The sequence below is a fragment of the Chamaea fasciata genome, unplaced genomic scaffold (assembly GCF_029207755.1).
Source record: "Chamaea fasciata isolate MVZ Bird 193981 ecotype frontalis unplaced genomic scaffold, bChaFas1.0.hap1 SCAF_1, whole genome shotgun sequence".
In the NCBI taxonomy this organism is placed as follows: domain Eukaryota; kingdom Metazoa; phylum Chordata; class Aves; order Passeriformes; family Sylviidae; genus Chamaea; species Chamaea fasciata.
In genome coordinates, this window is record NW_027094086.1 from 31,458,337 (window position 1) to 31,602,515 (window position 144,179).

General features: G+C 37.2%; 1 protein-coding gene and 1 long non-coding RNA gene across 3 annotated transcripts in view; one reads left to right on the forward strand and one right to left on the reverse strand.

Annotated features, from left to right (window-relative positions):
* Positions 1 to 7,038, forward strand: part of LOC136301756 (uncharacterized) — a 22,574-nt gene extending 15,536 nt beyond the window's left edge. Inside the window, exon 3 of the long non-coding RNA XR_010723937.1 lies at positions 7,028 to 7,038. This is a non-coding gene — a long non-coding RNA (uncharacterized lncRNA). The remainder of the gene's footprint in view (positions 1 to 7,027) is intronic.
* Positions 7,039 to 21,968: 14,930 nt separating this feature from the next.
* HNF4G (hepatocyte nuclear factor 4 gamma) lies at positions 21,969 to 83,821 on the reverse strand. Of its 2 annotated transcripts, XM_066179939.1 has the most exons (11): positions 83,749 to 83,821; positions 58,534 to 58,639; positions 40,521 to 40,689; positions 38,096 to 38,190; positions 34,475 to 34,581; positions 30,965 to 31,120; positions 28,785 to 28,872; positions 26,679 to 26,831; positions 26,263 to 26,499; positions 25,667 to 25,789; positions 21,969 to 25,245 (listed from the first exon to the last, which is right to left on the reverse strand). In XM_066179939.1, the coding sequence occupies exons 3-11, from the start codon at positions 40,664 to 40,666 to the stop codon at positions 25,127 to 25,129; spliced, it is 1,224 nt and encodes a 407-aa protein (XP_066036036.1). In that variant the 5' UTR covers positions 40,667 to 40,689; positions 58,534 to 58,639; positions 83,749 to 83,821; the 3' UTR covers positions 21,969 to 25,126. The 2 variants fall into 2 exon arrangements, with proteins under 2 accessions (XP_066036036.1, XP_066036027.1); XM_066179930.1 differs by lacking the exons at positions 58,534 to 58,639; positions 83,749 to 83,821 and adding an exon at positions 43,528 to 43,645.
* Between the last annotated feature and the right edge of the window lie 60,358 nt (positions 83,822 to 144,179).

Consider the following 144,179-nt stretch of genomic DNA (forward strand, 5'->3'; position numbering starts at 1 on the left):
TTGGGCTAATTCTCGGTTTTCTTTTACATCGTATTGTCACACATGCTTCATGATAAAAAGCAAGAGGCGTATAAGTGCTATCAAGTTGAGTTCAAAAACATTTACAATTATTTTGCACTGGAGTATACAGCTAAAGGAAATTCAATACAACTGGAAACAAGTCCCCTATCTTTATCTGCAAGAGCCCTTAGCAAGGTGTGTGTTACATAAGACATTTGTTTATTTGGGACACACTGTAAAAATCAAGGGCAAAAGTCAAGTGGTTCTAGTCAGCTGGAAAATGGGATTACCTGTTAAAACTGTACTCTTTTTTTTGTTATTGCTTTCACAGTCCTTTGTTTCCTATTTGAAACAAGGCGGCAGCAGTTGCTCATGGGTTTAGTTTCTGCTTGCACTGTTTCTGCCTCTAGTAGCATATTGCACTTTGTTGCAGTCCAGAAAACCTAAAAGTCAGCTACGGGTGACACCCCAATCTTTCATGCATTATTTTCATAAGCAATACATGCTCAGTTCTGTTGTGTTGGGGGCATTTCTTCCTGATTTTGTTTGTTTGTTTGTTTGTATATGGGATAATACCAGTCTTGTTTCTCCCTTCTCAGTTTAACATGACAGCTAAGGACCTCTATTTGCACCTCCCCAGAATACCAGAAAATGAAGTTTCTTGCACCCAGCAGAGGATATGTCATTGCCTTGGCAGCAAAGTCAGTGAGAAATTTTACACTGGCTCCAATAAGGTCTGGATTCCACATCTTAACCAATCTGCATTTTATCTATGTCTAGGTTCTTAAATATCCTTGACAGCATTGCATGGTAGCGAGCAAAGCCCTCAAGTAGCATTTAAAAGTAGTAAGATTTGGTTATATTTTGTTCTGTGAAAACTATGCACCCTTCTTACAACTCAAATGCGAGTTAATGTCACTTCACGGAAAAAGAAGGAAACCAGATCATTCGAATTACATGATTGTTGATGGATTAATTTGTGACAGAAGAAAGTGAAAGTAAGGTGGTGACAAGGGGATTAGTTAACAAGATGCAGTAAGAATGCTAGGAGAGCTGCACTTGCTTTACAAATACACTAGACTTTTTGAAGATACTGCTTGCATGACAGATAAAGGGAATGTAGCTGCATTATATATTTAAATTTTCCAAAGGCACTGGAAAAGATACCGCACAAATGGCTTATTTTGAAAATAAAAGCCCATGTGATGGAGAGAAAGCTGCAAAATGAATTAAAATGTAAGAAGAAAGAAGGGGGAGGAAAGGAATAATGAATATAATGCACTTAAAATGGAAGGTATTCTCCTGAGAAGTATCAGAGCTCTGCAGGCTTAAACCAGGGTATCTGAACCTTGTTATTTAATCTATATAATGCTTTGCTTATAGACTCTTATTTGACTGAATTGATGTAAATACTTTATGGGATGCAGATGCAATTTTTTTTTTACCTTATTTATAGTATTTATACTATATCCAAAGTATGAAGCTTCTTCTTTGATATCACAGAGATAGAAGAAGAGGTTAGCAATAGCCTTTTCATTACAAAGCCCACATGCTTAATTGTTACAGAAATCCTTTCCCACTTCTCACACTGAAATTATTTTTCTGTAGTACCTCTGCTATGGCTCTTCTTACACTGAACACCTGAAACCTCTAGAAAAGAAGTACCCAGTGGAGTCTATAACCCAGAGGTGTTTCTTTTCAAATAGTTTCTCTTTTCAGCCTTTGTAAATCATTGGCTCACTACCTTCATGAGCTACTGTGTTATTAGATATCCATGCACTGATTTTAGATGGTCCCTTTACCTGCAATTTTATGATTACACTCGTAGAATGTGAGAAGCAGCAATGTCCCATTCTTAACAGACAAGGGAAAAAAGAGAAAAACTTAAACGTTTGTCCTCTTAAAAGTAACAACATGAGGTATTGCACAATTTAAGACATCACATATTCAAATCCCCAGCCATTAACCCACTATGAGACTCATGAACCTAAACTGGGTTTGTCCTTTTGCAAAAAAAATGGCAGAAATAGCATAGAGCAAATTGAAGGCTAAAGCATTCACACAGAGGTAGGCCTGCATTCAAGTTCTGCTGCTGCTGGAACTAGACCAAGAATTTTCCTTTAAGCTCTGCTAGTTCCCGTGTAAATACCTTAATTGCAAAACACTTGAAGTGTAAATTTGTCTTATTGGTGTTACTCTGTGCTTTATAAATGATGTAGTAAGGGAAAAGGGAATGCCTCTTTCTTCCAGCACTATTCATCTATCACATGGATGTACTTGTGTTCAATCACTGCCGTGACAAAGGTAGAACAAGGATCTGAATCCAGTTTTTCCCAACCCAAGGAAAGGGATATTAGCACTTACTCAGTCTTGTGTTGACACAAATAAAACAAAATTGTTTCCAAGAGATCTGTGTTTCAGATATGTGCTTCATTAACCCCAGTTCTAAGCAATGTGTCTCTTCTGGGCAAGTGTCCATCTGTCCGTACCCTCCCACATGGCTATGGACGGTGATATAGAGGACAGTACCTAAGAACCATCTCAAGCCTATTCTGAAGAACACAAGGTCCATCAGGGCCAAGACATTTACCAAAAGATACATGGAAAAACTGAATCCATTGCTCCTGAGTTCTCGGTCTGTGTATAAAACATTCTTTTGCTCACATAAAGAGCATGCTATGATATTTCTTATCATTAGCCACAATTCAGTTTGGCTCCCGCCACATCAAAATTTAGGTATTTTACCATCTTTTCACACTTTTTAGGTAATTTTGTCTCCTTTGTAGCCACAGTTTTGAAGAAAATGCTGACATTTCCTGAAGAATATAGTAAAGATTTTTGGTTTCGTGGTGGCACTTGCAGAGAAGAAACATTTGCAGAGAATAACATTTCAGAGGACATTGAATCAGGTTAAGTGTGGTTTCCTTGGAGGGGTGGAACTTTCAACCTGAGTGCAATCTTCTGCTTCCGTGTTTCTTTAAGTGAGATAATCAGATCTGATTAAATTCTCTGGGCCCTGATCCAATAGAAAAGCTCTATTGAGTTGAACAAAGCTGTGGCAGACATTACATAAATAAGATGAAGAGCCACTGTGACAAGGATGTTCTTGCCAGCCCAGTTCAGGATAAAATATTCAGCACATCTCAAATTTAAGCTGCTTAATTCTTCTCAAATCAAATACAACATGCAGATACTAAGAAATTTCTTGGAAAGCAAATGGTGCCTAAAGTAAATTTTTAACATGTCCAATATCAAGATTTACTCCTTTCTTAGGAATGTGGACTTCAGTTCTTTTCCAACACGAATCATGTAACCTCTTTTTTGTTGATATCCAGGCATCTGCAAAATCCTTCGAAGGACAAGAAATTATGGAAGTACTTTGGCTCAGAAATTATGAAGAGATAATTTGATAAAAGAAAGATTGCAACTTACAATATATTTTGGATTTTTTTTTTTTATTTTACAGTTATAAATGGGGACAGGATTTGCTGTTACTACGGGTTCTTAAAAATTTCTGAGATTTAGCTCTAAAAATCATTCTGAGATTTAGCTCTAAAAATCATGAAAAATCATGAATGAGGCACATAGGCCTTGTGAAGGCATTCTTAAATATGTACTCCATCTCCAAAAAAATGTGCCTGTAGTTGAGAGAAAGAGAAAACATTCATATGGTCCACAGCAAGCTTCTAGCATGTCTTCAAACAGTTGTTTACTGTGACCATTAGTAGTTGGAAGACATGGTTCTACTCTGCTATGCACAACTATATTAAAAGCAATAATATTCATTTGGCCCTGAGTTAAAGAGGAAAATAAACTGTGCAGAAACCCAACAATGATTGGAAGGGAAAATATCAGGAAATTAATAGAAGTGAATTCTAGAGACAATAGGATAATTCAGAAGACATTTTGGATGTGCTCTGCTCTCCTTGATTTTCCTGATCGGTATTCAAGGTCCTTTGTGCATGATGTCAATAGATTGTGCTTGTTTTAATGAAGACTATCATTCTCATCAGCATGATTCGAGGAACAGTCAAAACATCAAATTGCAAACTAAAGAAGTAAAACATGATTGGCCATCATGTCTGCCAAGAAATTTAGAAGGAACAGAAGTTTTAACAAGACTCAGAACCCAACCAGTAGAAAAAACAAACCTACGCTGCATGTCTACTGGAAGTCACACAGTGTATTTTGATTCATCTGTTGTTTCTCTCTCCTTTCCAGTTCCAGAAAGCCTCAACTTGCCATGATTTCTGTGAACCTGTTCTATTCTTACACTGAGGATAGGTTCAGAGGTAATATAGCACAGATTTTGCACAGATCATCAGAAATCTACTAAGGGAAAATAGAAAACTTGAGGGAAGGCAGGGTAGACCCTCAGAGGAAGCACTGGCAGGAAACTATCCACCCAAAGGCTTTCCCATTAAAGACTTGATGTTGAAAGAATTTTAAAAAAATGTTGGCGTTCATTGTGGAATTTCTTTCCTATTCTGGATTGTCTCTATATTTGATGCTCCTGGCCTTGACATGTATTTTAATTGCCTTTCTATAGTTGACTGTCAATTTAGGATTGAGATCCCACGCATCAGGTCAATCAAGGCTCTTTGGTAACAAGGTGTAAATGTGCACCACAAAGCAGAAGGTATATAGGTGTAGCGGTTTTATCAGCTTTTATTTTGGAACGTGGGAAGCATATTAGGTAGGAATGGCTTTGCTATTTAGGACTTAATGTTTTCCTGAACAGCAAAGAAAATAGGATTGGGTAATTTTAACATCGGTATAGATGTAAAATTGTTGATGCTGGCTTATTGCTACAGGGAGGTGTTAGCTGTCAGATCCTATTGATTTCAGCTTAGATGTCTTAATTAGTCAATCCTATTGATTTCAATGAGGATGTCATGAAAAGTAATTACTTTACATTCAGCATAGTCTTTTTTTCTATTTTAGCATCTTTTCTCCTTCAAAAATCAGACTTCTTAAATTGCTAGTAGCACCAATACCAAAAAGGCAGCCAGATTATTTGGTGTAAGAATCAAAACTAGACTCCCAAGACCACTTATCATCATTTTGACAGTTTTTGAAACAGACTACCAGAGCTACACTCAAAACTGTCAAAAAAAGTTGTGTTTCAATACTGCTTCTTCCCCAAGGTCTGATTACAGTTTGGTATTCTTAACTTATTGAATTTTCCCTCAAGTAGTCTTCGTGCCTGAAAATTGTTGGGCTGTTCCATCGTATTAGCAAGAAGAGCTTGTTCTAATAGTGTACAGCAGGGACAACAAAGCTCAAACAGGGCTATGTCACCTCATTCATTTTTCTACACTTCTCACTTATTTATTTCATGTCTGACATCTTCTCTATGTCTTTGTATGATCAAAGTCAGGAAAGCTATGTTTTAGTGCACTGACTATGGATCAAAGGTTATTTTTATCAAAAAAGATTACGTTTGGCAAAAATCAATATACATATTTTATAGCACATTTCAGTTTAGTCTCAAGTATTGTTTGGGTCATGCTTTAATTTAAAATTAAATACATTTTACAGACAAAAGACCACAAGTAAAAGACTTAATTCATAGACTAATACTAACCACACTAGAATGTGAATATATTTACACAAACAGCAAGAAAAGTTCTCCAGAACTAGGACAGCAGGAAAAATGGCTTCTGCTGCTTTTATTAAAAAAAAATAAATACATACATACACACATAAATAAATATATTAAAGCCAGCAGTCTTCATGAAAAGTGCCAAAGATCTTCAGGAAGTATTTTTAAGTTACCTAAGTAGAGCACGAAAGTTTAATGACTAAATGGTCCTATCCATGTTATTCTGACTGACAATGGCCCATTCCATGTGATTCCCAAGAAACACAAAGTTAGTGCAAACTGCTAGGTTTTTTTTTTTTTTTACTGAGCCTGTCCCAAAACATTCTAACTAAGTCTGGTTGTCTATCAGGACACTCCATTGTGATTTTCAAAAGTGGGTCTTGAGTTTTAAGAGCTGAGAAGATTATTTTAGGGGATAGGAATACTACTTTTGGAGGAAGAACTGCACTGAGATATGAACATATTTATGAACTAAAGGAAGGAACCTGATGTAATGACATTTCACAACAAAAAATGGAGTCCATATTTCAACAATTTCTTGCTCATTCCTAAACAGATTTTTCCCCTCATAATGTTGAGATTGGAGAAAGTAACAGAATATAAAATGGGCAGAGAAAAACAGAGAAGATGTTTCTTGACAGACTGGCTCACTGCAAGAGACTATTCTCTGCATAAATAGGAGGTTCCTCGGTTGTTGTCTTACCAGTTCTTGGAGCATCATTGAAATAAAAACTTGTCACCTCCTATTAGTCCAGAAGTAGCACTGGTGAGCTGCAAGGCTATTTCACATACTCTTCTTGCAGTGTTACCTGCTTGTTTTGAGAAGAAAAGGATGAAATAGACTAAAGAGATCCCTTGTAGCTTGTATCTAGGACATTGTGATCTCGCACACATGCCTTGCTTTCACAGAAAGATAGCATGATTTTCCTAGCAATTTATACAATAGAATGAGTTGAAGACAGTTCACAGACTAATTTCAAACACAAGAAGAGAAAACACTGTATTAAAACCTTTCTCATTTAGGTTGGATTCTGGTAGTTTAAGAGGATAATATTTGGTTCACGTAATGGTACTGAATGCATATCAAAGATTCTGGGAATCATGTAGTGTACAATATCTGCAAAGACAGTGAACATACTGTAAAGCCTGTTGGATTGGTTTTATATCAGGAGTAATTGTCTGACTATATAAACCTGTGCCACTATAATAAATAGCAGTTTATCATAGAACTGAGATTGCTTTCTTAAAGTAAAAAATTTTTAAAAAATCACTGTTAAAGCACCATTTATTTCAATGTTTTAATGTGATGTTATGTAGTTGTATTACTATTTATTATGAATTAGAAATTTCCTGGCATGGCGTATTCTACTTGCTTCAATGTGTATATTTCCCTATTGAAATCAGGGGTCTTTTGTTTTTCAGACCTTCTGAGCACCTGCTGCCTGCTGGGATGGGCAGGAATGGAAGGACTTTCTCCTCAGTAACACAGAAATTAAGAAGAAAAAACAAAGGAACGAACTATTGCAATAAGTTAGATGAGACTTCATTGTCTTCATCCAGGAGAAGCCCATTCTTTATTTTCACAACTCATTTTATACAGTTTTTACAGACCTTGTGTGCATCTTTAATTGGTTAATCTCTTTCTTGCCAATTACTCTATTGGTTAATAAAAGGTATTCTACTTGTCTATCAAATCTCTCTATCCTCTTATTGTTTACATATTTTCTTTACTGATTCTTGTTATTTTCAATCCAAGAATAGGTTGATACAAATTTTTGTATCAAGATTGTTTTCACATGGGAACTTGCAAATTACTTAGAAAAAGTGACAGGCTAACTTTGGCAATTTAGCAGAGCAGGCCTGATTTTGCGAGGCCCTTGTTTTATAATTCTTTTACCTGTCACAACACAAACAAATACACAACAACCTCAAGAATATCAGAATATTCAGTTCTGCGAGAAATTTGAAGGAACCAATTTAATAATCTATACATTTATTTTGTGACACTTTCTATGAAGGTAATTTTTGAATCTTGCTATATTTGTACACTATTGATGTGTCAGCTTTTTCTTCTGTGAGGTGTCAAATCTGCCCAATTCTCTTTGTGCCTGAAATCTTCAGATTTGACCCCAAAGTCTGAGTTGTGGAAACTGGCCAGGAAGTTCAATGATACAATGAAGCAATCCTTGGTGAACTTTTTTGACTTTAATTTAAAATATGTATATATATGTGTGTGTATTTTTTATTATTATTATTTTTTATTCAGCTGTACAAGTGAACTGTAATGTGGTCACTTAGATCTTCACAGACACTGTGACTGCTGTATTTGTAGTGTGCAAGATCTAATAACCAAGAGAGGATTCTTTACATTTCAATATACCATCCTGAATACCAGGAGTATTGTTTTATATCTTTGTCTGCAAAGAACAGTGTTATAGGAATGAAAGATCTCATACTGCAAAATGACTAGGCCAGAAGGAGGTTTCTTTGTATTACCTGCTGTGTTCCTTCCAGCTGATCCTCACAAATTTGAGTTTAGTTCAGTGTGTAAATTAAGGTAATAGTCTATAGCGTGCTAAACTTTTATGATTTTAAAGGGGAAGAAAAGTGTCTTCAGGTGGCATACTAAACTGGAGTTTCTGTGGAAGAAAGAAGAACCATTTATATTACTTTGGATGTCTAAGTCAGCATATAATATAAAATGATACTGCAAGAGGCAGTTTCTTCCTAAAATGGATGAAACAGCTGGAATAATTCAATGTTTATTATATAATTGACAGAGAACAAAAAATTGAATCCTCTAAGAATTCCTGAGACATTGTACCAGTTTTTATGTGCATACAGCAGTTGGTCACTGTAATATAAAAATATATGCATATATAACTCATATGTATGTACCATAATCTCATTCTTTATTTAAATAAGCTTACAAATATAAACATTTTAAATAAATAAATGTCTAAAAAATTTGCAACAGAACCTTCCCTGTCAAAAAATATAATCCTGAAGGATATGAATACCAATATACATTGCAGCTTAATTTTTTTTAGCAATCTCAAATTTTTACTTCTCTTTTGCTTTTGTCACACTGAAGTGAACTGGAGCTGTGGGTTCTTTTGTGCACTGATGTGTATGAGTGTTATGTGTTAGAAATATGGCATCTCAATTTCTTATATATCTCCTCTACAAACCTCTAGCCTATGGAGTTTTTATGATACTTTTGGGTTACAACAGAATAAAAAAAAATAGATTATCCATCTGACATCTTAACATGAATGAGTCAAAGATCAAAAGCAGCAAATTAAACAGTCTTCATACTATTTTTGGTCAGAAAGATATGAAAAATGGGGACTGTCAGAGGTGGCTTTGGGTTAAGGAGCAAAGTTAGAGAAAAATACTGCAGAACTGTAGATGGGCCCTATGCATCCCACAAGTCCTGGACTGCCCTAATTGTTACAGTTCCATCAGTTTCAAAAAAATTAGGAATATATTAAGCACAGTTTGAAGTAAGAAGAGCTGTGCCTTGCATAAGGGCTCTTCTGGGTGCTGGGCTGCAGCAGGGTCTGACACTCCATGGCCACTGCACTGCCATAGCCTTCCCTGACTGTGGGACCCCCCAGGGATGCTGGCCAGCCAGGCAGGCACCCAAGGAGCATGTTGAGTCCCAGAGATGAAAAGTGGCCATCACACAGAGAGATGAGATGGGAGACAAATGTATTTACAGAAAAAATATCCTGCTCTCATGAGCAATTCTGCTTCTTCCTCAGGGAAAACTTGTTTTAGTTTTACTACCATAGCTTACAAAGATAATAAATACAGATTCCTTCCTCTCCTCTGATCCCATTTTCATATCACCAAGAAATATGAGAACTGTTTTCTTACTCATCCTTTCAGCTGTGCTAAAATTCACTTTTTCATTCCCATTTTTTTTCTTTTTTGCTTTTTACTAAGAAAAAAAAATCAAATCTGTTTATTACCTTCACCTTTATAACTTTTTGACTTACTTAATAGACTAAAAAAGTTTTTTTGGATGACCAAATATATTTCTACTTTTCTTTTCCAGTGTTTTGTTAGCATGCTCAAGACTGCTCTGGTATATAAAGCTTTGATTCATCAGATCGCTCAATCCAAAGTTTAAATCTTTTTGAAACACACAATTAGGTGGGTGTTCTACTGAGGCAGTTCTTCAAGATGTGATTTTCTTTTATGAAAGTGATGTGAGTTATAATAAAATGAAGGGATCATTGAACTGGTTCAAAATTGCTCATTTAATTTCTGTGGGTTTTTTTTTCCTTTGCTGTGCCTGGTAGGATTATTATACCTGTAAGTCTCAATATAATTTTATACAGTTTATTCATAAGAAAAACATATATTGTTTCTTTGTCACTTGTGTAAGACCTAATACAAAGAAAAACAGATTATCATGGTTATAGTTCAGGTGTCCTGATGTCAGTGTGCCAAGCTGGTTGATCTCAATGTGTCTATTTTGCAGTTAATGTAATCTTTATTTTGCCTTCATCAGTTGTCTGAGCAACACATACAAACTAGGGCTGTTCAGTCATTTAGCATATATGGCCAGATGATTTCCTTACCTGTCCTCTAGAGGAGGATTAAACAATCCTGCCTGTGCTGTTCCCCAAGGCATGTCCAGCTCATATAAACCCCTGGAGGGTCAGATGAACTTCCTCTGGAGCTCAGTCTCATGTTGAAACCCATGCTGAAGATCACACTGGACCTGGCAAAATGCATGAGGACAAATACAGGATTGCACACATCTAGCTCAATTTCATGATACTTTGAAGGTTTGGATAGAAATTTTTTTTTTTCCCACTCACAGAAAATATGTACAAGCCTGCAAGGCTTAGGAGATCACAGTAAGTTGTTGGTACTGAGGTGGTCTTGGTTTGCCGGTGTATCAGCCCTGGAGACAAGCTGGGTCTCCCTCTCCTGGTGTATTTGTAATTGCAACAAGTGACAGAATCACAGCAGTGCTCTCCTTCCACTGAGCATGTGCTCCTCAAGTTTTTTCACAGACAATTTAACTTCATGTATGTCGTATCAGTACCCTGACTCCTCTTTATACACTAAACAGAGAAATTACAGAAATAATGAAATGTGCAAAAAACACCCAACTCAAACAAGCAAAAAAAAAAAAAAAAAAAAAAAAAAAAAAAAAAAAAAAACAACAAAAAAACCACAAAAAAACCAAACCAAAAAAAAAACGTAAAAAAGCTTCATCCTGTTCAAAGCTAAATCAAAAATTTCTCAGTGCTCATGAATATTCGAGTCAGATTTTGAATAGGGTTTCATATATCCAGTAAGTGTTTCCTCTCAAGGCTAAAATTGGCCTTTCTTTCTGAAGAAAGAATATGGAAAGATGTCAGGACATTATGAAAATGCTTTTTTAGTTAGTCCTTTCTTTCTTATTATTTCAACAATAGCCCCCATAGTACTTCTGGACAATCACTAGATGACATCTGCCATTTCCCTGCACTCTGAGGTTTTAAAGGCTAGTTTAGTTGCACTACATTTTATTGTCATTTGGGAGACCAATACAAACCTACACTCTGGGAAAAGATAAATAAGTACTGGAAAGAAAAGGATCTGTGCCAAACATCTCATTTGGAGGGAAAAAAAAAGGTGTCCTTTCAGTCAGTATATACTCACTGAAAATACAGCCCCACCAGTCAACTGAATATGTGTTGGAGTGGTTCTGGCAGGGATCCTTTAAATCACATGCCTGTTCCTTTGTTACCTCATCTTTCAAATATTCTGGTGTTTAGTAGATAGTTATGAAGAAGATCATATACAGTTGCCTTTTTTCTATTATTAGCATGAACCAGGAAATTTGAACAATGCGCTAGATTCTGATTTCTGTCCATTTGCTTCAGTGCCTTGAAGCATTTTGTAGTTCTGTTTCTTGAAAAAATAAGCTGCAGCATGATATTTATCCAAGCACACTCCCTAGCAAATTCAATCAGCACAATTCACTCTGCAGGCACTTTGTTTTTTTGGTGGTGGTGGTCAATTACACAGTGACAATTGTCAGGACACTGGAACAAGACTGAGTTCCCTAACAGGCAGGTCAAATGATATTTTCAGCTGGTAAGTAGTAGAAGCTCAATTAGTACATGAATCATTTAAAACCAAATTGAACAGAACAGTCAATAACATTCTTTTGGGAGTAATCTTGCACTTGCAGAGGGATCTGTCTACTTAGCAAAGCAGCCTCGGGGCTGCTCTAACCTTTGCCTGAGGGCTGGTCCCCACTCAGCAGCCCAGAACAGGGGGAGGGTTTAGGTAACAGTTCTTCTTGTTGTGCATTCCCACCCTCCATTCCCAAATAGAACCATGCACTTAATCACCACCTGGCACTATCAGCGCTTTGCTCTTTAGACACTTCTTCATTATCCAGCACCTTAAATCAAAAGCCATGGGAACATGAAACCAAGATCATTAATTTTGCTATAACTGAAATCCCTTATTTTCTTTTCTATTATTTCATCATTTTATTGCAACTTTTGAACTTGCAAAATAAGTGCAATTGAGATGCTTAACAGCAAGCTGAGAATATTCACAGACTTAGGGATGTACTTCCTGCTTCTAAGCGTGATGAAACCCCATATATCCTTAAGTCTCACTAATTTCAGCACACTAATTCCAGGTAAAATTATTACCGTCCTCATGTTTCATTCTATCAGCTTGACATTAGATTCATGTAGCAGTTACATCATATTCAGTTATATTTATTTCTAGAATTTACTTTCTTCCTCCACCATATCTGCATGCACAGGATAATTAAGAAATCAGAATCAGGGAAGTGGCAAAAAAATCCTCTTAAGGTAGCACGGAAAACTAGGTCTACAAAGGAATCCAACACAAGTACATGCCTGTGCTGCACAGTGCGGTATAGGTGAAGAACACCAAGTTAGCACAGACATACCTGAAAATGCAAGCATGCTTCTAAAAGCAGTTTAGCCATATCAGTGCATCATATCTTTGAGATTTTGTTGTACTGACAAGGGTATGATGCCTGCAGTATGACTGCTGTCATGACAGCAAGAACTCAGAGAAGTTTCAGAGGCCACAGTAACATCCTGCAGCATGTAGAAATTGCTGAGCAGTGGTTGTTCAGCATCCTCAAGTTTTGGAGTGGGATTTCTATAGGCTGTTTTTGCCTGTCCTCCAACATCAGACTAGGTACAAGGAAAAAGTTTTTTACAATGAGGATGGTGAACAGGTTCCCCAGAGAGGCTGTAGGTGACTCATACCAGGAAATAACCAAAGTCATGTTGGATGGAGCTCTGGGCAACCTGACCTACTGGAAGTTGTCCCTGCTCATTACTGGATCAGATGACCTTCAAAGGATCCCTTCCAACCCAAACCATTATATAATTCTGTGACCAAAGAGGAGCTGAAGTGCTAACTGTCATCCTCAAAATTATGTCTAACACCATGGTTGTATAAAAAAGCTCCTACATTACTACTTGTATACACAGCCAGAAGTATCTTAGCCTCAATGGCTCTGAACTAGATCAAATTTCCCCAGAGAGATCCAAAAAACAGAAAAACGATGATGATGAAGAAGGAAACCACCTGTTCTTTATTTTAGTAGCCAGCTCAGTGGTTAGCACACATGTGAATTCCCACATGAGAGATATCTGCACTAGGAATGTTTAACTTCCTAGCTCAGTGGCCACCCGTAAAATTCTTATTCTTCATTTAGGTTCTCTGTCCTTACCATACTTGAAAGACATACTTTAAATGACAACCATGGCAATCTAGTAAGTTAAATTATGAGATCCCTAAGTTATCCAGTAGTACAGGAAGATTTCATGCTAGTTCCTTAATAGGTTTTTGCTCAAAGACACTGAGTGTCTCCATTCAGGATACATCCTTCCCCAGGACCGGGCATTTGAGATATGTCAGTCCCTTGTGTTAGAGAGAGATTCTGTGGATACAAAATTGGGCTAAGGCTCCCATAAGGAAAAATATATCACTGCTACTATAAAGATCTCAACTTACTCTTTTCAGTGATTTATATACTGCTGGTATATAAACCTTTTCGTCCCTATATGAACTATAAATGGTAGTCACATTTTTTCAGATATGACAGACTCATGTAATAGGTTATTTTTTTCCATTAGAACACATGCCATTAAATCCATTATCCTTTCTAGTTTCTCTGTCAGGGCAATCAGTCTCTTAGCTTTGCTACAGTTATAATGCCACTATTAATTAATCTTATCCTTAATTTATAACTCATATATTTTTTAAAGTAAATGTACAGCTTGTAATGAGCTGGACTGACATATTTTGAGATCAAAGGCACAGATCCTCAGAGATACATGCACACTTAATTACTATTTAGGCAGCCAGCTTCCATTGATTTCTGTTGTTGATAGGTGACAAAATATCTTTGAAGACTGGTGCCAAAATTTAGATTCATGTGTTAGTTATAGCCCAAAGTTTGCATCACTAGATCTGTTTTGGGGAGGGCTGTATCAAAAAGTGTCAGAACAGAGCACAAGGCCTCATAGTCCATTCAGTCTCCAACCTTGCTGCAAGGATATGATTGCAACTATTTGTGGACACAGCTTTGTGATTGGAAAAAAGTTTCTACCCAGCTGGTGGCCAAACATTCAGTTCCAACAGTACTTCTTACATAGATCATAGATTCATAGACTCATTAAGGTAGAAAAAGACCTCCAAGATCATTAGGTCCAGCCTTTGACCAAACACCAGCATGCCCACTAAATCATACAGCAAATGTAATTTCTACTCTTATTTTGAACACTTCCAGGAATGGTGACTCTACCACTTCCCTGGGGACCCTGTTTCAGTATTTAACAGTCTTTAATAAATACTGTTTCAGTATTTATTTATTCTACTTTCAGTGGAGAATTTTTTTCCTAATGTCCAACCTGAACCTCACCTTGAGCACCTTGAAGCTGTTCCCCTTGCCCTATCACTAGCTGCCTGGTGACGCGGCCAACCCCTACCTCACCACAACTTTCTTCTCTTGTCCAGGCTAAACAATCCCAACTCCTTCATCCACTCCTCATAAGACTTATGTTCCAGACCCTTCACCAGCTTCACTGCACTTCTCTGGACACACTCCAGCACCTCAATGTCTTTCTTGTAGTGAGGGGCTCAAAACTAAACACAGGAGTTGAGGTGTGGCCTCACCAGTGCCCAGGCTTGTTTGCTGCCCTACGCCTGGTGGCCACACTATTTCTGATCCAGACCTGGGCACACTTCTGGCTCAAGTTCATCCAACTGTTGACCAGCACCCCTAGGTGTGGATGGAAAACCAATGTCCAAGGATTAAAATCACAACTTTCCATCTGTGATTAATTTTATATTCAAAATGATAAGGATTTGGGGGAGCCTTTGTGATTCATTGGAGGACACTTAGCTCAGACTAAACTTGTCTTCTTACATTATTTTCTGTGGATAGGAGAAAACATCCATTCTGCTGAAAGTGGGTGGGGTTTTTTTACAGCTGTGGCTGAAGCAGCAAAAACACTGCAGTGTTTTCTGTTCCACAGGGTGGCACACAGTGCACACTGCCCACCCTAGATGGCACAGCATGTCACAGTGTGCTCAACTTTAAGCCTACCAGCAGCTCCAATAAAGTCAGCAATGACTCTGAATTTAAACTTGCTCAAGTGCTCTGTTGGATCTGGTCAGAGTGCTAAGTAGTTTCTTTTAGATTCTATCTCAAATGTCCTAGCCTGAAGAGCTCTACCTTATGTTCTGAAGGCAGGTACTTTTATATACTAGACTATAAGAGTAAATTATGCCCAAATGCTCTTAATTTCTAGGACTCCTATTATCTTTTCTCAAGTTGGCTTACTCATAAAACAAAATGTGACCAAATTGTAAGGTAGGCTTGCTAGCCTTTAGTAACATTTTCCTTTTGATAATACTATAATTTTTAGCATTGTGTCATAATATTGCATTGTAATATTTTTCATATAAAGAAACAAAATGTCCATTGCAGGATAATAATCATTCCAATGAAGCAGCAGCTTTAGTGGAGGCTGAGCTACCTTTATTCCAGAGAAAAAGAAGCAGAAACTAACTCCCTTGGTGTTACAGGGTGGTGTAGCCCTACAGACATGCTGGAGCAGGCACTCTGCTGCTCCCTAACATTAGGGGTCACCTGTGCCACTTAGCCTCATTACCAGGGAGGACATGAGTCACGTGGGACTGACTGAGCACTCTCAGTGGCATTCCTCATCATCTGAAATGAAAGAATATTAAAGGAGCTCGACATTTTACTTCAAAGGTCAACAAATAACTCTCAGTGTCTCCATATATAAAGCAAATGACAGTAGACAACAGGCACAGCTTTGGCCTTGCAGTGGTTGCAGTTTAAAACAAAGTGACAGGAAATAATGAGGTTTAAATTGGTGAATTGGTTTGTGTGTACTGGGGATTAACCTGTAATACACAGTGCACCCAAATTACAGAACTTCAGAGATGAGCCACTTTAAAGCATTGTAGCACACACTCTGACTGCCATGATGCCTTATTTACAGAAATACTAGTATGCTTCTTTATTCTCCCAAAGTCACATCATAAACTTAGACTAAAATCTTAAACTACCTTGCAGTAAAATCAAGGGGTATTAGAAGATAAACACAGCCAAAAGACTATTATAATAAGGTGTGTGATAGAGAAAGTAAGATGCATCAGCTAAAATGAGGTTTAAGTGTTGTGTTTTTACTAATATGCCAACATCAGTATTCATGAATGAAATGAAGTGCAAAGAGCCAAACGATGATTCATACATTTGTGCTTTTTAAACAAAAAAATGGGATGAAATAACTGTGCTGTCTGTATCCTTCTGAACACTCCCCATAACAATCCAGATGTGGCTTTCACGGAGAAAATGAGTGGCAGCACACAGACCTTTGTGTCACCATACGTCTCCCTGTGACGTGAGGAACTATCATGCAGTCACTAACATGTTCAGAGGTCATACAGAGCAGGTAGTGAATTCAGCAGCAGTGAGTAACTGAAATGACAGGATGCTCTGCATCCTTCTAAATTTGTTGCTGTTTTCTCTTGCCTTTTTTCTAGACATTCTAGTAGGCAGAGAGGGTTGCTCCAGGAAACTCAGCCTGAATTCATGTGAAATGGGGCTGGCAGTGTGACAACACAAGTGCTGTAAGCTTGATGGGTTCAAGGATTCTCAGGCACAGGATTCAATATAAATTAAGCTGTAAATAAATAAGGACTCTTACTCTGGGAAAGATAAGATTCAGGTGAGAGAGAGGACAGGGCAATGCAATTAATAGTTATTACACTAAAGAACCTTTTATCACCAACAAATTATATTAGAGTTGAAGACAGTAATTTGAGGAAATAATTCTATTCACATGCTTTAGTTGAAGTAGGTTCCATGAGTCTATTTATTGGGCTGGAGAAGGTATATCCTTTGGATCTGAGAGTTCCCATGGCTTTGGCTTTTTATTGACCTTTTCACGTCTTCATTCACTGCCCCCATACCCCTTATTAAGCAGAACACAAAGATGCCACCTGACATATCACAGCCAATTCCACGCATTTAAAATCTGAAAAAAACACCCAGAATACCAGAAAGATTGACTTGTATAAAAAATCAATAAGATGAATTATTTCCAAATCAAAATAATAATCCACCTTATTTTACTGCATGTAAGTTTCATTGTTTGAGGAGGTTCTCTGTTAACCATGGTGCCTTCAAGCTTGTTCTGACCATGACAAAAGAAAGATTTCCTTTCACATATTGATATACCTCCAGAATTTGAGGCATTGCAAAAGACAACAGCACTGTGTTAGTTCCTGGACTAAGTGACCTTCTGTGCTTATCAAGCCTTCTTGAATCTATCCTAACTGGGGACCCTTGAGACTTACAGCACTATACGTTTTAAGGGATTTTTTCCCCACTATTACCCCTACCTTCAAAGTGCAAATTTCTCCTTAAGCAGGTGTCCCCTTCTGTAAGTCAAAAGCTGGAAGCTCCAACGGTGCCTTCCTCATGAACACGGAGATGAGGATTCCTCTCCTGCCCTCTGGAAGGACCCCATCCCTCTATTCATTTTCAAATTATTTGTTGGTTAATGAACAGCACCTCAGGCTGTCAATCTCTGAAGAGGCACAGTGTCACAAGGGCAGAATATTTGCCTCTATGTATTTAATCACACATTGCAATTTTAATAAACCTGCAAAAAACCCCCACATTAAAATAGAGGACAGCTCATACTACAGTTAAATTGTGATTTTGGTGTTGAGCTAAAAAATGGATATTAATGTTCATGTTGCAAAAGAAAAGTGTACTTCATGGTACATACATTAAAAATATAATGTTTTTTATTGTACATCTGTCTGCATATTTTAGAGTATTGTTCCATTTTATTACATTTCTGATCAAGAGTAATGCTCATTAAAAATATAATATGACAATGAAAATTTTTAGATGGAAAATTCGTGTCCTCTATTACAATTCCTATCTGCTCCACTTTTTGGAAACCACAGTAAATTAGACTTGGGCCATAGTAATCTTAATTATATCTTGAAATAGATGATGTTGGAAATATATTGAATAAACTCTTCTGGTGAGATTGCCTTTGCCTCTTAATTCAAACTATGATCATATGCTTACATTATTTAAATTACAAAAGGCAGGCATCTGAAAAACTGGATGCTTTGTTGGGCAGTCATATTCATGAAAATTCATTCAATTGTGAGGAGGTCAAAAAAAAACGGGAGAAAAAACTGCCTACTGATCAAATAGTAACATAAGCTGCACCATTTGATTTAAGCTGCAAATGCATGGACTAAAAAGAGACAAAAAAGACAGTTCAATGTGATCTCAAAACTGTATTCTGTGTTCTATGAATTCATCATACTTTTAGCTAAAGAGCAATTGTAACCCAACCTATTTACCTTCTTTATTTGAACAAGACAGGAAATAGGGGCCATTCTAATAGGTGACAACAGCACTCTGCATGTAAGGTGGCTGATGTGAAAGTGACAGATGAGAACATCACCAGATCCAACACTTTGGGCTTTGCTCCAAAGTTGTATCAGAATGAAATGTTGACTCTGAATGCAACTTCAAACCCAGCCAAAGTTTTATCTTGTCTCAGTTGGCCTTGTGAGAAGCATGAAACAGAGCATGACACAGCAGGTGATACAAATGGCAAGTTCAGCTGTGTCACATCAAACAAGATGTGATGATAAAAAGGGATTGGTAACAGTAAGGACTGCCATGGGCTACATGAAGGGCATTGTTTCACTCCCATGGCATTACTGCCCATTGATAAGGAATGTGTTTAAGTAAGACTTAGAGGAAAGGTCCCAGAGCTGTGATGCAGAATGTGGCCAGTCCTCCCGGTACAGCAGCCCTGTGAAGAGCCAACAAGCTGCCCATAGGCACCTGAGGACATGTTAATGCCCATGCTGGGATATGTTTAATGAACTGCTTAATAAAAATTGCAAATAAAGCAGCTGCTCAAAGTGTGAAGTTTGCAATCTACAAGGGATAAACTGAAACACAAACCAAACTACATTGAATATATTGAGCAAAGCTGTCTAATCTTACACCTCCAGTGAAGAGGTTTTCTTAATCTCTTTGTGGAATCAACAGTGTTACCCAATTTTTGTGTGTCTTCTTTCCTTCCTCCTTTGACTGAATTCCCTTGAAGGACTGAAGAACACCTTATTATGTACTCTATTTTTTCCTAACCAATCACTAACTCCTTTAAATTGTTCAGGTAATTTCCATCACAGAGACACATCTCCGTGTGCAATCTTTATGATTATGCTTCCTTGAAAACCTTCAGTCTGTTTGGTCAACCCACCAATAAACTGGCAAAGGAGGTTAGGCTTCCAAAATGTCACTGAGCCTAATCAGACATGGGATTACAACAGACAGCTGTCCAATTCTTGCTACGTTAAGAGTCAAAGAGACCAAATAGTGCTATTCAGATCAAAGCCAAAGACATTTTAAAACTGTGCATTTCTAGGCTTTCTGCTCTAGTCTCAGAGGAGAGTGCTAAGCTTTAGATGAAACTACCCCTTGATCAGACTGGCTAAAGGAAAATCTTCAACATTTGCTGCTTTTTACCACATCATGTTTGACACTGGTGATATTCACCTTTGCAAATGGAAGAGGTCGTGTCAGGCCTAAAATCATTGGGTAATTAAGAGCTCTGTGCTGATGCAAGGGTGTCCCGCCACAATGTGACTTGGAGAAGTTTGGCCTTGTTTGTGAGGAGTTAGCCACCCTCTCAGTAGCATCAGTAAATCTAGTATTGATGTGCCATCTTTGACTGACACTTGATTCAGGTGAGCTACCATATAATGTGAGTAGCAATTACAACTCCTCCACAATATTAAGGAATAGAGATCATTGTTATAAGAACACTTTTAGGCATAAGTCTTGATGACATTTTGCCCATCCTGTTTAGATGGTATTCAAAAGGAAATTATTATAGTTCGTGATACAAAATGGAAGTTTTCTTTCACTGTCATTATATAAAAATCTTTATATTTGATTATGTCTTCAAGTTTCTTACTCTTTAATAGAAATGTTTATGATTTTGTTTATAAATCAGGCATGCATTTTAATTTTATGAAATTAAAAAAAAAAATACATTCCTGCAATTGAGCATCTTTAATCTCCTCTGCAAATAAATTTAGCTTTTGGCTTTTTATTTACTCACAGACTATTCAATTAATGAGAATACTTGGATTTGCCTCAAGAAAATAAGGAACCAATAGAAAGCAGTTATTGATGTCAACCTTGATGACAACAATCTTCTCCATGTTCACATTAGAGAAACAACAGAAGGAAGAGAAGTGCAATTGCATTGTTAACTTCATAACACTAAATTTGTCGATAATTTTTTTTTCTCTATTTCTTGTTTATTTGTAGGGAGAATAAAGGGAAAGAAGAAAGCTAATGCATCTGTATCAGGCCCAATAGAAAAATTTAAAAATTAATTGCAAACCAATACAGATTTTTGATAGACTTCTTAAAATATGGACCTAAGTATTTCTTTACTATATACTTTAGCATAAGTATCACAAATGGTGGTGCACAACTAGAAATAGTCTGTTGAAAGACATAAAAATAAATTAGACCATCACAGACTGACAGACATCCTTGAGGTAAAACTAGAACTTCCAAGTATATGAATAAGGAAAGAATTATAACAAATTTTCTGTCACAGAAGCTCAGTAAATATCTTTGCTCACTTTCAGAATTCTTTAGTTGGGAGAAATTCTGGAAAATGATTAGAACTGAAAGCTAGTTCATCCATCTCTTTCTGTAAAACTCACAATCCTGATTCACCTGTTGGAGCTGCTTGTAAATCTATGTATTGAAATCCTTGAAGAATAGTCTGTCAGGACTTCACTGCACTGAAGTTGTAAGGGGGTTTCCATATTTCCTCTGTTGTAGGCTGAGAAAAAAAATCTCTTCAGTTCCCTAAAATCATAAACCTCCTACACCCCAGTCAGTATTCACAAGTAGAGGTTTCCTGAATGTAGAATAATCAGCCATTGACTCAAGTTCCTCAGAGGGATGAGATGATCTCCAGCATTCAAAATGGAGTCTCCTCTTCTTCCCATGGCAGCTTTTCCCTCTAGTTCTACACTCCAGAGTAGAGCCCATTTAAGAAAAAGTAAGCAGCCCAAATCACTGTATAATCACTACTTCCAAAAAATCACCACCAACAAAACAACAAACCAAAAGAAACAAACAAAAACCCCTAACCTGATTTCTATTCAAAATCTAGTAAAGAGACATGCAACTGAACATAATTTCCAAGGCAGACAAGATACTGGTTATCTATAAAAATGTATAGAGTCTTTCTAAAGTTTCAAATGTATTTATCAAGTTGCATCTAAATTTTTCTAAAACACAATGCACTGGAGCAAAGGCAGTGATTTCTTAAGTTATCCCTGTCCAGAATAAAACAGACTGTTGAACATATGGTTAATTTTAAACACAGATGGAATTAAGCATGTGCAGTTCTTTTTTGAGTCAGAAGTAAAAATTTAAGACCATGGCTATGTAATACTTTACCATAGAATCAACTAAAATGTTGCCATCATATTCTTTCATATGATTTCAATATCCTGCTTGAGCAGAGGGGGTTGTATTAGATAACCTACAGAGGTCCCTTCCAACCTCAGCCATTCTTTGATGCTGTGAACACTGTAGAGATGAAAGCATGTTAGTTCTATACTTATTCATTGTGTAAGGAATATAAACCACTTTAATTTTTAAGTAAATAGTAAAAAAAAAAAAAACAAAAAATCCCAAAAAAAACCCTAAAAGGCAAATGTGTCATTTGGATCATTCATTTTTCTTTATTGAGCTCTGATGAAAAACAGTCCATTTGAAATATTTCCAGCAACCATTTCAATTCCAAATGCTCAATACAAAAACTTGGTATCAGAGTTCAAACATATAAAGTTACATCTCATTATAATTTAATATTTAACAACACTAATCACTTTTGATTTTTCATAATTAAGTTTACAAAAATAATGTTACATTTATAAAATAAATCAGCTTTTCCCAATAAATTACAGTGGTGTTCTTATTCAAAAATGTAATATATCATACAAAATAGACAACAGCTTTTTGTCAGATAAAATACTAAAGTGTATTTTTCCTCCAGTATGTTTTGGCAGTGTGTGAAAACATTTTATTGTACACTTGATATCTAAAATTCACTGTGAAAAATAAACTAAGCTATTATGCACATCTTATATAAGACAAGGGTGGCCAGCTTGGGGACTGATTTTATTTCTGATTATATGTTTTTAGTCAGACCAATACCACCATGTTTATGCAACTGACTTCATATATCTGACCCAGTAAGTTCATGCAGATCCACTTAGAGTCAAACACTCTTTCTATGACAGGTACACAAAAGTGAGCCCAATCAGTAAACTTTTGGGCTGCTCAGTATCTCTCACACTTGTTTTACCTTTGTGTATCACTGTAAAGCATTGGTGGCCAACTTGTAAAAACAGCACATTCCGGATACCCTTAAAGTTAACGGCAAAATGTCAGTACCTTATTCTGTCATAAAAACTCATACTAAAAGGAACTTGTAAAAAGAACAATGCATTAATAAAAAAAAAACAGTAAACAGAAAAAAAAAAAAAAAAAGGTCCTAAAAATCAAAAGGCAAACGTTAATAGCTACCACATACAGACTTTACAAAAGCAACAACTTCAAAATAACAAAGAAACGCAGTGTCTACCTGGTGGTAGGTGCATTTTCATAAAAGCTTTTTGAATGTTCAGGTCAGCTCAGCATTTATTGTATTGCATTTCCTGCCTATAAAAATGTATTTGAAGAATCATTCTATATTGTTTAAGCAACTTTTATAAGCCAAGGGAGTAACTGCACCGTCTCTGGATGCTGTGATTAATGAAGGTGTCTGGTTCAGGATGATCAACATCTCACCTTGAAGAATTTCTGACTCCACTATGTTTTCTCTTTGCAATAGTCTAGGAAAATGCAATGTATTATTATCTCTTTTTTGTCTGTTTCTCTCTTACATATCTTCTGGTAAAAAGTCTACTTTGAAGTACTGAATCATTGCTGTCTAGAATAAAAAAATGTGCAAAGGGGTGATTTTCTTATGATACTAGTATTGTATGAAAAACATATCACTTCATATATCATAAAAGATTACTTTCACAAATTGTAACTGAATAGTACAAATGCCCCAAGTGAGCATGTGAATTTGCACAAGGTCCACTTTGTGCAAATTCACAGAGGGTCCAAATCCAGATGGGTTGTTATGGACTCCAGACAGAAAGCCTAGTCAATGTTGGATCCCCAGACTGGAAGGGGAGGAAGAGGTGGAGAAAGGGGTTCATCACAGAAGTCATCCCATGCTTCTGAAAACTCTCAAAAATTGAGAGGATGAGTATGTGAATTGAGAGGGTATGCTTTCTTCTGGCTGTCTTCTGGCTTGAAATACCATGGCTCAAACCAGGAACACCTGGAGCTGAACTCAGGCATATTTGCCACTGCAATTTGCAAGTCATACCTCTCCAAACACAGAGCTACTACATTAATTACAACTTTTATGTAGGTAAATTTTAGTCATTGCTGAAACATGCATTAACCACCCAGTTAGACAAATAAACACAATGGCTACTTTTACACTAGTAAACCAAACATCACAAAATATACTCCAGCCCTGAGTTCAAATGGACTAGGACATGGTCCTAGTTAGACCTCATTGCAATCTACAACTTCCTTGTGAGGGAAGAGAAGGGGCAGACACTGATCTCTGCTCTGTGATGACCAGTGAGAGGACCCAAGGGAATGGCCTGAAGTTGTGTAAGGAGATTTAGGTTGGATATTAGAAAAAGGTTCTTCACCTAGAGTATGGTTGGGCACTGGAACAGGCTCCCCAGGGAATTGGTTACAGAAAAGCCTGACAGAGTTCAAGGACAACCCTTTCAGGCACATGGCAGAACTCTTGGGGATGGTGCTGTGCAAGGCCAGAAGTTCAACTCAATGATCTTTGTGGGTCCCTTCCAACTCAGCTTATTCTGGGGTTCTGTGATACCCTCTGTACCCTTAAAGAGAAGGGCTGTGTCCGAAGAACCTGGTGAAAACTTGTCCCTAGAACCAGGTGAACCTGTCCCTAGACTGGCCTAATTCCCAAAGTGTGGCCATAATATTTTTAGGAAAGTACTAGTTAGTCCAGGCCAAACAGCCTACCAGTCCTTGTTCTAAGTATTTATCAATATGAATGCTTCAGCACTGGCCAATTGACTATATATAGACATAATAAGTCTATAATGATATAATCTAGATAGAGATTTTAACAAGTCCTCAGGCATAATCACCAAGGCAGGCCTTCTGCTTCACACAAACGATTAAACAGGGAGGATTCAATGCTTTTGTTGAAATTTTACTTGAAAGAGATGGTCCTTTCAAATCAGGATTTTTTAGAATAGTTGGGCTTTTCTGTCTATTAAGTATGTTATTCCTCTTTTTTCAATTCATGTGCTTTTTTGGTAGCCTACTGTTCTCCTATTAGTAGAATCTTGGCTTTTGCCTGAATAACCCATTTTTTCATGTCTACAATTCACAGCTAAACAAGCATTAACCAGTTCCATTACAATGAAAAATTATATACACATCTAAAACAATAATATTAAGACAACAACTAAAACAGGAAATAAAAACATGAATCTGTGCAGTTATAAGATCTAAAAATAATATCTACCTCTATACATATTTGTCAGACTGCAGTGTCCACAGTTACAGTTGTATGCAGTAGTCAGAACAGCATTACTTTCCAAATCATGAGGTGTTTTAAGGAACACCCACTTAGTAGTGGCTGCTGAGGAAATAATTACCTTTATCAACCTGAGATTTTAAATGTGCAAGTGTTCTACCAATCTATCTAGTGCATGAAAAGGAGGGGAAGGAAGGGAAGGAAGGAAGATAAGACAGAGACAGAGATAAAAATATTATCACAATGGTTTTTGTTTCAAAATAGATTGCTGTGCAATGACTGAAGCCTGATTTGCAGACATTTTGTATTCTTGCCCAGAGCCTTGTGGAGGGGAAGGTAATGGAGTTTCTGGAGTTGCTGAAAAAAAAAACAAACCCAAAACATAAAAATAACTAAATATTTTTATAACCTGGTCTATTCTACATATACATACTACTGCACTGAAAGGGAGTCCTGTTGCATGCTTGGGAAAGAAAGTGCCTTGACATGCTATGGAAACAGGGTATTTTAATGATCAGAATTTTTAGTTTATTAAAGACTGTGCATGTAAAAACAATGATAGATCAGAATGGTGCTGAATTTTTAAAATTAAATTAAATTCAGGTCAAAGTCTATAACTTAACACCATTTATATACATACATTTTTAATGCACAATTATTTTAATTTAAGAATGATGATGAAATAACTCTATGAACACTGACAGGCCACCATTCTAATTAATATTTTTAAATGAAACAGTGAAATGTTATGACAGAAGGCTAACTTGCAATTACTTACGTATCTGTTCTGTATGTACAGGAGCAGACATTGAACTTATGAGGACAGTTTGGCCAGTTAATGGATCTTGGGCTAAGTGAGGATGCATTGGATGATGCAGATGACTGGCATCATTAGAAGTACCTGCAAAAATAACATGAGCATATATCAGTGCACAAGAGCATGTTGTTGCCAGTGACTTATACTTCAGTAATTACATTTCCACAGAGTAAATATTTTGATTGGCAATTTGAATAATTGCCTCTGGGTATTCATTAAACAATTTCAGCAGACTTCAAGCATATTAAGAACTCTGTTTATTTTCACTGTTTTGACTGCAATAACAGTGTGTTTCATGAAATATTTCTAAGGATTCTTTCATCTGCCTAGGGAATTGTAGGACAACCCAGTAGTTACTGAGAAGTGCACAGCAAAATCTGTTGCTGTAGGACTAACAAGACGAAATGCCAAGACAAGAAGGTTTTAGCTGACAGTTACACAACAAAAAGCTCAGACAGTGAGTCAGAGTGGTAGCTTAGATCAAGATTCCCTCAACATCCCAACATGCTAAATTCAACATAATACAAGATGGTAAATTTGATAAATTGTTAACTTACCTCCCAGTAACATTTCCTGAAGCAAACTGTCAATTTTAACAATTCCAAATAATTTAACCAATTGTATCTGCTCAATCATTTGCCAAGTGATGCTTTGGAGTGTAGGCAGTAAAAGAAGAAGTTCTCCAAATCTTCCTCTGGAGTCGTACTGACGGTCATTAATATAATCCTCTAAACTGATTTGGACTTGGAATCTCATATTCTTAATCTTCAATGGATTACTCAAGCCTTTTGCATCTTAAAAAATTACAAAAATTTAAAGTCAAGGTATATTATGATTTAGGAGGAGCATCTTACTGTTTTTCATTTTATTCTTTTCCATTCAGCTAGATAACATGAACAGATGCTACATTAACAAAAAATACTTTCAATACAATCACATGTAAAACAACTGAGAGATATTTTTGTAAAAATACCTGGATCAAAAAACACAATTGCTTTCAAGCAAGCGTATTCATTGTCATCTATCTGAATCTCCTGGAAGGGACGAACTAATTCATCCAGAATCCGATTTGCCACTCGGCAGATCTCTATTTCAGTGCTGTTGCGATGAATTATATAATTGTTGCCTTAGAGAGAAAGAATACCAACATATGAATTAATAGAAACATTTTGATGTAATGTACTAGATGAAGCCAATTTTCAAAAGTACATTTCATATTGGTTGATCAAGTTATTTTTTTTTTAAGTAATAACTCTCCCTTGCATCACACACAACTTTTCTTTGTAGAGTATATGTTCAAATTATAGCTGTCACCCAGTAAATAATCTGTACATATACATATGCCAACATCTAGTTACTGATTAGTCCACAGGACCAAGTTTGGTATTTGAATGTAAAAGTGTGAAGCAAGTAGACCTTTATGTTTAAATAACAGATAAATATACTAACAAATTGATCTTAAAATGTCTTCTTCGCTGATTGAAATAATATATCCCAAGCTGAATGACAAGGATTTGTCAATAGACAAGGGGATATTGGAAATGCCTCTTTTTTCTAATGGATGTTTCTGTTGTTCCAAATAAAATGTAGTAGCATCGTAAAATTTTCCATTAATTAATTTTACCTAGAGTTTTTTGGGTTTTGCAGGTTTTTTAAATATCCATTTTGGAGGTCTCCACTATGTCATCTTAATTCACCTTCTGAAGAACACTAGGAATATCGTGGAGCTTTCAGAAGCCACGGTGCAGTTTTTGAAAGAAAAACTGATAATTATATCACAAGAGATCCATGTTAAAATGACTCATAAAACAGATACTTGCCTCCAAGTTTCAAAAATAAGCCTTGAAGCCTCAAATTGTTTCTTCTTTTGGTATATCTGCTGATGCTTGTGATATATAATTTTCTTACTATTATTTTATCATTGTTTTCCTTATCATCTTATTATTAACCCAAATAAAATTGCCTCTTTTTTTGTTTGTTTCTGTTAATTTTTTTAGTGAAACTGTATCTAGGGAAATCACTACCTTAAGAAAGCCATTTGTACAGCTTTTATCTTGAAAGGATTACTGGTGAGAGAAATACCTTCAGATCAAGTCCTTTTTGCCCTTTTAATGTTTTAACATGTGTAGAAATAAATTCAGGCTAATTTAGAGCTATGAAGAGGCAGACCCAAAGAGGAAGGGGAACAAGTAGTAGAAAATGTCCTTGTACCACAGCACCAGTGAAGAGACAAGTCTGAATCTATATTCCATATAATCTTGCCTCACATGAAAAATCCTGTCTGAGACAACCAACAGACTTTCTCAGGAAATAGCCCCAATGCTGACTATGTCTAATGAGACGCTTTTTGTCAGAGTACATGATTCTCCATTGCATGAACTAGAAGACACATTTCCATCCTTGACAGGCATGTTCCCTTTATATAATACAGCATAGGAGCCATTTCAGCTGACCAAGAATATGCTCCTGCAGGTGTGCCTCGGCACTGTGCCGTGCACGCATCCATCTGCCACATGGCAGGGACAGCAGGAATGATGTTTGCGGGGTGGCCATGTGGGGACTGTTGAGGAAGCAGTGAGAGGGGTTTGGGAAAGTGAGTTGCAGGGAACACGCTATCTAATATTTAGCCAGTACAGTATTGTCTGAGTCTGAAGGACTCCTGAAAAAGTTTCAGATTGAAGTTTTTCATGAAGACTGAAAGTAGTACATGTACAACAGGTTGGCTGCTCCTTTCCTAAGCAAAGGGGGTTTTATGCTGCTTTTGTGGTATTGTTGTTTTGTACCATTTTTTTAATGGGAAAAAGTGGAGAAAGGACAATAATGTAAGGAGACAATTACCAGGAACTCCCTTAAGTTGTGGTTTCTGCTATCCAATAGACCTTTAGCTATATTAACCCACATGAAACCGTCCACCTGCTTTTGCTAGAACAGGACACGTGACATGTCATTAATAGCTATTTAGCATTTACAGAATGCATCGCTCTGACTCTGCCAGAACAGTTGTCCCACTTAAGTGACTACACTGTTGCTAATGTACTATAACATGACCATCAGTAAGTAAAACAAAGCCAATATTTACCTAAAAGTAAAATGTCCTTATATGCCATGGACCGTTTTGCTGCTCCAAGCAACAGGTGCTCGCCAGCATGTGCTCTTAGCAGGGCAACCTCAGGAAAAAACAGCAGACTTGTTAGATGACAAAGCAGTTTCAATAAAAGCAAAAGAAAAGAGGATACATATTACTGTGTGTTAGGTACATGTTTAAAACTGTTAAGGTTCCAAAGTAAAATGTAAAGTGAATGTAAAAATCTTAACACCACAAAAACAGCACTTTCTAATTAAACTGTAATCCTCTGTCTCCTCTAGAATTCCGTCTAGATTTTAAACATCAGGATCGGCAAAATACTTCTCAATAAGTATGCTACCTGCATTTATTTCCTAGTATGTATTCCCTTGACAAAGTTTTCTCTGGTATTTTAAGTTGACACTAAAGACTCCAGTGGACTGGAATGAACTATTACAATAAATTTGATTCTATCAGTGTCTCATTTTTCTCTTGAACCGAAAATTTATGTGGCACTTAAAAGAGCTTTTTCCCAACAAAGCCAGGTATGCTAACAGAGCCACTATTGTCCATAAAGAGAAATCCTGATTTTTACTGGGAAGGAACTTGTGTTTATTAGTTTACTCTTCATCACCTATTTACTTTCCTCTGGTTTTAACATCTGCTTGAAATTTCAGCAATGGCCTTTATTTCCTCAAGAAACTAATTTCTTGACAAGTAATTCTAGTCCAAGACAATAACTTTGGGAGAGATATAAAGATACACAGTACTTGGGTAATACTTAACAGATAAGACTTTTCAGGTTCTCAGTAGAGTTACCTTAGCAGCTTTGGCTTTCTCTATGGTTTGTAAATAAGGCTGACTCCCAGATCAGGAATCATTTTTTCAAAACCAGATGGCTTATTTTATAACTGAACGCACAATGCCCCTTAGAAACTGGCTATCACAAATGAAATAGTGGCATTTGTTTTATCTCTCAACATCTTTGTCCCTATTTTTCTTAGATACTTAAGGTTTCAGAGTATTTCCCAACATGTACTCTTCAAGCACAGCAGGGATGTTTTCAGCCTATCATTCTAAGCTGATATTAGTTTTAAATGCAGACAGGAACATTTAAAGGATATTTTATACTTTCTCTTTTCCTCCATGCTATATTAACAATAAAAGCAGCAATATTTTCTGCTTGCTTTTGTTGCCTTCGTGTAGCAGCATCATTTGAAATTCTCTTTCACATGAACAGAATTTTAACTTATTCGAGTATGTTAAGCTTGTGCACATATGTGCTCTGTGGGTCTGAAAAGACATCATTTAACTCTTTTTTTGGGGAGTGGGAGTCTCCTGTGGCCTGAAACCCATCCATATTCTTGAGGTACCATATAAGACGGAATGATTCAGTTCAAAACCAAAGATGACCTAGCACTTGCAGGATTTTGTTAAAAAACTGAGAGACTGAAGAAGCAAAAAAAAAGGATTTACACAACTCCAGCTCACAGAGTGATGTTCAAGATGAATCAAATTTTGGTGTGGAATCCAGAGATCCCAAGCAATGAGTTAATCTCCTGCTGAGGCTGCTTGTCAGAGAACTGATCACCACAATGTGGAGATACTGGTTCTGGGTTTGCCACACAACCTACTCTGAAAGCCAGTGATATATTAGGATATATTACAGATGTGATGGTAGATCACATCTCTGTCATAAAAATCCTTATGAATTTTCAAGATTTAGTGCTTTTTCCCCTTACATTTATTATATACAATGCAATTTTATTACATTGTATTGTATGAAATATTATTTTCTATGGATTGATATCAGAATGCTTGGAATTTGTTTGAAATTCTAAACACTTTTGAGTTTTGCAAGTAGAGTAGACTTGCTTCAAATTAAATAACATTCTGTCTTAAACCACATTATAATGAAAGGTGAACATGAAATAAATACTCTTTAAGGTCAGAAAAAAGTTCTGCTTCCAAAACACTAGAGAAAGAACAAAACACTTAAAGATGTGCTGCTTTTGCTGCTTTTTGTTCATGTCTTTTCTGGTGTTATTTAAAAACTTTTAAAAAATAAAAGAGGGTAGGTCTAATACTCAGCTCTGTTTGTTCAGACAGAAAAGAATGAGTGCTTCATCATGGCATTTAAATATCACAAGAATAACAGAGCAACAATTAGTTTTCTCTTTGGTCTCCTCTTATACCTGGTCATCGAGTGGTAGTTCACAGAAGCCTGGAATATATTTAGCCCATTCCACCAGGACTAAAAGTTGCTGCTTCATAGATTCACAGACATCACTAACACCAGCAATTTTCTTGAAATTTATATCAGTGCTAGCACCAGGACTGGAGACTGAGATCTGGCCATAATGAGAGAAAAAAATGAATTATGTTAAATTTCATATAATTTTATTTTCTCCGGTTAACAGCATATTTAAGAAAAAATCACAGCAGTAATCACAGATACTCTTGAGAAATTCCTTGACCATATGGACTATTACCCTACATGTAAATTATAAATTTTTCTTTTTCATTATTACCCGTAAGCACTGCAATATGCTAAAACTTTAATTAATCATATCATGATACAATATTTTCTCATTCCACTATTTTTAAATATACTAGATCTCTTTTCATTTGTAGAAGGGAGGTGTTTGTTTATTTTTCCTTTAAAATGGTTGATATATACCTCATTTTTGATAAAAAGAAGGATTCATAACAGCATGCAGTAATATTAAGGGACAGAGATATTAAGAGAAAGAGAATGATAAAGGGGTAGCATGTTCTTCTAGTGTAAAGATAAGTATCATTAACTTTAGAAGGTAAAACGGGGGTTTTTAGTGCCTGGAGGAGAATGGTTTGTAATGATGAAGCAGCAGTATAGGCAGAGGCCTGAGATGTTTCAGAGGAAATGTAAAGAATATGAGTGTGCATTAGACCACCTGCAGGGAACAGTGTTCTGTGAAACGGCAAGAGAGCAATATCTTTCTGGGCCTGAAGCTGGGGTACTGCTGCTGAGCCAAATCCTGAAATTCTTAATGACTTTTCAAGGAAAGGAACAAAACCAGGCTTTTCCTTAAGCCAGGCAGGAAAGCCAACCTAAAATAAAGCCAAACCTGCAAAGGTAAGGTCAGTTTATAGTTGCTATTATACCAGGGAAGCAAAAAAAAAAAGGAAGCAGAAAAAGGAAAAGAAGAAAAAAAAAATAGTGAAAAAGAGGGGAAAGTGAAAAAGAAAAAATAAAGAAAAAATAAAAGGAGAAGGAAAAGGAAAAGGAAAAGGAAAATATCACTGTCTAAAGCCTATGAAACTGACTTTCCCTTTATGTTTTATTACTAAAAGCATACTCGGGAAATTATGTAGCATGATTATCTTCCTCAGGAAAAAAAATTAATTGTTTTGTCTTCCAATACCACATTCCTACACTTTTCAGAATGGTGGATTGTATTTAGGTTGACTCTTACCAGTTCCCCTTCATTCATATAACCATGTTAAAGCCCACAGTGGGATCTGTGGTGATGTCCCTTATCCTTGGGTAGTAAAAACGAGTTGTACTTCTGAACTAAAGCTCTGTGCTTCTTACATAATTCGGCAGTGTAAAACACTGAAAACAGCTTAGATATTTGTGTCAGTTAACCAGCTGAACATTAGTTCTCGGGGAAATACAGCAGGTAGGCAGGCGAAAAATTCCTCAGACACATAATTCAAAGTCTACCATGTAGGAAAAAGGTTAGAGGTATTGCCTGTTTGTAGATAGAGAATGTGTGAAATCCATGCCATAATCATGAATCCATTTCTGGCATCCCCTCTGCAAAAAGGTGGTTGAAAATAGTGATATTCATTCAGGTGAGAGCTACCAGAGTGTCAGTCTAGAAAACCTTCAGTAGAGAAAGACAGTAAAGAAATTCAATACATTTGATTTTTTTCCAGAAGAGTAAAGGGGTCTTGATCATGATTCAAAGGTACAAAGAAGAGATTTTTGAAAGTAGGTTGCACTCCATTCTATCCTGAAAATGACACTAACCATGGACCAACTGGAAGATAATAGAAGAAGGTAGGGAAGGTAGGGAAGGTAAGAAGTAGATTTAACTGTTAGACATACTGACTCAAGAAGTTAATACATTGTCCTTTCCTTAATATATTTTAATCAAAGCTGTGCATTTTTTATAAATTATGTCTTACATCTTTTCATATTTACATAATCCTGGAAGCCTCTCCCAGGCCTGTATAAGAAAAATTGTACTTTGACAATTTTTCCCTGTAAGGGATCTTAAGGAACAGAATCACCAATTTTCCCTATTTAATATGAACGCATCAAAAGGGATGATAATATCTAGTTTTCCTTATTTAATATGAACATTTCAGAAGAGATGAATACCACCCTCTTCCTCATTTCACAGCTGAAGGACTTGGATAATTATTCGGGACACTACCATCTCCTCTAAGCCTTTTCTCAGGATTGAACTCATCTTAGAGACCTGTTCAATTGAGAGAAAAAACAAGCACTTTTAAGACTTCTTTGCTTTTCCACCACGTAAATGAAGTCTCTTGGATTTTGAGGCCAAGATTGTGTCTTCATATATGCTTAACATAGTGGAAGCAATTCTGTTCTACTAAAACACACTAAATAGTAAGTACAATAAATTTGCATATACACAAGATGTTTTAGGCAAAGAACCTACAGTTTGAAAAGAACTTTGTGCTATAAACAGCTGAGGATGTGATTCTGTTCAAGACAGCCCTTATTCCTGAATCGCATTTACCAGTTGGAAATGATTAAGGAGTATTATAAAAAAAGCACAATAAGCAAGTTCAAAAAATTACTAAGGAGATAAATATAGCTATATTTTTCATACTGTATAGGTATGAAAGGTAGGAAGGTACATTATGTTCATCTAGTCTGCCCGGACATGCAATATGTGCCAAAGACTATCACCCAGTAATTCTTGCATCAATTCTTTACAGAGAGTTCCAGCCTAAAAGAGATGCTGATAAAGGATGAGAATACAAAACATTTGGGGATGTATAAATCAGTCAGCATGAAATCATAAAGGTGGCAGTTAAATTCTAAGCAAGTTAGTAAGAGGTGCAAGAACGCAGAATCAATGACCATGATTTATCTGAGGTGCAGAAAAGGACTGGAGACTGTTCCATTCAGCAATTGATTAGATAGGGAAAAAAAAAATAAAAAGAGAAAATGAAGTTCAGATGAGACAAAGAAAATTTAAGAGCGAGATGCGAATAGACTCTGCAGTTGGAACACTTCTGTTTTCCTTACTTATAATGTCTGAGGATATTAAAAATGGGATTTTCAAAAGAATGTAAGGAAATGAGTGTCCACACCCCTTTGAATGTAATGACTTTGGACAAATTTTTCCCTATGTTTCATGGGAAAGCCTGCTTCAAGGATAGATAGATGCCACCAGCTGCCTACGACAGCAACTGATTTAAAAGCAGTAAGAACCATAAACCTTTATTAAGAAAGGTGCCTAAGACATATTATCCTGGACAAAATAGAATTTTTTATTGACTATGCTTCAAGAATGTATTCTATTGCCCCCTCTTCTATTGAGAAGAGGAAGCTGTGTGCATTTTGGAAGTAGAAAAAAGTAATCTCAATAATTATTTTTGATACAATAAGAAATTGAAAAGTATTTAATTTTAGTAAAAACGGTCTTAATGTCACTGAATAATTTTGTGATAGATCTCAGTACCTGGCGGGAGAGTGTCTCAGCTTGTGACAATGTGCTAATAGAGGGACTGTTGCAGCCATCAAAAGTGTTTCTTCTCGTACTTATCCTGTCCCGTTCATTTTGTACAGCTGGAAAAAAATAATCATCTCATTTATTGACTTGTAATCACTGACACAGAGAATAATTTCAGAACTTTACTAAATTTCAGAAGATAACTCTAAGAACTGAAAGGTATGACATTCAAAGAAGATGATCTGCTCTTAGCTCTGAGTGATGAGGAAGGGTAAGATGTTTATAGTCTCTATCATATCACCACTTGCCTGTAAAAAGCATATATAACTAATTGCAGATAGACACTGAATCATAAGCACTTCTGTCACTGGCTTAATTACAGTCAAACCTTTTTCTTCCTTTGAACTTGAACATATGGTCTCAATTTCAACCAATTTAATAAGTCAGGCTTTATGACAACAGATATGACAGATAGCAGAAATGGACATTTCCAGACTGCCAAACAGGTCAACTGGTACAGCATCATCACTGAAAAAAATATTTCTCAGAGGAAGTATGAAAGCCCTACTCATGCTCTGCTGCAGGAAACAATGAAACAGGAATGTATCATTAATTTAATCCACTAGTAAAATAATTTTGAAACTTAAATCTCATGTTCCTCCTCAGTAAAATTGCATTCCTAACCACTTTATGGAACATTAACTAAGTTAAAGGGGAAAAAAAAAAACCAAAAAAAAACCCAAAAAACAAACAAAAAAAAAACCCAAAAACCAGCGCGCCAAAGAAGTTTTAGGACAGTAAATTCAGTAAGTTTTGTCTCATGGGGTCCAAAAACAGGCATTTGAAAGAGCTTTGGATAAGTAATATGTAATCAGCACATGCAAGGCTTATGATGCAAGATCGTATACTTTTGAACTAAAGGAAGAAGAAAAAAATAAAAACTGTCAGATCCTTCTAAAACCTAGATCATGTCCAAGATTAGGCCAAGGAAAATAAAAAAGGAGGAAAAAATAATTGTGCTGATGGAAATCTTTCTACTGCATGAGGTGTTTCACAGACTTTTAAGAGCAGCAGCTTCATTTCCAAAGATACATTTGCTATTTTGTAGGAAACAATCTGCATTACAAAATGCAGTACAAGAGGTTTCAATTAGAAAAAAAAAAATACTCTGTGCACTGAGTAGGTTCAGGGTTTATCTGAACAATGCACACAGTTTATTCCAGACAGGTACTAACTTTTTTGCAGAGACACTCACTGATGGGCCTTTTATTAAGGTCACAGGAAGAAATCTTGTGTGGTGATAAACACACAGTGTGTTGTAGACAGGAAAGAAAAAACATAACCTTTTGTAAAAGAATGCTGAAACAAACATCCAATGCTGAAACAAACATAGATAATTAAAATAAGTTCAGCACTGATTAGTTTTGCAAAAATAGTAAGGTATCATGACAATACACCACTAGTGAAAATCACTGGTGGGCACACTTAAAACCGCAGGTGCATGCTTTAATATTCTTCTACATACACATAATTTCAGATTATTAGACTAGACTATGTGGCTAAAAATTTTTCATCAATTCAGGCTAAAATTTCTTTAAACAGAGACCCCATGAAGAGGGTGGTACATTTTCTCAAAGAGGACTTGTAAATCTTTTAATAACTGAAGCCTTTCTTATCTTTGTCCTGAAGAAAAGAAAGAGATTTGCTAGAAACGTGAGAAACTATCATAGACTCCATACTACACTTATACTCTGAGAAATGCCCTGATTATATAGAGAAGTTTATAACAAAACAAAAGCAGTTTTAGAAGTTTTAGATGCAGTAGGGTCAGAGTAGGGCAGAGTAGCGTTAAGTGGGTTAAAAGGTTTTTTGTGCAATGCACAAGGCTGCATTAGCATCTTGAGGGAAATGAGCATATCTCTGTTTTGGGCTCCCCAGCACATGAAAGATGCTGGAAACCTAGGTAGTGTCTAGCAGAGGGCTATGGAGATGTAATCCACAAGATGCACAAGGTGAAGTAGAGACAGACATTTTTGCTTATGTGGCAAAAAGAGAACCAACATGGATGTGAGGGTCTTCATTTCTGTAGCTTACAGAAAATGGAGCCAGATTCTTCTCAGATGCATAATGAAAAGATAAGACCCAATAGACACTACCCTAACTGCACTAAGAGATATTCTAACTAATTATAAGGAAAAAAATCCCTTCCCAATGAGGGTGGTCAAGTACTGAAAGTGCTTGCAGAGCAAGAGGTTGTTGAATCTCCCCTCTCAGGGACTATGTAAATCTGTCTGGACAGCTCCCAGGCAACCTGATTGAACCTAGATGTCAGCCTTGGTTTAAGTGGGGGCTGAACTAGATGAACTCCAGATGTCCCTTCTGAGATAAAATATTCTTTATTTCCAGGTCTTGAAAGTCTGTAAAGCTCTGATATTTGCAAAACTTCTAGGGCTGCTGTGTATACAGATCTTTGCTTTTCTTCATATCAGATTGATAACAAATATACAACATATTACTGACTTAATGGCTCAAATTCCAAAAGGCCAAGGTGTCTTAAAGGATATCCACAATAGCAGGGAAACCTATTTCATACCCCATGTAATGCTGTTTAGAATATCCTCATCCAGCTTCAGGGAGAAAAAATCCATTTTATCTCATACCAGTAACTTGATCACTAGCAAAGTACTGCTACAGGACAGATACTTAAGAACAAAAAGAAAAAACTTCCTCTGTACAGACAAAAAGAATGATAGCCATGTTACAAGAGAACTAAGTATTCACATTTCAGACTGGCCTGCAAGCAGATGAACCATGCTCCAAACAAAAAAGGTAGCAAAGTTTGTGACAAACCACTTTTGAGTGTGTATTTGAAACAGATAAGGACATCTTTTGCCTCTACATTATTACTGTCCTTGAAACAACAGCCCAAACCAAAAAAAAACAACCCTCTAATATTTGCACTGCCTTTCTTTCCCTATTGCTCTGCTCCTGTGGTGATCTGATCCTTCCACTTTGACAGAAGAATCACTGTGATACATTTCTCATATCTGTCAGTGAGATGCATAAGTAGCAATTTTCCTGTATTAAGTTCCAGGGAAATTGGATTTTTTGTTAATTGATGTGAACACTCCACTGACAGCTACTACTACTCTTCTCACTACTTTTTCACCCAACTTCATAGTCCTTTGTCTATCTCAGATGCTTCATATGTTTAAATTAAAGGGAAGAACCAGTAAATTGACCCTGTAATTACTTAGGGCAGATAAAAATTGTATTTCTCAGATTTGGTAAGCATTTTAAGTAAAATCTCATGGTTTGAAATACTCCAGCATATGGCTTAATATGTAGAAATCAATGAATTTTGGTGCCAGAGTTCATGAATTAAACAGTTGAAAATTCACTTTAAATCCACGGACTTGATGATGTTCCAAGTGCTAGAACTGTTTACCCACTTGAAAGTTAGAAGACATATATTTCACGTCAATATAAAAGCAGTTCCCCATTATGAAGGTATTGTAGCAACTTTCCATTGGTTTATTCTGCTGGAGTTTTTTACAATTTTCATTATATTTCAAAGCTAATTCAGAATTTTTTTCTCTTTGTATATCAAATAATAAATGACTCCATTACCTTCCTTTTTCATTCCAGCTCGAAAACACTTTTTTAAACGACAATATCTGCATTGATTCCTTTTGTCCTTGTCAACAATACACTGTCGGTTGAATCTATCAGAGACAAGAAAAGGTAAATGTATAAAGCATTAATAAAGTAGCACCCTGATTACAAAGAAGAAAACAAACTTATCTGTCCTGCCAGAATAATGTCTATACCCACAGACTCTTCTTCAGTTGCATTGATTCTTCTTTATTAATCAGTTTTGAGAGGTGTTTCATACCTGCTAATTTTCCAGGAATATATGTGTGTGTATAAACACATGTGTGCATTGGAATAGGCAAGTGTGGAAAATTTTGTAGTTATGTACATCATTAACACCTCAACTGATCTGTGGTATGTCAGTAACTAGCTGCATCAAATAGCAGTGGAAGAAAAAAAAAAGAAGAAAAGCTGCAAAGGGTAAAAGGAAAGGACAATCAAGGAAAAAACCAAATGGTGCTGGCATGGAGGAGCCCCTTAGATGCAAAACCATTACCATTGTCTGGCAGTGTTTCCTTGTTTTGGGAGATAAAAATGAACAAGCTGCATATTTTATCACTACAGGTGGCAACCTAAACAGGAAATGAGAGGAACCAACACAATGAAATTAAGACTTGAGGAACTACATGGAGCCTGACACTGCAAGGCAGCTTACCCAGGCTATTACACACATCTACAGGTGTGCCTAAAGGGAATGCATATGAGTCATTTGCCCCGCTCTCTGTCTAGGTCTGCCTTTCTTTTCTTTGCATGTATTTGTTAGATAAACAGACTCTTCAAAAGCAGAGCTCTTCCTAAAATCACTTATGTCAGCTCTTGACACACCAGTTCAGGGGTATGTCCATGCTGTATCACTGTGCTATAAAGGAAAGGTTTCCTCATAAAAATATTTTGCAACTAAGGAAGAGTGTAGGACACAACATTTCCAGTAACAAGCCATTCTTATAAAAGTTTTATCATCATCTCATGCCATGGCACAGGGGGACAGAGAATGGGGGCTACCGTCAGTTCACCACATGTTATCTCTGCTGCTGCTTCCTCCTTCAGGAGAAGACACCTCTCAGTCTTCACCTGCTCCAGTGTCAGGTCCCTCCCAACAGAGACAGTACTCCAAAAACTTCTTCAATGTTAGTCCTTCCATGGGCTTAGTTCTTAATGAACTGCTCCAGCATGGGTGCTTTCCACAGCATTCAGTCATTTAGGATTGGGCTGCTCCAGCATTGGGTCAACAGTCCTGCCAGAAAAATTTCTCCAGTGTGGGCTCCTCCTTCCAAAGTCTGGCCAGGAGCCTGCTGCTGCACAGTCTTCCCATGGGGTCACATCCTTTCTTCAGGCATTCACCTTCTCCAGCAGGAGGTCCTCCATGGGCTTCAGGTGGATATCTGATCCCCTGTGAATTTCCATGGGTTTCACTGGGACATCTGCCTCATCATAATCTGGACCATGGGCTGCAGGAGAATCTTTGCTCCAGCACCTAGAGCACCTCCTCCCCCTTCTTGTCCACTGACCTTGGTGTCTGCAGAGCTGTTCTTCTCTCACATTCTCACTCCTCTCTTCTCTGGCTAAATTTTTTTTCTGCACAATAATTGTATTTTCTTCTTAGAAACATTGTCCCCAGAGGCACTACCCCCATTGCTGATAGGCTCAGCTTTGGCCATCTTGAAGCTGGCTGGCATTGGATTCACTAGACACAGGGGACAACTCTGACAGCTTCACACAAGAATCCACTTTTGTAGCCCCATCACTAACAAAATCTTGGCTTTCCTTCAGTGATTTGTTCAAATTCATTGAGTTTTCCATATATTCTGCTCATGACTCAAAATGGACAGTTTATGGCCCTGAGCCTATACGTATAATTTCATCAAACATGGTGCACTGTGGTATTTTGGGCACCATTCAGAAATTAACAGATTGCCATTCAGACAGATGGGGGGAAATGGCTGCCCCAAAGACCTGTGTGACACACCAAGTGGGAATATGTGCAGATATGTTTGTACAGCCCTTAAAACAAGACTCATAAATCTTAGACTTTCTATTCAGAAACTACCTTCATAAGGAAAGAATTATAGAAAACAGTTAAGAATTACAGTTTTCACATTGCAAGGAAAATATAAGCATTTTTCCTTTTTTTAAAATTTTTTGTTAAATTTTTTTTTTATTTTCCAGGGGATGACCCTTGTAATCATAAATAAAATAATGAAACAGCTTCTGAGTGATGTAATGATATCAACAACATCATCAAGCATCTGGAACCTAGTTTCTGGAATGTGCAATAACAAGTAGCACTCCTTAAGGAAAAGCTGAAAATCCCCTGACATAATTTGAAAATTCTGTTAAGGTCAGAATATAATTTTTGCCTAAATTCATTAATTTAGTGCCTCTAGATGAACTTTTGAAATACCTGCATGAATAGACGTGGTTTTTCCTTATGCTACGTCTAAAAAATCCCTTGCATCCATCACAGCTGGAAGCACCATAATGTTTTCCAGTCGCTCGGTCTCCACATATTGCACAGAGACTACTGATCCCATTGTCAGCAGTATTCATGTTGACAGCTTCTCCTGAACTGTCTGACAAGAGACAAGAAAATACATAGTTATGGGTAAGACTTCCAAAAACCACCCTATGACCAAGTTTTACCTAAATAGAGGCTTTTTCTGGCCTTTTCTCTTTTAATTGCCACTTAAAATTTATATAGCATGATCCATCTGTTTACATCTGGTTCTTACTGACATGAACACTTTCAAAATGATAGAGATGTTAAAAGAATTCGTGAAGTTCATAACAACAAATAATCATGTCTTAAACTCTTTTCAGCGGAAGGGCTAAAAATTAAAGTGCACTTCTGCATTTATAATTACACATACATTCCTACTAACATGAAGAGGAAATTTGGCACAAAGCGGTCTCAATTGGTAAAGATCTCATGTATCAGTTCTCACACTGGCAGTAGCTGGCAACTCTCATACAAAGATTTGTGACATTAAAAAAAGAAACAAAAAAGAAGGGTTTTGTACAACTTAATAAAAAAACCAAACAACAAAAATGCATGCTATGATCACTGTTATTTCCTTGAAGATATTTTTGACGGGACCATTGGCACAGCCTTTTCTTGCACAGAATATTAGCTACGTGATTAACAATTAGTCACTGAATATGGTAAACACTACTGAATAAATTCACCTGAAATTAAACCAGATATATTTATTCTTTGAGTCACAATGTTAACAGCCCTATTTAAAGATACAACTGCAAAATAGCTTTTTCTGTTTTGCTTCTGGTTTAAATGGAAGGAAAACATACCCTAAGCATTTGTAGCTGTTTTTTTCCAAGAGAGGAAAGAGTGCCACTTGAATTAGATATGCAAACATGAATTCAAAAGTCAAGTACATGAGTTCATGAACAGTACACAGGATGAGCAGTAAAACTGTTAAGATTGAAAAACAATATTACTCATATTGTATAGATACAACTGAAATGTATAACACAAATACACTACAAAATTTTCATTGTGTCCCACACACCTTAAAAGTTAAGTTCTTTAGATAAAGAGAGAAGCAACCTTTCTATTTTGTTTTGCAGAGCTGTAATTGCTAGGAATTACATTAAAAATTATTAAATAAAATTAAATCTTAGAAGAATTCAGTTCTGTAAAGAATTTATTTTAAAATTAGGATTGTCATGACTGGAAAATTTTAAACTGTTCTTAATCTAGGTTACAGAATTGGTTTAGAAAAATATAAGACTTTTATTTTGGAGTCCTGTAACTTTGCATCATATAGCAAAATAATTAGAAATACAATATTTAATTGTTATGATGAAACATTTCACAGCAATGTAAGTTGTGCATGTATATACACATAAAGGCATACTTATTGTCTTTGGTATTATTCTGAAACAAAATGTCTAGAAAATTGACCTGATGTTGAAAAATTCTTTGATTTCAACAGAACTGTGTAATCTGCCTGAATGTGGCAAGTTAAACTTGTCTAAATGTTTCTAAGAAATTTAAACAACTAGAAAAGATACACAGGGAGGTCCATAAGGAGGAGAGTTCAGTTCCAAACTAGCACTGTAACAAGACAATTTTTTTATAATGCTGTAAGAAAATACTTAGGCTAAACTCAAAACAAACTCTAAACATAAAAAGGCTGCACCTGATAAGTAATAATTATCAAACTAATCACTTTCAGTGATAATTTAACCAGCTCTATGGCTAACACATAATGCAACCAAGCACAACCTCCCTAACCTGCCTTCCCATTTTAACATTAACAGATCCAAAAACGCTGTATTCAGCAAAAAACAAAAGACCAGTGAAATACCCATATTAGAACAAAAAGCAGAGAAATCATCTAAAGTTATATAATCATTGTGGACAGCTACAAACTTAGTGCATAAAGTTCTGGCTTTTCTTTCTAAATCAATAACTAAATCTACCCTTCTGTTTACTAAACTTGCTGTAATTTAACATGAGAAATTCAGATAAAACTTAAAGCCCAACAAGAAAAACTTAATTAGCTTCTATATGGCAGGAATATGTGGAAATGCGGGTGCTAAATATTTTTCATGCAAATCACTATCTATTGGTTCTGCCTTTTAAAGATACATATGAATTACACTTTAAGATACCATAAATCAACATTTTTAGTTTATTAAAAGATTTGAAAGACCATTTTTGAGTAGTTAAACTCACCTGATAATTTTATTCACATTTCTTTGGGGTTTTTATTGTCAGTACTCAATGGCAGAATGAAATGGTATGCTTTCTGTTTCAAGCATAAATTATTGAAAAAACTCCTCAAAAACTGCATAATAAAAAATCTGCCTAAAGTGTTACATTAGCCAAACGCAAATACTTTTTCTCAATTAAGCATTATCCTCTAGAAAACTGATGTGATTCTTTTTAAATCACTCTTCTGCAAATATACACTTAGCTAGAAAGGCTAGATTAACACTTAAATAAAAAAAATATTAGTACAACAATTACAAACTAGGCGTCAAGAAACAGTAGCTAATTTTTTTTCACAAACCTCTGGATAATTTTGTCCTTTCCTTCTGAAAGTTATATACAAAATATACTTCCATGTCCAAACTGTCAATACTAGTTATTCATTTGTCTTACAGTAAATAAAACAACTGCTGAATTGACCATTTTTTTTCCTTTGATTAACTGACTGGTGACAGTACAGATACTTTATTATATATAACCCCTCTTTTATTTTCCTTAAAGAATTACAATGTTACTAACTCAGAGTCAGCGATGAAGTGTAAGAGAGCAGATTTGTAGTTTGAAAACAACCCACAAATGCTCCATTAATAAAACATTTAACTAACACCTTATAACATTACTAAACTTCACTTTCTCTGTTAAATAGCTTGAATTTGCCTCACAGGGCAGAACTCACCATTGCCATTATACAGAATCTGCATAGTTTCAAACTCCAGTGCTGTGTATGTTGGATCTAAAACTTCACTGTAGTTTGCCATTTCCATGTCCAGTATTGGTTCTGAGAGCCGCATCATTGAATGCAAAAGCAGTGGAAAAGCTGTTCAAATGTACAACCTTCCCATTCTGTTTCACAGTGATTGATAATCCAAAGTTAACTATAACTGTGTCACTTAAGTGCAGCAATGGGAGGAGCTGGAAAACTGCTTCTGCATGCTGTATTTCACCTGGATATTTTTTTTCTTTTATGATACAGTGCAACCCTTCTGATAATCTTGGAATGCTTTTTGAAATAATCTTATCAGGAGTTCTATTGGTTCTAGCTCTTGCACGAGCCCAAGGACGCGCACACAGGAAGCTTCCTATCCCTCTTGCTTTGCTGCATATTTTGCTGTCAATGTGTTGTACAAACAGTTCCAAACAAACTACTCTGGTTGTTCCATGTACAGACTGTAAGTTCATATGCCGTTTTGCTCTCTCATGTCAGGACAATAAGGAAATGTGATATGATTATGGACTATCTCAAACTATACCCAAATCACCCACCTACATATTTTAAAAGACAGCTGTAAAATCTCCCTTTTTACAGCTGGTAGTGTTCTTTCCTACTGGCAATGACCTAGGTCTGTAGGCGTCCTTAAGCAAGGTTTCAAGTCACACAAGTCTGCAGCAAGACCATTTCATAAATCCCCTCCATCACACACCGTGCTGCTGCAATGGCTCCAGGCACTGCACCCTGCAGCCTCTCAGACAGTGGCTTCCTGCTCTAACCCTTCTTCATACAAGATGTGATGGCTGCATGGCATTTCCAAGCACCATTCAGATGAACGGGGGAAAAAGAAATATTAATCACCTCCTCTGTAATGAAGAATCTCTGGGTAGGTCCACAGCTCATCAGTTGGTAGACATGGCATGTATAAACCCCGTTAAAAACCCTCCTGTAAAGCTGCTTGAATCTGTGCCACATACATAACTGAACAGCAGAATTTCACTTGCTAATCTGGGCCTTTCAAGTGTTGGATAGCAGAATTTCAAATGTTATTATTCTCAACACATTCTTTACTGAAAACTACCCTTTACACTGCTGAAAAACAGTTACATAGAGATTACATATATTGGTAAACTACCCAATTTATGCCTAATTAACAAGAGCTAGTAACTGTATATACAGCATTGAAATGCATATTTGAATGGAAAAGTGTCTGCAGCCCTTACTCAGTAAAAGTAGCTGTAAGAGAACCCCATAATAAATGCCTCGAATAAATAAATAAATAAATAAATAAATAAATAAATAAATAAATAGATGTTTTCTAAAGCAATTTATGACAGAGAAGTTACCAATGAAGGCGGCAAATTTACATGAAAAGGCCTAGAAAAAAAAAAAAGAAGCCTTTTAAAATTCATCTTTCTAATACCCATGTCCCCAGGGTTACCTGAGAGTCACAAATCATCCTGTCTCCTTGTGGACATGTAGATGCAGTCTCAGGCCAGTTCGTCTCCTGACTCCAGCAGAGCCCAGTAACATAATTATGACAAGAGGATTCTTGTATTATTCAACGACCTATCCCTAAACCAAAGCATATTTACAATTGTGTTACTGCTTCCACAAATTCTCCTCAGATTTTGGAAGTTCTCCACAGGGGCTGTACTTTTCATCCTATTGCTATTCATTTTCCTTTAAACCATTCATCCATTATTATATTTAAGGAGATATCAAAAAACTGCAGAAGTTACTTCTTAAAAAGAACAACTGATATGACTACAAATACTTCCTATACATGACAGAAGAAAAATAATACCAAAAAATGGAAATTTTAAAAATATTTAAGAATATGACTGAAATTTTAGAATATTTACTGTCTTCAATCAGGGAAAAAAAAAATTACTCATAAAGTGTTGCTTCACAGTACTGGAAGTGTACAAGGTTTCACAGCTTTTAAACACATCTAACATTTCTTTCTTTTACTTAAAGAAATATATTAAATTAAGATTGATGAAAAGCTATTTGTTGACAGCCAATATTTTTTAGGAAATCATTGTAATTTCATCATGAGATGGAATAATTTTATATTACCTGATGGCTCAGTTTGAAAAGTTTCTTCTGTAGCAGAATTTGTTGTATTTTCTACAATCATTTGTTGTATTTGTATAGTATTTCCTATAAAATAATTACTAGTTGCATAACAAATGATTCATTGCCTTAATATGCTACTTAGCATAATATAAAAAGGCTTACAGGTTAACTAGAATTATCTATTGTTCTTCAGTGTACACTTTTTGATAGTATGTTCTATAAATATTATCTGGCTCTTTAAAACCAAACCCATATGCTTACAAACATATCCATTGCATATTTTTTATTTCAAAATGCCAGTCCTGAAAACATTCTGGCATATAAGTAAATTTAAAATAAGGGAATGAATGGAAGATGGAAGATATCATGTATGACATGATCAAATCCTACTATTCCCTCTGCTATTAGCAGAACTTCTTCAATGCTGCCAAAAAAGGTCCCTTAGTGACTGCTAAAGAGAGGGAATGAATTGACCCTTCATACTTCTGTCATATAAAAACTCATTTCAATTGATTTTTTAATATGGAAAAATGTATGCTATAGAAAAGACATTCTTTATACTATTTTTTTCATGTTTTGCTAAGGAAACTTCTTACAGTCAAATCTTGCACTCATAAAAATATGCTTTCTGGGGGATTTTTGGCATCGTGAAGTACATCATGAACAATTAATGTATACTAAATCACTGTGGTAAAATATTAATATGTTTTCATTCAGCCTTAGGTGGATTAGAATGCAGTCCTGGAATGAGAGCAGTTGATGAAAGAAGCTAATGATGAACAGCTTTTGGTCTTATGTCAGTTCAAGCTTTATACTGTTCACTAGTATTCCAACTTCCATACAGCAGTTTTCTTTTCATATTGGACACCTGCACTGTTTTTCAAATTCTGAACAACACTGCAGCTTATAGCATAAAATAGCCTAAGTCATCTACTACTGACAGCCAAGAAATATCAGCCTAAGGTAAGCAAAAGTTTTAAAACTGTGCAATTAGTCAAACTGCTAAGCACTTCTTTGAGATAGGTGATAATGTAAATTTGAGTAAGAAATAACTTCTCAAAGTAAATTTTGCAGTAATTGTGAAGAGAAAGCTACAATAATGGTTTTGTTCATGTGGTTTTCTTGCTTTTTTTCTTTAAATCTGATGACCTCAGGATCACATGCAGAAAGCATTCCTATCTTATCTTTAAGACTATTAACTCTGTTAATTGTTCAGCTCTCCATATTAAATGTAATCATTCTTTCTGACTGTGGTATAAAATACAGCACAACCTAATAAAATCAAGGTTAATTCCATAAAAGTCTTCCTGAAAATAAAAGCAAATCTCAAACTCCTATCACCACTGAAACAGTTTTGGTTTTCTCTCTCTCTCTCTTTTTATTATTTTTTTTTTAATAAGCAGCAATATGTTCTTTTACCTTTCCAGCTTAGTAAGAAATGTAGGTTGCCAAAAAAAAAAGTGTTAATTCAAAGGGGTTTTTTTCTTGTTTCCCATGTATTCTAGGTAGGAACACACCTTCACTCTATTTTCTGCTTTACAAATATAGTGAGTTGTGGTGGACATATTAGGAAGGCATCCTGTTTTTGTCAATAACCTGTCATATTTATCTAGAATGCTGGCAAAACACATATTTTTATCTGTATCCCCTCTTGATGGCTGGCACATGTAGGACAGGGTATGCATGGAGGCCATACTAAAAAACCCTAAAGAAACCAAATGAGCTGGGCCAGAATGCCTCCTTATTACAGTAAACTCAAAGACCTCCAAGGTAAAGAGTTTATTTGCCAAAAGCTTGCTACCCAGGAAGCAGTGTGAAAATTTCCACACACCCATGGGCATTCTCATCTTTGGCTTACAAAGATACACGCCCACGTAATACCACAGACTGAGTTTCCCTCTCCTGGAACACACCCTCAGTGCCAAGGAGAACACTCCTAGTCACCATCAAATCAGCTCTGCTGACACCCACCCCCAAGTGCTTCATAAATATTCCATGAGTAATGACTGGGAAATGTTTGCTTGTATTCTAAAACATTAAATTATGACGTGTTTGACATGGAAAGCTTTGTAACACTGCGGCATTACTTCATTTGCTAGAGATTGTTGGCTTTTTATTTTTTAAATAAATAAAAATGTTAGAGTTGTATCAGATCTAAAAATCAGTGATCAAGTATAAATGTGTATTAATGTATAAATGTGTATTACCAAGCTTCTTCAAAAAGAAACAGCCTTTTTGCTTAACATGTATGCAACATGATGGAAACGTGGCTACATTCCTCTACAACTCTAAGATATTACAGCAAGGTTTGTAATGTTGTCATGCCTCCCTCTCCCCCCCAAAAATTTCTGAGCCAAACAAGGACAAAGTTGCATTTGAGCTGGTTAATGTGAAAGGATTTTTCAGAACAATTTGTGAATCATGAGAATAAATGTATAGCACGAAGGCTTCCACTAAGGTGACCGAATTCATCATCTCATACTACTCAAATCCAGCACCAACTGTCACCTTCAACAACTAAATGTATGGCATGTAGACTTTTCACTTTGTCCTAAAATATTTAGTGGTTAAACAAAACACTAGAAAAGCAAAGTCAGTACCAGAATTGAATAACAGGTTTTCACGGCACACTTATTAGGCAAGGTGGTAAGATTCGCTGCAACAAATCATGCCAGGTGAAACTGAAGTACAGCTCTTTGTGGGAAATCCAGGCTAAGCCTGTTTTCATTACTCACATTTTTAGACTCTTAGACCACCCCAGGCATTCTACAGAATGGAGATTCTTGCACATATTGAATTTTCCTCTTTTTTCAGTAAATTGGTTATTCATTATGTTGAGCTCCACTCTAAAATACAGAATATATAGCTTTATTTTATAAGTTATGTTGAGAGTTGTGTTGTTGTTGTTTTTTTTTTCATTTTGGTGTAACAGAAAACAGACCATTATTGTGAGGTCTGATTGTCTTCATATTTAAGTTTTTGGGTTAAAATACTGTTCTTTCAGAACAACCAGCTACAACTTCAACAGTCATGAATGTGAATAAATATAAAAACCAAAAAACATGCCTGGTGTCTGACTTGTCAAATACTACAAATCCACCCTACAGCACTCTTTAGAGCTTGAAATAGTCCCCCAATAGTTATTAAGATGTTCAATGAGTAATATACATGAGAGTTTCAAAGCTGAGTAAGAGATCTAGTACTCCAAATTCTTTGATGAGCAATTTACAGTTTTAATCTTGCATCCACTTTGGAATTTGCCCTGTCAGTAGCTAGGGGAAATATCAAAGGAATATAAAAGCTGTAAAATATTTTGAGCCTGAAGAATAGTAGCTGCAGGATAATTTTAAGGATAATTTACACTTGCTGAGGACATGGCCTGCTTTTAGATTCTCCCTTTCTATTCCAAATATAATTTGCTCCGTCTTATCCTAAAAAGATAAATGATTGATTTAGTTATTCACTTTATTTACCATAGTGTCATTGAGGGGATTGCTAGGATAGCAATAGTAATATAATGGTTTCATATGCAAAGAGATGTTACATCCACTCTTAAGGTGAAGGTAGACAAAGTTACCTGGTTTATCTGATTTTATTTAGCACTTACACATGCACACATACACCCATGAGTGACCTGGGGAGCATCTCACAAAGTATAAGACACATTGCACTTCACAAACCCTTAGTTGTATTCTCTCTTTAACAGAAAGGTGTTTTGAGGTTGATTCTCATGTTTTATTCACTCACAATCTTCATAGAGCAAAATTATTGACAGTATCTTCTTCATTTTGCAGAGGTCCCATGCTACTATTAGTCAATGGTTTAGTGAAACCCATGGTGTATCTGTGACAGCCATCCAGCAAATAACATTTCCACCAGTAGGAAATATTTGAGGAAAAGCCATTTCATAGCCAAGAGGTCAAACATGGACCATTGCACTACGGGCTATCACTAAATGTCAAGCTGCACTGAGGGAGAGCATTGTATCAGGGTGATGGAAGAGTCAAGGCCAGGACGATGCCAGTTGAAGTAGCACATTTCTATGGGAAGATTTAGAATGATTAGTAATAATGAAGTGGAAGCTTGAAGACAGTCATTCAAATAGGAGACTGAGGGGTGCCCTCATTGCTATCTACAGCTTTCTGAAGACAGGGAGTGGAGAGGGATGGAAATGCTGATCTCTTCTCCCTTATATCCAGAGATAGGCTGAATGGGAATGGTTCAAAGCTGTGTCAGGGGAGATTTAGAGTGGACATTGGGAAGAATTTTTTTTACCAGAGGGTAGTTAAACATGCAGGATTTCCTAGAGAGATGATCAGTGCCCCAAGACTGCCAGTGTCTAAGAGGCATTTGGACAATGCCCATCAAGTTTTTAATTTGATCAGCGATGATTTGGTCAGGCAGTTGGACTAGATGGCTGTTGTAAGTCACTTTCAACTGAAACATTCTTTTCTATTCTATTCCAATCTCATCTAGTCTAGTGTATCCTAATATTTTCTATTCAGTCAGAACATAGTATGCCAGATACAAGGGTTAGGCAATAAAGACTGAGGACACAGAATATCTAGCCACTCCAGAAGGATGTCCACAGTAGACTGCAAGCCATGTAGATATCAAATGTTATGCAGATTTAAAATTTGTTTGATGTACACATATGTTTAAGTACATACACACGGGAATTTATTGTCAGTGTTTTTGTGGCAGCTGAATTTGCCTCTTGAATTATCACTGAGTATATCTACAAAAATTAATATGATGGGGAACCTCTCCCTTCTACACATACATTCTTAGTAACTATTCACATTTTACTGTCCATGTCCAGATTCTCTCCATCGACTAATAGCAAATTTGTATTTTGCAAGTTCAATCCATTTCTGTGCTTGCTTTGTGTCCAGATTAATAGTAGATTTGCTAACCCTATCTGAGGTTAGCAGACACTATTAGAAAATTATGCATATTTATGGGGGGGAAGGATAAAAACCTTCTTTTTACATTGCAACAGATTAGGTTTACTCTTAGGTATGTGAATTACCATTAGGTAGACTTTAGTACTTAATATTTCTATTTTAACTTAATATTCTTTAGTTAATTTTATTCTTGAAAACTCACTAGAGTCATGAAGTGTTGACCATTTAGAGGGCTTAAAGGATTTTTGTAGCATAGAATTTTGTGGTGAGATTTGCTGAGGTACAGTTAAATGACTGGATACACTTGTTAATTATTCGCTTAAATCAGGTAACTTATTATTTTCTGCTACACACAGGAAAATTAATCAGAGAATTGTCCTGGAGAGCAGAGTGAAATGAGAGGAAAAGAGGAAAGAGTTCAGGCATCATACTACTGATAAGTAAGACTAAGCACTCCTGTTCAGTCATCCCCTGGTGATTAGTAATTTCTTAATAAGCCTTCTTGGCAGGTTTTATGCAAACTTGCTCGTAAACAATGTTTTATATAGCTAGTTAGATAAAATTAACTTACAATTTACCCACAGTTATCTTAGAAATACCATATAATGAGATTTTTTTTTTCCACAGATAAACACCTTTGCCTTTGTCATACACAATAAAAGAGTTCAAAAAGAGGTTAACCAGTATCAAGGCAAGGTTTGTTGGTATTCTTTTTTTCAGCTTGCTTGGAATCTTTCTTTTCTTTGTGATCAATTAATCATAGTAAGTCTTCTAATTTATATATTTTATCCCCTGCTGAATGAGTTATGTATTCTACATAACATTTCAAAACAAATTCAGTACACTTCTGCCCATGCTAGTGACTATATAACTCTTGGTCCTACGTAAAAGGCTAATTAAATAGCTGAATAGTCAGACAAGTGCCATTCTTTTCAGTTACTCTGTCTAAAATTAATATTTTTAACTACAGCCTAAGCTGACTCATCACATTCCTGTAGAAAGAACGATGTGTCAACACACTCAGTTTAACTCTTCCAAGACACTAGCATGGTTATGCTTCGCTAAACAACTGCTCTAATTGCTGTTGTTGCAAAAATGAGTTAATGAGAAATTCAGAGCATATTAAAGATTATCAGTTTAGAGTGAAACTATGGCAAATGAACAAAAAATTTCAAATTCTCCCTGAACAAAAATAACAATGAGAAAGCATAAAGGCACATTCTCTGTTTTGACCATATTTTGGATCAGCTCTTTAAAATATCAAAATAACTCAATTTTATGCATCAAATAAATAAGTTTTTAGAACAACTCACAGCCTAGGAAGGCATGTGTGTACAACACCCTGATTTTCACAAAACCATAGAATGATTAGGGTTGAAAAAGACCTTAAAAATCATCTAGTTTCAACTCCTCTGCCATGGGCAGGGACACTTTCCACTAGACCAAGTTGCTCCAAGCTCCATCCAGCCTGGCCTTGAACTCTTCCAGGACTGAGGACTCCACAACTTCTCTGGACAACCTCTTCCAGTGTCTCACCATCCTCACAGTAAAGAACTTCTTCCTAATGTCCAATGTAAACCCACAATCTTTCAGTTTCAATCCTTTCCTTCTTGTCCTATCACTGCATGCCCTTACAAAAATTCCCTCTCCAGCCTTCTTGTAGGCCACCTTCAGGTACTGAAAGCCTGCCATAAGGTCTTCCTGAAGCCTTCTCCCTAAAATTATTAGATTTTATTTCTTAAGAGAACAAAGTAATTCTTGCTTTCACCAGACAGAAACTGACAACAGTATCTCCTTGAAAACTCAAAGAATTCTGTCTTAAGAATCAGGGAGATCAAGGACACCTGATATCTTTATTGGCAGAGGCATCCATACTCTAAGCACAGAAAATTCAGATCCCAGTGAGCACAAAGCAGAATCCTCTGGAGAAGGAGCTCAAACCTTTCCTTTGCTGTACACATCCAGACACTCTTCAATTGGCCAGTCGTTATCTCTTTAATTTTAACAGGTTAGGTGTGTTCCCAGGTAGGAACAAAACATTAAATACTGTGACTTCAAAGAAGTACAGATATATCTGCTCCCAACAGATTTTAAACAGTGATTTTAACAAGCTCAAAATCAGTAGAAGTCCACTTTAAAAGCTGATGATAAATATTAGAAAATAATTGGGCTGCATCTCTTTTAACTAATGAAGCCAGAACACTGATTGAGCTGAGCAGAAAAACATTCAATGGCATGGAAGATAAGAGAGAAGTGGTCTAGCAAAGTTTTAATTAGTCTCTATCTTGAGAGGAGGTAAGAGGAAACTTTGAGAAATGGTTGTAAGTGCAGTTATGCATAAAACACAATGCAAGTCATCAAGATAAAATACGAAAAACTGTGTAGCTACAGTAATGTAGGTTACATGATAAAGTTTACCTCCAATATTAGATAGATTAGATAGATTAGAACTATAATAGATAACAGTTGAGTCTTTGTGGATTTTCTGGACCTGAACAACATCCAAATGGCTGTATTCCTTGTTTTAAATGCATTTGTGTACGAAGGCTCCATCACTTTATCTGAGAACTTTGCAATCAGTAACATTATTTCCCCATCTGTGAGAGAGGGAAAAACTATAGTCCCCTTTTCATAAACAGAGAAATGAGGCAAAGGACAACTAAAGATAGTGTTTATGACACTTGAGTCCACGTGTCTACAATACAATTGCCTGCACACAAACCACATGTTCTATTCACTTTGTATATAACTATCAGAAACAAGCACATCTAAACATATTCCTCAAACTTGTCTTTAACAGGAGGCTGAACTGAATCACCTTCATTTCCTCCCACTGGTTGTCTAACTAAAGTGCTCAAACAACCACAACACCTGGAGTTAGGTGAGGTGAATCCACATAAATAATTCCCCAAAAGCTGAAAAGAGAGCTGAAGGTGGAGAGCCTGGATGGAGACCCACTTCCTACACTTTCCACTGGAGCACGTTCTCAAAACTGAAAATACATCATATAATACAACATCTACAGCTTAAAAATACCAAGAAAAGTATTTTTGATATCTTAAAAAAATTTAAAATATTTTTAATGTCCTAGTTCAATAATTAATGTTGTCACCAACTTAAAATATATTTCAGAGGGCATGAGCTTCAAGAAAATAGTCAGCCAACTTCGCAAAAATGGCAATGTGTGAAATCATGAAATGATGCATTATACCAATTGAGGATTAACAGAATCAGACTTAAAAATCAAACAAAAAATAAGCTAGATGAAGAACATTCCTCAGAAAGCAACAAAGAAAATATTAAGTTACTATTACTAAATGGAGGATAGTTGTCCTTCATGGTCTTGCCTGCAAGCCTGGTTTGTGAATAGGCATCCAAAATCTCCATGACCAAAGGACAGGACTATAATTTTCTTTAGAAGGTAGAGAAAGCACAGGTTCTTTTCCTTGCTGATACCTCTTCTGGCCTGACAACCAGAAATACAAGGTATGCAGAAGACACGGGTCACTTCTCCACCTTGCTGGGACGCTGTTCAGATACATCTCCTGGGGACAGGACTGTGACGCACATACACAGTCACAGGAACAGCTTGAAGTTAAGCTGCCTCCTCAAAGCTACACTCCATTTTGATAAAAAGGAGAAGTCACAACAGATTTGTTAAATTTATCTCTGAAGACACATAAAAGTTGCTGCACTCCAAAGTTTTGTAGTTTTCTTTAAAACAATGCAGTAAAGATATACATCTTCTCGTCTGATTAAGGAGAAAAAACAGCTGTGGAGTGTACTTGCTACTGATGAAATGCCCTGACAACACCTAAAATTGATTACTCTTCTAGACAACATTGCTTTAACTAGACATGTGAGAAAATATCTAAGGTGAAAGTCCACTTTTGCTAAGTGAGTTCTGTTAATAAATCGGCATTTAAAACACATTAGTGTTTAAATAGCCCTATCTGATTTACAAGAATGGCAGAAATAACTTCCTGTGAAAACATAGTCCTTCAACTTCGAAAAAGAAGCAGTAGAAAAGACTGTCCTAATCAAAAAAAACTATTTGTTTAGGAATCTGGAAAGCTGACTCAGTAGCAGTTGTATTCAAGGAAACAAAGATGACTTCATTTAGGTGATGGAAATTTCACTACTGGGTGTATCCTGTTTATGTTAAAGTAGATTACACATACAATGAAAAAGCTATTTGAAAACTTTCAGAATCTGCAGGTGAGTGAAAAAATAGAACTAACACAATTTTCTTTTTAAGGTGATGTACGGTCTACAGTCAAAGTCTAGCAGTTGTACTGTCTGACTGCTAAATCTATCAACAACATAAAAGCCGAAGCTGTTGGCTTCAGCAGTGTTGGCTGTTTGAAGTGAAAGTCCTGCTTGGTCTAATAAAGATGGCACTTCTTGCTAAAACTTGGGCTTGCCTGAGCTTTTAAGCAAAACTCTGAACAACACTGGAACTTCTTTGTTACACTTACTTTTTTTTTTTTTACATATAATAAATCATAATATTTTCCAGCTGAAGACTGATGTGACTTGTCTTATTTGATCTACATAGTGTTTCTGGGGGGAAAATAAAGAAACAAAACTACAGTACTGTTGTCTACTATTATCTTGAAAGGAACAAAAAAATATCTGAAAACTAATCATTCCTAGGAAGTGTAGCAGAAGTAATAACTTTAGGAACCCAAAGTGTTCAGGATCATTGAATACTACAAATAATAAATACTAAAAAACATGAAGACACATTCTTTTATGTAGCCAGTTTGATTTTACATAAGTGAAGTCATACTTTGCATTATTTAGGAGAGAAAAACAAATACTCAAAGGTAAAACAGGATACTGGACTCTGCTAATTTCCAAGAATGAAGTGAATTAAAATGACTAAAAGTGTAGCAGATTGCTGTATTACATTGTTTTGAAGTAGAGGAAGAAAAAGAAAAAGGAAGAAAAGGGAAAAGAGAAAGAAAAGGGAAAGGGAAAGGGAAAGGGAAAGGGAAAGGAAAAGGAAAAGGAAAAGGAAAAGGAAAAGGAAAAGGAAAAGGAAAAGGAAAAGGAAAAGGAAAAGGAAAAGGAAAAGGAAAAGGAAAAGGAAAAGGAAAAGGAAAAGGAAAAGGAAGAAAAATTAAAATTAAAAAGAAAATCTTGCTTTGGGAGTTATTTTCTGAAAGACAACTGAACATAAAGCCCAGTCAAGAAAGAAGAGATACAGGAGAGAACTATATGACTGGGTATTTGTATAACATTCATTAACAAGTTTTATGAGTTTAAAAGAAGGAACTGTATCAAATACTACTGTGGACATAATGAATCTTGAATACATTCTTAATCCTTTACTTCAAGGTTCTCAGGAGATCATCAGGTTCAACTTTCATCTCAATGCAGGTCACACCAGATTGCTAAGGGCTTAAAATACTCACATTCGAAAATACTTTGAAGAATGGAGACTGCCTAACCTCTCTGGACACTCTTTTTTCCTACTGGATCTGGTGTCCCCTGGTTCTCACAATGGGAATTTTTCTCCTTACATTCAGCCTGAAGTACTTTTATTTCAACTTACATGCACAGTCTTCTAGTCCTCGTAGCCATCACAGCCCTCTTACCTGCACCACAGTGATAGCCCATCTTTTCATTAACAGCTTTGAGGTACCAGAGACTGCTGTGAGGGTCTCTTCCACAAAGCCATCTCTAGGCTGAAACAGCTCTGGTCCATTAGCTTGTCCTCAGCTGGTGCATCAGCCCCTTACCATCTTGGTGGCCCTCCACTGAACTTTTTTCAGTCAATCCATTTACTTCCTCACAGAAAGAAGGGGATGAGTGAGCAATGATGCACCATTTTAGATGTCATCTAACAAGTGCTGAATAAAAGGAAATAATAATTTCCCTGAGTGGTGCTACTACAGCCCAGGATGCTGTTGGCCCTCATCTCCTGGGATTCACTGCTGGGTCATGCTCTGCTTGCTGTCTACAAAGACTCTCTGGTTCTTCACAGCACAGTCTTTTCCCAGCTAGTCCTCTAATTCTCTCCCCAGCACAGGACTGTTCTCCAGTTGTTTCCCAGTATCACAATTCTCAATGAAATTTTTATTCTCCAAGAATCACAACAGCTTTCTAGCCTGCCCAGGCTAAATTACCAACATTAATAGCACTCCCTATTTTTCAGGTGTATACATAAATAAAATTATCATGGTGGACTTGGTTAGAAAAAATTGACTAAGCTGTCTCAAACATCTGTAATTAAGACACTGCCATGTCTGTTAATTTAGCCAAAATAAGAAGCCAGCCAATCACTTCTGGACTCATTTCCTACAGCCAGCAGAACTCACCTACACCTCCTGCTATCTGTCATTCATCTGACAGTGAATGGCATTTCTGCTTCCATCTACGCAAGAAGCAGAGCTAAAAGCTCCCATTACAGCTGGAATTAAGGAGCACTAATGGCTTGCCAGCCATGTTCAGGGCACAAAAATGCAGATCTTACTGAAGGAGATTAAAAGGAGTTGGTTTGCCCATCTCACGAAAGGGAAAAGTGAGAGGGAGTTTATTCTACAAATAAATCATGGGCTGTAAGCTACATAGGGGAAAAACATATTTAGACAATAAAACAATTCTGCCATAGGAACAAAGGCATAAATTTGAGGCTGGCAAGTGGAAAGCTTCTACACATGTCAGGGTTTTGGCACTGCAAAAAACTTCCTCCATTTGGGCAGCAGAGGCAAGGAGCCTAACTGGTTTTAAGACATGGAGAGAAATTTATGAAAGGTATTATATGGGTTGGTGAAGTCAGCCAAATTGGTGACTCAGGAAATCTCTTCTAGTCTTATTACGCTGAACATTTGCATCATGACTATTTTTTATAAGGTGGCCAGTGAAAAAAAAAAGTATATTATTTTAATTAAAAATTAAAGAAATATAAATGACAGAAAGTTAACCTTGTTGTGATAACCAATTAACAGAATTATGCTGTGATTAATCTGATGCATAATTAACAAGTGCTGTAAATGATGTTATCCATCTAATTTGCCCAGATTGGAATAGCATTATTCTTAGGCATGTTTAGCAATTTCTGTGGTAACATGCACTTGAATGAAGTGCTCTTTACTAATGTGTTCAAATTCACAAAGATGTTATTAGAATTGCAAATAAGATATACACCAGCATCATTTCCTCTGCCCATCATTTTCTCTTCTTTGGAACTATCCCTGACAGAAAATCAAATTGTAACAAGTCCAAAAGATGTTTGCACAAATTGAGCAAAAGTAGTGTTATTAAACATGAAAAATTTACAAAAAAATCATCATGATGAACCAAGTGGGACTGAATTCAAAACACAACCTGCTTCTGTGTTTTGAAGGAAGGAACAAGAATCATGGAGCTCACTGGGAGGCAGAGGAAAACACTCAAGGTAGAATTCACTTAACAAGTGGAAAAGGGAAGAATATTTTTTCAAGTGATGTATATTTAAGGCCCAGAACTGAAGAACGTCTGATCATTCAAAGTCTAATGAAATCAGAAGAAAAAAATCATCAGCTTTCAAGTATAAGGTTTTCATGGTCAATACATGTTGGAGTTGTGAAGTCCTTAATTAGCTGACTAAAGGTTACCAATTTAAAAAAAGAATGAAGTAACTAGTGGCTCACAGGTCTTCCAGCTTTTCCCTGAAGGTTATTGGAAAATCTGAACTGGAGAAAGTAGTAAGATATGATGAGGGAACAATTGCCTGATGAGAAGCACACACAGCCTTGGGTGGACAAAATAATGCTACCATTCACCAAAAATTTTGGAGGTGTGCATATCTTCCACCAACCTACCATGAGCTTCTCCAATTTCGTAGATATTTATGAGACTTTCAGGAGCACGTGATTTTCACAGCTCTAAAGGGCCATTGGTTTCTGAGTAAGAGGCATGTTGAAACAGGTCAGGTGATGCTACAGTCTCTAGCAAGCAAGGAGGTTAGTGAAGCATGCAGAAAAACTTTACTTACATTCAAAAAAGAGAACAACAAAGCACAGACACTTCAGTTCTTCATACACAGATGAGGAAAGGCTGATTTCCTAGGCTGTGTTTCCATCCTCCTTTCTAGGTAATACCTGCAGCCAAGAAAAGCAAAATAAATGCTAAGATACCTGCAATGCAAAACAACTATGTTCCTAAATAAAATTCTTATTTGGATTATAAAGGTTGAGAATACTGTGCTTTCATTCAAGGTATAAAGGCATTTCTGAAGATTAAAGAAAATGCTTAAGTCATCAGACAACATTGATGCCAGATTTTCTTCCACTTGTAAAGTAAAAAAAAACACAGAACTTATACAATGTCTTGAAATACTATCTGGAAGGATTACATATAGGGAATAGAAGACAAAATGGTTTTTAAGACTGCAGTTCTGTTGACATAGAAGCGTATGAATAAAAGATCCCCTGCTCTTTGGATGACTAATGTTTAGGTAAACTGGGCAAACTACATAGTAAAACAGGATTTGTAGTAGAAAAGCCTGAAAGAAAAACAATTTTAATTTGACTATGTGCACAGCATTTCAAGAAGACTGAAGGCATGAAAGAAACAAAGGGACGTTTTGTAGTAACCTTGAGAACTACTTTACAACTCTTGCAGCCTTTCTGACTTTTCTTGGGTGGAGTGAACTGCACTTTTAAATGCTAAGCTTTAGCTAGGCACACACTACCTATTTATTGCTTTATATATTTTTATTTCAATGTGCTTAATAATTCTATACATTCTTATGTATGTGTAGTCTGTACACTTATGAGCAACTCTTAAATCCAAAAAAAATATGCACTGGTCACTCATAAAGTTCTGAAACACAATTTGCTTTCTGCACCCCAAATATAACTTCATGCTCATAAGATCCAAATAAAAGCATGTCATTTTTAGCTTTTCGTATTTCAAAAATATCCACCTGCTTCAGCAGCATTCTTTGCTTTGCCTTTTACATTACTTGAAACCTTATGGGTAATACATCCTCCTTTCCCTTGGAAGAAAGTGACAACACAGAAAATCACTTCTAAACTAACTCCCCTTATTTAGATACAACAGGACTTTAGTCAAGAACAGAGAATCTTACAGTCTAAATTGTAAGTCTGCTGAGGTACTACATTCTTTATTGATTTTGTAAACTGCAGTGCATGCAAAAGAGAAAGCAGTAAAACTATTAGCCCATCAGTACTTTCTGTCCTCAGAAGTGATACTGTTACACCAGCATGCCAGATTGACTCTGGCATTATCATAAATTAGACTATTTTATTCACCAGTTAAACATGTATGTAATTAATTCTTATCTGTGTATTTTCATGTACAGCCCCTGGATCAGGAATACACCATTTGGCTAACAGTGGAGGAAAAAAAGCACTACTTGAAATGACACAGCCTCTCCTACTAGGATCGCTATAAAGGCACATAGAAATCATCAAGGGTTCTAAAGTGGGGATGATGCCTAGAAATGGATCTGTTCTTGAGGTCCCTCTCTGCCTCTCTCCCTACCCTCACTCATCTATGCAAGGTAAATTAGTCTCTTCATCATCCATGATGTGAAGCTGGAATCTCTACAGGAAGCACACACTTGTACCTGTTTTAGTTCTACATTTTCAGACCTCCCTTACACACCTAATTCTATAGTCATTAGTAGGGCAATAAAATGACATAAAATGAGCAAAGAGCAATAAAGCAATCATATTCCAGCATGTTTATTTAGTGTGTTCCTTAATGACAGAGACCTTCGCACCCACTGATACCTGGAGCTGCTACTAATTCTACTCTGTCTCAGACCCATGGTTATTATTACTCTCAGACTTATGCCCAATGTTTTAAAGCCTGCTTCACATGAACTGTGCCAAAATAGAAAAAAAAAACCAAAAACCTCACAGAAAGAAAAATCAGTTTTTAGGTGGAAAAGAAAGCTTTGCAAATTCAGCCCAAATCTGCTTGCATGTGACTTAGATACAATGAAAAATTTGCATGGGTGCACTGAGGTTGTGCTAAAACGTGAACATGTGCCTTAGCCTTTGAGTATACTGTCCAAACCAGCTGCAAACACCAAATGGTATTTGGTGGCTGCTGTTTTCGGGTTGTAGATACATGCTTAGTGGTAAGAAAGGTATTTAAAATCTAACTACATACTTGTGAATCTGATGGCAAATGAAACTTCTTTCTCCCCAAAATACTTAACAATCAGTCAAATTAATGTTGTACTAACTATAGCGTACCATGATTAGTGATTAACAATTAGTTCTACAACTCTTTCTGGGTCAATCCAAAATCTGTTGCATTGCTTGTTTTTCTCTCGGTCTCTCCATCTTTAGACTTTTCTAGAGATATTCACTCTTTGGGTTAGCCTTTTTGGTTTTACTGCAGATTTCAGCAGGGATTTGTTTCTCTACATTGAGCTCTGGGCATCTGTCATCATTCAAACTAGAATCAGATGCACAAATGTGGAAGCCTGGCCATAAAGTAGCAACTACTCAGAACACGTAAGTGATGTGACCCAGATAACATGTGACATGCTGCACTAATATGGTAAGCAAAACATACAACAGCTTGAGTTTGCACAAGCAAGTGCATCCAATATATAGAAAATGTACATAGATTGCCAAATTTCTACAAATAGCATGCACTACATAGAAAAGTTGGTCAAAAACTACTCAGGTAAAAGTTTTCCTTTTCATTTGAATTTTCAGGTGTCCAAACACTATCCCATTGTGCAAAAACCAGCTTGCTGAAATAAAAGCACACTAAAAAAGAGCTATGTATTGAATTATTTTAGGAAGCTAGGATCCAAAGTAAAGCACTATGATAAATCACATAATTTTGCTTAAAAGCAAGGGGCAACAAAACATGGACACATAGAGGAGAAAAAAAAGAAAAAAGAAATAATAATGGGAGTAAACTAAAACACAAAACAAAGCAGTGACTCTTTCAGGATGATTGAATCTTGCTTAATCCATATTTTACTCTCTACTACATAATTTTACACTCTTGACAAAGTCAGGCAGTAGGAAGAGGGTTGGAAAAACATATGTAGCTGTTTGTCAACTTTATGCCTCCCTAAATTTAGAAAACATTTCTGAATAAAAAAGCTAAAAATAAATCACAAAACAGTGTTGATAATGTGGTCTGAATTATTCAGCCATAAAAAATACAAAAACATTTTTAATATGTTTTAATAGAATTTTCATAACGTAAATAATGGCAACAAGATGACTGGCCACAAAAAAAAAAAAAAGTTATTTGTAGCTGAACTTACAGAGATGACCTTTTAAAAATACCTTACACTGCCTATATATACTGTGGCTTGTTTACCTACATGTCTTAACTATTCTAAAAACTCATAGTTAAAATGTAGCCAAAATGTACTTTACCTAATCTTAATAGCAAAACCTGGCACTGAGGTATTGGACAAGCAAATATAGTCACATTAATAGTTACAATTTTAGTATCCAAAATGAAAATCGATACTAATTTATCTGGATACTGTAAATTAACAAAATATATAGAAAAATTAATGTCTACAAATTTACATTACAGTTTTATCTTCAACATATATAGAGAGAGAAAGAGAGTGCTTTTGTGTACATAGGGAGTTAGAAGGTTATTCAAAAGCACATATCTAAATATGCACATATTTAGATAGGGTCCTGTTTCAATGCAATCCTATTATCTTTAAGGAAATGTGCTGATAAGTTAGAAGATGCAACACATGCATTTTCATAAATATAGCAGGTTTAAATATGGAATTTCTAAGAAGAAAACTTCCAGAATTTGGTAAATATTCTCCATATTAATTCTTTAGTCAATAGAGAAGCATCATCAAAAAGACCTGACAAGAATGGTAACTACTAGGCTAGGTCAAAATTCTGATTAATATATAAACTTTCTGAAAAAGCATCTACAGAACAATGACAGTGAAAAATTAAAAACAAGGGATCAAGCTAGTTGTCAAAATGAAGAAAATGTTACCTAATTGAATTATGAAAAATTTTTAATTAAAGTTTTAAAAGGTTATTTAAAACTTTAGCAAATTAGAAATTTACTATCTCTAAAAATAATTAATTGCAACACCAAAATCAGGTTCACATTTACATCAATTTCTTCTAATTCATTGCCTCTTCTCTACCCAATCGCATTTTAGGTCCAGAGCTGCAGTACAGTGCCTTCCACCTGCCCAACCAGCCAACAAGATTAACCTTTTTTCTCTTTGGGAACTTGTGACCAGTGAGGAGCAGAATGATTTAAAAGCTTTTTTACAACCTATGTATGAGATTAATCATGTCTCACAAGTCACTCAAGTCCCTGAAATTTTTCATTCTGCTACCCTTTCATGTCAGTCCTCTTGTTCCTTACTCTGTACAGTCTTATTGAGCTTTTATTTTCCTGAGTTAATGAACACAGACTTTTACCTCTCACTATGACAACTTCATTGCTGAAACCATTGTTCATCAGAAATATGTAAAAGAAAATGGTATTAATTCTATGAAAAATGTTAGTAGGTGAGAAAATCAAGCCACTGTTTTTGATTTTCCAACATATCTACATTAGGCTAAACAAATATGATCACACAATAAACTTTCAATATTTAACTTAATGTAGTCATAAAGTATACCATACAGTAACCAAATCCACACACAAAATGTCCAAGTTATTACAAAGCAGCATTACATCTCAAACAATAGCAACACGTGCTATCTCCCAGGCAATACTAAGGGACAAAGGATATAATTGCTTTAGTATTAAAAAAAATATGTATCATTCAGGACAATTTTTTCAAATAAGCTGATGAAGAAATCTATCTAGTACTCATAGTAAAAAGTAGGATAAAAAAAGACAAATTTGAACCCAGAAATAAACATAAACATAAGTCTAGAAATGGAGCTCATGTCAGTCTGAGGACAATCTTCAGATGACGGTCGGAAAACAAGTCTGATAGAAGATGATCAAATTTTAGTCAGACCAAGAAAATACTATTTTCAGGGGGTTTATGCCATAAAAAGGTAATTCTGTAATTGTTTTATGCCACAAAAATATTTACTAATTTGCTTATAGGCTCCCAATAATTTTAGTGGAAACAGTCTTTTAATTATAGGAAGGCATGGTATAGAAAACATTGAGCAAAGCAGTAGCTAGCCTTCAGAAAATTAACTGATGATGAGATGATGAGATGAAACAAACAGAAATGAGAAGAAACACTGAGATATTCCACTCTGCTGATGTTCTTTTCATAAAGAAGGTTCTGCCCCCACCAGTTCTAAACACTAAAGGTGGTACACAAAGACTGGAAGGTGGTACACATAGGACTGCTTACAACTCATCTTCTCAACAAAATATCAGTGGACAAACTGAGATAAGTATCAACAAAACATAAATCAGCAGAAGATCAAATATCTCCACAAAAAGGAGCTGTGGAGATTTTCAGAACTATTCAGGCACCTTAAGATGCAAATAGGCAGTTGGAGAATCCATGGTTCTTGATAATGGCTGACCTCACCCTGCTGGAACCAGCAAGCTGAAAAATATCCTCAATTGAAAGAATAAAAAAGGGAAGGAAGAACAGGATTGCTGGCATTCAGAAGAGGCTCAATAAGAGCAGATATCTAGTGCAGCAATTTCTCAAACCCAAAATTTCCTGCTACACACACACATACACAAACACACACAGAGCAACAATATTCATTGTATCACCATTCTCAAAAGGAAAGAGAACTAGAAACCACAACTGTTTGTGATGGTTTTGACCACTCTTTCTTTTTGCTGGCAGACAAGATGATCAGTTTACACACACCACATAAAATAGGTAGGATGTATTTTAATAGACATCTAATTGCAACTTTTGATGCATGAAAACCTGACCCTAGTCCTAAGTGTTCTGTAGACTAGTATGATGATAAGTTTGTATTTGCTAGAAATAAATACATTATAAATTCTAATTTAAATACCTCTAAATTAACTGAAAAAACATAAATAATTCTAAATATTACCAAGTATTAATTAAAACCATTCTTCCCCCAAAACTAGTTTCCATATATCTAAACTGCATGTGACTCTACTATCAGCCATATTCTGATATACTAAAGCAACATAGCCAGTAACAACTGAGAAAACACATTATACATAGCATTTACTTTGCCATGAAATTCTAGATGAGTTAATGATAGATAATGGCCTACAATTCATGTGTGACATATTTTAGCAAATCTCACTGATACAGCAATTCAAGCATGCTGCATCAAGGCTGCACTAAGTATAATCAAAAGGGCTTGCAGAAAAATCAGCAGAAATTACAAAATACTTAATGGAAAAGAAAGAGACATGCTCAGAAATCTCACAAATGCAGTGTTGTTTGATTGTTTTAACACATCTCTTTTATCAGGATTTCCAGTGCACAGTTTGTGGAGAAAAGAGCTGAAGCATCTGTTCTCATTAGTACCCTGCTCCTCACCCAAAGACCTGAAATAGTTACAAAATCCTATCCAGTATCACTGTGATGGCTGCCATCTTGACTGACACCAAGGTGAGGCACATCTTTGCAAACTTTCACAAGTGGTTTAACTCTTTTAACTTTTTAAGTGGTTTACCAAGTCCACATCCAATACCTAAAATGTGGGTACATGTTAGATGTACTCTGCAGCAGTGAGTCTGCAATAATAACAAACTTTGCAACCTTGTTAATCAATTCCTTTCAGTAAGTCCTCATGGATATATTGAAAAACAGAAGTCCTAGGAATATCTGTCTGTCTGGACAAATCTTTGTGTCAGTTTATTAGCAATTTCCTTTCAGTACAAAAGCTAACTTTAAGCCTAATCCTAGCCCTGCCCTTTGTTTTCTATTAAGCAATCATTAATCCAGGAAAAATCTTCCATCTTAACTCATGGTAGCTTTGTTTCCTTACATGCTTTTTTGTGGAAATTTGCCAAAAGTTTCTTGGAACATTAACTATACTGTGACAATGCTTAAAACCACAACCAGAAAGCACTGAAAGGTCCTGAGCCTGATACACTCCAGCTCTGCTACACATTGCATTGGGATGAGACCTGGAAGGGCTCCAGCAGCCTTGCTTCCCTCTCATTAACACTGTTGGCAGAAGAAGAGCTATGGTATTCACTTGCTTTCCCAAGGCAAGGCAATCAGAGACCAGGACACAGGGAGCACACACCACGAGAACGTTCACTGAGGCACACCTGTGTCAATAACACATCTCTATCCTTGCACCTAGTGATTCTCATGCAGTTTGCACTCTTGCTGCAACAATTATTTTTATCAGACTTTCTTTTTCACTGACCTCAGACAATAGTTCCACAGATTTCATCTGCAACCTTTTTTAGAAGTAAAAAAAAAAAATATTTTTAAATGTCATCATTTTTACCATTTTCCATGGTCCTTTGATTTACGGGACAGACACAGACTAGTGAGACAGACTAGTAAACACAAACTGCAAGAAGATAGCTGAAATAAAAATATCTTGAAATACCTTCCTAATTGTGAATAGCATGAAAGCAAAGCCAACTTCACCAGTATTATGTGTAAGAACTTAATGGGGAAAAGTTGAACCGGTGAGACCAAAAGCATTTAAAACAGAGCAAGAGGAATCCTGGTTCCCTGTCTCCTGCTGCCCTTCAGACAGCCGCCGTGCCACCACAGGAAATCACCTCACTGCTGTCACTCCAAAGGACCCCCCGTCACCTTGGGCTCTCAATGGCAGCTCACTCGCTGCAGCCACTGCCAGACAGACCAGTGATAGTAGACTTGCCTAAAATAAAAAAAAAATCTGCTCTATGATCAAACAGCCATGGAAGCTCACAAACAAAATATGCAGGAGCACATTCAGTAGAAATGTAGCTGATGACTAAGAAATTTCATCATTCATTTGCTGTGGAAGATTCCTTTTTAAATGGTGTATATTATTTAATTTTGGTGTTTTGGTGTGGTTTGGGAAAAACTAAAGCAAAGTGAAGTAAAAATACACATGCAAAAGTCCTAACAGATCCTAGAGAACTTGAAACATCTTTTCCTATTAAAAATATAAATAAAAATTCAGGCGGCACATAATCAGGAAGAAATTGGAGTAAGATTTTTCTTAAGAGATCTGGCAAAACTAGACCATTTCCACAAGAAAATATAGCCATATTGCCTAAAGCATAAACTTTAATATTATTTAGTTTTCTCAACTGTATCTTCATTTACCTAGTGGAAATACAAATTTGTGTAACTGTGCAAATAGATGCAGAGATCTTCTGTGTAATCATATTGCCTGATTATATTCTTTTTATTAATAAAGCCCAAATATAACAATTATCTAAAGCTGAAATACTGATTTGACTTGATATTACCTCTTCATCCTCTTCAACAAAAAATCCATAGGAACAAGATAAATGTCTTTGCCCTTCTGCTACCGTTTCAGTGTAAATCTAAAGATTCAGGACTGTTTAGAATCAGGTTTTTTATAAACTGCATGGAGTTTGAAACAATGTAGTTAATTCACACACATAGAGACGGATCCTCATCAAAAATTTTATCTTTGGAAGCATTGGCCACTTCTCAATAGCAAAAAATGTAGTTTTACTAGAGACTGAACCAGTTCAACCTACCTTATTAGCAAGAGCTCCCCTATGAAAAATGTGCATCCAAATCTAACATCAACATGCAATTTTTTGCAGGATCAGACATTATTTTCACCAGAAGAAAATACCTGCAAGAATGTGTGCAACAGTGCCCTCTGGTGAGAATGTGCCTGAGAATGTGCATGACTTGTAAGGGGAAAGCGATTTTAGTGACAGGGCTAGTAAGGAATCAGATGATTTTCCAAACTGAATTATGGTATCACTTTTCAAAACTAGAAATGAAGAAGTTAGGTGTTTTGAGATTGCATTTAATTTGTATTCATTTTAAATTAAAAACATTTATGTGCATTTTTAAAAACACAACCTTGTATGACGAAAGAGACAGTAGCCTTGACTAGGTGAAGATTTATGAGTGCCATAGATAGCACAGCTACTTTTATGGCTGAGAATGCAATAGATCCTAAGCAAACATTGATAAGTCCTCTATTCTTCTGAGAAGTATCCACCCACCAAGTGTCCTGACATTGGAAAGTCCCACAGGTTTGATAATAAAGAACAGCTAACTGTAGAAAACAATTTTGTCAACTTAGTTGAAGACATTCAGCAAATGTTTTGTGGGCAAGGGCTGCATCTTCTTTCACTATTGAACAATGACCACCGTATTTTCAATCCTATTGAAATGTGACACTTCTTATGAAATATGTAATGTAATATATATATTCACCCCATAAAATACATGTATGTACATGTATATATGCATATGTATACATATACATAGAAAATAAGATAAAATATTGGACACGCTGGTCATTGAACCAAGGAGGAACACTCTACTTTCAAAAGCTTTAACTGTGACACACAACAGAAGATACTTCATAAAAAATAGTTGATACAGAATCATGTTGGTGGTCAATGCCTGGAAATAACCATTCTGGTCTAAGTTATTATCTGCTATTTGTGATTAAATCAAGAGTAGGTTTACTCAGACTGTCATGGTTCTTCACCAGTACCTCCCAATGATCCTATCTGCTGTCTTTGAAACTACCATGGCAATTAATTTCAGCCTCAATGCAACCGGAACTGAAACAGTGTTCACTTTTGCTTCATCAAATAAACCTGAACTACAAGAAGATGCTATGGCTTCTTTTGTTGCCAAATGAGAGTGTTAATAAAAACAAGACCTCCTTCCAGGCACATTTGAGTTTTAATGCTAACTGCTAATTTGGCTAAAATATACTTCTTGATCTTAACTGATTTCCAAATTAAATACAAACAGCTGAGATTTTATCATTCACACAAATTACTGTTGCTAGACTATGATTACTGTAAATAGTAATTATTTGCTGTAATAGCAACACCTAGAAATCCTTTGTGTTAATCTGAGTCTTCTCTCAGCCATTTAATAATTCGAATGACCAGGAAGGCAAGAAGACTTAGAGAAGGTACTAGAGCTATTTGTAACTATGGTGTTTATGTTGCATAAGAATGGGAATATGAAACTAATGAAAGTATTACTCTAGTCAGCTTCTCCATCTCGTAGGACAGTCCTTCTTCTCACTCATATCAAGCATGTCTCATCACCCTCTTGCTCTAACTTTGGTGACTAATTAACTTCATTGTTTTTATGGAAGGAACTTGGCAGTCCCAGTTAGCTGTTTAACAAATAACCAGATGTCCCCAAAGGACTCAAACGAGTCACTTACAGCCAAGTTCCATTGAGTCAGGTATAAACATCAAACAAAAACCCACCTCAGCAGGTGGCAGCAAAAAGTGAGGGGGGAATAAAATTGGTAAAATGTCATCATCAAATAAAAGATTTCAGTTTACATTATTTCAATGTTTGGTCTATTTATTATAGGGACGTCAGATATTGAAGGTCTGGATTATAGTGTATTGTTTTTTAAGTGTATGTATTACCCTCGTCTTCTACACTTATTTAACACCTCCTAACGTCCAGCTCTTAACTTTCTCAAAACAGAGGCACTAGCACTTTCAAAGGTTTCCAAGCTAATTAGTTTTACACACACAGGCGCACACACACACAGGTGCACACACACACACACACACAAATGCAAAAAAAAAAAAAGTGTGGAATGTTGAAAAAACAACAAATTCAAATATTTTCAAAAAGTTAAAAGTTCTTCTTCCTTTGCAAATTATCACCCTGAAAAAAAAAAAAAAAAAAAAAAAAAAAAAGAGGATGCAGTTTGGAACAGTTTCGGAAACTGTTTTCCAAAATCTAACATGACTTTGACAGAAAATTCCACTTGTGGAAAATTAAGCCAATTTGTTTTGGCAAATAAAAAAGGGCTGTGTAAGTCAGGTCTGCAGCAGAAATATTCACTTTCCTGATCATGCTTTAGCAAGTGTTAAAGACCCTAGAGCAAAGACTACCTTATTACTGTGATAGAAAATGGCATTTGGCCTTGTGAAGACAACGAGCATGACAGTAATATATGAAAAAACACAGCAATGATGGAGATCAGTTTGGGGTCTGCTCTGAACCTCAGATATAGGGTAAGTTAGAAGTCAGCAAATTAAACTACTCACTTATAAACTGTCCCATGATGTATTTTTGTGTAGCTCTATAAATGCCTCAATTAAGGCAACTAACAGCATAAGACTATCCAGTAGCAAAACAAAAGAGTGAAACTACAGTGTAAACTGTCACCTTTGCTTGTGCAGGAGAAGTAAGAGCTCGATGCAGCCACATTACACAAGCATTCCTCACTAGTGAAGTAATTGGTAGCTGAAAGTGCTTGGATGAGAACATGGCTATTTTGTGCCAGTGATAATTTTGGTAGAGTGAAAAATAATTATCCCGAGTAGCTGCAAGCAATACTCCATATAAATCTAGTGGAAGTAACAGAAATTGAAAAGCAAATAAACAAATATAAGAGTCCATATTTCTGCAGAAAAACTCAGCAAACTGGCAAAACCTGACAAAGATGTTGCAGTCCTTGCTAGTTCAGAGTCAATGAGATTTGACTGCAATGGATTTTTTTTCTCCAGGTACTAAAATCAAGAACATAAAAAAAGTCAGAAACACCGTCCCTCCTAGGGCTTAGCCCTGGCTTGTTACTCTCACTACAAAGCTCCACATTCCTAGGGTGCAGCGAATTCCTGTGTGTGCCACCAAGGCTTGTGATGGCTGCTTTCTCTTGGAGCCTTTGTAAAACAGTTAAAAGAAGCTTTCCTGAAATTACCTCCTTATTAATCAAAAGCAAAATAATTCTCTCTCTTACAGCCACATGAGAGAGTAGAGGATAGTTGTTCGGAAATTGGAGAGCCCTGTTAGCACTCCAGGCTTTTATAAATCCCAATCAGCACATCTTTGTCAGTACGGCAGCATGATGGCATCAAGCCGACTTTATTATTCTGTTCACAAAGGTGTATTTCCCACGTCTTAGACCAGTCACAACTTGCCTCAGTGTTTCCAAAGGAAATAAAATAAATAGACTATTATTTTAGCTTTTAAAACAAAACAGAAAAACAACGGGCAGAACACACAGATTTTCCTATGTATTTCAAAATCTCAGGGTGCTCTGACAGCAACGTTGCATAGTAAATAAAGTAAGAAGAAATCCATTCTAATCGATCTATTTCTTAGTCCTTTAGATGCATTACATTGACAGAAGACGGACTCTAGTTTGCTTTCTCTGGGATCACACACACAGTAAAACACAGTTACAAGAAAAAGCAGGATGAATGTTTTTGTTGTTGTTTCTTTCAAGTTTTTATAGTGCCTAGGTTTTCCATCTCAACTGCTCTCGTTCAAAGTAAATCTAGTTCAGGAAAAAAAATCCCCACCTCATTTCCCTGAGAACCTAGTTATTTTTATCTACCTCAACAACCAAGCTACTCTACCTTGTCATTTCAATTTTCACAAATTTTCTCTTTGTGTATTCGTTCTATGATTCACTGAAATCTCATCTCTTCAGCCCACTGCCATAAACTACTGTCCGGAACAAAGCTCTCTCTCAAATTCAATCTCAAACAAAATGAAAAAGAAAAAAAAATCAGAAATGAGAAAGTGGACCACAACCAATCCTATGGGCCCCATTCTCACAAGGTCTCTGAGTTATTTTGCTTCATCAAGTAAACCTGAACTACGGGCAAGTGCTATTGCTTCTTTTGTTGCCAAATGAGAAAGTGTTAATAAAAACAAGACCTCCTTCCAGGCACATCAGAGCGTCAATGTTAATTGCTTATTTGGCTAAAATACATTTCTTGATCTTAAGTGATTTCTAGATGAAAAACAAACAACTGAAATTTTATCATTCAAATAAATGGGGACACAGACTGTCACACATTTAGTGGAATTCCTGCTGCTAAATTATGATTACTGTAAATAGCAATTATTTGCTGTAATAGCAACACCTAGAAATCCTTTGTGCTCATCTGAGTTTTCTCTCAGCCATTTAACAGTTTGAATGACCAGGAAGGCAAGAAAAACCTTTATGTTTACATTATCTATACCTTAGCACAAAAAGACTGTTGTGCTGCAGAGGATCTCACAGATGAAAGAACTCCTATAGAGGAATAAATTTATTTTTGTTTCAAAATAAATTTAATTTTTTCTCTGACCTATTAAAAGCTTTGTAATTTCCAAGCCTATGCATTATTATTCTTCTGTTGATATGACTTTAACAGCTTTGTATTGAACACAGCCTAGTAGCTTCCCCGAGTAAACTTACACCTGTAACTCATAGGACTGGATTACAAAGCTTTTCTTTCAAACACATATCCAGAGAACACCAAAAATTAAACACTTATGTAGCAGGCATTTCTACATGCTGGAATTAAGCCATTGTACATGAACCTGTGAGTTAAAAGGACTAAGCAAAGAATCAACTAAGGTTCTCTACTGTAGAAAATACTTTGTTATATAATGGCGGCTGTTAAGTACTTCTGCAGTCAGGAAGAAGCAATTGTCAGTATCCATACTGTTCCATTGTTGAGGTACAAGCTAAGCGAGCCCATAAAATTGCTTCAATCAAGTAACATGCAAAGGGAATTAGCACTGAATTAAAAAATCAGTGTCACACAATGAAAATGCATTTACTGAAAATGATGGAATTCATTTTACCTTCTATCACAGTAATTTTTAATTTGGTATAACTTAATTAACTTTAGTTTGGTCAGCAGAGCGATCCACAACAGACTGTGCAGAACTGATGCAAATATTCGCACATATCACATGACAGCAGCGATGTACTGGTAACAGTATATTGATGCTGATGTTCTGGCATCTCTGTGGCTATTAAAATAGTTTCATTTTGTTAAAAAGTTGTAGTTAGAATTCTTTATTCAGCTGCAAATTGGAAATGTTCTTAATCACGCTATTTTTCACTTCTTCAGCTTGAGCTTTTCAAAAGTTAGGCTGCAGTGAAAAATTGCAATCCTTTCTTGCTGACTTTTCAAGGTAGTACCTTTTTCTTATCAGGTTTACGCCAAAATGATTCCATAAGAGTGCATTTGGTGTAGAATGAGACACCATTAAAGAATTTGACAAACTGCAATATATTAAAAATGAGCCTCCAACAGGTATACGTATACATGCCTTGTAATACATACACATTTTTCTAATTCCTCAACTCTCTCTCACTGGCTTTGTAACATAAATCTATTGCTACTATTTTTGTTCATTTTTCTTGTCTCAATATTTGTTTTTGTCTAAGCAGAGAATCTCTCCCTTGTGACTCCTACAAGGCTCAGTTACGAGCTCTCTATCTTCGCTCCCAGGTCATCACATTAATACTGTGAACCTGAGGTCATCAGTCACCTACAACCCTAATCACCACACCAGCTCCAGTGATGCTTATTTTTAGATACTTTAACACCCACGAACTAACCTCCTTCTCCTTTACCCCTGATTTTCAAGTTCTGTGTTTCCTCTTGGCTTACAACACCGCAACCTGAGATGTGCCAAAAGCAAGCACCTCCTTCTTTACCCCTTTACCCCTCTGTGCTCTTTCTCAACTGATTCCATATTTCATAGTTTCAGCATCAATCCAGTTTTTCTCCTCTGCTTGCAAACAGAGTGCTGATTCCCAAAACGTTCTCTGTATATAAGAATTCCTTTGCCACACAGCCAGAGTGTGCTCTTTTTCTCCAAAAACTTTGTGGACAACAGATTACTCAGAATCTCAGACCCAGCAATGGAAATTTTTGCAGATCTTGTCCCTTTTCAAAGATAGTTCCACCTGGAAGTCCAACGGTGTCAGTTAACTGCTGGGACTGTTGTCAAAACTGTGACCTTCCTGGGCACAGCAACTCCAGGTGTTGGAGGTTAGTCACTTCATCCCTTACAAACCTGAAGTGGGAGAGCAGAGACTTACAACCCCCCCTGTACACTTCTTCACCAAATTCCTCATCTTGACTTTCATCTGTTTTCAGTTCAGCTATGTCTCTCTCCGCCCTAAAGCCAAGCTCTCCAGTCCTAGAGATGCACAGACCATAATATATGCCCTAACGCACAGTATGGTATTCCTGCTCCTCATTCAAGAGTAAGTTACAATAACAAGAATAAATTTCCTCCAAGATTAACCCCTTCTCTCTCCAAAGAATTTGCTTGTAGAAATCTACAATAATGCAATAAGAACATGGTATGCCACATTTTTTATTCTGTGACTGTCCAACAAGCTACATTTAATACTCTGGCAGCTGTTCTCCTTATATCTTTAGCAAAAGATGGTGGGCTACTTGAGAGATAAAGAAAAATAAAGAGAAAAAAAAGCCAAACAAACTCCCAAATACATGCACAAGGCATATACAATCAGCCCTTGTATGGAAAAAATACCTTTACACACTGTTCTTACTAATACTCATGTCTATAAATAACTTGCATACACTTATTTTCATTCCTTTATGGCAAGGCAATTCTGATGGAACTTCACAGCTATACTAAAAATGGGAGAAAATTTATATAGTGGGAAAAGTCAAGATTTGACTTCATAGAGGCTAAAAAATCAACAATTTTGCATAAATAAAAATGTACATATTCGTGATACACATAGAAAGTCTAGAATTAATTAATTTGACATAGGTAACAATATAGACAGAAGAGACATCAAGGCTCAATCAACAGGTATCAATAGGCAAGAAGAAATTGCTCAGAAAATTCAAAATGAGTAGGATTCTTTCCTTCATTACAACCAACGTTTCCTAATGTAACTACTAAACCTTCATATTTTATTTAAATAATAGTCTACAGTAAGGTTCTCACATGTGTGACATCATTCCACAGTGTTACAAATAAAGTTCCTACAACTGAAAAATGTGTCAGTCAAGACCTAGACTCAAAAATTTTAAATTACTAAAATTTTATTTCAATTTTAAATAATAGTTTAAGGATCTGTTAAAAAAGCCAACACACACACACACACCAAAAACCCCCAACAAACTATAGAAATATTTATTGCATTTGCCTATATTTTGTTGGAGACTATTCTTAAAATATAAATTTAAATATGCAAAGAGTTTGCTTAATTCAAAATTTCTCTATACTGACTGCATGTAGGAAATAAATATAAATATAAATGTAAATGTAAATATATATAAATAATATAAATATAAATATAAATATAAATATAAATATAAATATAAATATAAATATAAATATAAATATAAATATAAATATAAATTTATAAAGTGCACCTCCTTTTTGAAAAGGAAGAATTGTTTAATGAAGCAGCTGTTAAATGCTTTACATTTTTTTCCTTACAACTATGTCTACTATAGCTGCATCTTGGTGGTGTGGCACATTTTATCACTCAATAAAGTAGGTGTCACTGTACTATTAAACAAAGCATTTCTTATTTTTCCCTACATTCATTACATATGAGATTTAAATAATGCTGAACTTTTTTTTTTTTTTTTCTGTAACTCATCATCAGCCCCATCCCATTTCTTCAATTTGATGTAATTCCCATGGGATTACTACAAGGAATATGCATAAAAGCTAGTGACTCTTTCTCACACCATAATCTTCCCAAGGCACTTCCAACACACTCACTCTGAATTTTACACAGAAGTCAATAATATTCTTCTGTGTTGTATGGTGTCTTTCCTTTCAGGAGTCTAACACCTTTTGCTTTGAATGTGGACAGTGCTTAAGTATAGGGTCTGTCTTTAAAAAAAATTCTGTATTTATTCACATTGACCATCCACTTGCTAATGGGCAATTGCACAGAATATTTAGGAATGTATGTCATCTGGTACATTCAGTTCCCATGAAAGCAATGCAGCAGATGAAAGAAAAAAGAAAGGTAGCAGTGGCATAATACTACCTACAGCACATTGTGTATTATCATTAAGTGTCTGATAGAGCACCTATTGAGAATCATTTTTCTGTTCAACTATAAACACAGGTATTTATAGACCAGCAGATATATTTAGTGTCATAAACATCCCCCCTGGTCGGAAAAATTAAATTACATACACTGTTTAATATTAGGTGGCTGGTTTGTTTTCTTTTTCTTTTATTCTTTCTTAAATTACAAGTCTAATGAAGCATACAAAATGATTCTAAATGAATTTAAGAAAGGATGTAAGACTTGCTTTATTAGAAGGTTATTGATTTTCAACAGGAATTTAACTATGTCACATACTAATAAGAGCATTACATGTTTTGTATCAGAGCAAGAAGGTAAGCAACTTTCAGACATGTATGACTCACAGATATGGAAAATACATCTCCAAATGCTGTATCTAAAAACGTGAAGACATATACTATAAGTAACTCCCAGCATTTCCAGCATGAAGATATTCTTGTACATACACAAGCTCCTCTTGCAGCTCTAGTATAACTACACCAACTCTAAGGCCAGGGTCACCACAAAAAGTCAACACCGGCTCCAAGCAAAAATGATGTAGAAATCCGAATTCTGTGATTTTAGGATCAGGACACAGAGAAAGAAGGAAAGATGAGGATGTTTGTGGTCTTTGGCAAACTAAGTCCAAACTGTAAATGGGAAAGCACAGCGGCTGAAATAAAGGGAGCCCTGCAAATACGAACCACTAGCAAAACGCAGATTTTTCTTAATATCTGAAAAAAAAAAATCTTTTGACTTATCAAGGATTACAAGACAAGTTGAATTCTTTACCTAGGTAAGAGCAATGGAGTATCTTTGATTTTACAGGATTACAAGCTGCACTTGTGGCAAGCAGATGTATCCTCTGTGGAGAACACACAATCCATTTTCCAGATTTCTAAACCATGTTCCGTAAAGTTTCTGCTTCCATTTGTACTTGTCTGAGGTAGAGCAGAGCTCTTAAACTGAAAAATACAAATTTATTACTTTGACCCCCTTAAATTACCAGAAAAGGCAGAAAAAGAAGCTGTTTTCAGAGGAACTTCCAAGAGCATGCTGCCTTTCTATGTTTGATAAGCAGTTAAGTTCTAAACAGAAGCTTACCTACAACTATTTAACTATGTCACATTTTCTAGGTAATAAAAATACTTACGTATCAAAAGAGTTTTTCCTTCATGACCTTCACTATATGGCTGAGGTTTACAAAGCACTTTTGTTTGCTTGGACTGTTCACAATGCTACTTTTCATCCTTTTAGAGAAAGCAAGAGCTCTGACCTACAAATTCAAAGCTATAAAATGCATAAGACCACTGACCATAAAGGGTTAAAATGTTTGCTGTAGTCTCATAGATATTTTCTTCAGGCCATTCAAAGTTGTGCTCATTTTCTACCTGCCACGGTTTTTGCAATTTATACATGTATCTTAATTTCAGGATAGTCCATTATGCTCTCTGGAACCACAGAAGCTTGGGAATTATCATTGAGAATGTTTTTCATTTTCTGTCCTCTTTCAGCTTCAAATTCCTCTTGAGAAATAAATTACTTGACCTACTAGATTAAAATAAGATAAAAACTCTGCTATTAAATTCTGCACTAACAAACTCATGGTAAAATTTATGTTAACATTTGAATCCCTTTCTCATCCAGAGCATGCAAACTGCTTAACAATTCCTTGCCCTTGAAATATAAACCTATGAATTGAAAGTTTTGGTCCATAATTTAAAAGTTCTTTATAGATCTTTATATATAGCAGAAAGATTATATTAGTGGAGTTGCTTGTTCTTCTGTTTATCTCTAATCAACAACATGTTAAACATGTGAAATGAGTTGTCCTGCATAAATTTTTGAGCAGGCAAATGCCCCTTGCATTATGTATCTACCTGTTGGATATTAAATATTTCTAATCCTTATTCTTCTATCTGCTTAACTTTAAACCTACACTTACACTACTATAAAAACCTTCTACTTTTTCTATTTCCCACATCTACCAGTCAGCCTACTCTTTTTAGCAAGTAAAGAAATTATGGATTGTGTTGACTGACTCTTCTTTTCAGCGGTGCCAGCACGGGCAGGCACGCATGCAGACCTCAGCTGTGCAAGTTCAACATCCCCTTGATCAACACACATCTGCCTGTATTTGCCCATTTAAGCAACCATATCCACTGGGGCCAAGCATTTGTATTAATGCTGGCACCTTTGTTATATGGATGATCACCTTTAGGACAGGTGAGAGCTTAAGTGGAGAAGCAAGAGGTGCTAATGCCTTACACTGCCTCTGTTGTTTCGGCCCAGCCAGAAAATGGAAGCAAAATGCAACAGCCTGCGCCAGAGACCTTGTACACTTTCTTCTCAGCTCTTACATATGTGCAAACAAAGGCATCTGAATGAAACCTGAAAAATCTGGCTAAAATGGACCTTAAATTAACCCAAAAGCTCAAACCAGTCTTCCTTTCCCTGAAGTAAAGAATGCACCCACATTTTTAAATGTAGTACAGCGGGTAAGGTCCAAGGCACGGGGGCTTTGGTTCATACTGCTTTGGTTGTACTCTGAATGCCAAACGACAATAGTTTAGGAGATACAGACCCTGTAAAGTAGTATTAATTTGAGGTAAGTTACTTTTTTGTCTTTATTCACTTGAAACTAAAAAAGCAGTAATAAACAAAGAAACAAAATCCATTCACAGCCCTAACATACTACACCTGCAACTAGCTTAATGAATTTTGCGTTTTTTAAACATAAACATCTTCCTGCTAGTCCTGAAGCTACTTTTTGCTCTTTTGGGGAAATTCCAGAGGAAACTTCCTTTTATTTAATTTTAATTTTTTTTTAAGATACTGTTTTGCTGTTGATACAATGATCTACTTTTCCATACAAGGTTGAGTGTGAGAACCAAACCCTAAATGGGACTAGTTTGTATCGCTGTAACTTATCTAGAAGAGCCTGAAATTAGGTATAACAAGATAAATCTCATTATAAACCTGACTGCCTTTCTTTGCATTCTTTCCCTCTTACTATCATAGCCAAAGTAATTCATATTCCTACGATCAAATGTAAAATTTTACCTTAAACTTATGCCTCCCTAAGGTATGGCACTTCAAAACTGAAGTAAATTAAAAAGCATTGTCCCTAAGCCTCCCAAAAAATCTAGTTAAAATTGCATGTTCAATATTAATACAGTTACTGAAGCTCAGATTGTCAGATAAAAAGACCAAAAAAACATAAAAGAAAGTTTAAAGTTATAATAATATGGGGTAAGACACTAAAACATCACCATAGACAAAAGGGTTGGCAGACATTACAGACTCTTTAACAATGTAAATCTTTTGGAATTGCTTTGGATTTGGAGATTAAAGTCATAAATATTACTGTTCATCCAAAAGGCAAGAAATAAGAATAATAGATACCTATTATGTAGATAGTGCCTAGCACCAAAATCAGAACTAGCAGTAAAAGCTCTGCATTGCTTTCTCCTTTGTAAGTAAAAAACCTACTTCCATTTTTATGAGGACAAAAGAGGACATATGAATTGAAGGGTAACTGCCCAGAAACCATGTAAAACTTCCCATGCAGCCAGTGTGTGGGATCTCTATCCCACCCAACAGGGCCACTGTGTGCCTAACAAACAGTCCAGCAGAAAAGATTGTTTTCAAGTTGTTTAGCAGTTGGGAGTAGGTAGTAGCAAGGAATTGAAGTATTTAACAATTTGGTGTACAAAATCCTATCTACTTCTGAAATCATAATTTTATCCTTGTAACCACTAACAGCAGGTACAAGCTAACTCCTTTTAGGGATTGAGAGACGACAGGGATTGAGCATTAATGTGCAATTACAGCATGGTCACCATTTCACCACCTCTTTTTTGTCTAGTGTCTCTGAGTAGTGTTGAGGCAATTTTGTCAGCTGACGTAATGTCAGTCTCGATTTCCTTGCAAAAGAAATAAATACTATCATCCTGAAGGGCATAAGACACTTTGGGGTATGATTCTGAAACAGGTGGTATCAGTAAGAATCATCTTTCTCATCATAGTCATCAGTTTACAAAGAAAGAAAGAAACAAGCAAACAAAACAAACTGTAGCTGAAGAGGTGCAAAATGTGCTTAAGATACGTGATCAACTGGGTCGTTGTAGTCAGAAATCTTCAAGCATCTGGACCAAGCCTAAGAGTATGAACTGGCCCCACTCAGTGCCGAGTGTTGATACATGTCAGCAGTTAGTGAAAATGTGTTTATTTAACAAAGAAAAAGGGAAATTCAATCACCATAACTCTCTGCCAAAAAACGCTTGTTTTGGTTAGCAAAGTAACTGGCGACATTGCTACTGTTTCCACCAAGTCCAGCCCAGGCTGGTTTAGCCTAGCCATCTCAGACAAAAATTACCCTCAAAATGAGGATTCACATTGCAACATTCCCACAGATACACCATCAATTGTAAGCTGGGTTGTATTTGTCATTTCATGGAGTCTCTGTCCCCCTCTCCCACCTGAGCCGAATTCTGTTATTTAGGCAAGAACAGATATACATGAAGAAATCCTTTGCCATCAGAGAGCTAAATATAAATAAAAACCCCAGAAGTCTACAAACTACATGTTATAAACAGACAGTGGAAACAGTGCTGTTTGTACAGGTCTATTGCAGTTGGATTCCCAGATAAACAGGAGGCAAGGAAAATTCTCACAGCACCTTGTATACTGCTGACTGTAATGTATGTCCTTGTTGCCTGGATACCTCTAGTGAATTACCGAGCAAGGGTGCTAGTTTTTTCCCTTGATCAGTATTAAATAAAAAAAAATCTCAGCCTCGTGCTCTGTAAGAGGCAGAGGATGCACATGGAAGCTTCCCTCGCCTATGCCAGCCAAATGCCAGAAAGAGACAAATCGAGCCTTGAGAATTTTAAATCTTGTGGGTTGCCGTGCCACGTTATGAACTAGATCTCATACAATTCATCACCCAAGTTGCAGAAAAATAGTTCAAGAACTCAAAATAATGAATTCTGTCATTTCCAATAGAAGTGTGAAGGGAGAATTATGAATGAACCTTTTAAAAACACGTATGTGGAGGGAGATTGCCCTTCTACAAAATGAAAGCAGCAGGCTTCTATTTAAATGGCCCAATCCTGAAAGCGAGACCTTTCATTTTCAATTAACTTAAATTGACAATTGAGAAAGGTTTGAAAATGTTGTTGGAGCCTTTCAGTTTGATAGATCTCAGTTCTGACATAACACACACCATTCTGACCTGATTTTTAGGGTGTGCTGTTTTAAAATTGAGAATTTGAAATGAAAAATATTTGATTCAATCAAAGCTATTGCAAGACATTCAAACATCTTAATCTGTTCAAAATGCCTTTTCCTTATTTTCTCATCATATGTATATAATCGATCATTCATTAAGATACATTAAAACCTACGAGCCATGCCTTCCCGCAAACTTATATACTTTTATGTTGCAGCAATACTTCCACTGAGAAATTTATTTTATTACAGAAAATATTATCATGTACAACAGGTAACTATTTACCAGACAAATAAAACCTTTCTTTATATTCTAAAGCACTCTATGTTACAAATCTACCGTACCAGGTAATGCAGTTACCCAATATGACATACCTCCCTTGTCCACCTGGCACCACACAAGCAAATCAAACTGATTTTCGGGCTTAATATTAATCCTCAAACACAGAAATGGAGGACTTCTGAAGAGCTAAGCAACCTCATTAAAAGAAAAAAAAATACTAAAAACAAATAAATCAGAGAATATTTTGAAGCGCACAAGCAAGAGCTGTCTTTGAAACCACTGATAAGTCAGGCAGAGAGATCCCCACACTGAAATAGTCCATTTATCAATTCATACAATGGAGTACATTGCCTCTGCTATTTGACAGATGTAAAAGCACAATCTGCTCAGCTCAGAACACCCCTATACCAATGATGCAGTTTCAAATCAGTCATGAATTACTGTTTGCTATAATTGACGAAATTCCCAAATGAACCAAAACCAAACAAAAAATGACCTTTTTTTCCATCATATGGGTTGCCATATTGCTAGTTTTGAATTGAATTTTTTTTTCAGGAAGTATCTTTTAATTAATGACCTGCCAAGAACTAAACTGTTTAAAGCAATGTTTTCTTTCTCATAGCCAGTGGTAATTGATGTACACGATGCAGATCTGCAGATAACATTGATGACATACTAGACCCCATTTTTCCGCCACAGGCTGAACAGACGGGCAACCTCGTGTAGTATGGAGATCATATGCCTGTGACAGAAGGTCTGCAACGAAGTTTGAAACCAAAGCCATGTCGAGCTTAAGGACTGAGTTCTGTTCTTGCACTACTGTAGGTTTTGGGAAACTCAGCAGAATCAAACAGGATTTGATTCAGAGATTCAAACCTGCGCAAGCAATACTGGGTCATTATCTAGAGGGAAGGAAGCAGCAAAGTCATGCTTAGACAAGGACACTTTTCTTAGGGAATTGGCTTAGCAATAATTTAATTCTGTGCACAAATTAGAAGTAAACACCACTTGGCCATCCAAGGAACTGGCTGTTATAGCTGAGCCACAAGAAACCCATTCTCCTCACTGTACCTCCATGGTAGGAGGCAGGATGGAGGGCAGCAGTAGCTCCATGCCACCTGAAGCATACTTACAATAGCCATCTTGGAAATGCAGACTGGACCTCTGTGTTGCTCTAGTTTTAAACTTCTTGTGCTAAGTACTACAATTTTGGAAGAGATATTCCTCTTGTTGTATGAGGAAAGTTGCAGAGGAAGTTTCAATTTGTGTCAAGGAAACACAAAGTTTGCATTCCAGGAAAAGAGTCCAAATGTGTGAGCTGCAAATACCAAAGCTAACATCATGAACAAGGTAACAGCATCCTGATCCTGTTTGTTTGGGATTTTTTTAATACATGTATGAAGTGAGACTTAGGCAGCCTGGTGTCTTTCAGTAGGAGAGAAGGGTACAGGACACAGAGTACTGCACAATGAAAACAGTAGTTTCAAAATTCTTTTTTACTCTGAATACTTCAGAAGCTGAAGGATAATTAGAACTGAACTACCACTAAGCATTTTGTCTCTTTTTCCCTTACCATATGACAGTGAAAAAGAAAAACAATGAAATGACAAAAATAGTGTTCATCATATTTGAAAAAGACCTGCATATATATAAATGCCTCCTATATAAGATGCAAGAACTTCTTCAGGAATATGGGAAATGACATAGCACTTTATAGTTTTCTTCAGCACACAAGAGACTCCGGGTCTGAAAGCTGTGTAGCATAATAAGTCTGATTCACTAGCACAGTTTTAATAACTCAGCATCAATTAACAGAGATGCTATGTTAAATTACTCCACTTTCTTTGTAGTATGGATGAGGAATCACAGTAATTCAAAGCATGTGCAGCACTTTACAAGGCCTACACAAAGGAAGGTCCAATTTAACATGGAATAGGATTCACTGTTAAAAAGGTGTAAAGTCACTTTATAATACTGATACCATTGTCATCTATTGCACACTTTCCAAAATGCTTGACTATATTGCCCATTTCAGGATACAGGAACAAATGTTCAACTCACAAATCATAAAGCTGTCTTTCATCAAAGATACCCTGTAAACAGTCCACCTGCAGCACTGTAAAAGCTGGATCCACCTGCAAAACTCACCCTTGGGTTGCGTTGCTTGTTTCATGTTTGAATTTTTCTCTTTGAATTACTTTCCCTCTAAGTATTTTGGGATTCTCTAATAAGGCATCCAGCACTGGCCAAGTGTTACGACTAGCACATCTCTACAATAACAATCCATCTGTTGCACAGGTGACCGTGCGGGCGGGGGCGGAGAAATCAGTAAGGGAGGCAAAACCAAAAAAGGCCTTTAGAAAATGTTTCTAAACCTGGCGCAAAGCCGTGACTTCGGCCGTTGAGGAGCCACAAATGCCAGCACAGCGCCAAGCAGGAGTGCGGGCGGACGCGGCGCAGGGGCAGGGGCAGCGCAGCCGGGACAGGGACGCGCACACACGGACACGCACACACGGACACGCACTACCGGGGACACGCACACATACCCCGCCCCGGGGCCCGGGGCTGCGCCCAGTGCGGCGCCTTTCCCCGCAACGCCCCTGGGGCCGATAACAGGGACACGTGACCAGGCGACTTAGAAAATAAATAATAATAATAATTTTAAAAGAATAACATGAACCCCCCCCAAACTGGCTGCAGTCCGTCTGGACACCAGCTGTGCCGCCGGGCACGTCGGCCCGTGCGGCGCGGCGGGCGGCGCGGGGCTGTGTCACCGGGCGACCGCCGACCTCCGGGAACTTACCGGCGGGGCCGCCCCGTCCCTCGGCCTCCGACGGCGCGGTCGCAGCTCAGGCCGGCAGCATCCCCCGGGCCTCCTGCCTCCCCCGCACCCCCCGTTCCCCGCGGACGTCCCGGCGCTGGGCTGCGCGACTTGTTTGGTGCGGTAACACCGTCCTCACCATATGCTGAAGCGGGAAAGGAGGAGAAGGAGGAGAGAGAGTGTGTGTGAGAGTGAATTAACTTTGCTCAATGGCGACAGGGCAGCAGCCTCAGCCCCAGCATCAGATCGATTTACTAAACAAACTGAAACGTGGGTGGGGACGTTAAACAGTAACCAGCGGCCTCAATGAAAACTGAAAGCTGCTGCTGCTGCTGCCGCCGCCGCCAGCCACTGGCCTGCGCAGCCCGCGCCCCGCCGGCGGGCGGGCCCGCCGCTCCCCTCACGGCCCGGGAACGGCCGGCGGGAGCCGCGGCGTCGCGACGGGCCTTGGGCCCCAGCCCTGGTGCCCTCGGCCGGCTCCGCGGCAGCGCCCCCGGCCGCCAGGACGGGAAGAGGCCGGTGCCCCGCTCCCGCGGCTGTACCTCGCCGGTCGCCCTTATGTCTGTGACAGGGGTGGGGAAACGTCCCCCGGGCCGCCCTGCTCTGCCCCGGTAGGCGAGCCCAGCGCTCCGCAGGGCCCGAGCGAACCGCGGCCCGTGTCTGCGGGGCCGTCCCCGCAGCGCCCGCCCGCGGCCCTCAGCTCCCCGCCCTGCTGGGTAGCCACACATTGGCGGGCGCCCCGATCTCAAATGTTCCCGTCCCGGTGCCACTCTCTTGTCTCCACTGAAGCTGTCGCGGGAGGAAAGAAGACCCCCCCCTCTTTTTAGCTCGGTGCCTGGATATGTAAAGAAAAGGGATCAAACACGGGAATCCACTGCAAACTCTGGGTTCCCTGGGCTAGAGACACTTCGCCGACCTCTTAGAGCTGGGAAGGTCGTGACACGAGGAAGTGCTTATAAAATAATAATTGCCGTTGTTTTCAGACATTGAACATTCACAGACTCGAAACAATAATTAACGCCTTGCTTATGATACCACCCGCTCACACCCACAGAGGCGTCAGGAAGAAGGGAAATAATTCAAGGAAGGACGGTGTTTTGACACTTCACATTTCATCAAGGGGGCCTCCTCAGCCCCGTGAAGGGTGGCTATTTGGCACAAGTTCCCATGTAAGAATGACAAAAGTCCTCGTAAGAAGGGGCTGCCTCGCCGTGGGTGCGTGAATACGCCTGACATCCGTACCCGCACACCCGTGTCAGTGATTTAACGACGCTCTCACAGGAGAGGGACTGCACGGGCACTACACAGGAAGGAGGCTGGAAAAAATAATATGAAAAATGTTCTCTTCCTCCAGTCTCTGAAAGCGGCCGGTGATTGATTGGTTTCCCCAGCGAGCAGATCAGCGGGTTTCCTCTACTTTCTTACCGGCGGTACCTTGCCATGCTGTTGGATCTCGTTAAGATGGCCAATTCCTTATTTGCAGAATTTGCCGGTGAAAACTCTGGATCCAGTTTCTAGGGGCTTTCGATTGTTCCTTGAAGGGAACAAAGAGAATTTTGCTTGACAATTCCCCCCCATTACAAAACATTAATAATCACTGGAAAGAATTGTCCAGATAGCCACAAGGAAGGTGTAAATACATCCAAAGCCCTCCGGTGTTATTTCAAAGGCGGTTTTTAAAAGGCCAATAAAAGTGGCCGAGGAAGACTTGTTTCTGAGGAGTTCTTGCCCATCTCCTGCCGCAGATAAAATACTGCAGGCAAGGGCAGCACTGACAGTGAAATAAACGTTACTGCTGCTGGCTCCAGCGCGCCTCGGAGCAATCCGCAGGCACAAATAGCCGGCTTAAAAAGTGACTGTCACTTCCGTGAGGGGTTTTTTTACCTCTCTTCAGAGAATCTCGGGCATATGCCGTGGGCTAATAACCAGTTTTCTTAGATGAATAAAGAGGATGCGTCGGAGTTTCTTTGCTGTCTTAATTAGAATAAAGTTAACACGCTAAAGCCATGTGGTCATCTGAGGCAACTGTATTCCTACACTGGCATCCAGATGCTGGTAGATTTGATGGGGGAGTAGGGGGGTGGAGGAGGGGGTCGGGACGTTTTGATTCCTGTCCCTTCAGCGTATACAAACGTTACTATTATTCTTTCTGCGGGAAAGAATAATTTTTGTTCCAAAAGCAAATAGCTCGCAGAAGAGTAAATGGAATTTCTTTCCTGTGAGGGGAATATTCGCGCATATTTCTCATCACATAAGGCCACATTTGATTTAACCTTAATGTAACTAGTGGTTTTCATTTCGACTTCAGCGTTTCCTTAAATGGTTTTTATGAAGTGGCTGCCTCTTATAGTTACCAAGGTTTTTGAGGAAGAGTGGGGTGCGGCACAGGGTCCCTTGATGGTCACCTCGCCGCCAGTGCTACCTCTGAAGCAGCATTTTCACGTGTCACGTCCAAGATGAAATCATGCGGCCGCCTTAAGAGCTGTGGTAGCTGTAAACTGCCCCAGCGCCCGTGGTCGGGAACCCTTCCCGCTTCCCTCAAGGGTGGGGGCTCCTGCCACCTCCAGTCCTCCCGCCCTCTATTGAGGATGGAGCACCAAGACACTAGGGCAGCGGCTGGATCCTTCTGCCTCGGATCTCCGAAAGCACCAGCTGGGCCATCGGGGGCAGGAGATATCCCCTTTGCTCTCCACATCTCTCCCTAACTACACCCCGGGGAGCAGGGCGGGGAGACGGTGCCGAGGGGAGAAAACCCACGAAGCCCTTTGCAGCGGAGATAACGAATATTTCCAGGCGTTGACCTCAAGGGAAAAGTCCCAGACAGTATGATCTCTGTGCCATTTTGAAGAAGCCCGTCTAATCACTTGGCTGCCTCTGGCTGTGTCCGCAGACACCTGCTGGGCGGCTGCCCGCCGGGTTGCGGCTGCCGGCATAGTCCCCTCGTTCCAGCGGGGCCGGCGACCCCCGCCCCGGGCGAGCAGCCCGGCACGCTCCCGCAGGGCAACATCTGCGAGGGTCTGCCCTTCCCGACCTGCTCTTAGAAGCGTTTGTCAACCCCTCGCCAGGCAGTTTATTCGGGAAAGAAAACAAGGGGAGCTGGCGGAGCTGGCTCTGCGGGCGGCGGGGCAGGGGCTGGGGTTGGAAACGGGCGGCCGCCCATCGCGGCAACCCGCCCGGTGTCCTCTCGCTTCGTTCCGGTATCATTAACCTGCGGGTGAAGCCACTGTTTGTGTGCCTTCTCTCCCTCCCCTGGGCTGCTTTTTTTCCCTGTTACTGATCCATCCTTCGTAAATCATTTATGGGGAACTAGGCACTTCTCTCCTCGCAGGAGCTTCCCTTGAAAAACTTTCCCATCTTAAAGCAAGCGCCTTTCCTTTGTTATCACGAATAATTGATAAAGGACCCCAACGTGCCTTCAAAAACCATCTAAACGGCTGCCGGGAACTATAGTCACTTGGGGTCACGGGGTGCTCCTGCCTTTAAAAGCGCAATACAGGAAACGATCAGGACCAAACCGGTTTAAAGAAACAGATAGTTTTATGTGGTTACCTGAAACCATAAATGGGAAACGCGGTCTAATTTTACAGGTTCTGGTATCGAGCATTCAAGCTGACTTCTGCAGAGCCCTTTCCCCCTCCCTCTGATCAGAGAGCACCTGGCATTCTGTACTAAGGTTTCTGCGTTTTGTTGCTTCGAAAAACAGAGTGAAAGTGCATTGTTCAAAAGAAAAAGAAAAGCCGTAAACCTCTTAAAACTCTAAATCGTCAGATTACGCTGGCACCACGCGGCTGTGAACCGATTTCAAGGGCTGCATTAGAGACTGGTTTCTTTAGAGGTTCCCTGGCTAAACTATTAATTGTCAGTATTTCATGAAAGATTTGCAGACTTTACAATCATTTATGATCCGTGCAATAAAACCTCGGAGATACGGGCAAACTGGTTCAAGGTGTAATGCAAAGATGTATTAGGTGCCCTTGGCAACTATCTGTGGGTGCTGTTTGTGTTCTCCGAACACGCCCTTCGCTGCAATGAACATTTCTGTAAACCGCGGGTTGGGTTGTTCATTTCCAGAGCTCTGGAGGTTCACACAAAAGAGCTATAGATTTCAGGCAGGGGAATCGAATGCTTGGAAACTCATTCTAGTCCCCCGAAGAGTTCAAATGCAAGTGAGATAATTACCCTTGACGAAAAGTAAACTTCGAGGGAAAATATATGCCTTTCCCCCTCGTAAATTAAAAGCCCGCCAGAGAGTAGGTTTGAGTGTTCAGCGCCGCAATGCTCTTCTGACCCCCATCCAGGCGGAGATCACATTATTGTCCGCCACAGCAGAAGGCGGAGAGGAACCCCTCGAATCCCATGAAAGACACCTCAAAGGGTATCGCCGGCCCTCCGACGATATCCTATTTAGGAGCCTCACAAGCGAGCACCCCAGGCATTTTAAAGATTATCCCCCTAAAGATCTTTGAAGATTATGCTAATGACTGCGGATTACACGAGTTTACTGCCAGAGCGGCCGAACAAAACCCGCCTCGTGGCGGCTGCCCGCGGTCATTTTCAGCCTCTCTTTTAAGATGATTTTCGTCTCCCTCTCTCGGCCGTTCCCCTCATTAGCAACGGCGGAAGGCGGGAGGCGCGGGGGGCTCCCGCTGCTCCGCTCTGTCTAACGGCGAGAGGGGGCTGCGGCGGCGGGGTGTTCCGGGCCGGGCCGGGCCGGGCCGCGCCGCAGGTACGGGGGAGCCGTGCGAGACCCAGCCGTGCCACCTAGCGGCGCCGGGCCGCGCTGCCCGCCGCCTGCCGCCCGCCCGGCACCTGCTGCCGCCGCCCGCGCCGCACCGCCCCTGCCACCGGGCACAGGGAGGCCGCGGCGCAGCGCAACCGCAGGGTGCCCGCAGCGGGAGCAAGGGAGGAGCTCCCCGCCGGCAGCCTCTAAGTCAGAAAGTGGGCAGAATCCTGCCGGCGTGTGCCAACTGTCACACGCGAGGCGTCACACATATCGCAGGGGAAGAGGAAACGATGGGCAGCCGAAAGGTTTGACGCTGCCTGTATGCTTCGTTTATCCTCGGCCCACCACACTTCTCATCTTGACCCTTTCACTCCACAGACCGATAGATGGCTAAGAAAGGGTGTAAGAGCCAGGATCTCCTTCCCGTTTGCTCCACCCGACTCGTGTCAGTGGTTTTAGCAATTTGTTCCCCGGAAAAATCACATCCTCTGGTCTTGCAAATAAAGGGTGTGGAGCACATCATCATCTAGGACGTTGTCATTAACACACCTGTAAGGAATGTGTGAGAGCATGAATCATGTTCGCTGTGTTTGTTTTTCTGATTAAAAATCCTGCCAGGCTAAAGCAGGAGTAAAGGCTCAGAAGCACAAATGTTCCACTGATGTAATGAGAACACGTACAATGAAAATTATTCCCCAGCTGAAGACAGTAGCTGCATATTTGGAGACACAGTTTTAATCCTGTTGCTTACCCCAAAAGATATTCATAAAATTCCCTCTGAAAATTATGCTTAGTTTCCTTTCCTCCCAAAATACAGACAAGAAATGCATGCATGAACAAAAGATGAAAGGAAAAACATTTCATAGTTATTGTAAGTACTTCAACATGTCATATGTGAAAGCACAGGTTATAGCAGATCAGCTGTCTGAGGATTTGTTGCTTGGTCTATGCATGCGAAGTGTATTGTTCTGTGATTATTTGATGCTTATCATGTGATTTAGAATATACCTCATGCTTATCTACATAAACAATCCGAAGGATTTACATGCATGGCAGTTTTAGCATGGTTCTGCTAGTCTACATGGTCTGTGGAATATGGGCTACTCTGAAATGATCCTAACTCAAGTGGAGACTTCTCTGTCTATGAGTATGCAGTGGTTGTGTTACACTGCCTGTCTGATGATACAGGGAAATACCTTGGAAACTGTAGGATAGGTCAGCAGAGAACATTGCTGTTGAAAGAGATTTAAACAGTACTGATATGAGAACACAGCAAAAATGAAACTGGCTGCAAGAGAGATTAACAGGATGAGCATGCATCTGATACACAATTTGTACACAAAATAGTTCCAACTCATTGATTCAGTTAGAGGAGATTGAATTCAAAATGTAGGCATTGAAAAAGAAAATAATCTTTTACTGATAAGTGAGTATAATTCACACTGTATATACTGCTAAACAGTGTGTACACATTGATATTGACAGTGTAGACATGGTGTATGAAAATCATCTTCTGCTGAGAGTTGGGAATAATGCAATGTCCATGACATCAACTGATGAAAACTTCTGTTTTCAGTCAGGCTCCGTGGGTAAAAAGCATCCTAGAAGTCTAATGAACCTTTTAAGAAATTCCATTTCTGTGTTAATAATGGTGGTTAAAACTATGTGGTCTGTCTGGGCTATTTTTATGCTCACGTCACGATGATGCAGAGAAGACAGGACAATTCAATTTTGCGTAGGTCTTAAAGTTAGGTAGATAGATTTGTAGCATTCCAGCGTGCATTGTTATTGGCACTGAACTTAAAAAACTGAGAATAGGTTTGTACCCCATTTGGGAGTTAAATTTTTTTTTTTAAAAAAATTAACTTTTTTCCCTTTGCAAATCACCACCTTTTAAGTGGAGGCACAGACTCATGGCAATACTCATGGTTTTATTTACTTTTCTTAGTATTCCCTCACATTCTGCTCAATCCATGCAAACCACAGTGATTCATCTTCAGCTGAAAAGCACTGCTTTAGAAAGATCTGGCCAACTCTTTCCCAATGGTTTCAGTGTAACTGGTTGCGCTTTAACCAGTTCAGCACTGTTGGCTCAGAAACACATGGTCAGGTCTTTAGTGCAGAAGAAGACTCAAGTCATGGCCATTGGAGCTGAGGCTGAAGGGCCGGAGCCAGGTGAGTGCTGAAGAACTTGGCCAGTCCCACCTTTGCCCCAAAAACTTCTTCCTGGGTTGCCTACCAGCTGGCTTAAAGCCGCTAGTTCTTCACATCTGCTGCCAACTGTGTCAAAATTACCTCAGCTTGTTTCCTGTTAGATGATTCTAACAGTACTGGGCATGCATGCAAGTTATGATACGAGATCTGAGCAGGAGGTATAATGTTCAAAACACAGATCAAAGGAGGGCTGGCAGCTTGTAGCAGAAGGTAAGTGGCTGTATTCTGGGTTAACTACAGTACTGGAGATGTTGAAGGTATAAGAACTAGATGATCTTTAAGGTTCATTCCAACCCAAACCATTCTATAACTTTAGTCATCCCTGAGGGGAAAAATCTCTGTCTATCTTCAAGTTCTGAAGTTATCAAATCCAGAATGGGCAGGCCCTTTTATATGTATCTCAGTCTTTCATGTGGTCATAAAACTACCAAGGCTATGAAGAACCCAGGGAGAGCAGTGATTGATGTATATTCCTCATACTCTGTACAGAGCTCAGCAGCATTCAGCACACATGATCAGACTCTATTTTGTTCTGATTTATGTTGATAATATGAGCCTATTTTTATTTTTAAGGTAATCAGAATGGAGAAGAATGGCATTTTGGCATTTCAGTAGTTGTTTTTAAGACTGCTGCTTAACATAGCTAGAAATTAAACTCCACATTTTAATTTTCAGAGACAACCATGTGAAATAGTGCAGCCTCCCTTAAGTCTAACCTAGAACATCATTGCAGTATGGGCATCCTTACATTCTAGACTGTGAACTCAAATTTTTCATTTATTTAAATATTTTGCATAAAACTAAAAGCTTAAAGGAAGTGTAAAATTAAACATCACTTAAGGTTGCAAAGAGACCATATATTTATTTACTAAATAATTTGTAAAATTCAGTCACTAACCCCATGAAATATACTGGGGTCACCATAACAACAACTGCACTCCATAAATTATGTCGCACTATATAAAATAATACTGTTAACTTTCGATGTATTTTCTCGTACTGATTTGTACACAGGCATTTTCTTTCACACAGTGAGAAAGATTGATGAATGTTTTTGCTGGCCTGACAGTAGGATGTTTTAGTGAAGTGCTCAGATTGGCTTTTCCTAGGAAGTTTGTATGTTGTTTGGTAGGATACTAACACGGGTGAATTTTACAGTATCTACTTTTTCCTGAGAAAAGGAAACAAAAAGACCATTTAAGTCCAGATGATGTGTTGATTATAAGAAAGGAAATGCATCAAACTCGTTACAACATAGCTGTTTAAAGAGTTATTGGCCTGCCTCTTTAATACAAAAGATGTAAACCAAAAGAAGCATGCTGGGAAAGAGTACTTTGAAAGGAAAATTTCTCCCCAGTGTGGAATACATTGGATGCTCTGAGAAGGAAGTCCTTGGGAAGCAGCTGCTTCTCTATTGTCTGTATTGTGATCATCGTCACAGAACAGCTGATTTTTTTTTTTTTTAGGGATGAATTATATGCATATTTATGCATTTGTTTAGTTGTACTACTTCCTCTACTTTCTCAGTAAGCTTATTGTGTGATATTTTGCCAAGTTTCTAGGCTCACTGTGTTCCATGCACCTAGTTTAATGGAATGTTCCTCATGTTGTAGCATATAGAACTTCTGGAGAGAAGGCCAGACTCACACAGGAAAGGAAAGAGGCTTCATACTCCCTAAAGATAAAACAGCATGTTCCACAGGGTCTATCAAAATAATTCAGTGCTACAAAACATGCATGGAAGAAGATCCAAGATGTATTTTTTTCAGGTGCTTGATATGAACCATATGCACTGGAACCAGGGCCTGTGTTGCATCTGAGCTGCTAGTGTACACCAGATTTATCTTCTGCTATTGTGTCTGAGCCTCAGGGCTGGAAATGTGTACTATGAAGTGAACTTCAGACTTTCTTCTCTACTGGAACCAAATCTTCCCAATACCATTCATCACACAGTGTCGTATGAAACAAGGAAGGGGATTCAGAAAAATGAAACTTGATTGAGCCCTATGACTGAAGAAGTTATCAGATGAAGCTTCTTGAGAAATTTTATTTTCAAAAACTCTCTTATCCTGACTTGTAAAGGGACAAAAGTGACCAAAGTGAGTTACCACACTGAATAGGCTGCCAAAAGAAGCTTTTAAGGGAAAACAGCTATTTATATGCTTTAAATTTACTGCCACTGTTCAAACAGGTAAATTTACACCAATAAATTTCTATTCATGTTTCATCTTATTTTTGACAGAGTGAAAATGTGTAGCTGAAATACATGCATGCAGCCCTCTTTGGGCCTTAATTACAAGAGTTGTGCTAATCACAGAGGCAGAACAGCAGTATATGAACATACCAATTGGAAGAGTAAACTTTTTCAGTAGATGAATCTCCTTTCTGTGCTTTAATTCAAAATCTCTAATTATAATTTTAGTGTTTAATGGAAGGAGACAGAGAGAAATTATGTCTTTTCTCAGTTTTATTCCTTTGCATATAACAATTTTAACAATTTGAATTCCAACTCTCTGCAGTAGTTTATGTGTCTTGTATTTTGTGAGAGTGTGTAAAATGTAAACTCTATTTTATTTCTCTGTAAATGTCAGGAGAGTATAAATCAATAATAGAGTGGTAACTGTGCAATTAACTCCTGTCACCCCTGTACCTTCACATTAGCATCACTGAGAATGATCTTACCCTTTCAGTGACCTCAGTAAAAGCAATAACATCCTTTTCTGCTAAAGTTAATTTTTTTAAGTGAACTTAAAGCTCCTGAAAGGTGATGGATTGACAATCCTGTAAAGTGAAGTTCCTTATTTGGTCATTGACTATGGGTAGTATGTAATTCCACAAATTATCTAGTGATCGAACCCTGTCCCAGAAGGATAAGAATGGAGTCTGGTACTTCTTCTTTCGCCCATTTCATTGAGGCATCACAACTTGAATGTCAGTTGTCAGGGTAGTTTCTGATGCAGTTACTGTCAGTTAGCAAGCAGAGTTGGAATTCCAATTCATTTTCATTTACTGTAATTGCTATTGACAGAAGGTAGATGGCCACCAAAGACACACAGTTGTAGGTTCTGTATCCTATCCCCTAAGCTGCTTCATTTGCAAAATGGCACCTAATAGCAGTTCAAAATGCATCAGGAAGTCCTTGAAACAACTAAGAAAGTTAAATGCAATGTAATAACCTTCAGTCAGGCTGGTAGCAAGATTCTGAAAGCTAAAACTTTGAAAGCTTTATGCATTACTGGGGGAAATGAAGAAAATTCAGCAAACAGGGAAGTGCAAGATAATTCAATTACTCTCACAAGTGTATTTTCATGTATTGATTTTACATTACCTGATAGTACTAATCAAGTTCTGTGTGTATTTGCCAGAATTCTGAAAGGTAATGGCACTCTGAGTCTTGCAACTACAAGGATTTTCACTTGTCCCCTCTGCTACAGATCTCAGCCAAAGACAGAAATGTCTCTGTGCCTCTCTCTCTCTCGCCTAAAAGGAAAATACCCTAAAGTGTTCCAGGCCAGTCTGGATAGCACTTTGAGCAGCCTGATCTTTTCGACACTCTCTGTTATGTTTAAGGTCTTTTCCAACCCAAACCGTTCTTTGAAAGTATGCAAACACTTCCCTATTTCAGAGCAGTATACGGTACAAACAAATATACAGAGAATATGAACTCTTCTGATACACTACCAAGAAGGGCGTCAGATAGGAAGTTGAGGTAAGACCATTCCAGGATTCACCCTTTGATGGTTGAAGGGTTTTTCTTTCCTTGAATGCAGGTGCAGAGGAACATCTGAAGAGCAATTGAAATGACCCCTTTTTCTGATGCATCTCTTTGTAGTTGTATTTCTGTATTTTTATGCTCACATGGACCGTATCAGACTGTGCAAAATAAATTCCCCTTTTGTTCTCCATTAGCCAGTGTAGTTGCAACCAGCAAAGAGCTTGTCTTCTGCTTTCTGCCCCAAGCAAAGAGTTTTGCCATGAACATTGCCCTCTAGTTTTATGAGGAAGGTGAGGGGTTTTGTCTCTCATTTCAATCTTTTTGGAAAAAAAAAAAATGTACAACCAATGGAGTATTTAGCAGGAGCAAGTTTAAGACCTTAGTATAGACTATGTCTATACTAAGAGACAAGACAGGAGTTAGGGGTTATACTAAGGGTAAGACAGGAGTTAAGGGTCCTACTTCTTTTCCTGTGGTTTTATAGGAAGGAAATCTGAGAGGTTAGGCTGGAATGAGCCTGTTTTCTACACCACCCCTTACTAGACACTGAAGTGAGAAGAGCTAGAGGATATGTTGGATATGCTGTACATAGTCATAAGGCCTTGTAGTATTCCTATCATAATCCTGATATTTTCTTTACTGAAAGTGAGCTGTTCATTGCAGCTCTCTTAAGGCTGAGTCTGGTCCTTTGAAATTTGACAGGGGTCACAAGATTTGGAGCAGAGGATGATGGAGTTACTATAATGTTGCAGGGACTTCTGCATATCTTTCATTAAATGTGTTGAAGGATGTGTTTCCAGCCCTTGAGATAGTTTTTAAAAGATTTCCCCTTTGTCTTAATACAATATTTTCCTATCTGGGCTAAGTGTGGTTACCTAGATTGGAAAATGCTGTAGTTCCAGGTTACACTCACTGATGGTTTTCCTGTGGAATGCCTGCCTGGGCTGCCCTCAGGACATTTGCATATGGGGCATCTCTTCTTACATTTAAATCCAACTGCTCCCCAGTAGGCTATCTTATTAATTGTACACTGGAAAAAAGAGAACACTGTGACCTGTGTATGTGTAGTACTTAGTGAGAAGCTAGGGAATTATTTAATGAATTAAATCACTTCAGATATTTCTTCTACATTCTTGAATAGCCCACCAGATCCCATATGCCTGTAGAAATTGCTATAGGGCTCAGGTGGTCCCTCATTAGCTATAATGTCACTTAATTTCTTCCATCTTTATGCTGGAAGTACCTTCAGATAAGGCTTGATGGCATAATTCTCCATGGCCATAATTAACAAATGAGGCAGATGTGGGACAAAAAGCCACATGTGAATGCAGAAGAGATCCATGTTGGTGGCAGACATCATGGTGTTTACCCAGTGGCAGCAAGGTAGTGAACTCAGCTGTCACTGGCAGTATTCCCTGCAGGGACAAAGATAATGTTAATTAAAATTCACTATGAGCAAAAGGGCCATTCCTAATGAACACATTCTGATGAGATGTTTAGCTATGTCTCTTGCATCTTCAGATGCATTAGAAATAGCTTTCATGAAAGATTTCTATTCCCAGGAAGGGTTGTCAATTTTCCTGAAGGATTTCAGTCAGTTCCACTGATTTCTGTGTGGAACCACACAGTGACATGCAGAGCACACTGAAGTAGAAAGTGTATTAAAAGTGTTGTCATTTTGCAAGAGAGATTCAGCTTGAGTTTCAGTGTGGTGTTGTCAGTATTCGGGTGTCAGAAGAGCTTCTCCCTTCTTTTCAGCGAGTCATGGGAGGTGGAAGAGATGGCCTCCAGAAGTCTCATCCAACCTCTTATGTTCTATGAGTCTGTGATAATTTATGCATTTCTGTGAAGGAAAACTAGTATGATAAATATGTATAAGCAGAAATGAGTTCATTTCATACGAAATGTAATGCCAAAGTCAATAGTAAGATTCCTTTTGCCTTCGAGGGACACAAAATGACTTTTGTTTGCAGTGGAATGTGAGTTTTTTGCGCTGAATCCATTATAGAATGTACAGGCAAACATTAACATACAACTGTAACAATTGTTTATCGTAACTCCACCCTGACATGTAATGACAGCCATAAGAATGGTTTAACTTACAGATCTACTGTAAATACTTGCTCTGGTTCAGTACCAGGTCATACTGCAGCTGAAGAATCCCATTACATCTTTCTTAATCCTTTTTGCTATGGCTATGAAGCTGTCCTCAGAGCAAGACCAGACCTGAGTCGTGGCAGCACACTGTTGGACCCCGCCTTCCAGGGCGTGCCTGTTGTGTTTTCATGGCAGAGATCTGCAAGGCTGCTCAGCATAACCCTCCTGCAGAGCAGCCTAGAATAGTCACAGGTTTCAGAGAGTCTGTGTACGTGAGATGGCAAGGAATCTTCATTTGGCTTTTATAATGGCTAAAGGGGGCATACAAGAAAGCTGGAGAAGGACTTTTTGAAGGACCATGAAGTGATAGGACAAGGAGGAATGGCTTTAAAATGAGGGAGGGTAGGTTTTGTTTAGATATTTGGAAGAAATTCTTTACTGTGCTGGGGGTAGTGAGGCACTGACAATGGTTTTCTGGAGAACCTGGTCTAGCAGGTGTCCCTGCCCATGGCAGTGGGGTTGGAACTACATGGTTTTAAAAGTCCCATCCAACCCAAACCATTCTGTAATTCTATGAATAGTAATTAAGCATATAAGCATATCAGCTGGTATTATTTACATAACCAAATAGAGCTAGGCACTTGGCAGCTACCAAAATTCAGTGTATTCATGCAGCACCTGAGAGAGTCTGAAAATTCTAGCTGCGTGCCCCAGTATTCCTGCTCCGCCCTGCTGACTGTACTGTAAAAGTCTAGACGTAAGGATATAACGTAAGTGAAATGAGCTTATTTATTACAGTTGTCAGTGTTTTAGACAAAATTTTAGGTTTCAGCTTTGCAAAAATAGCGTGAGGCCTGACTGAAAACGTTGTCTCTCTTAAAGAAGATATGCAAAGTCGCTGTCAAATGGGGCGTTTTGATCACCTGCCTTTCTCACAGTGAGCGCTAGATGGCCATCTGGTCTTTTTCTTCTTGCCATGTTAAACCTTAATTACGATATAGCCCCTGTGGTGTTCTGAATGACTATAAATTATATAACATTAGGAAATTATTCAGGAAAATCTAGCCCACGTTAGACTGATTGCATCAGGGTCAGAAATACACAGTTTTTTATTGTACCTGATAACTACACCCTGTGGTCTATAAGAGATATAGTAAAACTAGTTTTAAAAACTATCTTTTTATGAAGAAGAGTAAATTCTCTGATAAAAATCCCTTAGTGAACTTTCAAGGTACATTCTGGTGTAACATAGCTTATTTCCATGAAGTAAGACTGCTGCATGGTATAGGTGAATGTTCACAAATGTTTTTAGTGGCAATCCCTAAATTAAGAGGCATTTCCTATCTATCAGACTATAAGATGATCTGAATACTGTGGATAACTTGCATTCACAAAGCATAGGGATCTTTGAGAAAAATGTCACATTAAACAAAACTGTTCAACATCCTCACACAGAACTCTAGAACAAGGTTTGCTTTTTCATTTTATAATGCATATCTTCTTTTTTACCAACGGTAAATTCTTCAGATTTATTTGTAAAACTTGAATAATTGCAAAGGATTTGATGGAAATCATTATTTTTCTCACATTTCTGTAGAACTAGTATAATTTTTCTTCATTGGAAAGGCAATATTGTTCCTAACTTCCTAGTAACAAACAAGAACACTAATCCTTCTGTTTTCAACAGGGCCTTTGACTTCCACAGCTTGAATAAACTTTTTACACATTATTTTCTTATCCCATGCTTTCACTATCTCTGATAGAAATAGTAGAAATTTTCGATCATCTGGTTTTGGTTCATTTTACAGTAAGAGAGAACCTTTATGAAAATGGTAGATCCATTGCCCACTGAAATTAAATGCAGAAATGACAAAAAAACCTTATCTGTAATTTGGAAGTACCCAGTAAGTAATAAAATAACATCTATCTCTAGAATAGTGTATTGAAATTCTCTTTCTCTCTTACAATTAGACATTCCAAAAAACAACAATGCACTGTTTATTTAAAGAAAACCTACTGTAGATTCTGGAGCAACCTATTGAATTTCTTTGATATTACCGAGATCACTGCACAAACCAGAATTGTTTAATAATGAGAATTTTTAAGTTCTCTGAAATTGTGTTAAAAACATTATCCTTGCTTATGCAGAAGATGTGTACCCATTTTGTGACTTCTTTGACTGCAAATTAGTTTAGATAGACTTTTGTTGGCAAAGTAACATAAATTCTGGCATTACGATGTGGGATTAAATATTCATTTCTTATTTAGGATACTACTGGATACCTATATGAAATACTGTCAAGATGTGAGATCTTTATGTTCTGCCCAAAGATTTGAGACACATATTCTAAACAGTTTTCTGGATTTTAGGCAGATGGCTTGTCCTTCGTTTATGTTAGCCTTGAGTGGTGGATCTTTATTGGCCATAAATTTCTGGCACTCTTATAGTGCAGCTGCTTCATGTTTAATATTTGGATGGCAGAATGCTCAATAGTATTGAAAGCCAAGGAATTGGATTTGAGTTTAATGCACTGCTTATTACTCTCAAAGAGCTATTTATTTCAGGGGAGATCAACTATGTATGAGGGCTCTTATATCAAACAGATGAGCAGTTCTTTGCTGTAGATAGGACAAATCCTTCTTTTAAAATCTTCAGGGCATATACAATGCAACCCCAGGTAGTTCCCATTACCTTCTAATGGGTAGGTCTGGACTCTTTGGCTTGTTCTCAAAATGCGTTTGGCAGCTGTGTGTGGCTTTCAGTCAGATTCCAGCACATTTCAGCAGGCAACCTAAATGTGGTCCTTTTTCCGTGCAGATTCTCCTTGTAGCAGAAGGATGGCCATTTTTTCCATGAAGTGAGACTGCTGCATGGTATAGGTGAATGTTCACAAATCTGGTTAGTGGCAATCCCTAAGTTAAGAGGCATTTCCTTCCAAGCTGAATTAATCTCTTATTCAGGAATTTAATTTGTTTTCCTGAAAAACATTCTGAGGCTTTTTATGACTTCCTACCACTTCCTACCTTTTCTAACAATGGTTTTCTGCCTCTTCTGGGAGAAAGCTGAAGTAATGTTTTCTAGGCACCTGGCTCAATAACAAGTGCAATGTCATTTGCAGACATAAACTTGCAGGAGACTATAGATAGATTATTGGTGAGTGAGAGGTAGTCAGTCTTGAGCAAATCCTTCATTCAGAAATTTGATTAAGCATACAGATTTTCTACTGTTAGGCACCATAAGTGTAAGAGTTGTATGGAAGTTAAGGATGCTTGGTGACATAGATATAAACTTAACTGTCAGGCATCCCTCCCTGAAAAACTTGACAATTAAATGTAACTAATGCAAATCTTTCTGTAGCTGTGGTTAGTAAAAGTAGACTATGCTAGAAGTTTACCAGAGCCCTGTTACTAAATGATCTCTGATTGCTCTGGAAGGGCAACTGTTTCCATGGCTGGTTGCTTGAGAAGGAAGCTCTCTAACAAGCTATGACAGGCACTGTACTGTCAAACATAATGACTTCTAGAGGGTAGAACTAGCTGCTTGCTTGCTTCCATGATCATAACCTTTCCAACTACATATTCTTTGAATAGCTTGCCAGAGAGGTGAGTATTGTAAAGAAATTTGTCAGATCCTTCTTTCTGTTTCAAAGTTCTTAAGGACCTCTGGAAAGGCACCAGCATGACCAGCAGCCTTCTATAGGGTAATGTCAGCAAGTCCTTGTTTTATGTCCTGTGCTGGAGAGGGGACTGAAAATATAAAGAATGTTTGACAGTTTGACATGTTTTAACAAGTTGTTTATAGACTTAACTTTGACAAGAATTATTTATTGGAACCTTCATGTTCCTGATATTTAGAGGATTTGGATTTACTTGCAGTAGCTTCTGAGTTTCTTGATTTGCAGAATCAATAGGTGGAAGGTTATGCTGACTTTGCAGAGTTGGTGACCTTTGCTGTGTCTTGCTTCCATTTTTACTGCAAGTTCCTATTTGGCTCAGAGTTCTCTTCCTGGTGATCCAAGGGAAAGAAATGAAGCCTAACACAAACCTTTAGAAGAAATAACAATCAAAATGTGATTTTTGGTGTTTCTAAAATGTTTTCAATTTGTATTTTCCATCAACCAAGTAATCAGACTGTAAAGTGACAAAAATTATGGATTTTGGCACTGATTTTCTAGTAAATTACTGAATAGAGCCTTGTAAACAGATTATGTATAGAGAAACACAGAACACAAAGTAAAATTATAGCAAAACTTTGAGGTGCTAACCTAAAATGTTCCTTGCTTGGCACTAAAATAACCAGGGGGTTTTTTGTTTGTTTTTGGGGGATTTTTTGGGTTTTTTTTGTTGGTTGTTTGTTGGTTTGGTTTTGGGGGGGTGGGGGGTTGGGTTTTTTTTCTGAAGAGACATGTGAACATAGTTTTTCTTCATCATGGGTGATATCTCCATGTTTTGTGTGCATTTTCAAACCACTGACATTGTGGAAAGATGGTTTAATAAATTCACAGTGTTGTAGCCATTGATTCCACATGGATTGTAATGCAGGTTTTCCCCTCATGGAGATCACAGGTTTTAAGTACAATCATATTTAATTCTATGACATGGATTACTTGGGCAGATTTCCTGAGCTTGCAATTTACCTGTTTCACTATTCATGTAGCACTTGGCAGTAGTATTATGTATATGCTCATCCTGAAATGAAAGCTTTCTATCCCAGTTCAGTTTTCTTTAACACTAGGAACTCGATGTTTTTGTGGTCACTGACACCTCATATTTTCTCCTTTTTTCCCCACAATTTTTAGTATATTACCATATGTTCCATATTCCACCTAAGGATGCATTGTGTCAGGTTTATTATCCTATTTTAGGTGAAACACTCTGAGTATGTTCCACTATTATTAATTATCTATACTATAATCACATAGCTGAAAAATTTGACACACAAAACATATTGCAGGTATTTCTAGTAAACATTATACCGCTTCATTACTGATGATGCCAGCTGAAAATTCATAGCTGATATATAATTGATATATAACTAAACAAACATCATCATATTAGTAACGAATCAGGGAAACTTCTTTCTTGTTAAAATGTGTCCAAACTTTCATGAAAATCAATATAACTTTATACAGTCTGAAATGTTTGAGGTGTAATTTGACTTGGTTTTCCCAGTTAAATACTCAGGTTTTATCAAATTAACTCTCAGACTAGTTCTTAGGCCTCACTATGCTCTCTGCTTTTGCTAAGTGTGCATCTGAATCTCAGAAGTAAATAAGATTTTTCAGCTGCACTGTCCAATATTCCCAAGTCTATTCACTGTCTGAACACACACCATTGTCCCACAGAAGTACCCTAGAAGAGCTGGCCAGGCTACTACTTGGTTTTAATTGCAGGTTTCCAGCTAGGTACTACAAACATTGAATGACAATATGCTGTAATTTTTTATACATCCAAAGACTGTAAAATAAAATATACAATAAAAAAGATTTTATTTTTCATCTATGTTGTGAGTTATATTTTGTCATGTCAGTGTGAAAAATCACTGCATTCAGATTGTATTTCCCTAGTTAATATTATTAAAATTAGTCAGTTTATTTCATGATCTATTTCTGTTTGTAGTATTCAGCTTTAAAAATATAGACATATACCTTGATGTATTAAGAGGTCATGATATTTCTCAGCCATAGGCATTTAAAAGCTTGAAATTCCAGCTTTTCCGAAGATAAAAAGATCAACTTTTTAGCAATGTCTGTGGCAAGCTATGGTCTAACAGACTGTAATCATATATCAATGTAAGTTCATACCTAGCCATTTCTAGTAGGAAGTATATAGTTACAAAATAAGGAATAAAGCAGCACTGGAAAAGGATATTGGTACTCAATCTACAAGTTATTCAAACATTTACAATAAAATTTCCATCTTCCTCCTCTCAGACAAAAGTAACTCTGGGTTTTGGAGCATGATTTTTAATCTAAATAATTTTCTTGATCCACTTCACAAAGCAGCGTCATGAAGAATTCTGTGGGCATGGCTGATATGACACGCTGAGATGGAGGATAGGAAAAAGTAGTCAGAGCCAAGGAGGATGGGGCTGAGAGCTTTAAAAGTATCCATCTCCTCTAATAACACATACTGGAGTGCTTGAACATACTTCGTTCAAGGACCTTATAAAATATTAATGGTATTATAGATTAAGCTGCTTGTAGAGCAAATAATACTCTTTAAGAGAAAATGATTGTAGTAATAATGTGAGCACCACCATCCTCAGTCATGGGTACAAAGACCATGATGTTGTATCCTCTCTGAAACAGAAAACACTGATGCAGACTATCTTCCACTGCTTGCAAGGAATGTGCTGTGTCAAAGCAGTTCGCCTGCATTTCCATATGAGGTTTCTGTCACACACAGTGCTGAACTGTCAGTTTCCGAACACGACGACCGTCATAGAACAAGCTGTTTCAAGTGACAGTTCCCACTATATCTCTTAAGAATTGACATACAGTCCCTTTACACTCCCCAAGAATGGAAAGTTTTTATATCATGTATTGTGCTGTGACCAAGACTCAGAAACTCATGTCCCACTGACAGGTGGAGGGGAAAAGACCCTGTATCATACCGATACCAACTTATCTTATTGACTCAATCCCACCATGATTTTTTCTTGGAAATAATTTTTTTAAGGCTTCCTTCTTGAAAGACCCTCCACTAGACTTTTCTCTTATGACCTCCAGGAGTAAAGGGAAACTGAATTAATTCTTTCTACTGAATTTATATTTATAAATGGTTTTTTATGCCAAATTAAAACTATTTATACAAGAATCGACAAACTCTACCTTTCCTTTTTTTCCTATATCTTCAGATGCATGCATTCTTCCTTTGAAATCTCCAGGGTTTCAGAATTACTTCATCCATCACTCACAGGATAAAACATCCATAACTGATCTACAGTGACAACATCCCTCAAAGTAAGATAAGAACTGGAGGAAAAACACTGCAGCATCATCACACTATCTCTTGCCTTACGAGTTTTGACATTTCCTCCCCAGTTATTTATTTTTATCGTCCTGTACCTCTTGGAAACCATCTGCAACTGAAACATCCCTGGGCCACCTACTCGTTCTGAAATATGTCCATCAAGCAATTTTTTTTTTTTTTGCATATTCAAACATTGTGTTGGTTTTAAATCTTGTTTATATTAATTGCTGATTATATTAATTGTTATCAATTATTTGTGTGGATAAATTCATGATAGTGCCAAATGTAGGATCCTAGAAAATTCAGGCTGGAAGGAACTCCAAGAGTCCTCTAGTCATGCCTAGCTCAAACTGGGATCAGTTGTGAAGTCAGATCGTGGCTTTCCCCATTTGGGTCTTGAAAACCCCCAGAGATGGAAACGGTACAACCTAATTGGGCAAGCTCTTTCATACCATGACATCCACAAGGCAACGACTTTTTCCTTCTGCCCTGTATATGGCTTTCTTGTTTCAGCTTGTGTCCATTATCTCTCATCCTTCACAGCTGCACAAGGCATTGTTCCATATTCCTCCTGACCCTGTTGGAAGGATGCTATCGTGCCCACTTGAAGGTAAAGTTCTCTTCTCCTAGGATATTCTTCCCATCCTTTAACTATGCTATATTGTCTTGCTGTCAAAGCAAATTAAAATACAGGAAACCTCTGTAATGGGCAAATCTACCTGTTTACCAGGAGGGGAAATTGAGTAAAAAATAATAGGCCAGTAAAATTTAATAAGGGAAACGGCTAAATGCCTCAGGTAGAGACTTCAAGTCCTGTTGTGGAGAAGGAAGAGACTCTGCAGAAAGTCATGGCTGTTTGAAGCATTTCTGAAAATATCATTATTCTCATAAGAACAGATTTGAAGAAAGGGAATGAGAAACATGCTGCAGAGGGGGATGATTTGTGGGGTTTTTGTTGTAACGTTTGCTTTGCTGTCTTTCACGCATTAACTGTCGCAGAGATTGGGCATAGACCATCACACTTATTACTTAGTGATGGGCCTATCCTTTGTGACAGTGCTCTGGTCTTTTTTGAAGCCTTTTATAATTTTGGGCTCCACAACATTTCTGGTATTTAGTACCATGATTTAATTCTTTTCTTTGTGAAAGCACTTGCTTTGTATTTAAAATAAGTTGTTTGCACACTGCTTCCTCTTTACCTGTAAAAGTTTTAGTCATCATTTTAATGATGCTCTATTACAGCCTTCCTTAACTGTCTTTTCCCAGTTGAAGAGTCCTAGTTTACAAAAATTTTTCTTCAGCTGGTCAATAATACTGATTATATTTTCATTCTAGTTTTTCCAGTGCTGCGGGAACTTGTTCACAGTGGACATACTAGTCAAGATGTTACATCAATGCAGACTTGAACAGTGATATAGGAATATTCTTTATTATACTTCCATTTTTAAAGGTTGAATAAAAACTCAGTAACTTGATGTATTATCAACTTTGGTAAGCAAACCTTAAAACTCTCATCAGATGGACAATGCTATTTTTTACCTTTAGTTAGTGTTTTGAGTTTTTTCCTTTGCAAACTGCCTTGATTAATTCTATTATCTCTGCTCAAATAAATGTTTTAGTGTGTCTTCCAAAATTCACTTTCAGTTTCATAATAGAAACTCCTTAGGCATGATGGATGATTCCATGAGAAATTATCAATCTAATAATTTTAAAATCCTCTTTTAAATTATTTCTACTTAAGTTATTGAAGAACATCAATATGACAGGTTTTTCCTAGGATTTTATTTTTAAATTACTTTTAAAAATTACCCAAAGTGAATCTCAAGCAAATTCAGTGTTTTTTTCATAATGCAAAACAAAACATGCTTTTCATAGTTTGACTGTTTTATTCCAGAAAAGATTCTTTAACCTCAATATGAAGGCCCTCTAGCTCTGAGCCATGCTGCTTCCAGGCAAACAAATCTTCCACAGAAGCCCAGCCTTCAGTGATCTATGGCAGTTTTTAGATAGATGAGCCTCTCAAACCTTGAAACATTACAGTTGAACCTCTCCTACATGGCTTGCAAAATGTTACACTCTCAGGCATGGGGCTGTTTCAAGCAGATCTTCCATTACCCTCGATTTCTAAAAAAAACCAAGATCTGGACAACTACCATTTCACCTAATCCAACTCTGAGAAAGCAAACTCGTGAGCTACTCTGAGAGGACTCTGGGGCAGGTAATGAGTGCCTCAATCTTCTCACAAAAATACTGATTCACAAAGACAGACAGTTTTGACCTTGTGCTCATGCAAAACTGCTGCATTTGCTGTGGCTGTTTTAATTAATGAGCTTACTGGGTCTTATCATGTGAAATGACAAGCAGAATGTGATTTGTTTTGTCTAAAAACTGAAGGTAGTCACATTTTTTTTTAAATTTTTTTTTTTTTAGAAAGAATAAATCTAGTTTAATCTAGTAGAGTTTTTAAAAAAATTTCAACAATGTAATCTGATCATTGGGAAGGTTTGGATACAATTTTCACAGTCAATCAGCTAGATCTGAATTAGTTTTACCGAGAGACTTGCAATCACTCAGCAGAATATCCATGTGGGAGCAGCAAGAATTATTAAAATATCCAGTAAAACAAAAGGTTCCATTCCTTCAAGGACAGAGAAGAAAAAAGACACTTAAACTTACACTTGACCCACTTCCACCTAACTAATAAAATTAAATACAAATACACTCCAAATAAAAATGAAGTTAAAAATAAGGAAATGAATATATAAGGAAATGAAGTAAATGAAATCCATTTTTAAAATTTCTAGCACAATGAGAGTAATCAAAGAAAAAACATAAGGAGCTAAGCTCCACAACTTTTTAAAAAGTCCTCAAGACGTTAAGAAAGTGTACTCAGTGTTACAACTCCTGATTTATTTTTTCATAGTGTAACTGACCTATGGGAAATTCCCAGGGGATGAAATAGGTTCTGCTGCACTTGTTTTTTCTTTTATAATCAGGAAAAGAAGCATTGTACAATGCCATAACTCTGGGCTCAGAAGTTTGCTGCTGCTCTAATTAAAAAGTGAATGTTCTCAATGTTTTGCCAAATAAAGCTCTTTTATAACAAATAACCTTTTGATGGGGAAACCACACTGTTTGGACACCAAAAGGTAATTTTAAGGCTTATCTTGAATGTGTGCCATGGTAAATACAGTCTAGAGCTTCTTGCCTTTCCTCTCTTTACTGAGGAATCAGACGTATTTCAGCAAACAGCTTGTACAAATATTCTACTGTAAATGTAACTGAAGTTTGGGGTGACAAATTCTCTTCTAATGACATTTTTGGAAGGATTACATACACTCTTTCTTACATTAGGGAAATAGTCCTATAGGATAATGTTGTGGCACATTTTCTAATATTAACATAAATTTACACTGCTTTTGTTTAACTGCCACAGAAAACCTCCTTTTGGTCTGACTTTTTTTTTATTGGCCTTACTCTAATATCTCTTCTGCTTAATTTTTTTTTTTAAAAATTTTGAGGTTATTCAGACAAATTTCATTTGAACTGAGTAGCTCAGAAAACTCAGTAACTAAAAGGGAATTTAAAAACACACAAAGTGTGGATGTTGATAGCTGTGGGCTCAGTCCTACTCTTGCTAATGTTAATTTAACAGTCTTTTAAGTAACTGCAGTTTCAGTCCATAAACAGAGTACCCACAGGCAACACAGTAGTGGTGACAGAAGCTGTAGCATCCTAGCTTGCAAACCTTGGTAAAGGGAAGGTGGAGGTGAAAGGGAGAGAGGGAGAGATGGCTTTCCTCTACAGTTCTGCGCTCCTTTCCATCAGCTTTGGAGCATGCGTTTAAGGTATGGCCATTCAAACCTAATGCCACGCGAGTTACAATGTAATACTGAACATCTCTCTTGATTTTATTTTGTTTGTATCCTCAGATTCCTTAGCTTGATTTGGTTCAGTCCTGAACACTGAATTTCCATTGCCAAATAAGCTAAATACAAAGTTGTCTTGACAAAATGCAGAGGGTGTCCCTGTGGTCACTGGAAGGCAGGAGCTGACATTACATTTTAAGAAGCAGTCAGTAGCTTGAAGGTTTTCCTCTGGAATTTGTAAAAGTGAGAATAGCTGGGGCACTAATACAGCACACCACCAACATTAGTTCGGTAACCCCAGGTCATGGTATTGTCACCCACCCAAAATCTTTATCACCTTCAGTGGGGCTTTTTCCTTTTTTCAAGCAAGGAAATATATCTGTGGTCCTTGCAAGTATGTACCCTTATTCCCAGAAACCTGAAAGCAGTAGACAGCATGTTGATTTGTCAACCTGGGATATGCACAATAAAAGATAAGGAGTTGAGGTAGAAAAATATTTTGATATCTACACATCTTTATATGCTATTGTATTTCACAGGATATGTTAAACTTCTAATGTCTTATTACCATGAGAAGACAAGAATTGCAAACAGTATAGAACTGCAGGTAATCCATTTTCATGACAAGTTTTCAGTATGAATGAGGAATAGCAAGCAGAAGACATTCTCATTACTGTATTCTCGTTGTCCTCCATAGATGTCACACCCAGGGCAATCTGTTCAGTAATTTTTTTTTAAGAATTGTATTTCATTTTATTAGATGCTCTTGAGCAGACTAGTTATCTGTGTTAACCACTTCCAAAAACAAAAGTAAATTATCCTTGCTCAGACAGTTCAAGAAATGCATGTCAAAAATGAAGAATAGTTAGGAGAATTTATGAAATATCTAAATGCTTTAGAAAAATTAAAGCCATTCTGCTGATTCTGGTTGTACAGATTCTATTTTGATGCGTATGCAAATTAGTGTACAGCAAGGCAGTTATAATGCATGTTTTTTTAATGAACCACAGAATATACATATGAAACATAATTAGAGCTCTTGGGAACAGCATTGCCTAAATCTAATTTGCTGACATGCTGTCATAAGGTCAAGTAAGTCTTTAAAGAAAAGAACTCTAGTAACCTGAGATCAGAGGCTTCCACATTTTTCTTCAGCTTTCCACCACTGCTTATTCATGCACATGTTCAGTGGAAAAACTAACCCTTTTTGTTAATTCACAAGGCTCTAAGCCCTGCTGTTACCATCCACTGAAGCCATTAAGTACTACATTATAAATTAATACACATTTCTTATACTATGTCTCTGGCTTTGTCTTTTTATTTGTCCTTCACAGAAAAATAATTTTGAGGATTGCAGCAAGATGAAGAAAACAAGTTCTAAAAACTATTAGGTCTTCCTTCCACTTTCACTTTACTGCTATCTCTATATGAAATTATTCGTATAATTCAGTTAATATATTGATAACTTTCTCAGAATAAATTGCTGTTTATTTGAGTTCACAGGTTACTTATAACAGAAGGATACTGGCACCTATTACCATACAGATGGCTGTTCAGCACAGTGGCAATGTTTTGGCAGAAATTATTTTTTCGTCTGTACTTTAACAGAGTTAAAGATCTTTAACTTAAAAAAAAAAAACCAAAAAAACAAAACAAAACAAACCCCACCCCCCCCCCCAAAAAAAAAAAAAAGAAACAACCCATTGAAAGTTATTTCTTTTTTCTTTCCTTTGAGTTTTTTGGTTTTATTTTCCTAACAACTCTCTTTATAAAGTCTGGGAAGTTCTAGTTTGGAAAACATTAAGTAAGCTGTTAGTCTAAAAACTAAAGTCTAAAAACATATGGAATTTTCCATAAACAATACTACAGAGGTTTGCAGTTCAATTTAGGAGTTGAAAAGTACAGTATAGATTGCAATTATACAGTTATACTGCATGCTAAAATACCTATCTCACAACTCACAATTATAATAAAAATATGCTGAGGTGGCTAATATCTAAAAGTGTGACAATACTAAAAGTTTATGATTTGGGATTAGGACTGATTCCAGATTATGACAGTGAAGAAAATAAATGGATCCTTCTGTTTTACTATGGATCCATTTTCATCAGAAGGCTTTGTTGGATTTTTTGTACTAATGTTACACGGCACAATGGGTTTATTCTGATCTAGCTAGAATACACTAAGTCAATATTTGCCATTCACAGCTCTTGAATAGGGCATTTGTGGACAGTTTTGAACATCATCTTGATGGGTTTTTTCAATATTTTTTATTTATTTTAGATGCTCCACGTGAGGCTAAATTCTCACTATGCTTGGCATCCCACAGACAACTACCAAGATAGACTCCCTTCATCAAGGAAAATGCAATATGAGTAGCAAGGATGGAGGAAGAATACCAAAATAATTTAGTCTTATTTTAAAGAAAAAGGTCCATGACAATGATAGCCTTTTGACTCAGTGCTCACAAACTACATTCCAACCATCATGAAGTACATGCCTGTTCTTAAAACAAGCACTTGACTTTCCTGAATTTTAAAAGTAATTCCTAGTTAATAAAGTGAATTATAAGCTTATGTCGTATTCTTAAACTTAATGTATGGGGAACTCATCTTTCCCTCACATTTATAAAGACACAAAGGAGATATTTGTTTCTTTGATTTGAGTATTATTTAATGAAAGACTTTCTTCAGAAAAAAAATTCACTGTAATCTGGGATTGTTTTCATTGATTTTTTAAAGTTACAAAATAGTTGCTGCTTTCTGCATTTATTGTTTTGTGAACTCAGTCTTGATAGAATCTTTGATTTTTGGACATATCTTGTAATTCCTAAAATTTCTCTTCCTTGGATAACCTTCACTTTTATTCTTAAATGATAAAGTGTGAAATAAGTTTCTACTTAAGAAACATTGAGAAAAATATTTTTATAGGAACAACTTTTGTGATACACTTATGTGATACACTTAGTTTATCTAGAAATGTCCTACTTGCTAAATATCTGAGAAAAAAGCATATTTTGTGCAAAATTTTGAGCTATATTTTAAATCATTAAATTTCTAAATAAACTATCTCTTATGTCTCTTTGTTATCTTCCTTTATATATTTGTCTCTTCATTTTATGCAAACCCCTCTCCCTATAATTCATTTGCACTGCATTGGATGCCCAGCAGTTCCCTGTCACACCCAGAGTTTAAGGTGTCATGGTCATGCTCTAATCCCTCATTTCTGTTACTCCATTTTTTTTTTTCTTTTTTTCTTTTTTCTTTTTTTCTTTTTTTTCTTATTTTTTCTTTTTTTCTTTTTTTTTTCTTTTTTTTTTTCTGATTTGTGATTTGTGTTCTGTTGTCCAGCCTTTAGCCCCCTCATTTTTTCCCTCAGCTCATGTTGCCTCCTACTAATCAGAGGTCATTTTCCTTTTGCTAGTCATTCAACCTCCTACAACTTCAGATCTCTTATCAATATTCCCATTTAACAGTCTTTTCCACTTTTAATCTGTTCTCATTGAATGTAAGTTTAAAAAAAAAATTTGCTTTGAAAGTTACACTCTTCTTAACATAACTTTCTCCACTCATTTTATTTTCTAAAATCTTTTTTTAATCTTTTATCTCCATTCATTTTCTGCTGTCATTCTTCATTATTTCATCTCTTTAATTCAATGCCTGATCTAGCTCCACTTATATAAGCTTCCCACTGAAATTAATAACGCTTGCAACAATGAAATACTTCCATCTGGAACCTCACTCTTTTTCTCTGTGTAAGCCCTCCCCCCTATTCAAAGTGTTCAGGCACAGGACAGTACAGCTGCAGTTTCAAAGATGTTTACATAATTTGAGGACAGACAGATCAGGAGGCTGACTGCTTTGGTCCGTGCATGACAGCCCAAATAAATTTACCCCTCATTCTATTTTTGGGTTCTTGAGTTGATTGTCAGAGGCTTGTCGGTGGTTTAGTGAACCAGAGAAACCAGACAACTCAACCTTCACAAAGGACACTCTCAGGAATTTCTGAATAATTTATTTTTCTATCCAGCATAAAGGGATCTGCACGGACCTCTGTGGAGGAGCCCAAATGACCAGGGCCAGGACAAACAGGGTGCAGCACCCTACAATTTTGATGCTTGCTTCTTTTCTTTATAAATACTGACCATGGACACTTGCTGTTCTCTCCAGTTGTAACAATGGCTCCTTTTGCTGCATTTGCCCTTGAAGAATTCAGTCAGAAGATAGTTGGTCATTAGCTTATGTACAACCTCATTATCTCTGAAAGAGGTAAAAGTCCAGATAAATGCCCAAGTTAGCCTTTGTAATGTGGATGCTTTCCAGACAGGCAATCAGCACATTAGAATAAGAAATTGTCATTAATCATAATTTCAGTTGTTGTGTGAGATCACTGGTAAGTAAGAAAAAGATCTGTTGCATGTTTGCGACTGCTCCAACTATTGATTTGGCTTTTGGGCTCAGACCAAAATCCATTTGGTGAACTTACTATTTATAACCAGATCCTAATATTGGAATTTCTTGGAAGAGTTTATAGGTAGAGGTATACAATTCTGAATATAAATAGAAAAAGAAATCACACCTTAGCAGTGTTCAGTTAACCACTGTAAATAATTTTCTCTCCTGACTTCTTCACATATCATTAATCAATTCAGAGCAAAATCTAAAGTATGCTTAGCACCAAAATTGTTTCAGTATGGGTCTGAGCACAACATGCTTGAATATTGAGAAGAATTGTGAAAAGAACACTAAAAAATGAATAGGAGATTTTTCATTGCCTTCAGAAAGCTTCGTATAAGTTCCAAGATCAGGCTCATCCTTCATATATCTGTGAGTGAGATGAGGGTTACTTATTTGAGTGTTTTACTTAATACTTCACAGCTTCTGGTATAAAATATGTGCCTCCCACCATATGAAGAAACGTTTCTCAGGTTTAAAATTTTTAATATACATACATATGTATGAAAGGTACAATATATACAAATAGCTCTATGTATAAAAAGACCTTTCATGATGAAGGAACAGTTTGTATGTGGATGGCAAGCATTACCTGAAAACATATGTCTGGCCAATGCTTTCCTTAAAAATATTTCTGAGAGATTTGGTTTTATTAAATCTGTCATTGTGAAACTAGCTGCTATGCTGAGATGATAACGGTGGTTGGTAGCTCTAAGTTTGCTGTGATTATTACTATCTTCTGAAGCAATAATATGAAATATTTGGGAAGGGATTTTTAACATACTGTTTCACTGACCTAGCACTTTTGAAAGGCATGAGTAAAACAGTTATTTGTCTTGACAGTCCCGATGTCTTTATTCTTAAAGTATTTACCTAGTATTGATATATATGCACTTGTGTATAAAGGAATGTGTCAATGGCAGCTGCCGATAACTGCCTACCAACAGTACAAGAGCTGGTGTAATTGATAGGAAGGCTGGAAAAATCCTTGGCTGAACAAAGCGGCATTTGTGTTTTTCCCTGCTTCTGCTATCAGCTCTGCAACCTCTTCTAAAAATGTTTTCATATACATATGGATTCTCCCACGGCGTGGATTCACTGGCTGGCAAGGGCAGGGTGAGCTTTGCTGTGTGGCAGATCCCTGAAGGCTGTGTAGGGGCAGAGGAAACCAGCAAACCCTCAAAAGTAAAGCAAGGACTCTTGATGAGCAGCCTTTCCTCAGGTATTTTGTGTGGCTAGCAATGATATGTGGAATATTTTTCAGGACAGCTTTTTAAAGGGTTTATATTTTAGACACATCTCATATTAATAGCAAATTAGGGAAAAAATTAGTTAATTTTTATGTACACATAGAGAGCTTGGGTTCTGAGAAGGGAAAGGATGTCTCAGCACTGAAAAAATTCCACCATGTGCTGTAAAACGTAACATAAAATTAGGCCCACATTTTCCAAATATGTATGGATGTACTTAACTTTATTATCTTGAACAGTCGCAGGCAGTCAAAAGGTACAAAGCCTGAGAATCAATGAGGAAGAATTTTGCTAATATTATAATGATTTAATTATCACGATTTTAACTTTAGGCTCTGAATTCCCTGTGCTTAGAGCTCATTTATGTCCTTTTTAATGGTCTAATTTACCTTTAAATGTGAGCAGCAAACCATGTGAGGTTTTTCTGGAACACTTTGAAGTTCAAGATTTGAAAGTGCCTCTTTTGCCAGTTATCTGAGGTGAGAATCAGGTCAGCTGTATTGTTTAAACAGCTTTAGTCTGAAAAAGAAGTTTGGTTAAATGAAAAAATAAGATGACATTTTTTACCATTTAAAATGTGAATATTTCTGAGAAACCATCTTCATTCAAGAAAAAAGTACCTTTTGTGTCTCATACTTGCTGCATAACCTTAGAAAGGACACCATTAGATCGTGCCTGGCAAAACATAGCTTATTATTCTTATAACAAATTATTTGCTAGGTGCCAACATTGTGTTGCTTCACAGAATCAGGAAGAAATGGAGACGGAGCTCCTGCCATGAGGATTTTACAGTCTAAATAAGCAGATGAGACAAATCCACCCCAAAATGCAAAGCATGTTACTGTGTTTTCATTTGAGCAGGCAACAATGCCTTTGTTGAAACTAATTACCCTTAGTGGACAAAAAAAGTAAATTTTAAAAAGCTATTTTAGTTCATATAAATAGCACATGGGGCTGATTCCAGGACAAACAGGTACACAGAAGCTATGAAAAAGTAACTCAGAGACTGAGGCATGCTGTGATGGGATGACAAAGAAGATCCAGTTGAAGGCCAAGGACAGAAGTTCAGGCTTGATGTGAGAGACAAAAAAACCATGGAAGAGAATTATAGAGGAGAGTGATAGAGGTCTTGTGAAAATACAAGATCTGTACAGAGATACATTTTAAATTAAGTGCTAGCAAACCTTAAAAAATATTTTGATTGTCTCTGAAAATGCCAACTTATCTAAGGAAGCATGACAGCAGGATAGGATGTAATTGTGGATGTGTTAGTAGGTGAAGTGTTCTTTTATTGAAGTAGGAATATATTTGCAGAAAACATCTGGGGAAACATCAGAAATTCCAACTTCCAAACATAATCTTGCTTAAGCAGTATTCAAAAAACTGGGGAGAAATTTTGTCTTGTGTTATTTCTTCTCATGGATTTTGATTACATAAAGTTTCACTGCGCTTTGAATATTTCTGCCTCCAAATACCTTCAAGAGTTGTGGCTTTATCCAGTTTAAATTCATTTCTCACTTTGGTACATGGGGTAAAATCTACTTTACCCATCAAAAATCTATTTCTGTGACTTGTATTAATGAGAAATTAGCTATTACCAGGTATCTCAGGCTTAAATAATTAATATAACTTCTGAAAGAGTATGAATGATTGGTCAAACAAAGCAAATTAAATCAAGAAAATCATCAATAATTTGCACAGTTATAAAACATATGCCTTGATTCTATAACAACTGCTTTGTATTAAATTTCTGTGGTATAACTAAAGCATCTGTTTTAGAAAACACAATATTCCCTAGTTATTAATAAAGCTGGGGCCACTTTAATTGTTTTTGAATGTCAGTATTGTGTTACCCAGTGCCTGCTGTGTTGCATTCAATTCATTTTTAGGCACAAGATCACAAAAACAATTTCAATAAAACCCACAGGGAAACTGGATGTTCATGTTGAACCTTTGTCCTTAAACTATAATGTTTTCATCTTTAAAATTCAATCTCCAGAAAAAAAGAGGATAGCCTTAAGTGAAATAACAAATCTCTCAGTGGTCTCTTGGGGCCACGTGGAGTAACATCACCACACGTGTTCCTAAGGGTGATCTTAAAAGCATTTTGCCAAATTTCAAGCCCAAAGAAGCTCACTTTTTGTCTCTCAATTCTTTTTTAAGGGCTGTTATTTGTCAAAGGACTAATTACTAGAATACATTTCTACTGAATGGAAACAAATTTTAAATGTAATGGAGAGTTACAATAATTTTAAAATTCTCCATCCATACACAGGATTTGCAGCCCCAGTTTTAGAGGCTACTCTCTAGTTCTTGGACCAGTTCAGCTGCAGGACAGCCTTCAATTCTCAAACTAAGGAAAAAAATCTTAGTTATATTAGGATGAAACAGGCATGTTTTCTGGGCTAAGCAACATCATAATAAGAAAGATATAACAGCTTTGCTGTATTTGTTGTTCAAACATTGTAGCCTGCCTTTGCAAGTTTTGCACAGAAGTAAATGCCTGTATTTGAAATTCCAATATTCATTGGAAGTGTCTGAAACTACAGGAAGCTAGGATAGCAATAGGATCTGCCTTTAATTGTTGATTTTCATTTTTCTGATTAACAGTTTTTAAGATTTGAGATGGTTCTGAGGCACCACTTCACCAATAGTTTACTCCTGTTTCTGGAGATAGGATGCTTGTGCCATACATCTCATGCCATAAACCAAATTTCTTGATGTGATCATAGTTGCTAGTTAAAATGCTGCACTTAGCTGCAGCTTGTACCAGATATATAACAATATTTACTGGCTGCTGTTAAAATCATCTATATAGGTCTGATATTTGACTGTTTGCACGTGTGCAATTTTTTCTTAAAAGAATTAAGGTTTTTTCCTGTTGCGGAGGAAAAGGTGAAGATATAAAAAGATGTTGGTGAAAGCTAGAATTGCAAATTATGAAAAATAAGGTCACATGGAACAGTGTATTTGGGACTTGTATTTTGACATCTAAAGAGAGAGATTCCTCTGAATGTCAGAAATATGGCTTCAAGAGTACAGTGCTTTATATGAAGATTGCAAAGCCTGTGGAGAACTGGCACAAGAAACAGACTTGTGTTTCTGTTGTCACATCTACTTGAACCTGTAAAATTAAAACTTGGTTTGTCCAAGTTGTGTTTGCAGATTGTTCTCCCTTTAGGACTGACCACTGCTGTACGTCATTTACTTTGAACGGTTTTTACATATGGTGAACATCTGAAGTCTGTCTTTACCAAGGTCTTACAAGCCTTTACAAAGTTTAACCTTCTTTAAACCAGGAGAAACAGAGATGTATTGTGATCATGCATGGCAAAGGGTTATCAGTTGAAACTGAATAAAAGTTCCTATAGTTGCATTCCCTACTATGCAGTAATTTTGGAGAGTGTGATGCCACTTCTTTGGAGCATGGTTGGATTATTTAACAAAACACTGATGGACTGCAATATGATGCACCAGCTGTGCACCTAAAGTATTTGCATGGTCAAAGGTGGGACAGTCAAGTGTATGATATTGTCCAGTTAAATCTATTACTAAGGCCTTAGTGTTTTTAGTGGTCATAAACTTAGACCCAGACATTGGAGACTCCTCTTCTACATATTATTATTCCATTTAATTGGAAAAATGAAATAATATGACATTGCTGGTGTATTACAGATGTATCAGGCAATGCTAATACCACAATAAAAGCTGTGATCAATTAAATATGTTCAGTCTCTAATTGTGGTGTGACAAAGGAATAACCCTGAAAAAAGGTATTCTATGATTTTCATTAATTTCCCTTTTGAACTAAAGTTGTTCATGGTTTACTCGACCTAAAGGTAACAGTTCTCAAAAAACATATTGTTATATTATTAGTTAATTAATAAAAATAGTGCTACGTAGGCATGTACTTAAAACATAATTTAATGCAGAGAGGTAACAAGACAATGTTCAGACAGGCAGACTAAGCTCCTGTTTTTCCAGATGTTGTATGTTCCTTTGTGTAAGTTGTAACATGTCATGGATTCACTGCCATTAAAGCCAAAAGCCAGATTTTTATTGATATTCAAGGTGGGTACAGCTGAAAAATCTGAACACTTACTACATCTTTGTGAAAATTTTCTAAATCAAATTACAGGGTTCCATCACAATGTGCAAATGTTGGAATAGGCCACTACCAAAATCCTATGTGAAACATATCTGCATATTTCTTACAGAGAAAAAACCCCCATAGTTTAATATTATTTACTCAAACAGATTGTCTTGCCTCAGTCGTAAGTAATAAATTGTGCCTTCTACATGTTAAATAGGCATAATGGGAACTATATTAGGAAATATTTTAGAAATACATTATTTAAAAACATCTTTTGGGTTTTGGCTACCTAATTTTACCAGAACATTTTCAGTGGCCAAGGACACATAGATTTCTTTACCTACAAGGTGATCTCCCCCCCCCCCCCCCGTTATATTATCTTTTTAAATTTCTCACAATATTGCAGGACAACTTAAAAATATAGATATTGGCTGATGAGTAACTTCAGGGTACACTATGTGAGTTTTATGCTAAGAGTAAATATTTAACATCTATGGTTTTGTTATAAGAATGTCATCTGTTAAGGTTATTTTATTTATTTTGGCTTTGTAGTGTTTTCCTCTAAATTATTCTTTCTTGGTTATGTTTTAAACTTTTTTTTAAACTTTTCACACTTTGCCTTGGCTCAAAAAATTATATATATATATATATATATATATATATATAAATCGTGTTAGTTGGAAAGATATGATTCCTCCACTGGTGTTTTCATATTGACAGAACCTGTGAAAAACAAAATGATGCCTAAGGTTTAGAACGGTGTATGAGGTCTGTCAATAGCTAGGCTTATGGCTACAGAGTAAAAACAGCAAGCAAAATTTAAGTTCCAATTTCATACCACAGCAATGGCAGGATGTAGTCTTTTCTTCTGAAACAGAATTCAGTTTATAAAACTTGACCATAATACTTCCATTAACATGCTTTCGTGCAACTGTAGATGTGAATGCTTCACTTCAAGTACATTCTTCTGGTCTCCCAGAAAGTAATGGAACTATTCAATTGTTTAAGCGACTCTGTGCTTACAGGGATGAAGCCTAAATTTTCATGCTAGACTTCCTTCTGTATAGATAAAAGGCATATAGGATACACAATAAAGTAGAATGAAAGCATGAAGTTGTTTCAAAGTCCATCACAAAGTCTTAAAGATCATCTGCATATTCAGACGCATCCAGGAGCCAGTGCTCTAATGCATTAAATCTTCTCATTCTACAACCATCAAGCAGCAACATACATTTTCCCCCCCAGCTTCTGTTAAAGTTACCTACCATCCTCATACTTCAAGAAGTTAGACCAGAAAATCTACTGATATGTTTACCAATGAAAAATAAACAAACAAACCCCACAAACCTTTCTTCAACCAAGGAGGAAAAAACATCTGCATTTCAGTGACACAATGGCATAAGCTTCAGTTCATGTATTCAGATGGGGGTGTACAGGAGGACCTTGTAGGTGTCTGGATTAGACTGTCCCCAAGACATTTTGATAATGTAATTCTGACCAGTGCTGTGCATTCCAAAAGCAAAATAAATTACTCTTTGTTAGTTGTTTTCAAGACTACCAGGGACCATTTCTAGTGGGGATGGTTTTTTCTACCCAGAGAAAGTATGAATTGCATTAGACACTTTAAAATTAATCTCAATTTCCCTTCAATTTGGTGACAGAATATTAACAAGTTGCTTCCAGGAACCCTTGAGAGCTTCCCTCAGCATCTCATTCTGTTAAAAACTTAGATATATCCCTGCAAGTACTATGGAATTTAAAATAGAGTTATAAGCATTTTAAAATTGGTTTTGGTACGTCACCACTATTAAGATTTCTATTAGTTTTTTATGATATGTAATTCCCCTGTAGCACCGTGGAGTTGCCTAATAACAAACTTACTCTTTTCTATTATAGATTGTATGGGATAAAGTTGAGAACCCTAATGTAATATAAAACTGTTCAGTTTGTTGCAACTTTCTCAAAAGTTTTTTATTTGTTGCTGTTGTTGATTTTGCTTAAGTTTTCACACTTATCTGTACCTCACTTCGTAGATGTGTTTTTGTTAACCATCTTACCTTAGTGTTGTGGATAACAGACCCCTGAGAAAGTTGCTGCTTTCAGCAAGTTGTTCTCATTCAGGTTCAGCGCATAAAGTTTTTTAGCATAGTATGTAAATTCTTCCTCTCCAAGTCCACTCCCTTTCATGACTTTCAGTTAAAACATGGCTTCTTTCAAGCTCCAAACAGACCATAAATTCCATAGTTTAGTCTCCTATGCCAGAGAATTTCCATTAGGGTTTTTTTACAGTTTTTATTTCAGAGGGAAATGAGGCAGATGATCTGTGTCAGGGGAAATTTATGGTAGATAGCAGCATATTTGGGATGTTCTGTGAAAGTCTACAGAGATCTCATGTTCTTAAATTGAGAGGTTTGCTCTCTGAGTAGTTAAATATTTCTCATTTTTGCTCATATTAGTGTAAAAACCAATTTGCACATAATATTTTTTTTCATTTATGAACTAACACCAAAAATATTTTTTGCTCTGTTTCAGGTTAGTGCAGGAACAGCAGTCATGTTTAGTTCATGAAGGCTGAATTTTTGTAGCAACCCTGTCATATTTCTTTATAACACTAATAAATACAAGGGATTCTAGTGTGGAAGGGCTATCATGCTGGCTGTGGTGAAGATAAATTTGGTTAGCAGGAAGAAAAGGTCTATAGCATAGGTTGGCTCATAATTAGAATAGGAAAATACTCCAGGAAAAGACACTGTAGGGACAAGAGTTATATACTGACCAGAGACTTTTGATGAATGTTTAAAATCTTGTAAAAGAAAAGAAAACTCATTGTTATGCTGGAAAATAAAATGCAGGTATATGATGTTTGCGTAATAATCTTCCCGTGGGTAAAAGAATTTCAGATGCTTGTAAACTGGGAAGTTGAGGCAAAAACAACCCCAAAAAAACCTTCCAAAGCTCACAGGTTTTGGTGTAATTAAAAATACAATATTGGTAAAGCAGATATAAAATATTTGGTATGTGAGTGGATCAAAAAGAAGCTAAAAGAGCAATTATAGCTGGACTGGAGGATTTGAAGGAGGAAAAGAATGTTCTTGCTAAAGATTGAATATATATATATATATATTAAAAAAAAAAAAGTCAAGTGTAAGGGAAATCAGATATTATTTCTTCCTGATCTCTCGCCAAACACCCCATTGAAGAGGCAGACCTTTATTCCAGTAAAGAAAGTTTTCTTGCCAAAAATGTGGAGGTTGCTACTTTACTCTCAGCCAAGCTGAGAATGAATTATGAAAATAAAACTTACATCTACTGGGACCTTCAGTCATCTGTTACAAAATGTTGAAAGTGACTTAATTCAGGAAGATCTGGATTCTAGCTCAGGCTCAGAGGGAACTTGAGGGCTTTATGGCTTCCTTTTTTTCTATCAAGTTTTATAGCCCATATTTGTAGTAAAATAATGTTGTTTGAAGTCTGTATGTTTCATGGGAGTGGTGCCTTGAAGAAGTTATTTCAGTTAAATGGCACCAGATGGAGTGTTTAGTTTGTGACAGGATTCCACTGTTTAGCTTGAAATTATGCTCTTTATTCGATGGTTTTATGGTATCAACAGCTATTCTAATGGCATATATTCTTGGTCTGCCCCTTGGAAAAATGGGATAAAATGCATCTTGAATCAATTTGGTGGGGGGGGAAGGGGGAAGCTATGGTTAGATAATAACATAGAGGATTTTCTTTACCATGGGGTTTCATAACTTCATATTAGAGTATGAATTAATTTTCAGTTCAAAAGTATGTCTTGGTTCTCTTTGGACTATATGAAAGTCTCCAGATACCTAGTTAGGACAGAATTAATCTTCAAAAGCAACAATAATAATTAATATTTATTATGAGAGTAAAAATATTTCTGTACAAATATTGGAAGTCAGCACTTAATTTTAATTTTATTTTTTTTAATTTGCCACCTTTCTTTATGCTGGTAGCATCTATACTTTAGATCCTCCACTCTGTAGCACAAATAAAAGCCCAAAGAAGACAGGAAGACGCTTACCTGCATTAAGTTGCAGGACAATGAAATTGCTACTAATTGTGATGCTGACTTTTAAAACTCATTGTCCAAAAGTAATGGGTGACAGAGAGAGAAGGCAGATATGGAATGAAAATTACCAGCCATAGAACAGAATTGAAAAATGTGCCACAAATTATTTTAGGAGTGAGAGGTCATCTGTTAAAGGGGACAGCCCTTCAGAAACAGAAAGCACGGCCATGAAAGTGACAGTGTAAGTGATTTTATCTTCCCTGAAGGAGACTGAGCTCCTCAGCCCACAGACTTGTGTAGTGGTAAAGATTCTGAAGTGGGAAGATAAACATGTGGGAGATTTTATCTTCCCTAGGAGAAAAAAAAGAAAATCTGAGCACTTCTAATAGTAAGAAAGACTGAAAAGGAAACAGAAATCAGATTTCTTGTATTGTGTACATTAGTCAATACACTTTCTAAATATTTGTACTATCTAGTATTAGAGAGGTTGTACTCTAAATAAAAGGGGGAAGAGAAAATGACAAAACAAAACAAAAAACCCAAACAAATAAACAAACAAACAAACAAAAAAGTAAAGAAATATTTTAAGCTTTCAAATGATCTCCAGTGGTTAATATAAAAGCAAACCCAGTCATAGGTCATTGAGACATCACCAGTGTGTGAACAGGTAGAAAGAGTTTGACAGAAAAGTAAGTAGGAAGGTTTCAGACGTCTCATGCCCTGGTTCTGGCCAGGACAGGATTAATTTTGTCAGCAGCCAGGAAGGGCATGGCTTGGACAAGGAGGTTGTTTTATACCACCTCAGGGCATGTGCAGGGGGCAGGAGGGGAAGGAGGCCCTTCTGGTCAGGTAGTGTGGAGTAGGCACTCAGGTATTGCTGGGCTCTGCATAGTCAACACTCCAGCGTGAACTGTTCCCTTTCTTGTACGCTCTGTTATTGGTACTGTCACTGCTACTTTTTGTTTCTTTTTTCATTGTTGTTTCCAGTAAAATCTTCTTATCTCAACCTGTTGTCTTTACCATTTATGCCTCCAATTCTCCTCTACAGCCCACTGCAGGGTGGAAGGGGAATGGAATAGGGAAGTGAGCGAGTGATGCATGGTTTGGACTGTTTCAGTGGGAACATTAAATTGGGGAACACCATTCCTGTACCACAACATCTCACCACTTATTTTAGGATCTAGGAGAGTTAGATTATAGAACACTTTAGCTCAGCTGGTCAGAGCATAGGGCTAGTAACACCGAGGTTGTGGATTCAATCCCTATATGATCCATTCACTTAATAGTTGGACTTGATGATTCTTGTGGGTCCCTTCCAGCTCAGAATAATCTGTGAATCCCAAGTATAAGTCCATGCTGTACAAGCTTCTCAATCTTTTTGTCCTAGCTGTCTCTAGGTAGTGTGCCTAAATCACTTTTAAAATTGTGAAAAGGCCCTCAGATATCCCTCAAAGTTTTGCTCCAAGTCAGTCACATCTTTTAAAAACAAAAGGAAGATCTTGATTTGTAACCAGAAACACTTTGAGACCAAGAGGAAATTCTGGAATACGCACATAGTCCCTGAAAGTAGAACTCCTCTGCAAGAAAATCACAGGTTCCTGCCAGAGCTCACTTCAGGTTTCCAGCTAATTTGAGGTGTGGCACACTGCAGAAAGTATGATTTATAGGAATTCCTTCACACATTTTAAATACATAGCAAAATTGTATGAACAGTCAACTCTTGACTTCTGTTTCAGGAACAGATATTAAAGAGACATTATTATGCATATTTTATTTTTTCAATAAAATATTTTGAAATTGTTATTAACTGCTTATTCATAACTTTCTCAAAAAAGTATTAAATTTTTATTTATTTTTATACCTTTATTAGCTGAAATAAAAAAATAATAATACTGCCTATGAAAATTAGAATGAACTAATGCTGTGTAAGAACTAACAAGAAAAAATATTTAACTTTATAAAGGAATTGCTACTGCTATAGTCTCTTTGAAAAATGGCAGATAAATAATCACAGTCATGGCAAAAATATGGAGATAAAACATTTCTAATTTCCCCTACCTCAACTCTAATAATTTTAGTGTTCTGTAGAAACCAGGGTCAGACTGTAATTTTAGGACTGATTCTCCCCGCACATCTGTAAAAACCAAACAAAAAAATTTCAACCAACCAGCAAAACAAGCAAACAAAACTACAAACAAACAAACCACAAAAAACAAAACCCAAAATCAAATAAAACAAAATAAAAACAAAAACAAACAAAAAAGGCTCAAAGCCCAAACAAACAAGAAAAAAAAACACCCACAAAACAAAAACTGAAAACAAAATAAACCAAACCCCCCTACAGAAACCAAAATAAACAAACTCTACCTAAAAAAGCAATCTGATGAAGACCTCTGAAGTATAAACAAAGAAACCCTTTAGTATCAATAATCTCATCTAGGTAGCCATGGTTTTCATTTTAAAGATATTCATTTCCTGCTCCTCTTTCCAGCAATGTCTTGACCTTTTTTTTTTTAAGAGATGGGTCTTTATAAAGCATAGCAGAATCCTTCTTCACTGAAATGTTCTGACAAAGGATCTCTGCAGATATGATGGTTAAACAGTTGAGCAAACACCCAGTCTTCAATCGGTGATCAGCGGAAATGTTCCTTGCACTGGTCACCTTTCACTCCCTGAGTTGTGTGACATTCCTTGCCTCTGCCGTGCCCAGTTCTGGACACCATTTACTCTCCATTTCATGGGTGCTCAGGCAGTTTTCCCTTTCAAGCACAGTCACAGAGCATTTGTTTGAAATGTCTAGTGAGCCATAAATCCTTAGCAGTCCACACTCCAGATCTCGAAGACCATCCAGATCAATAAGCCTTTCAGTTATTCTAGAGGAAAAGAGGTCTACATTTCCTAAGAGTTATCTGCATGAGAACATTATACTCACATACACAGCTTTGTTTTTGAATGCTATTGTGACTTTTGCCACTATTTTTTCTGCTTTTTATTTCTTTAATTTTCACAATCCTGTCATAGCCTTATCTTTTGGCTCTATCTGTGTTCATATGTTCTGTAGTGTTTACATCTCTTCGTATCCTTGAAATTTTTGTGAAATATCTGAATTTACATTTGAGAAATGATTTTTCATTTTTTGGTGCTGTAATGAAGACCTCAGAGAAGTTCTTTACTGCCAAATACAGTACACATTTTATTAGCACTTATGCAATGATAGTTAATACAAAAATGTATATATTTCTATATAAATATATATGTCACGCATATAAATGAAAACAGTGGAAGTGGAACAAATAACACTGCTTACTCTTTACTATTTCATCCTTTAATAGCTCAGCTGTTTTCTCTTTTTTCTTATAAGTAATCACCTTTCCCATCTGAAACAAATTAACTCCTGGGGAGGATATGTTCTGAGAGCTTTCATATGGTCCTTGTTACCAGGGAAACTACTTCTTTTGTCAGTATGTGTTCTGAAGCTCACGGACAGTGTAGATTGCTTTGTAACATCAGATGACAAGAGACAGCAAGGGCCAACTAGTTTGCATGTGGTTTCTGAGCAAAAAAGTAATTAGAGACTCTCACAACACCGACCAACATTACTTATCCTGGACAGCTCTTCAAAACAGAGGTGTGCAAAATAGTGTGGTTTATCTATGCATTCAGCTTCCTGCAGGTTGATGAAACAAACATTGTCCTGGAGGCAGGTGGGTGGGGGATGCAGTGCCGAGCAGCTGCCGGTGCTGGGGAGTCCTCTGCTGGGGACAGAGGGTCGGGCCACTGCTGGATGCTGCAGGGCCCAGGTTTAAGGGTTCTGGAATAAGCTGCCAGAGGAAACCACTTCCCCTTGAGCAGGTTCTTCCTGGGTACGTGTGTCTCGTTTTGAAAGTGGTTTGTAACACTTATTTTGTTTTTGTCACTACACTGTGTGTAATTTTCCAAATTATTAAGCCTAAGGCTTCCAATTTCTGCTGGAATATGGTACCTGAGAGCATATCTTTCTCATGAAAAATGTGAGGGTTTTGAAAAGATGGTCTGCCTTTTTATTTTCAGTAAACAAAATCAACGTGTACAGTGGGGAAGTAAGCAAAGCAATGCATGTACCTCGTGATAATTACTGCTGTTTCAGAAACTTCTCTGATTAAAATTTTCAATCTGTAATGAGCTCAATGTCCACATTGGATTGTGGGAGGTATTGGATTTAAAGTGACTAACAAACAGGATACAGAGTTGAGCCAATAATGAGAAATATCAGTGCCATTAACGGCTTCTGAGATCTCAGCAAGGCTTCTGTTTTCAAAAGTCTGTTAATAACAAGGCTCAGTGCATGTCTTATGTCTTTACCAGTCTGCTTTTTTAACCACATTACTATGTCTAGCATTTTATCCACAAAAGCTGGTTTGTTTTAGAAGTGAAGAAAGAATAGATTAATGAAGCTAGAACATTTGTTTTGTTGGGGATTTTTTAGGAAAGAGAAAAAAAAAGAAAAATAGAAAGAAAAAAATCATCTGGATAATCCATTTTCTTTCTTTGGAAGACCTAAATAATAAAACCAGAAACACTGGCTGCAGGAGTGGAAATATCAGTTTAGCTTTAATCATAATCATTCCACCATTGTTACAATAGTCCTGACAAGTTGGAGTTCAGTCTTTTTTGAAAGCCATGAATGAATACAACTGAAGTTTCAGTCAGCTACACCTAACCATGAATATTGGATATGAGAACAGATCACAGAAAATGTAGCACATTGACAACAGACATCAAACAGTCTGCTTTGGAAAGCATCTGTACTATTAATCTGAGCAGATCACCAGGTAATGGCTATTCAACAAGCTGAATGCAGTGAAGAAGGATAAATCATAGACAGCAAGCTGAGTGAAATAACTGAGATCATAGAAATGGCAGAACAAGTGATTAAAAAACCACTGCTTTTACTTACATGGCACCAGATGCATTAAATACTAACAGAAAGCAAAATTCCTAAACCAGAAACATACATCCTAAACAGAGTTTTTATGCATATGATGAGAGTTAGTCAAAGAAAGCTGGCACAACTGGATGACAAATTTATGAATGTATTTGGTATAATGGGGCATAAAATATTTTCATGGGATTGGTTATGAGCAATACAAACACTTTTCTATTCGATGTTTATGTTTCTCAAAGGTTCATTCAATGGGCCTGATGCAGCAAAAAATGCGGATGTGTTCTTACATCTCATAACTACATGCACAAGAAATTTTAGATAAACTCTCATTTGCATCTGCTTCCAGTGGGACATAAACAAATGCTTCCCTTTTTTTGTGAAAACAGAAATAATTTTGCTTTCTGCTAAAATAAAAGACATGTGACAAATACAATACCAAACCCCTTCCCCTTGGAACACAGGGCAAAAATCCAAAGTAAAAGGGTCTAAAGCATATGAGAAGCTCAGGTGAGCTTTTCCTTGGACTCTGAAAAATCTGTGTTTTCAGGTTGGGTTTGTAGCTAGCAGGTCCTGCAGGAGTTCTGCAAAAGCAGAGCATTTAGACCCTGAGGGAAGAGAGGATGCTCTTCCCAATCTCTTTCAGTAGTGGTTTCCCTTGTCAATTAAAAGGATGCCAGCTACTGTCAGCTAGGAGTCCATCAAGCCCTTAGTGTAAGACGCCTGAAGGGAGGATGCAGATTAAAGCAGTGTAAGAAAAACAGATGTTAGAGCATGAACTAGAGATGTTCTGAAATTCAAAGAGGTTGTTCTGCCTTAATGTGCTTAATTACAGAATTCCTTGTTGCTGTCATTAAAATTGAACCCTGCTGTTAGCTCATTCATCTATGCTCCAATTTCCATTAAAAAATTTCAGTTCCCTTAGGGGTGGTAGGACCACCTAGATTTGCCAATCCCTGAGATGTTACATCAATAGGGGAAAAAATATTCTCTTTATAATTCTGAACTATTCAGTGATCAATGTAAAAAGGAAGTCCAGTGCTTAAATTCCAGGACTAGGGATTAGATGATCTAGATTTTATTACATTAGATAGATCTGTGATGAAAAACTAGCTCCCTTGAAAACCTTGAAAGTCTGGCTATTAACTTCAAAAGACCCACGATTTCTCCCTTGCTGTTAAAGCTGGAGTTAGTAATTCAGGTCAGCCTTTTGAAAAGGCCTCAGAACTACAGATCACAGAAGAACACAGAGCATCCCAAATATGAAGTACCCAGCACCAGTGAACTCCTTTATGCAAATTCTGTACCCATTTTTTTGTACTCTCATCATATGCAGAAAATAAGAGAAATTATTTTTGGTTTTATTGAGAAGTTTTACTTATTGATGTTGGATTGTTAGTCAATAAAAAATAATAAAAATTAATAGAAAATATATTAAAAACTGCACGTGAATAATCTTCTTGTGCTTCCTCTATTCCTGAGTAGGGTCAAAACTGTATTTTCAGTTTTCTACATAGTCTTCCAGTTTTTAAGTTGCATTCAGGTATAGAATGTAAAAGGGGAGCATTTTGTTGAAATCATTCTCTCTAAAATATATTTTAAAATTACACTGAAGAAATTCTTTCCATAAAATTGGAACTGGTATATTTTTTACGGAATTTTAAAAAGAAACCCTTTTTTTTTTCCTGAATCCTGTTAAAACAACAGGTTTCAACATTTTCTCTGAAAATATTTTATATATTTACAATCGTAGGTTGGAAAATACCTCCAAAATCAAGTTCCACCATTAAACCAACGCTACTAAATGCACACTAAACCATGTCCCTAAGTGCCACATCTGCATGCCTTTTAAACACCTCCAGGGATGGTGACTTCACCACTTCCCTGGGTAGCCTGTTCCAAAGCTTGACAACCCTTTCCATGAAGATGTTTTTCCTAATGTAAAGTCTTAAACCTTCCCCGGTCTTCCCTGAGCTGCCTTTTCTCCAAACTGAACAACCCCATCTCTCTCAGCTGTTCCTTGTAAGACTTATGCTCCAAACCCTTCACCAGCTCCATTGCCCTTCTCTGTCTTTCTTGTTGTGAGGGGCCCAGAACTGAGCACAGGAACTGAGGTGTGGCCTCACCAGTGCCCAGTACAGGTGACAATCCCTGCCCTGGTCCTGCTGGCCACACCATTGCTGATCCAGGCAAGGATGTCATTGGCCTTCTTGGCCACCTGGGCACAAGCTGGCTTATGTTCAGCTGCTACTGCAGCAATCCCCAGGTTCTTTTCCCCTGGGCAACTTTTCAGTTGCTCTGCCCCCAGCCTGTAGTGCTGCCTGGGGTTGTCGGGACACAAGCGCAGGACTCAGCACTCTGTCTTGTTGAACCTCATACAGCTGGCCTGGGCCCTCCACAGAACCTTCCTGCTCTCCAGCAGATCAGCCCAGCCTGGTGTGTCCTCTACAAACTGAATATAAGTGTCCTTGATCCCCTCATCCAGATCATTGATAAAGATGTTAAACAGTACTGGCCCCAAAAATGAGCCCTCAGAAATGCCACTAGTGACTGGCTGCCAAAGGGCTGTTAACAACCAAGCAGCATATCCAGACAGAATAACCCCAGCTACTTCGAGTCATAAGAAAAAGAAAGAAAAATCAAGGACAATATAAACCTAACTTTGCAAGTTTCCAGAAAACAGAATAAAAACACTCAGGATTTTTTTTTTGCTGCATAGATGTTGAAATTAAATATAGACGTGAAAAGGTCAAACTTGCTCCTCCAGGAAGCCAAGGAACAATCTGAATTTCCTTTTCAGGTTTTGAATAAAGTTATATAAAGATGTCTTCAAGTGTGGTTGAGGATGGGAGAAGGGAACACCCATTCCTGTGGAGTTACTCTGTGGAAGAGGACTGGAGCTCCTGAAGGCACTTCTACATGCCAGAAGTTATGAGTCGTGTCTGAGACAGAGTGAACCTGAAGAGACTGGAGAAAAATGCTGCTAGAGCCACAGAACCACAAGTATTTGTATCCATTTAATATAAATATTAGCATAAAATTCCTGATACCAAAACCAGCATTAGATCATTGTCTAAGAACTGTATTATCATAATATGCTATTCACTTTTTCATAGAACAAGCTCTATAATTTTATCTAGAATTTTGACTTTCTAAACTTTTTGTTGTCCCTCCTAGAGCATTTACTCAAATATTATGAACAGTCTTTACTCTTGCTGAATAGTGCTTAAAGCTCTCCAGATTCATTCTAATCAAGTACAAAGGCTGCATGGTGTCACATTTAAAGGAATTCAGTGTTTTTTTTAAGGAATCTAAATAACTGGCCTACTCTTTAAGAGGTGACATTCATTGTTATATATTAAAAAAGTGATCAAGATTTCAAATGTACTCTGTACTTAATATTGGGAGCAAGAACTAAAAATTTCTGGAGATCATTTAGGAACCTCAGTGGACGCAAAGCACTACATTTCATTTGTATCATGTGAGCCAATTACTTTTGAAAATCGTATTTTTTTAGTGCACTCTCCATATATCAGAGTGAGCAGTACCTGTGACTGGGTATTGTAAACAATCTGTTTTGGTTAGCGTTCCTACGAGCAAACCACGTGCTAGGGTACTGCTGAGGAGTGAGAACAGTAAGGTTAATTAGCAAAGGATTCAAAGCAGAATATCTTGAAAATTTGCATATTTCAGTATATCTTGAAAATTCCTGTATTATTAGAAATATATGAGGTGCAGTTTCCACTGCTTGTTGTCACAAAAAATTACAAATGCTGTTTCAGAAAGTGTTTTTACAGTTGTAGGAACCAAGTCACTGAAAAAAATTTCAGGCTGTTTATTTACTCTTTAGTTGAAGTATAACTTAAAATTATTTTGGCATGGACTATCAGAAGGAGTATGACATATTTGGATGGCAGTGCCCCTTGCACAATGGCCAGAGTGTTTTTCTGGGAGAAAAATACACAGAACACAGCAGGAGTCAAACTGAGTACTGGTTAATGGCAGCTTGAGACAGATATTCAAAGAATTTATCAGGTAGCTTAAAGAATATGGAAAGAAAATGATGAATCTCCATACCATCAGAAATATTTATTTTAATAGATACTGAGTATCTTTGCTAGACTATGTATTCCAATCCAATAAATTCAGACAAAGCTCCAAGTTGATGGTAAAGAAAGGACCAAAAGGAAAGGTGATATGCATAAAATCCACAGACCTCCCTTTCGAAAACCCATCCCACCATACCCAAAACCTTAGAATTGTTACTGACTCCCAGCATATTTGGCTGAAATCAGAACAGAGCTGTACTCTATCTGCAGAACAGCTTTCGGATACATCCTTCTATCTGCATGTCTGAACGAATTATACCAGTTTTTCCACTCTGCACCAGGAGATTTATTAGTAGTGTGCCATAATGGATTTAAAAATTTATGTTAGCTAGGAAAAAAAAGTCTTGGGTTGTTTGGAATGGTATTAGGGTTTCGGGACTGATATTTTGCAAGTCATCTAAAGGTGCTTCCAGTAGTAAAATATCCCAGGACCAAGTTATTACTCCAGACATGATGTTGGTGCATCTTTGTATCATTTCTGTACACCTCTGCACATCTCAGAAAAATCTGTAAGTTCATCTGCCTCAGTAGATACAATGCTGAGTTTTTCAGGTGATCTCAGTGAACATTAGGTTGGTATGGTCCATGAAGAAAGCAATAAATTTGCTTCTTCGGTGTTTTAGAAGATTCTGCAAAAGTTAGTCAAAAGAAGGTGGGAGAAGGAGAGTCACCCCATTCACTCCTAAAGACACCAAGAACAAAAGAGAAATCATCAAATGAAAAACATAGCTACTTTTAATTGTCCTTTCTCTGCTTAACTGATATCTGTAACATTTTCATTAACAATGCTAAATTTACCTTGAAAAAAAAAAACAACAGGGGAGCAGAATTTGTAAAATTGTGTGTTATTCAAACAGATCATTTAGTTGTAAGAATGTATTATAGAAATCTGTAGATTCATTCATAGAAGCTATTAACATTTCTCAAACTGCTAAAATATTCTGTAAATATTTTCAGCATTGACAAACCAGAAGAGAATTATTTCCTTCACTTTTTTTTTTTCTTTCACAGCTTTCATTAATCTGCCCAAGTACAATGTAGAATAGAAGAGAGCTTAGGAAGGGTTCTTACTTTACATCAAAATCTTTCACTTTATACTCCATTATTTATTGTAAGATGTGACCTGTCAGCTCAAAAATCTTCCAATAGTTAGAAATAATTTTTCATCATCTTTCTTGCTTGAAGTAATTTTACTCCTCAATTGTGTATTTTTGTTCTAAAACAATAAACCATTCCCAAATTTTATATGGCATTTCATATCTTAAAAGTACTTCTGTAAGTAGTGTACTGTCAACATCTTAAACCAAGTAAAGCTGCAGTACATTTGATCAATCCTAAAAGACTGTCTTGTTACAGAGATCCATTCCTCAATGAATAAATATAAACCACCTTTCATTTTACGTAAGCTATTTGAGAACTGATCTTAATGTAGGGTAGTAAATATTTCAACATCTGAAGATTTTCTCTGAAAGACATGATGATCCTAACACATTAAAACCTATGGCAATTATCTAGTTAGAGTGAGAGAAAGGTATCTGTCCCAAGTTCCCCATCTTATCCTGTACTCTATCCAGTAGTTGTTTGTTCTGTTTTAAACCATGAGAAATTGACTGTGGTAGGCACTGACAATTCCACCACTTGCATACAAACTGAAAGAATTTCTCCAGAAACAAATAGGCCGTACAAAACTTGTCGTTGCAAACAGCCAACTCCAACCTTCTTTACCCCTACTCCCAAAGGTTCCTCAGTCTCTCTCCTCTGCCTCGACCTCTCCTCACATCCTTGCTTGCCTCCTGACAACATTTAGCTGGGCAGGTTGTGTGGTGTCAGCCCTCTTTAGTTACCCAGGCAGGTACCTACAGGGCAGAAGTGTGCCAGCATCTCCTCTGGGGAGAGGTGGGAGGAAGCCCTAAAATCTTCTAATTTTCGGAAGACTTACATGAAATTAATGCTGTTGGCAATTCTGCCCTTTTATGAAATTGGCTGAAATTACTGGATGTATTCTGAAGCCCTCACAGGGATGGCATACATCCACCCGGATTTGATTCAGAGGTACAGTGCTCCTATAAATCCCTTTCTCTTCCTCAGCATGCCTAATAGTATCACCGGCTTCATAACCCACAGGAATGGTGCCAGGGAGGTCTGCTAAATAATGTCTTATCTGAACAGGAGCTGCATGATGAGCTTATATAGTGTTCTGAACAACATACAGGGAATGTTACTATAATTGTGGAGTTCACTGCATGTAGATGTAAATCTACAAGCAATGATTGGTAAACAACTTTCTCCAAACCTTATTTTCTAACCAGGTTGTCCTCTGGTTGCTCTGATCAAGTAGAGTTCTGATCTCACCTATTCCTGCATATATGATGCAGTACTTCCATGTGATTAAATGAATATATAATAATCAATGAGAACAGATTCAGCCTCTCTGTATTTTAAAGGAACAGTATTTGAAAGACTACCATTAAATTACTAAATTAAGTGCTCAGGTTTGACCCTCTTTAACTCATAGGTAAAATACCCTTCAAATTCACTGAGTCCTTGGATTTTGTCCATAATCTGTGCTTAATTTAATCAAATGCTATTCTACCAGTAAATCATGTCAGAAAATACCAAGTAATTGATTCTCTAGACAAGACTTAATGGAAAGAAGAAAACAGGTTAGAGTAGTTGAAGGAGGTTTTATTTCAAATATTTGAAACTTATTAAAGGTTTGCACTATTAAACTTTTCAATATAGTGGAATCCTGACTGTAATGCACCCTTCGCAAAGAGCCTCCAGATTAAACCTGCAGATTCATCTCACTGTATAAATATACTGCAGCCTGGTAAAGCTGAAGAGACATAATTCATTTGCATTGGTCATAGTTAAGGATCTGAGAGGCACTTTGAACTAAATGGGGTATACATGGGTTGAGTCAGCAGTTTTCCCTGAATTTCTTCAGACATAACATTGCACTGTGGTATAGTGACCGCAGAGAAATGCTGGGTTTTGTTGTAGGATGATAAGCTCAGGCTGTTTGCTCTGTGTGCATGAATAAATGGCCATCTGAAAGAGAACATTTGGTGTTCTACTGATGGGCTTCCTTGTTGGCTTGTGGTCCCTTCTGCATTGCTGTGCCTCTCTGGGTGAGCTTTCCCATTTTCTCTTCCAGCTGTGTTTTCCTCAATGTGAAAACTCATCCTCGTGTTCTGCATGAAGCCACTCCACTGACTGGCCGAAGGTGGTGAGCACATCCTTTCCAACAGTGTTTCATGCAGCTTTTGGAGAACATTTCTCGAAGATGAAGATGATGCTGGCTTCCAGGGGACACAACCAGCATCTGGCGATCCACCCAAGGGTCCCACTGCAGCCCGAGGAGCACCACTAGATGTCAGCGCAGCCCTGCGGATTGCAAATCTCTGACGTGACACAGGGACAACACTGTAATTAGCAAAAATAGTTTAAAATGTGTTTCTCTTTCCTTCTTATTGCTTTTAAACACTTTTGCTTTTTAATTCTTTTCCCTTTTTAATTTTCAAAATTCGGTAGTCCAACAACCTGGCACCCATGGCACTTTTTGTATGCTAGCTATGACGTGGGAGCAAATGCCATGTTACCATAACTGGGTCTTTGCTTTCACTCAGGCTTAAACTTATTCCATAAAACTTGAAAAATCAAGCGCACAGCAGAAGCATTAAGCACACACAGCAATCCTATTTGAACATATTTCCTTAAAAATATAAGTACATCTTATTCATTTTGGTGTAATAATCTGTTATCTTTTCTCATGCATGTTACACTGATTTCATGCATGAGTGGAAAGGATGGATGATTTATTAGGAGAGCCCTATTCATCCTGCCAAGAAGACTTGTGTTTGAAATTGATATGTACTTAAAGAAATACAATATCTCAGGTCACAATTATGAAAATACATTTCTGGCTGCAGCTTCATTAAAGGTTTTCTTTTAAAAAAATAAGCAATAGAGATCTTAGCTGTTGCTTGTCTTTGTGTTCTACATAAAAGATCATACTAATGAATGATTTGACTAGAATAATTTTCTACAGCTTCTGTTCCTGCCTTTGTATCGATTTCCATTATTCATCCATAATTATGGTACAGAGTGTTATAAAATGAGATTTGATTTTGAAACATTGCTTGTAACTGGTGACCCTTCAAAGTTTGAAAAACTGAGGCATCAGTTTAATTACATTAGTCTGTCACCAAATATTTTTTGGAAATATTTTTAGTAGGACTTGAAAACCCATTAAAATATGATTAAATTGTGAGGCCTGTAGTTCAGCTCTAATTAACATCTCCTTGCTGTAATGATAAATCACTATTCAATATAGTGGTGAGGATATTTCTAAATTGTAAGCCCTGAGTAATTTGAATGTTGCTGCCAAGATACAGCCACCCAAATTAATAGAAAGCTGATTGATGACACCTTCTCTGAATAGAGTGCTGAAAGTAGAAGCAAAACCTCTGTGAGTTAATGAGATGGCCTCTCTTCCTTCAAGAAATTCTAGGAGTGCAAAATTCAGAGGTTTTGTTTAGAGGCTGTTCAAGCCGTGGTGATGTTTTACTTCCAAAGAGCAGGTCAGTGGTGGATGTTAAGAATTAAACTTCTCTTCTTTTACAGCTTTTTTTTTTCTTTTTTTTTTTTCTTTTTAATAATTTAGGCTTCACAATGAACAGCAATGGAAATGCTGGATCGTTCTTATGACCCACCCAAACCACAGACTTAGATTTTCCTGTGGGTGATTGGAAATCCTGGTGTCCTTGCATCTACTATTCTGAAATACAGCAACTGACTTGAGAAGAAACTGCATTTTCTACTCTTGCATACTTTCACTATTTTACTTTTACACCATGAAAGATGGTTGATTTTTTTTAAGGGCTTGGAAATCTTGATTATTTCCACTAAATCAAAACATTAGATATTTTCACTTTAAAAATTAAATTTTAAAATTAGTATCACCAGTATGGCTGTTCTGAACATGTAAAGATATGGAACAAAAACTTTTGTTCACTGAAATAAAAAATTTCTTTGATATGCTCTACACTGATCATTACCATTTAGGAGAAACCTTGTGGTTATAACAGATATTTCTAGGAAAACATCAATTCAGTGCTCAAAAGCTGTGAAGAAGCAAATTGAGTGCTGAAAATTATTAGAGAAGAAATAGAGAATAAAGCAGAGAGTATTATTGAAACATTTTACAAATGCATGGGGAGCTCACATCCTTAAGAAGAGGTATAATTTCAGTCATCCCATTGCAAAAAAAAAAAAATAGTAAAACTGGAACAGGTATGGAAAAAAAAAAGGAAAAAATATGATCAAAATTATGTGAGATTTTCATAAAAAGGGTTGACAAACATACTGCATCTCTCCATCCCGTAAGGATATCAGGGAGACTTATAAAATTCTGCAAATTCATGAATAGCGTTAAAAAGTTGAATAGAGAGCAACAAAACACTATCTTATTCATTACAAAACCTAGCTACACTAAAAGAAACAATACTAGAGAACCTCAAAACAAGTAAAAGGGTAAGACTGCTTCAAATAACGCTCCTTTAAACTGTGGAACTCCTTGCCATAAGGTGTTATACGGATGTTAAAATTTGTAATGATTTGAAAAAACATTTGAAGAGTTTTATGAAAAAAAATAAAAGGCACTGAGTGATCTTAAATGTGTGGATCCTTGTGATATCTGTGTGATGTCAGGCAGAGTTTTGCTTGTGGGGAATCTGACTGTCTTGAGGCCTATCACATTCATTTCAGAGCAGGGCATTCAAATTCAATTCATTGCAAACCAGGCCACAGAAATTTTAATAACTGTGGCCGGGTCTGATTCTTCCAGGAGAAGGTCTAATCTCACAGCTGGTCATAAATTAAAGAAGACTTTTATGGTGTTTCTTGTCATATGGTGTAATGAGAAATGCAGAACCACACTGAGACTGGCTGCCACTTTAAGAAATGAGAGCAGCTGTCCCTCAAGCAAAAATTTTATTACTGTCTTGGTTACTTGTCCAAAATGTTTTCCTCTGCCTATCAGTATTGCTTTTATTGTGCCCAAGTTTAGTTCAGCCAGCTGTTCCTAGTCATAGCACTAACCCCTCTTAGGTTCCGGGACAGCTGGAGAGGGATAGTTTATGGCAGTTTGTTTTATTGGTTGGGAATGAGTAGAAAGTTAATTTACTGATAGAGAAATTGATGTAGAGCTGAATGTCACAATGTATCTCTCGCACTTGTGTCTACTGAGCATGACAGATTCCCCAGAGAAGTTGTACAGGTATGTTAAATGGAACGAGAGGAGAGAGAGTTTGTAGCATTTCCAATCCAACACTTTGGAACTCATATCTACCATTCCCCCCTGTAAAACTGACAGACAATAGTGAGGTTCAGATTTTTAAGATTTCTGTCTTCAACATCATCTATTTCATGTCCTATGACTGGCCTTATTTAACTGTGAGTCTTTAAGGTTTTACTGGTCCCTAAAAATCTAGGACATCTAATATAATGAAAAAGGATAGGATATTGTAAATAATTTTTAAAACTTTCATGATAAACAACCTAACAATAACCTTTGAGAGGCTGTTTTTCCTCTATCTGCCTTTCAGACAAGCAGAAGGAGAACTACAAATCCTTAAATTGCTATAAACCTATTTCTTTGGGTTACGTTTACCTCCCTCAGTGCACCAAAAGTGCTGAACTCAAGTGAGTTTTTAATTTTGCAGGGTTAATAACCATCAGTTCAGTGCGACTCTCATAATACCGCTGGCTCTAAAGGTGTGTAAGTGACCTATTGATTTCCTTGGCATTTTGTGGCTTGTTCTGATATGAGCACAGCGTTTTTTGAAGTCATCCTGGTGCAATGACAAACAGTCAATATACTCTGCCAGTGCTCTGTTATTGAAACCTTTTACGCAGTGGTCAGATAGTATTGCCTGGAAAGGTACTGATTGAGCCATGTTGCGGGTTTATACTGAAGGTTTTTCAAGGAGCTCCTCACTCAGCTGTGAACGTTTCTGTTCGTGGAGCATTCTTTATTTGCTTAGCCTTGTTCTTCCCCTTAAATTATGCATTAAATATAAATCTGCATCCTGATACATCACAAAGACAACGCTGTACTTCTAGCAGACAGCAACCCAGAGAAGTGATGTAATGTTTTTGGACTGTCTCAGCTCCCTGGAGTGAGACAGGTTGGAATTCCCCCCATGTCAAAGACCTGTCCCCCTGTGAGATATATACACAGGTTAGCTTAGCCTAAATCTCATGGCAAGCAGTGCTGCACTTGCTGGCAGAACTCCTTTCTGTCCTTTAAAGGGTAATAAATAAAAAGTTCTCCAAATTCTCGAAGGTAACCTATGTGGTTATCTCACTGTGTGAGAAAGGATACAGTGCTGGTCTGCCCTTTTGCAGAGCTCAGCTTTCCGGCCCCAACAGCACACCACTGTGTGGTGTGCCCTCTTTTGCCTGACTCTTCCCTTGAGTCTGGGAAACACTCTTTGCAGCTTAATCCTTATCACCGGCAGATGGATCTTGCCCCTGGTGCTGACCCAGCTTTGTCTCACTTCACCTCCTTCACTGCCTATTCCCCTCAACCTGCACGTCAGGAACTGTGCACCCCCTCCATTTCCTTTCCTTGATATAACTGATAGGGAATGCCATTTTATCCTACACATTGCACACTTGCTATCACTAAACTTTTTTGTCCCTACTGTGCAAATGATCTAATTGTCTGGGAGGGGAAAGTCAAGGACCATGTGATGCTGAGTCTCACTTCTCCATCTGTTAGCATATGAAATCCTCTGCAACACCCCTGCCCTTCAGTCACCGATCTCACACAAACAAAAGCTCTACTCACAGTTCTTGTAGGGGGAAGAACTGAGAGGAGAAAGGGAAAAGGATGGAAAACCAGAGCTTATCTTCAATCCCTTCTCCTCTGACATTACGTGTGTCATGCCATCTCTCAGAATCAGAAAGTAGAGGTGCAGGGCAGCAGCATGCAGGGAAAAACCCCTTGATGCTCAGGGCTTGAGGGGAACCACCAGCACTGGCATCACCAATCCTGCAACAGAAATGCAGCCATTGGTTTTTTTTGGTTTTTTTGTTTGTTTGGGTTTTTTTGGTTTGGTGTTTTTTTGGGTTTTTTTTTGGGTTTTTTTTGGTTTTTTTTTTTTTTGAAGGGGGGAGGTTGTGTTTTGGGGTTTCTTTTTGTTTTTTTGTTTTTTTTTCTTTGGTTGGTTGGTTGGGTTTTTTTCCTTTTCTTTTGTAATAAAGCACTACAAAATCATCTGTGAGGTTTTTTTAGTGCTACTCCAAGGCAGTAGTCCTGAGAGGAGTGGAGAAGACTTCAGCCTTTTGCTCTATTTACTTTAATTTTAAATAAGACCATAAACAGTGTTGAAAGTAAGGCTACAAGCCCGCCTCAGCTCACTATTCAATCACAAAACCAGCCATATTTGTATTTTTCCCTTATTTTCTCATAAGCTCTATAAGCATGAAGTACCAGAATACCTTCCCATGAATCCCAGAAAAGAGTAAAACCTTCAGGTAGAAATCCAATCAAATGGTCTTTCAGAGAAGTATATAAGAATTGATTCCTTCTTCAAGACACCTGCCAACTGAAACTTACCACAGAAGAATAAAAACTTGTGAAGAAAATTTAACAGACCCTATTCACAGGTATGAGTCTGAGTTTCTTACCATTAAGGACAGTAAGGAAAGTAAGGAAAAGTGATGAAAATTAGTATAAATTGCTTGCCACTGTGAAGTTAATTAAAGGGTATTAAAACTACACAAATGCATGCACTCAGGGGTAGACTGTCCTTTGACCATTCCAGCTTCAACCTACTTCGCACTTGAATTCATCCCCATGATATTTAAATTGTTTAAGCACATGCACATGAAAATAAAATCCTTAGTTGAATCATCTTAATTTTCTTGAAAAATCCCATGCACAGGTGATCTTACAGTAAAATTGATTAGAATTTATTCAGAAAATGACACAGATATAAATTATATTCTGTGATGGCTTGTGAGGCTTCTGTTCTTTGAAATTCCTACCTAGACTAAAAAACACCAGCTAAAATGAGGAGAGCCTGTCACTGAGGTGATAAAGCTGACAGACAACTTAATTATCTTGGCCAAGGAGAATTTGCTTGCTTGGACAATTGGAAGTGAGTAAGCCAGCTTGCTTTTAGTATCCCAGCAATAATTATGTCTATTATAATAGTCAGGACACGGTACTTTCCAGTCACTGTCTCTACGAAAATGGATGATGGGAATTGTGTTAGAAATAAATGTTATGAAATGTCCTCTCTGGAACAAGTAAACGTTTAATATTGTGGAGATAAGCAGTACAGAACTGTGTGAATCACTGAAACAAAGTGGCCCCTCTGTTTGCATGGAGAGCGAATGATGACCAGGTGTGTCTCAGCCAGAAAATCAGAGCATGAGCATAGCCTACTGGCTTCTGGTAAAACTGCATTAGCAGTAATTGCTTTTGAAAGGGGCTTTGCTGTTTAGGACTTTACATCAACTGCAAAAGATTTTCCCTCCTTAAAACCTTTTACATGTTGTCCTAAAGGAAAATCAAAAATAAATATTTGATCCACTAATTTGTGATACTAAAGTTACTGCTAACACTCCTCACATCCTGAATAAAATCAAAATGAATTGCTGATTTTATTGCTTATTTCAAGGAATATCATGACCTATGTTTTTCCCTATGGCCCCATGAAGTTAAAGGCTTCTTTAGTTTAGCATCCTAGTAAGTTAGATGGATATGGTCATCTACATACAGATATTCCGGTTAGGATAGAAGGAAGCTGCACAAACACATTAAGTTAATTCATTAAGGGAATTAAAACTGATAAAAGAAAATTTACCTCTTCTCTAAGGCTTTAGCTGAAACTGCATTCACTGTCTGCATATAAGCCCAAGCTATGAAATATAACAATAATAGCTCAGAAGTCAAGAATTGTATTTTGCTTTTGTGGCACTCTTTTATTCATTAAGTATGATTTCTAGTCATTCCAGCTCTAGCAGCTTAGTTCTTTTCTAGAACAAAACTTGCACTGCTCCTAAGGAGAGCTTGTATCTTCACAGGGAATGAGTGCAGCACTGCATCACAGACTTCTTAAACACAATGGCTGTCTCATTTTGGTACTGTGGCACTATATGCCTCACTAATACCTCACAGGAACATCTTGCTTGTCTTTAAAGAGAGTTTGCAAAGACCATCTGGTCTTTATTTTTTGACTTTGCATGTCTATGAATCTGTCTGTGTCGTATATCAGCTACCGCTGAATGAAAACCACAGAAAGGGACAGTGCAGCACCCTCACAGAGACAATACAGGGCTCGATGGCTAACTGCATCACACTTTAGCAGCAGGCAGGTGAATGAAGTAAGAAGTCTGCACACCTCCTAAAAGATCTGGGGGTTTGGTCAAATATGGGTTTGGGGTGCTCCTGTGAACAGAGTCTATGAAACATGACACATTATCAATTAATAATAATTTTGACTACAAAAACCAGCAGCAAATGTATTTTCTTTGCAGAATTTTTGCTTTAACCTTGAATCATCTAAACATATACAGCCTAGAGATGTCAAGGAGCAGAGTTGCAAGCCAGCCAGAGGACCTTCAAAGTTGTTATCAAATCTCTCAGAGTAGATGGGAGGCTGATAACATGCTTGTTGTCTTTGGCTTGTTTCAGTTTCCTTACTTTCAATCTCATTGCTGATCTCCAGCAGCTTCTCTGCATGCAATTCTTATTTGACCTTTTTGTTGCAAAGTTATTTGGGAGGCTTTAAATAGTTCTTTATGAGATCTCAGTGGGTATTTCAATCTGAAATTCAGGAATAGTCCTTGTTATAATCCTAAGAATCAGCATATACAAGCTGACCTGCAGCTTAGTGTTCATTTCAGTCCCAGATGTCTATTGTCTCTCACAGTAGGTACAGAAGAGCACAGTATAAGGAAGAAAACTGTTTATTAAAACTGCTGTGAAACAGGAATTACAGGGTTAGTGTGAAAATTTGAATTCTTCAACTGAAATGTCCTTAATATTATTTTGAACTTTTTCTGGTTACTGTAATGTTCCAATAATAAGAATTCATTTCTTCTGCACAACAGAAGTAATATTATGTATTTTACACCCAAATTGCTTCTAAATCAGTTCAGTTGTAAAAAGCTGCAGATTAAGAATAGGTTCTAATTTTTCTCCTAGAAAATTATCTGCAGATTGAAAATGCATTTGTGCTACCAGAGATTAGATGGACTAATCATACCCCCAAACTGCAAAAAAAAAAAAAAAAGGTCCAATTGTTTTGGTGAGAAAAAAGAGACAGACTGTGCAATTAGAGCTTGCAACCAATGAAAACCTGAAGACCACATAGTATTCTGACTTTTTTCCCTGATGTAGATTTGCAATTTATTTTCTCAGATGAATTCAAGCAAGTACATTAGAATTATGTCCACTGATTTCCATAGAACTTTTCTTTGAAGAACATTATTAATCATTATCAAGAAGGGAAAATAAATAAGAATAATACATAATATTTGGGAAAAAAATAGGAATATATGGACCAGAATGTGGCGGTTTTGGGCAGTGGAGGAGGGAGGGGGTGGCGCTGCAGTGATGATCATTAGGTGAGAGTTATGGGAGAATTTCTCTTTTAACAGAAAGATTCTGAAACCTTGTATTCCTGCACAGCAAGATAGACAAGCTCTGTTATACAAATAATTATTGCTGTTGCCACTCTCCACATGGTCCCACTTTTATTTTTATTTTTAAATTGACACCTTTCCTTCTACTATTCATTCCATTTCATCACCAGCTCATGGTTTTTTGCTTCCCATTTATCAGAGAAAAAGAAAAGTTATTCTCATAACCAGGAGTTAAGCTAGAGGGATTTGTATTTCTATTTTGCTCAGTGTCACTTAGACAAAAGCTCATAGCAATAAAACACAGTTTGTATTGGAACATGTAGTAGTTTGTTGTTTGTGATATAGGAAATGTGCTTTCTTTAAGAGTTTTCAGTTGCAACAGCAATGTGAATATTTCTTTGACTTTAAATGCTTCACCTCTAGCACTTTCTAATAGAATTTTCATGTGCATGTGAAAAATAGGCATCCTTTAATCATGTTTCTATGGCAATGATTTCCAGTGACACAGTGGCACTGAATCAGGTGCATTGTCCATCATCTGTGAAATCTTGGATGATTTCAGGCAGTATCTTGTAATAGGCTGAATTAGCCACAGCCCATTTTACAAGTTACTGCATGTTACTCCACTTTAAATAGAATTGGTCTTTTTTTTATGGAAACCACACCCTTTATCTCCACTTTTTAGGTAGCCCAAGAAGTGTTGTACAACTAAGATTTCCTTCCTTTCTGTTTCCAAAGAAAATATAACTCCCATCTCCAAGCTAAGACATTCTGATAAGCATCTTGGTACTAAGGAGCATGAAATTGAAATGGACCCAGTGCACTCTGCCCTTTTACCCAAATGAGATCCAGAGCATTGTTCTGACTTTCTCATTTCTATCCCCAAACCTGAATGACAGTTTTAAATATTATCTAATAGGATAGGCCTCTTAGAGCCCTTAAAATCACTGTACTTCACACTTCATTTCAATAGTGATTACCAAAGGACTCAAAAAGTCTTTGTTGACCATAGATTAACATGAGCTGCCCAGGTTTTGGTACAAAAATATATGACTAGTAGCTCTGTTCAAACTGAATGACATAAATCCCTGGGGATGTGCTTATCAAAACAGGACCATGTGTTCTGCATTATTAACTAAGGGCTGTTTACTCAGATAAGTCAATATGTAGAAGAAATTCTGAAAGAACATTTTGTTCCACAAAAAGAGTTGAGCTGAAAATATATTCAAGCTTTAGCTTTCATATTGGTCAACCTTTTGTTTTCATCTTTCATACCAGCGGGGTAGTGGAAATCCCATTTCCCAGATAGCACAAGCTGGCTGAGAGCAATCATTTTCTTCATTTCATTTAATTTCTTGTGCAGAATGGGCTAAGGATATAGCCTGGAGGCACCCCAGGGTTCGATGCACTAAGATGCCAAAGCACTAAATTGAACAGGAAATTCAGAATAAAAACAAATAGCAACAAAATCTATGTGAAATGCTCAGACAGTAATTCTAGTACCTCAGAGTACTCAGCATTATCTTTCTCCTGACTGACAATAACATACATAAAAAATATATAGCAGCAGCAGGGTCATGGGGCCATTTCTACAGTCAACCAGAGGACAGTTAGAGATGTTTCTGATACTGATTTCTTTATATAAGGTGTTCTCTCTCTACATATTCCCCCACATGGCACATAATATTTCCCTCTCTTGGAGGATTTCTATAATGAGAATAAATTGGCTCAGGGCAGAGAGTGAGTACCACCTTTCCTTTGCTTTTTTGTGCTTATCCAAAAGGAACATAAAATGGAAATTAATCAGAATAGAAATGTTTTGCCCACTTTTGGCTCATACATTTTTTAACCCATTTTTACATGTGAAAAGGTATTTACAAAATCTCTCTGGCAGTTAAGAAACCACTCATGAATTTACTTTGCTTAGATTTGCACACAATACTCTTATGTGCAGTTCTAGGCAGAGCAATATCTCTTAGAAGGTTTCATCATGCATTAGGGTCAAGAGATAAAATTTAAACAACTGGAAATTGAACATAATACTTTGGTGTTATTGTTAATGATTTTTTTGTTGGTAATACAAGGTTTCTGGATGGTAAGATCAGTTTTTAGACCAAATCAAAAAGTGATCATCAAGAGGCCATAAATATGGCTTCAGTAAAAAGAAAGCAGTGTACAGTAAGTTTACATTAAGTCAGCTTGGCTGCTGACAATAGCCTGGTAACTTCTGGAAATTATATAAGGAAAGAAGTAATTCAAGTTTGAAAGCCTCTGTAGTGGTGATGTTTAATGT

What these genes read in the sequence shown, in the direction of transcription:
- HNF4G (XM_066179930.1), bottom strand. Translation starts at nt 43,645, where the DNA reads ATGATGCGGCTCTCAGAACCAATACTGGACATGGAAATGGCAAACTAC. An exon ending in GATTCTGTATAATGGCAATG is followed by an intron (nt 40,690 to 43,527) that starts GTGAGTTCTGCC and finishes GTCTCTTGTCAG; the next exon opens with ACAGTTCAGGAGAAGCTGTC. An exon ending in AGCTGGAATGAAAAAGGAAG is followed by an intron (nt 34,582 to 38,095) that starts GTAATGGAGTCA and finishes ATTTTTTTCCAG; the next exon opens with CTGTACAAAATGAACGGGAC.